This window comes from Amblyomma maculatum, chromosome 2 (assembly GCF_055883805.1).
Source record: "Amblyomma maculatum isolate TAMU_Amacu chromosome 2, ASM5588380v1, whole genome shotgun sequence".
NCBI classification, from domain to species: Eukaryota; Metazoa; Arthropoda; class Arachnida; order Ixodida; family Ixodidae; genus Amblyomma; species Amblyomma maculatum.
In genome coordinates this window covers 10,068,053-10,194,826 of record NC_139345.1, presented here as the reverse complement: position 1 = coordinate 10,194,826, position 126,774 = coordinate 10,068,053, and the positions used below count along the sequence as shown (strand labels likewise).

The window sequence follows — 126,774 nt, the reverse complement described above, 5'->3', positions numbered from 1 at the left end:
GTTGAATTTGCTGTTCATCGACATCGCGGCCGTTAGTATTGTTTAGGGATCTCAAAGAACTCACTATTTCTTTCTTCAATGGTCTATGCTAGGAACGTAATCTCAGGCGTCTCAGCGCTAAGAAAAACATGCAGCCTGGACTACGGATGCGGTTGTTCACTCAAAGATGTAAAGTAATCATTAAAATAAGTAAGTTGCTAAATCCGCACCTGAAACAGCTATGCCGCTTACTGTAACGTCATCAATATTTTGTCTTCTAATTACCACCACGTCCTGCAAGTACATTTATTCGTTTGCACGCTACAAGTTCAGCGCATTTCTTGGAAATGAACATTAATTGTAGGGTATAATGGAATGCTGTAATATACTGTTATAAAAATTTTAACGAATTGACCCATTTTTGCGGCGCATAGTAAACGCCTTTTCTTAAAGTTCGTCCTTCGCTCGCATCGAGTAGTTAAGACTGCCGTAAACACAAACGGCGACGCGTTTGGAAATAGCAAGACAGTTTATAGGAAAAATCTGCAAGTCTCCTGAGGAGAGACGTGCGATTACATGAATGGTTGCAGCGGAATCTTCTGATATTCAATAAGTTGTGTTGATAAATGATCTCGAGTTGAAAAAATGTGCTTGCCCTAAACATTAGGGTGTGGTATTTCTGTCTTCTACTGTATTATTCTCAAAAAGATGACATAGGTGTCGCCTTTTTTCATAGCATAGTAGTGTGCTTCACCTTATTTCTTTAATGGTTGAACTCCTGTGGTATTTAATCGTTATTTTTATTTACAAATAGAGCATGTATACCTTTCTTTTATCCCCTATTTCCTTAATACATTTCTTGGTGATCGATGATTTTTTGTATTTACGCTCATGCTTTAATATTTTTATAATAGAATAAGTGCTTGTTCATGCAGAAAAATTAACCTTTTCAGAACAAAATAAAGCTTGAGGGGCGAGTTAGTGCTGCATAGTACCCAGAAATTCGGCGCAACTAACCCAAACACGTGCATAAAAACACATCACAGGCGCCTGTGTTGTGTTTCTTTCTATTCATGTGTTTGTGTTCGTTGCGCCACATTTCTGGGTACTTTTTCAAAATACTTCGCAAGCTGTTTAGGCCGTCTTGCTGTTTAGGCTTTCATTTTCAGCCACGTATAGTATATTCTTCTCCCTACCTGCACCCATATCCGACTGAAAGAAAGAAAATCAATTGCGTGATAAGAGTCATACAACTCTGCCCTTTACAACACTTTGAAGGTGCCGACTGAGGAACACAGACTATAGCCCTTTTGAGAGGCTATCCAGAACTGAAGTAAGAAGAGCTATACTGGAGGGTATGGACATCCGTTGTGGATCCAAACTACCCGAACTTCCACTCATATAAACAGAAATTTAAGGATAGTCCAAATAACTCACATCTATCCTAAAGATAGCAAGGACAGAATGAAAGGAAGGGCTAAATCTGGATACAGACGCTACACGGGACTGCAGAACAAAGTCCACGTCGATGTTGCAGAATATCCATGCCATATCTATAGGCATAAAAAAAAAAAAAAAAAACCTCCACGCAAACTCTGCAGCGAAAGTTAATTGCATGCATGCAGAGCAAGCAGGAAATGCAGATATCTTTAGCTCTGGATACAAATGGATGGCCCCGCCTCATAAATCATCTTTACCGATGCTAAAACTGCAGTTACAAACTTTGCGTCTCGAAGTCTCTCGATAAATTATTGAAGGGCTTTAAGAGGGGCTGTGAGCTCTGCCTTGCGTCAAGTAACAAAGCTATGTACTCGCCGCATAAAAATTAATGATGGAGGCGCTGTGAGCCATTAAAGGCTAAAACCCCTTGATACTTTGAAAGTTACGCCAACGATTGAACTATGCCGCCGCCGCGCTACCTCCTCGTCTCCTCCTCGCCCCTTGCGCGCCCTTCGCTGAAGGCCGGCTCTCCGCCCGATTTCCTGAGCGACGATTGGTCTCCCTGCCGTTGCCATTGGAAACCGACGCGCGTCCGGCGTTTTCCTTGTGTTTTCTTTTTCCTTCGCGCCATTTTTCCCCTAGTCTCTGCGAGCGAATATTGCGCGCTGTGCTTTTATTGCAGCGTGCAAGCTCTATGCCGTGCTGTTGCGCGTACAACTGCAGCAAGCGACCTGAAGATGGTTATGCGGTATTCATGATATCTCAAGGCAAGCGTGACGGCTTGCGCACGAGTCAATGGATTCACAAGATTAGTCGAAAGACGTTTATTCCTAGAAACAACAGAGTTGTTTGCGACGTCGAGTGCCTTTCTCACTCCCCGTAATAACGCGTCACCTGACGCTGCGTTTTTTATTCCTGCTTGCTGCTCAATATTTTTGCGGCGGCAGCATGTTTATTGTGTAAAAATAAGGTTGTCCTCTGCAGCATGCTGAATATTCTGCGAGGCTCCAAGGCTCCATCATTTAACACGCTTCGACTTCTGTACAGTCAGAAACAGGGCGCTATAATCTGCTTTTTGCTGTCAGAAATAACTGGAAAATTACAGTCTCTCGATTGCATTTGTCGCGATTATGCTAGGATCCCTGGCCTCCTTCACTAAAAATCAAAATTCGGGCTTGTAGAGGAGCTAGCCTTTCCAGCTTGTACTTGTAGTGTGCGTCGGTTACTCGGGAGCAATGAATGCTGGCCCTGAAAAACTCTTTGGCAAGTAAACCCGAGGTATTGCGGGTAATCTGCACTAGTTAGGTCGTATGGCATTTTTTTTTTTCAACTTTTGAATGTGTCTTGCCATGCTTCGACGCACGCGTGGGTTAAAAAATATGCGTTCGTTTTATCAGGGATACGGCCAATGTGCAGGAGGTGTTCATATGATCACACACGCTTCACTTGGACCATGACTACTAGGCGTTGGCAGGTTACCTTCGCTTTTAAAGCTGGAGCTCTAAAAGCGCGATTCCGCGTATTCATTTATTGCGAGAAAAGTTATCCCATCGATGTCAAATCAGCCGGAATCATTGCATCAATTTTCTGTATTTACGAAACTTAAACAATCAATGATGATTATAGTTATTATGTAAAAATAGGGGAACATTTTGCGAGCAACAATTCTTAACACTGTAACATATTATTCATTTCAATTGTATGCAAGATTTTTTTTTTCACCTAGCCTGAGTAATTATCTCATCGCTCTATGTTCTAGCTACATTTCACTGAAGACCAGTTTGAGCCGCCAATATTACACGAACTCGAAAAAAAAAAACAAACAGACCAAACGCAGTTCCATCAATTTTCTCTCACCGACCTGTCCTGAAGTAAAGGAAGCCTCCTCGACAGAGACATGAACCTCGCGCTGATAGTAGTCAGTTATTTCTGTGGCTTGCTCTTTTCCCACCTCCATTTATGAGAAAACAAGAAAGTATAAGAATTAAAAGTCAATGCATAGTTGTCTCGTCAGATATTATGAGATAACAGAGATATGACTGACAACGTAAGTCAATGAAAATTGAAGTATATCAATGGGTCATGGGACGGCATCAGATTAAATAGTGATGGTTATGAATAGTGATAGGTAATTATGGTGACTGTTACGGATAATAATAGTAAATTATAGTAATAGGCCTGGATAGTGAGGTGATAGTGTTCGTTGCGGATAGTGACAGTTACGATAGGTCTCTGGCATTAGTAGATATAGTGATAGGTAGGATAGCGATAGTTAATGAATTGGCAGTTATACGCTTTCTCATTTCCGCACGTTGAAGACCTATGTGCACCTTGTAGTTTTTTTATTTGATTGTTGCGTTCAATGAAATCAAGCTCTTTTACACAGCGCATGAGACCACAGCATGCTTGCCCCAGAACTTCAGTGTATTGGCAATAGGGCCCACCACTTCTCCCAGTGTACCCTGCTGTCTTTTAACCACACGCGAAGTCAGTGAGGGGCCACGTACTCAAAATTATTTAATTCCTCCATCAGCATCATATCAAGACTGCCGTGGCAAACCTGTTCCTTGCCTCGAAGCAGCAAGGAACAGCTCAAAATTTGATTTTATACAAAATTAACTAATGAACGCAGATTATCGCGGATCGCTAACTAGCACAGTGCCATTACACTTGGCCTAAGCTTTCCAACGGTATACGGTTCGGTGTTGCAGCTAAAATTTAGATTTTAATTGCAATTTACTAAATATAAATTAATTTGGCCCAGTAATTGATTGAAATACATGTACAATTAACCAATAATCCAATCTCATGGTTGATCACGTGACATATACTATGCTTAGAGAGATAGCTTGACAGTAGCGAAATAGACTAAGTCCTGCTTTAACCTTCTCTAATCTTGAAGTTCAAAGCACCAGCCTGGATCGTTTTCTGAAGTTTTACCGCGGTGACAGATTTCACGCTCTAAAAAAAACAAACACAAAGTCAGAGGCAGTACTAGATTAAGTGCACAAAGTAAAACCTTATCATGAGACTTAAAAAGTGTCTGTTGCACAGAACTCGCCTGAAAGCTTTGTTTATCAGTATTCCCCATTCAAACAGTTCTAAGAAGAAACCAATCAATTCATGAACTTTACTATCGGCATTCTCAATGCTTTTCTCGCAATTTTTCAAAAATTTTGTGCACTCCTGGAGCGCAGACCTGGCCCAAAAGCTCGCGCTTCACTCACTGCTGCGGCCGGCCGGCGGGCGTCAAGGGGAAAAAGCGTGTCGTGCGCAGCGCTCGCCGCCGCCGCGCGAGGAGAATCGAGGAGGAAAGCGCGGCGCGGAGGAGAGTGTCGCTACTTTCAAATTATCAAGGGACTTTATTAAAGGCTTTCGCCTTGATAGCTGACCCACAAAAAACCGTAAGAGAATGTTTTTGCGTGTGTAATGCTGATCAATGTGACATTAATAATGTAGTATTTTATTGGCTGAAAAAAATTGAATAACAAGTTAGGAAGCGACTGCCACCCACCAACGATGAGATGTTAATCTGTGGCCTCCGAATTTCGCCTCCGGTGCTTCATCAACTGAACCAGTCTTCTACTGTTGTAGGTATTTGCGTTGTTTCTTACCTGACTTAGACAGTGTTCACACCTGTTTTAAACTTAGACCTATACTTGTAGAGGCAAGCACGAAAAAATCAAAACAGGCTTGATTTACACAATCATTTACTTTAATAATAAAACAATACCGACAATAAAAATTCATAGGGGCACGTAATTAAATTATGTGCTGGCAATGCGGCAGCGTCAGAAATTGCTAACGAGCTGATGACATTGAATTTTATGCCATTCTTTCACGGTTGCGTTCGCGGTCCCGCACATGTTTGTCCGCGCACGTGTAGTCATCTCTCTGGCTCTTCCAGCTGGGGGTTTGATGTTTCCACAAAGCTGTAAAGAGGTGGCGCCTCGGATGGGATTAAGATGCATTAAAACGTATATTTGTCTTTTTCGGTCAGGTGACGTCACTTCCTGTCCTGAAGATTATATGCCTGACGCCGCATTATCTTTTCGATTCCTATTCAGCATCGATGTTCCCTGACCCGAGCCTGACCAGAGCTGAAGCTGTCCGGGAGGATGTATTGTGCTGGTTCTGGTTTTTTAGTCTCGTTTTTTCGTTTGAGCGGAGCATGGCTTCAGCATTTCTGATGAGTTCACTGCTGGCTGCTTGTCTGAACTGCGGCTGCTGAGGGTCCTCGATACCTGAACCTAAGGACGCGTGAACTAATCACGGCCGCGGTAGCCGCTTTTCTACAGAAGCGAAAAGCAAGGCACCCACGTACTCTGCGATGTCAGTGCACGTTAAAGAACACCAGGGGATCGAAATTTCCGGAACCCCCCACTACAGTGTCTCTCATAGCCTGAGTCGCTTTGTGTTGTTAAAACCTGTAAACCAAAGCAATTATTTATTTTGTCATGTTTGATTGAAACAACAAGTAAGAGTAATACATGCACACCTCGCTGAAGTGTAATTTCCTTTTTTATAATTGAATTTATTTTATCCGAGCCTCCCGGGTTTCGCTCAACAGAGAGGGAAGCGTGACACGTTATTACACAACTAGAAAAACGCTCACAAGAAATTTTAGCGCTCAAATCTCTCGATCAAAAATCCTCCAGGACATTTAAGATAAGGTAAAAACAGTAATGTAAACTGATAAGAGAATGCAGCTCTGCATTTTTCTTTAGTGTAGTGTTAGTATACGCGCTGTCAATGACCTTAAAACAATGAACCCGCTTTCAATGAATAATATCCCGTTTTTATTCCTGTCAGTTGCCTTAACCTTTATTATTGTGTTTTATTCATATGTGCGCGTGCTGATGACTACAAATATGAGCACGTGAAGCCGACAATGTGAATGACCCCGAATAAAGTTCGATTTGAGGAGGAAGTAGTGGAGGAACAGCTTTTACTGAAAGATGGCCCAATTTCTTTTCGATCGGTTCAGAATCCGCCGACGTCGCACTGTTGTTTGATGTACCAGATAATTTTGGCGTAACATTTTGTGGGATAACTAGCATTTCTATAATGAAGGTCTCCCATAGACGTCTCAGTATTGTTTTTTATATCAGAGAATTTTGGCGTAACCATTTGTGGGATAACTAGAATTTTTATAATGAAGATCTCTTCTGCTACACCGCTACTTTTTTTTTTTTTTTCATATTTAGAGTCTACAATGCTGTTGAACGCCTAAAAGGCGATATTCAGCTGCCAGCATATCATACTCCAGACGGTTAGCCTGATGCGTCATACGTGACAGCTACAGGCTGCGCATAGCTGAATTCAATGAAACGATTTGCATGTACTTTTTTCTTGCCACTAAAATCACGAAAGGATACTCGCGTGCCATCCCTGGCATTCAATGTAATCCCCCGCGATACAACTGTGACGTAATGGCCACTACTGGTTGCAGCATGCAGTGGACGTCACATGGCAGTTTTCATAATGGTCATATACGCTACAGGAGATTGGATGGCGCAGCAGGGCGCTGGCGGGTTCGGCATTCCCGGTCTGATACCCGGTCTCGGAAGCCATATGGCTCATACATAGCTCTCGCACTTCTCGCACTCTGAGATATGGCGATATTTGTTTCTGTCATGAATAGGCAAATGTACTTTTTCTATGCTTGCAACTTGGCGATGAGACAGTTAATATAATGTCTTCGTGTTACAACTCAATAATTAAGATCATTGTTGCCTCCTATGACAACTACATTAACTGCTGCATGGATATTAGCTCCAATACGCAGCGGCGCTGCTATAGCACTAATCGTTTTGCACGATGGCTCGTTTAATAAGAACATTCAGCAGAGAAGACGACACACACACACACACACACACACACACACACACACACACACACACACACACACACACACACACACACACACACACACACACACACACACACACACACACACACACACACACACACACACACACACACACACACACACACACACACACACACACACACACACACACACACACACACACACACACACACACACACACACACACACACACACACACACACACACACACACACACACACACACACACACACACACACACACACACACACACACACACACACACACACACACACACACACACACACACACACACACACACACACACACACACACACACACACACACACACACACACACACACACACACACACACACACACACACACACACACACACACACACACACACACACACACACACACACACACACACACACACACACACACACACACACACACACACACACACACACACACACACACACACACACACACACACACACACACACACACACACACACACACACACACACACACACACACACACACACACACACACACACACACACACACACACACACACACACACACACACACACACACACACACACACACACACACACACACACACACACACACACACACACACACACACACACACACACACACACACACACACACACACACACACACACACACACACACACACACACACACACACACACACACACACACACACACACACACACACACACACACACACACACACACACACACACACACACACACACACACACACACACACACACACACACACACACACACACACACACACACACACACACACACACACACACACACACACACACACACACACACACACACACACACACACACACACACACACACACACACACACACACACACACACACACACACACACACACACACACACACACACACACACACACACACACACACACACACACACACACACACACACACACACACACACACACACACACACACACACACACACACACACACACACACACACACACACACACACACACACACACACACACACACACACACACACACACACACACACACACACACACACACACACACACACACACACACACACACACACACACACACACACACACACACACACACACACACACACACACACACACACACACACACACACACACACACAACCCCGCCGGGGTGGCGCAGTGGTTACGGCGCTCGACTACTGTTCCCAAGGACGCGGGATCGAATCCCGGCCTCGGCGGCAGCTTTTCGATGGAGGCGAAAAGCAAGGCGCCCGTGTGCTGTGCGATGTCAGTGCACGTTAAAGAACCCCAGGTGGTCGAAATTTCCGGAGTCCTCCACTACGGCGTCTCTCATAGCCTGAGTTGCTTTGGGACGTTAAACCCCACAAACCAACCAACACACACACACACACACACACACACACACACACACACACACACACACACACACACACACACACACACACACACACACACACACACACACACACACACACACACACACACACACACACACACACACACACACACACACACACACACACAGATAGAGAGAGAGATAGATAGATGGATGGATAGACAGACATACAAACAAACAAACAGAAAGACATGCCAGAACGATGCTGCACTGACAACTAAATTATTCTAGACTCGCTCACCTTCTTCTCTCTTCACTTCATATACCTACAACTAACTTATTTCTTCACTTCATCGTCCTCCCGGTACGCGTATAGGAAGTTCATTTCGTTCTTCGACAGGTATACAGAAGGCGTACAGTTGACACGCTGTTCACCAGACACCTCGATAGCCCAGGCTTCTAAAATCTCTCGAGTGAATTTATTTTTTTGTTCTTTTTCAAGCGGTAACGCCAACTCGGAACATGGTATCGTAAGGGTGTCTTAACGCAGTGCATCGTACGCTCAAAGGCGAAGCTTAATGTTCTCCAATCTCCTTAGTGCCATCGGTCTCAATTCAGCGGCATAGTTCAGAAATCATGCGTCGGTTAAGAGCGGGGATAAATTTTGGATTGTTCTCGTGGATTTGTGATCGGGGAGGGTGATTAGTATACAATACGTGAGATGTCACCGCTATTTATCTGCATGATACAGAAAGGTGGCAGGCACGAAATTTCGAGGCGGGGTCGTAAATACGTTCCTTCTTCTGGCGCGCCGATAATCCGTTTTGTTTCAGTGAGACAACAAGAATATACACGATACAATGGAAATCACCAAGGATAGCATGGCAATAGAGAGCAGCAAAATGCATCTCAGGCCACCTTGAAAACGAATACTCAAATATCAATATCCGGGAGTTTCTGAACCAAGTTTTAAGCTAAATGCTGTGGTTCAACAGACAGAATATATACGAAGAGAAACATTTAGTTGGATGCATGAGCTGTCTTGCAAACTGTATGCTATTTTTAAAAAAGAAACAATGAAAAAAAGTTTAACACATGGACAAGGAAATTCAAGGAGAGGAAAAGTCAAAGCCAATGACCTTTCACAATAACGGCAGGTTAAAAGGATGAAAAAGTTTCTAAATTTGTTAATCCACACGGAAATTATTAAACTATTGTTAGGCCGAGCTTATCTCGCGAAAAAAAAAAAGAAAGAAACAACTCTGCATAGTTTTACTGTGTGTTTAGATATGTGAAGCTCTTAAGGAGGCAGTGAAGAGATGGCGTGTTATGCAAGGTAATCTTTATTGCTTTCCGTGTGGTTGGGCGCAATGTTCCTCATGAGGAGGGCCGTGATATAAGCTGCCCCGCTGTAACAAAGCCGTATAAGTGCGATTTTGTGGCCTCCACTTGTCTAACTCGGGGTAAGGGTCCTAGAAGGCGGGATTTCGATCTCTTCCTGCCATTTAAATGGCGGAGCAAGAGTTGGGTACGCATGGAAATTATTTCGGTCATGACATTTGGTCTTTTGACTTTACAGAAATCGCCTGCCAACTTCCAACCGCCACAGGCATGCTGTTGAGGATGACCGTAATGAATGCGGCTCAAGATTCCAGGAGCGGCAGATATATATAAAAATTACTTGTAGTTTAACTCTGGTTAACCCTAGTTGAATTGCGATAGCAACGGGGGAAGCTTTTTTTGCCCGCTACATTATTTCCATTTCAAGAATTTTCGCGCTACGATATACACAGATACACAAGAAAGCAGGAACCACGTACACAGGGCAAGCGCGCACTGACAACTAAGGTTTATTGATAACAGGGTTACTTTTAAAACATTCCACACGCACTCTCTGATACAAGAAATCTCGCAAACTCACTGAACAGGCAGTGTCACATCCCTACGCAGGGATGTGACACTGCAGAGTTAAATCGGCCAAAATGTTCATGCGCTCTCACGTCCTTTCAACGATATGTTGTGTTACCATCGAAAATAAATATATTAGAACGATAGCTCTACGGGATGGAAAAGGACCTCAGTGTCGGTGCAATTTACAACCTGGACGGATCTTGATAAGCCAGCATACCAAAAACTACTTTAAGTCAAACTAGACATAACAGGAGCTATGCCACGACCATCCCGATTCACCGTGGTTGTCATGATCAGCATAGTGTCATGGCCTTGACATTAACATTTGACCGCGATCTTTGAGACTGAGACTGCACCTTAACCTTTGACATTTGATTTGGCTATATGCTTGCATGCCAGTAACCGTGCACCTCGTTGGTTGAGGTAGGCCCGTTGGCATAACTACCCTGTGTCGTTAGTGATGGCACACCTGGGATGATGTATATAAAGCCAAATCCCCATCGATCCCAAACGCGTCATGCAGAGCGAGCCAGGACCACCCACGTATCTGAAAAAGGAATTGCGACGTTTCGTTCGTTGGGAGTTACTCAGTGAAACAAGATGACAAACATTGTATGTACCTAGCCAGGCCCAAAGTTATTACTCGACCTTTATGTCCAAACATCATTAAACAGTTTAGACCCGGGAACGCGAGTTTTCAACACATTTTCAACACATCTCTGATGCTAACTGTGAATATTCATCTCAAGAAGTTATTTTTTTCTGTTCCGCATGGAGAAATCTTCAGTGCTGTAAGGGAGCTGCTGGATGCGGGAAACGTGGTAGACTTCCAGAATTCTTGTGGCTTGACGGTTGATTCCTTCTTAGAGCTCATTTAAATTCAATTATTATCTGCTTCGGTAGTTATTTGTATGCTCAAGAGGAAGGAAGACGTATCGGTTTGAGCGTCGCGCAGGTGCTTTGCGAAATGTTCCTTGCTAGCTTAGATCGAGCCTTCTTCTGTAGTGTATGGAGATATGTCGATTTTAGTATTATTTTAAACCTTTCCTCTGACGATGTTCTGGCTGAGGTGACATCCGAGGTTTTAGCTGCGTTCTCCAGTTATCGTTTCCTCACTTTTACAGTCGAGCTTACGAAAAATGGGTCCATCCAGTTTAATCATTCTAACCATATGTACCCGGGCTTTTCAGTCAAGACCCAAGGAAGCCTTATTACCATTTGAATCTAAGCTGGTCAAACGAGGTCTGGCGTCGTCTTGTATTAGGCCTGCGCTGTTGGAATCATGCCTGCTCGAGATGGGATTCAGCTTCAATATTCAAATTAAGACTCGGTAAGGCGGGCTACCCAACTTCACTTTTAAGTTCGGTGGCTGAATGCCTGCTCAAAAAGCTTCGTAAGACTGAGCAAAAAGCCTCCTCCTCCCAAGATAATCTTAAGAAGATTTCAGGAAGATCTGCTTTGACATGCTTACGTCTTAGCCTTGTCAGTTTTTAACACATCGCAATTTAGTGAGAAAACCGACTTCTTAACACATAATCTGTGGAATGGGAAATTTTAAAAATTGTGTTTCATGCGCAACATGCGTCGTATATAAGACGCCGCTCAGTGGTGGTCGCTTTTATATTGGCCAGCGGGTGGATGTTTAAACCTCCACTTGCAAGAGCAGGCGTCCTCCTTGAGAAGCCTGGGGGACCACGCCTGGCCGTTCACTGTCGAAGTTACGAAGCTTTCGATCCTAAGCTTAACTGCACACATATTATAAGACGAAGGAAGGGGCAGTTGGAAAGAGAAATTGGCGAGACTAGAAGCTATCTTGAGGTCACAACGTGATGAATGCGTTAGCAATCCCTTGGTGTCTGTTCTCCAGAGAGAATATGGTTTCTGTCTTTATGACTACGTGCGTTTTGTTGTTGTTCCTGTGTCATTAAAATGCTTATTTTATCTCTGCGTCTTTGGCTGTCCTTCCTGACAGTTTTGGCTTTTTGCTGTTGAAAATGTCTTTGCGCGGTTTTTATCTCATTCTTGTGCCGACTGGTATCAGTTAGTTTGCAGCTGTATTGCTTTCGCCAGTTTCCACCCACTTTATGGTAGTGTATGGTAGTGATTGTTATTGTTAGTTTTGCCGTTGATTTGTGTGCTCATGTTTACATCCACTTTGCGATTGTTGGCAGATTACGTGCGCCTGATCCATGCATATAAGCCAAGTTTGTTTCTCAGTAATTGTTTATTGTTAACGCCCCCTGTGTTGTCGTAGCGCCTCGATTCTGTCATTTCTGCGATTTTGTTACGAGAGCAGTTTCAGCTGAGCAAATTTTCCTAAAACTCGATCTAACGGTGTGTGATAAAGCTAGCACTTTGTGAAAAATTGTCTATACGTTTTTTCTTTTGTAGACCTTTGGAAAACATGGGCAGTTTGTTGCATTTCTTTACGTACCACTACAGCCTTTCCTACCTGCATCTGCTCTAGACAAACGGCATTAGAAAGGGCTTAATTAAAAATATGTGTAATAGAGGCGCGAATAAATGTATTGCACGTTAAAATCGCTTAATGTCTGCACCATCGGCACCTTACCAATAGCTGTATTTTAAGCAAGTGAAAATATGGAAAACTGCATCGATGGAACTCGGTGCCAAAACGATATTGCAGCACGGCTGGTATCGATGCTACTTTATCTAAATTATTACTCTTGTTTCCTATTTCAGACTTTCAGAGGTCTTGCACAAGGTTTTCTATTCTCTTCCAAATTTAATTTTTGCCACAATTTTTGTCATATGACAACTCTTTTGATGTTTTTGTTAGAAACCACGACACTATTATTTTTAGCTTTTCGTTTTCTCTTGTTCATTTCGTTCGGAAGCTCTTTATATAGTCTATCCATTTACTTGAGTGCAGAGTTTGCAGAAATCGCTGGAAAAATCTACTTTTCTTCTAATTTGCTTACTAAGGTATGTTGAGATCCACGGTTTACGTGATTTATTGTGCTTCCGATGAGTTTGAATGAGAAAGGACAGAACAAAAACTGCCTTGAACATTCGCAAAACTTTTCGTATGCCTTATTTGAATCAGCGATTTGCAACAGCTTAGTGAAAAGTTTCGCTTTCCTTCTTAAGAATAAAACCAGAAGGCGTTGCCCGGGCGTGCGAAGCCGCACGCGCGCGGAAACCGCGGAGACACGCCCACATAACGAGGCGCTGCCTGCACGGCAATCAGGTATTACACTCTAAAAAGCACTCAAAGCAAGCTGCGCACCTGCTATCGTCGGTTGCCGTAAGCGTTCGGAGGGCATTGTCTAGGACCAGATGACCATTGCTTCGCGGGGCTGGCAGCTGTCCAAGCCACGCTTTCATACATTTCTGTTAATCTATGGGCACTTGTGTACATACAGACAATACAACAAAAGAAAATAACCACAAAGAACGTCATACTATGCAAGCAACTCCGGCGGCTCATCAGCTCGGCACTTCCTGGGCGTACTCCGAGTAAACGATTACATTATTTCGAAACGAAACCCTTTGCAAAGCAAGAATACATATAAAAATACACCGAGAAAAAAAAAAGTAGAAGCCTTTAACAGAAAAAGACAGACTCTCATGTTTTGCGCAATGCAAAACCTTGATCCGACGAGAACGCCATCGAGGGGCAGCTTATCGGAAAGCCTTGGCGCTAGATTAGCACACTCGCTACGAACCAGCTAGAAACGTCACAGCGGCTCCGCAAAGCTACAGAAACCGTCAGTGCGCGCACTACACTTCGAGTTCGGTGGTTGAAGCAGAGAGCAGCGGTCAGCATGTCCCTGGAAGGTCGGCTAGCCCTGGTGACTGGAGGAGCGAGCGGTATCGGCAAGGCCACCTGCCACGCCCTGGCATCGCAGGGCGCCACCGTGGTGGTGGCAGACATCAACCTGGATGCGGCCAACTCGGTGGCACAGTCGCTGCCAGGTAGGCTCCAGGAATCGCGTAGCGTTGTCCCGAGAGCTGCAAGTGTTTACTGTATACAAAGAGCTTAACACCTACCACCGGCACAACTGCCATGGATCGAAGCCAGGGGGAATCCATGCACAAAACCGTTCAGTGTGTTCAAAAGCCTGACTTTGTTTCAAGTGCATGGAAATAGTGGGGTTTGAATATAACCTGCCAAAAACAGGATTGCTCGAATGATCGTAAATGCTTTGGCTCGATAAGCAGCAGAATAATTTGAACGACTATTGTCTGAAGAACGGAATAGAAAGAAAAAAAAAAAAGATCAGTCACACACGGAATAAGTCGCGAAGCTCTTGAATTTCAGCATCGCATTTTCTTTTCTTTTTCTGAGCTGAAACTTCTTTTTTCATGCATATATCTGCTAGATACACTTTGCAAAATAGTTTGTTGAACGCAATTTGCTTAGAAAATCATTACTCGCTGAAACGAAGCAGCCACCATTATTTAGAATGAACAGCGCGTAATGAGACGTTTTTGCTTTGGAGCAGAGAGTATGACGCTGTAGTGTTTTCAGGCATATATGATAGCCATTCTCGGCTAATACTTTACATAGCAGTTTGAAACACACACACACACACACACACACACACACACACACACACACACACACACACACACACACACACACACACACACACACACACACACACACACACACACACACACACACACACACACACACACACACACACACACACACACACACACACACACACACACACACACACACACACACACACACACACACACACACACACACACACACACACACACACACACACACACACACACACACACACACACACACACACGCACACGCACACACGCACACACACACACACACACACACACACACACACACACACACACACACACACGCACGCACGCACGCACGCACACACACACACACACACGCGCACGCACGCACGCACACACACACACACACACACACACACACATCATCATCATCATCAGCCTGATTATACCCACTGCAGGGCGAAGGCCTCTCCCATATTTCTCCACTTAAACCGGTTCTGTGCTAGCTGCATCCACTTTGCCCCTGCGAACTTCTTAACCTCATCCGCCCACCTAACTTTCTGCCGCCCCCTGCTACGCTTTCCTTCCCTTGGAATCCAGTTTGTTACCCTCAGCGACCATCGGTTATCCTCTCTTCGCACTACATGTCCTGCCCATGTCCATTTCTTCTTCTTAATTTCTACTAGAATGTCGGTAACTTGAGTTATTTCTCTGACCCACTCTGCACGCTTTCTATCTCTTAATGTTACTCCTACCATTTTTCGTTCCATAGCCCTCTGGGTTGTCCTCAACTTAAGTAAAACTCTCTTGGTTAGCCTCCACGTTTCAGCCCTATAGGTGAGTACAGGTAAGATGCAACTGTTGTATACTGTCCTCTTGAGCGATACCGGTAAGCTGCTAGTAATAATCTGTGAGTGCTTGCCAAATGCGCTCCATCCCAATCGTATTCTTCTTGTTGTTTCCTTTTCATGGTCCCAACAAAAGAAAATAACCCCAAAGAACGTCATACTATGCAAGCAACTCCGGCGGCTCATCAGCTCGGCACTTCCTGGGCGTACTCCGAGTAAACGATTACATTATTTCGAAACGAAACCCTTTGCAAAGCAAGAATACATATAAAAATACACCGAGAAAAAAAAATGTAGAAGCCTTTAACAGAAAAAGACAGACTCTCATGTTTTGCGCAATGCAAAACCTTGATCCGACGAGAACGCCATCGAGGGGCAGCTTATCGGAAAGCCTTGGCGCTAGATTAGCACACTCGCTACGAACCAGCTAGAAACGTCACAGCGGCTCCGCAAAGCTACAGAAACCGTCAGTGCGCGCACTACACTTCGAGTTCGGTGGTTGAAGCAGAGAGCAGCGGTCAGCATGTCCCTGGAAGGTCGGCTAGCCCTGGTGACTGGAGGAGCGAGCGGTATCGGCAAGGCCACCTGCCACGCCCTGGCATCGCAGGGCGCCACCGTGGTGGTGGCAGACATCAACCTGGATGCGGCCAACTCGGTGGCACAGTCGCTGCCAGGTAGGCTCCAGGAATCGCGTAGCGTTGTCCCGAGAGCTGCAAGTGTTTACTGTATACAAAGGGCTTAACACCTACCACCGGCACAACTGCCATGGATCGAAGCCAGGGGGAATCCATGCACAAAACCGTTCAGTGTGTTCAAAAGCCTGACTTTGTTTCAAGTGCATGGAAATAGTGGGGTTTGAATATAACCTGCCAAAAACAGGATTGCTCGAATGATCGTAAATGCTTTGGCTCGATAAGCAGCAGAATAATTTGAACGACTATTGTCTGAAGAACGGAATAGAAAGAAAAAAAAAAGATCAGTCACACACGGAATAAGTCGCGAAGCTCTTGAATTTCAGCATCGCATTTTCTTTTCTTTTTCTGAGCTGAAACTTCTTTTTTCATGCATATATCTGCTAGATACACTTTGCAAAATAGTTTGTTGAACGCAATTTGCTTAGAAAATCATTACTCGCTGAAACGAAGCAGCCACCATTATTTAGAATGAACAGCGCGTAATGAGACGTTTTTGCTTTGGAGCAGAGAGTATGACGCTGTAGTGTTTTCAGGCATATATGATAGCCATTCTCGGCTAATACTTTACATAGCAGTTTGAAACACACACACACACACACACACACACACACACACACACACACACACACACACACACACACACACACACACACACACACACACACACACACACACACACACACACACACACACACACACACACACACACACACACACACACACACACACACACACACACACACACACACACACACACACACACACACACACACACACACACACACACACACACACACACACACACACACACACACACACACACACACACACACACACACACACACACACACACACACACACACACACACACACACACACACACACACACACACACACACACACACACACACACACACACACACACACACACACACACACACACACACACACACACACACACACACACACACACACACACACACACACACACACACACACACACACACACACACACACACACACACACACACACACACACACACACACACACACACACACACACACACACACACACACACACACACACACACACACACACACACACACACACACACACACACACACACACACACACACACACACACACACACACACACACACACACACACACACACACACACACACACACACACACACACACACACACACACACACACATCATCATCATCATCATCATCATCAGCCTGATTATACCCACTGCAGGGCGAAGGCCTCTCCCATATTTCTCCACTTAACCCGGTTCTGTGCTAGCTGCATCCACTTTACCCCTGCGAACTTCTTAACCTCATCCGCCCACCTAACTTTCTGCCGCCCCCTGCTACGCTTTCCTTCCCTTGGAATCCAGTTTGTTACCCTCAGCGACCATCGGTTATCCTCTCTTCGCACTACATGTCCTGCCCATGTCCATTTCTTCTTCTTAATTTCTACTAGAATGTCGGTAACTTGAGTTATTTCTCTGACCCACTCTGCACGCTTTCTATCTCTTAATGTTACTCCTACCATTTTTCGTTCCATAGCCCTCTGGGTTGTCCTCAACTTAAGTAAAAATCTCTTGGTTAGCCTCCACGTTTCAGCCCTATAGGTGAGTACAGGTAAGATGCAACTGTTGTATACTGTCCTCTTGAGCGATACCGGTAAGCTGCTAGTCATAATCTGTGAGTGCTTGCCAAATGCGCTCCATCCCAATCGTATTCTTCTTGTTGTTTCCTTTTCATGGTCCCGATCTGCGGTTACAACCTGTCCTAAGTAGACATATTCGCCTACTACTTCCAGTATTTCGCTACCTAATGTAAACTGCTGTTCCTTCCCGAGGCTGTTGAACATTACCTTAGTCTTCTGCATGTTGATTTTCAAGCCTACCTTTCTACTTTTTCTGTCTAGGTCATCAATCATTATTTGCAGTTCATCCCCCGAGTTGCTTAGCAAGGCAATGACATCAGCAAATCGCAGATTACTGAGGTATTCTCCATCTACCCTTATCCCTAACTGCTCCCATTCCAAGTCTCTGAATACTTCCTCTAAACAAGCTGTGAATAGTACTGGGGAGATTGTGTCTCCTTGCCTAACACCTTTCTTTATGGGAATTTTGTTACTTTCTTTATGCAGAACTATGGTTGCTGTGCAGCCACTATATATATCTTACACACACACACACACACACACACACACACACACACACACACACACACACACACACACACACACACACACACACACACACACACACACACACACACACACACACACACACACACACACACACACACACACACACACACACACACACACACACACACACACACACACACACACACACACACACACACACACACACACACACACACACACACACACGCGCGCGCGCACGCACACGCACACGCACACGCACACACACGCACACACACGCACACAAACACACACAAACACACACAAACACACACACACACACACACACACACACACACACACACACACACACACACACACACACACACACACACACACACACACACACACACACACACACACACACACACACACACACACACACACACACACACACACACACACACACACACACACACACACACAGTGTCGAACCAGAATTTTTTACATTCCGTTCCGGTTCGCACCGGTTCAAACTTGTCCGAACTGGTTCAAACGGGTTCATAAAAAAAGACTTCAAGTGTATTTTTTTAATACTGAGCCTTTGTTTTCCTATTCCAGTAATAACAAAAGGTGAAAATTCATACAATAATCCGTCTGATGTTTTTGTCGTCAGATATGACTCGCTACAATTGGTTGTATAGCCCTAAAAAAAGTTTATGATGAGTGATTGATGATTAGAGAAGGATGGGGAGGAAATAATGATTAATTTCTTTGCCACATAACCAAGTGAAGCTGTCACGCTCCCAAATGTCGCAGGAAATAATGTTTCCTGAGCGAAGCTTCTACTGTGACATGTAAAACAATGTTTCGTCCGGCTGCCACTAAAGAACTTTGGTACATATAGGTGTGTGTGTGTGTGTGTGTGTGTGTGTGTGTGTGTGTGTGTGTGTGTGTGTGTGTGTGTGTGTGTGTGTGTGTGTGTGTGTGTGTGTGTGTGTGTGTGTGTGTGTGTGTGTGTGTGTGTGTGTGTGTGTGTGTGTGTGAAGGAAAGACGCCAACAGTCGGCGAGGCCAAGGAAAGCTTCGGGGATTGTACTTTGTCTTTTGTTTTTTAGTTTTTGCTTCGGTAATTACATAAATAGTAATGTAATCTGTTTAGAGGAAAGATAATTAAACACAAAGAAGAAGGAAAAACAACGTGCCGATGGTGGGAACCGAACCCACGACCTCCGAATATCGCGTCCGGTGCTCTTCCAACTGAGCTACATCGGCAGCTATCCCACCTGCAACTTTCTCGAGTATAAATGTTGCCTATATACGTCCTGTGGACGTTCCACGTGCACAGGACGTTCCACGTTCACCGCTATGGTTGAGGGTGGCGCTGGTGAACACTCTCAAGGTTCGTAATTATAATTATTGATTTGAGAGGAAAAGTGTCAAAGTAAAAGTTACATATATTCTCAAAAAAGGGCTAGTCACATTGTTTCCATAAAACTTAGCGTTTACGTAAAGTGATCTTGTACCAGTCGAAAACGACGCCTGGCGCAATAAAAAAAAAAAAAAAAGAAAACTTCGTGACTTCAGCGTCGTTTTAAAGCCTCGAGACGCATCGGAGATAACAAAATCCGCTTTTCTGAGCCGTGTTCTTTACGATGAAGCTGGTTGTACGCACTTGGCGAATGATTTAAAATAGCAGCTGGTCACGTGACAGCATTTTTTTGAAGTAATGTTAATAGGGCGGCGGAAGTCGTAGCGCGATGTGCACTGTGCGTAGCACAGCGGGATTTACGGAGCTTCTCCAAGCGCACACCCATAGGAGAACCGGGTGCCAGGCTGGGGGACGCTCTTTGAGCCGTTCTTTGAGGAGATATACAGCCTTTGTATTGGTAAATTGCCTGAAAGACAACGATTAAAGATTGGTTAACGAAAAAACAGTGGACATTAGCGCCATTATATATATATATATATATATATATATATATATATATATATATATATATATATATATATATATATATATATATTGTTACGGGGATGGGCTGAACTGGACGCAAGACTTCGGTAGCCGTGCAGAATCCGCTCTCTCAGCGTCGTTCTCTTTTTCAACGCTTCGTCGTGCCTGCGTTCCTTGATCGTCGTCTTTGTCAGTGAGCACATCACTTTGGTCTCGCGCTTCCCGGTAACACTACCCCCCTCGGCAAAAGGCACCGTCCCGGTGCGTATTAGTCGTGCGGTGTGTGGGGGGGGGGGGGGGGGGGGGGGAGTAATATGGCTTGAGGCGGGCGACATGTACAATTTCGGAAGTGGGCTTAGCAGTCGGTGACTTTGGGTGATGAAGCGGTGCAATCTCATAGGTCACGTCGGTCACAGGGCGTAGTACACGGTAAGGACCCGTGTAGTGGGGCAGAAGTTTCTGACACAACCCCACACGACGGCACGGAAGCCAGAGCAACACCAGAGATCCGGGAGGATAGTGCACATCGCGGTGGTGAGCGTCGTAGCGGCGTTTTTGAGCTTCTTGAGAGACGGTGAGGTTGTGACGAGCAATCTGGCGAGCAGCGTCGGCTCGGGCGATGGTATGGCGGGCATAGGTGGTGACGGGGCCAGCGGCTGGAAGCAAAGTGTCGAAGGGCAGTAAGGGGTCTCGTCCAAAGAGAAGATAGAATGGAGAGTACCCAGCAGTGTCATGACGCGAAGAGTTATATGCAAAGGTGACAAATGGCAGACTAATATCCCAGTCGCGATGACTGTCGGATACGTACATTGCGAGCATGTCGGTGAGTGTGCGGTTAATACGCTCCGTAAGGCCGTTCGTCTGAGGGTGGTACGCAGTGGTGAACTTGTGCCGAACGGAGCAAGAACGAAGTATTTCCTCAACAACTCGGGAAAGGAAACAGCGGCCACGGTCGGTAAGTAGTTGACGGGGAGCACCATGGTGTAGTATGACGTCGTACAAAAGGAAGTCAGCAACGTCTGTGGCGCAGCTGGTTGGAATGGCGCGAGTGATCACGTACCGCGTGGCGTAATCGGTGGCCACAGCGATCCATTTGTTTCCTGATAAGGACTCGGGGAAGGGCCCTAGGAGGTCAAGGCCAACACGAGAAAATGGCTCGGTCGGGATAGCAATCGGCTGCAGGTGTCCAGGTGGCAGCACAGGGGGTTTCTTCCGGCGTTGACAGAGGTCGCAAGCGGCTACATAACGTTGGACAGAGCGGTAGAGTCCAGGCCAGAAGAAACGCCGGCGCACGTGATCGTATGTGCGTGAGAGGCCAAGATGACCAGCTGTAGGGGCGTCGTGCATTTGTTCTAGAACGGCAGAGCGTAGGTGTTGGGGAACGACGAGCAAGTGCTCAGCACCATCAGGTCGCATGTTGCGGCGGTATAGCGTATTTTCATGAAGGAAGAACAGGGCGAGGGAAGAGTCACGGCTGTGTGTGCGGAGGCGGTCGATAAGAGAACTGAGGGTTGGGTCCAAGCGCTGTTCGTCGGCTATGTGAGAAAAGTCCGATATAGAGAACACACAGGGGTCCGACTCGTGGTCAGTAGAGGAAGGGGGATCGACGGGATAACGGGACAGACAGTCTGCATCCTGGTGGAGTCGGCCTGATTTGTATACAACGGAAAAGGTATACTCCTGCAAGCGCAGTGCCCAGCGGCCGAGGCGGCCAGCAGGATCCTTGAGGGAAGAGAGCCAACATAGGGCGTGGTGATCGGTAATTACAGTGAATGGTCGGCCAAACAAGTAGGGTCTGAATTTTCCAACGGCCCAGAGGAGAGCCAGGCACTCTCGTTCCGTAATCGAATAGTTTTGTTCCGCTGATGACAGGAGACGACTGGCGTAGGCAATCACGCAGTGTTGGCCGCGTTGTCGCTGTGCAAGAATGGCACCAATCCCGTGGCCACTGGCGTCGGTGCGAAGTTCCGTCGGGGCAGACGGGTCGAAATGGGCCAACACAGGAGGATTGGTGAGAACAGCGATGAGGGTGGAGAATGCGTTAGCCTGCTCTGGTCCCCATGAGAAAGGAACGCCTTTCTTCAGGAGATTGGTGAGAGGACGAGCAACAGCGGCAAAGTTTGGGACGAACCGGCGAAAATAAGAGCACAGTCCTATAAAGCTGCGGACATCACGGGGTGAACGGGGAGATGGAAAAGCACTGACAGCACGAATTTTGTCAGGATCGGGTTGCACGCCGGTGGAATTCACCAAATGGCCAAGCACTTTAAGTTCGCGGCGACCAAAACTGCACTTCTTTGAGTTCAGTTGAAGTCCGGCACGGCGGAAAAGTGCCAAGATGGAAGAAAGGCGACTAAGATGGCTTTCGAACGAGGGCGAGAAGACAATGACGTCATCCAAGTAACATAGACAAGTCGTCCATTTGAAGCCGCGGAGTAAGGAGTCCATCATTCGTTCAAACGTAGCAGGGGCGTTGCAAAGTCCGAAAGGCATAACCTTAAATTGGTAAAGACCATCGGGTGTGACAAAAGCTGTCTTCTCGCGGTCTTGTTCGTCAACAGAAATCTGCCAGTAGCCGCTACGAAGGTCGATAGAGGAAAAGTAGCGGGCTCCATGTAAACAGTCCAAGGCATCGTCTATTCGCGGCAGCGGGTAAACATCTTTCCTTGTAATCGTGTTCAGATGTCGATAGTCGACGCAAAAGCGCCAACTGTTGTCTTTTTTTCTAACGAGCACGACAGGAGAAGCCCAGGGGCTGTTCGAAGGTTCGATGATATCGTTGGCCAACATCTTGTCGACCTCCTGCTGGATGACTTGGCGCTCAGAAATGGACACACGATAAGGCCTCCGATGTACAGGTTTTGAATCGCCGGTGTCAATGCGGTGAGTCACAACTGATGTTTGGCCCAGAGAACCGGCAGCAAAGTCAAAAATGTCGGAGAAGGATAACAAAAGGTTGTGCAGGTCCTGAGCGTGTTCGGGGCTGAGGTCAGAGGCAATCATTGCGGAAATAGGGTCGGTAATTGTGGTGGGGAGTACGGGTGTTGGAAGGACGCTTGAATGTGGGCCAGGAGTGAGTGCACAAATGGTGCAGTCTGTGAGAGGAGACAAGGTAGCAAGGGATATTCCTTCGGGGAGAACTTGGGGTGACAGACTGAAGTTCAGGATAGGAAGGTAGGTGTTGTTCTGTGTAACGCGTACGATGAGATGAGGAAGGACGACGTTGCGGTCAAGAAAGACCTCGGTGATAGGGCAAGCAACATAGTCACCGTCAGGCACAGGCGGGAAAGGTGACAGAGGTAGGTAAACAGCAGAGTCGGGGGGCAGGCGAGCGAACTCGGTGGAGCGAAGGCGGGGTGTAGATGGAGGATGTTCTGAGCAGACAGGTAAGTCCAAACGAAGAAGGCCGCTGGAACAGTCGATAAGGGCAGAGTGGGCCGTTAAAAAGTCAAGGCCGAGGATCACATTGTGAGGGCACTGGTTGAGGACGGCGAACAAAACAGGGATGTGATGACCGGCAAGGGTGACTCGGGCAGTGCACAGCCCAGTGACGGCAGCAGTACTGCCATCGGCAACACGAACGGTGGGCGAAGCGGCGGGGGTCTGTACTTTCTTGAGGCGGCGGCAAAATGATGAGCTCATGATCGAGACTTGGGCACCAGTGTCAATGAGGGCAGAGACGGGAACACCATCCACGAGCAGGGAGAGGAGGTTACAGGGCGAAGAAATGGGCAGAGGATTTCCAGGTCGGGGTACCAATGCAGCGTCACCTCCGGGAGCTGCATCGGCTAGTTTCCCGTGAAGCGGCCGGCAGAGGACGGCGAGGAACTGCGGTTAGGAAGAGGTGAACGGGAACGGCGGGCTGGCGGCGAAGGAGAGCGACTGGACACAGGAGGAGGCGGAGTGTTATCGGTGCGGGGCGGCTCATAACGAGGCGTGAAACGGCGGTGACCGGAATCGGAGTAGCGGTCAACGTAAGGGAAACGTCGAGGTGGTGATGTCCAGCGGCTGCGGCAGTGGCGAGAGATGTGGCCAACACGTGAGCACGTGAAACAGATCGGCCTGTCGTCAGGGGTGCGCCACTCCTCAGGATTGCGGTATCGGTAGCGTGGCGTGTAGGTGTTGCGGGGCGCAGCGTGGGCGACCATGGGAGGGATGGGGCTCGAACTGGGAGGTTCCACGTTGTGGCTATAGGGGACGCCCAAGTTAGCAACCTCTTGACGAACGACGGCTTGAATGAGGGATATCGTCGCTAGGTTACTGTCCGAAGAGGGCGGGTTGGATGCAGCAGGAGCGAGCGCTTCCAGTTCACGACATACGATGCGGGTCACATTTTCAGTGTTGGAAGGCTGCCTTAGGGTCGGCAGATCCTCGCACGTGGAGCTAGGGGCAGTGTTGGGGAGCCGATTGAAGCGATGTGCAATGCGTTTGTGTTTGGCCTGCTCGAAATGTCGACAAACTTGCAGAACGGAGTCAACCGTAGAGCAGTCCCGACAGAGTAGAAGATTGAAGGCATCGTCGGCTATGCCTTTGAGGATGTGCCCCACCTTATCAGGTTCTGTCATGTCTTTGTCGACTTTTCTGCAGAGGGCCAGAACGTCTTGTATATACGTAATATAAGGCTCGGTAGATGTCTGGGCACGTGTGGCGAGGTCCCTCTTGGCGGCGAGTTGACGGCCAACCGGTTTTCCGAACAGGTCACGGAGTTTTTGTTTGCAAACATCCCAAGAGGGTATATCTGCTTCGTGTGTTTCGAACAACACGCGTGCCGTTCCGGTAAGGTAGAAGATGACATTGGCCAGCATCAGCGTGGCGTCCCACCAGTTGTGCTGGCTAACACGCTCATAAAGCGAAAGCCAGTCCTCGACGTCTACCTCATCTGTACCGCAGAATGTGCCAGGGTCACGGGGGTGGGCTACGACGACAGTTGGAGTTGCGGAGGTTGATGGAGCCGCGTCGGTTGTCATCGTAATGGATCCGATGTGACGGCCACTGCGGAGATCCAGCGTCAGATTGTGTCGAACCCGCGACCTCCACCAAGATGTTACGGGGATGTACTTAATGTGACGGCACTGCGATGGGCTGAACTGGACGCAAGACGTCGGTAGCCGTGCAGAATCCGCTCTCTCAGCGTCGTTCTCTTTTTCAACGCTTCGTCGTGCCTGCGTTCCTTGATCGTCGTCTTTGTCAGTGAGCACATCACTTTGGTCTCGCGTTTCCCGGTAACAATATATATATATATATATATATATATATATATATATATATATATATATATATATATAACATAGGTGCACCTCATTTTAGTACTGTAGCTTTCATACTTTTTTTCCACAGATAAATCTGTAAAGAGCAAATAAAGCATATACCCTGCTTCTTGTGCTTTTTTGTTTTTTCCTGCTGATTCAAATGGAACAACAGAAGAGAATTCGATATATTCTTCACTCTCCCAACGCAAGGAAATGAAGAGCTGACAAACACCTTCTCAGGATTGATGAAATCACGCATGCAGTGCCAGAGAGGCGCAGATTAAAACATGACAGCTTTAATAAAAACGTACTCTGCGACCTTTTCTTTTCCTTTTTTTTTTTGTAGCAGAGTTGAAGCAAACGCTGAAATATAAGTAGAAATTCTGAAGACGTTGAGAATCCCTGCTCGCAAATTGGTTTCTTATATTTAGTTTTTCTTGTTCTGCTAAGGGCGGGCGAATCATGTGAGTTACAGTATAGTATTCAGGAAGTTACAGACAATGGTTATTCAGAGAAAACGAATAACATTTTTGTTCAATTTTACCGAACAAAGCTGCGTTACCCAGCCTCTGTACACGTTTTATCGAAAACAGACAGGCAGTCTTGGAGAAGCATTTTGTTCTGCATATTGCCGATAACACAAAAGAAATGAAATGCGTTCTTTGCAGGTTCTGCAGCCCATAGGGGAGAATTTGTGGATGTCGGCGACTCGGAATCCGTGGATAAACTTTTCGCCAACGTCAAGGAAACGCAGACGTTGGCCGTCAGCATCATCGTGAACAGCGCCGGAGTAGGCCATTCAGCTCCTCTCCTCGACACAAGTGATGAGGATTTCGACCGGGTAATCCGGACCAACTTAAAGGTCAGCGCTCTACAGACATGGGGTGAACAGATCAGAAACAAGGAAAGAATATATATATGAAGGAAAGAAGCCAACAGTCGGCGAGGCCAAGGAGAGCGTTGGGGATGGTACTTTGTCTTTTTTTTTGTTAATGTTTACTTCGATAATCACAGAAATTAGTAATGTAATCTGTTCAGGGGAAAGATAATTAAACACAATTAAACACAAAGTAGAAGAAAAAACAGCGTGCCGATGGTGGGAACCGAACCCACGACCTCCGAATATCGCGTCCGGTGCTCTTCCAACTGAGCTACATCGGCCGCTGTCCACCCTGCTACTTGCTTGGGTATTTGTGTTGTCTGTATACGAACCTTGAGAGTGTTCACCAGCGCCACCCTCAACCATAGCGGCGGACGTGGAACGTCCTTTGTTACCGCCAGCGTCACATAGAACGTGATCAAGAGCGAGGGCGAAAGCTGTGCTAGAACCCTTTTACGCTACCTATGGCTTCAAGACTGCCAGAACCGAGACCCCCGTAAGCTACAAGCAGATCAATTAAGGGGAAATGTGGGTGCTCGTTATAATACATGAAGGAAAGAAGACAACAGTCGGCGAGGCCAAGGAAAGCGTTGGGGATGGTACTTTATGTCTTTTTTTTTTCTTAATGTTTACTTCGATAATCACAGAAATTAGTAATGTAATCTGTTTAGGGGAAATATAATTAAACACAAAGTAGAAGAAAAAACAACGTGCCGATGGTGGAAACCGAACCCACGACCTCCGAATATCGCGTCCGGTGCTCTTCCAACTGAGCTACATCGTCCGCTGTCCCACCTGCTATTTGCTTGGGTTTTTGTGTCGTCTGTACACGAACCTTGAGAGTGTTCACCAGCGCCACCCTCAACCATAGCGGCGGACGTGGAACGTCCTTTGTTACCGCCAGCCTTGAAGCCTTGAAGCCTTGAAGCCATAGGTAGCGTAAGAGGGTTCCAGCACAGCTTTCGCCCTCGCTCTTGATCACGTTCTATGTGACGCTGGCGGTAACAAAGGACGTTCCACGTCCGCCGCTATGGTTGAGGGTGGCGCTGGTGAACACTCTCAAGGTTCGTATACAGACAACACAAATACCCAAGCAAGTAGCAGGGGAGACAGCGGCCGATGTAGTTCAGTTGGAAGAGCACCGGACGCGATATTCGGAGTTCGTGGGTTCGGTTCCCACCATCGGCACGTTGTTTTTTCTTCTGTGTTTAATTATCTTTCCCCTAAACAGATTACATTACTAATTTCTGTGATTATCGAAGTAAACATTAACAAAAAAAAAAGACATAAAGTACCATCCCCAACGCTTTCCTTGGCCTCGCCGACTGTTGGCTTCTTTCCTTCATGTATTATGGGATTTATGGGAATCGGCAACCGGGGCAGATACACACAGTCAAGATAGAGGTTCCCGGGAGACGGTAACACAGACACAAGCTCAATAGTCCACAGTCCTAGCTAGCCGAAGCGCGCGAGAGTCTCCAACTTCTTCGTCTTTCAAGCGCTACCTCGAACCGTCAGGTGGCATTATTCATTATTCCCCCCCCCCCCCCCCCTTCCTTCGAAAAAAAAAAAAAACCCCGCAAGCTCACAGAAAAAACCTGATCCGGATGGCAAATACGACTTTCAGCGGGTAAAATACGGCTTCATGCGAAGCACATGCACTAGGTCAGACGAGCACTGACGACTAGAACTCGGTACAGTTCCGTCTGGAATAACCTCGTACGTAACTTCTGAGAGGCGACGCAACACTCTGTAGGGTCTGAAGTAACGATTGAGAAGTTTTTCTGACAGGCCTGGGCGCCGGACAGTTGTCCACACCCAGACTTTGTCACCAGGCTGGAACACGACGTAGCGATGGCGGTCGTTATATCGGCGTGCATCTGTTGCTTGCTGTTTTGTAATGTGATTACGGGCGAGTTGGCGAGCTTCCTCAGCGTAGTTGGTGAATTCTTCTACGTCAGCCGTAAGCAGTTGGTCGTCATCCGCAGGTGGCAGCATAGCGTCGAGCATGGTCTGTACATCGCGTCTGTATACTAGGCGAAACGGAGTGAATCGAGTTGTTTCTTGGACGGCCGTGTTATATGCAAATGTGACATAAGGCAATATCTCGTCCCATGTTTTATGCCGCACATCCACATACATGGCGAGCATGTCCGCTATTGTTTTGCTTAGTCGCTCAGTAAAGCCATTAGACTGAGGATGGTAAGCAGTAGTCTTTCGGTGATGTGTCTGGCTTAGTTGGAAAACTTTTTCAAGAAGACGCGCTGTAAATGCCTTGCCACGATCAGTGATGACGTATGAAGGGGCGCCATGGCGGAGGACAATCTGCATCATGAAAAATTGTGCCACTTCGGATGATGTTGCACGTGGCACCGCCATAGTTTCCGCGTAACGTGTCAGATAATCTGTAGCCACGATAATCCACTTATTGCCAGCTGACGATAGAGGAAAAGGGCCGAGAAAGTCCGTACCAATTTGTTTTAATGGTACTAGCGGTGGGGGAATAGGCTGCAGGAAACCTGCTGGCTTCAATGGCGGTGTCTTGCGTCGTTGGCACTCGCGGCAACCTCTAACATATCGATGAACGGTGGCGGTAAGTTTGGGCCAGTAGTAGGCCTGGCGCACTCTGGTAAGAGTGCGTTCAAAGCCCAAGTGTCCAGCGGTGGGTTCATCATGGCAAGCATGAAGGATTTCATCGCGGAGATCTGCAGGGATGACTAGAAGATAAGCTCGGTCACTATTGCCGGCGCTTTTCTTGTAGAGGATTCCGTCGCGCGTACAGAAGGATGACAAGGTCTTAGCAAACAGTCGAGATACTGTAGAATCGAAACCCTCCAGATGATCGATCACAGTTTTGACGTCTGGATCAGCCCGTTGCCGAGCCTTTAAATCAGAGGAACTGATAATGCCAAGAAAATGGGCGTCTTCATCCGTACTGTCATGGGCCAACTCCACGGGTGATCGATACAGTGTGTCAGCATCTTCATGTTTACGTCCGGATTTATAAACGATAGAGTAATCAAATTACTGCATACGAAGACTCAACCGTGCAAGACGTCCTGATGGGTCTCGGAGACTAGCCAGTCAACACAAAGCATGATGGTCTGTCACAACTTTAAATTTACTGCCGTAGAGGTAAGGTCGGAATTTCATTGTGGCCCAAACGACGACGAGACACTCTTTTTCAGAAGTTGAATAGTTTGATTCTGCCTGAGAAAGTGTGCGGCTGGCATAAGCGATCACTTTTTTCCTCGCTTTGCTGGTGCTGGACCAGAACAGCACCCAGACCGACTTTGCTGGCGTCGGTGTGAATTTCGGTGGCAGCGTCCTCATCGAAGTGTGCAAGAATGGGAGGGTTGTGCAGCCGTTGGTGCAGCTCGGTGAATGCCTCCTGCTGCTCGGAAGACCAGACATACGGGACGTCATCACGTGTCAGGCGCGTCAAAGGTTCTGCAATCTTGGCAAAATCGGCAATGAAACGTCGATAGTACGCGCACAGGCCCAAGAAACGTCGGACTGCTTTCTTCGTGGTAGGGATGGGAAAATTGGCTACAGCGGCTGTTTTATCAGGATCAGGCCGGACACCATCAGCGCTAACCACATGACCGAGAAATTTCAGCTGCTGGTATCCAAAGTGACATTTTTCCGGTTTGAGTGTCAAATCAGCCTAGCGAAGAGCGTCCAATACCGTTCGCAGCCGCTTAAGATGTTGGTCAAACGTTTCTGAAAACACGATGACGTCGTCCAAATAAACCAAACAGGTTTGCCATTTAAGACCAGCAAGTACGGTGTCCATCATTCTCTGGAACGTCGCTGGTGCTGAACACAGACCGAAAGGCAATACTTCAAATTCATATAAGCCATCGGGTGTCACAAAGGCAGTCTTTTCCCGATCGCGCTCATGCACTTCTATCTGCTAATAACGACTTTTTAAATCAATGGAGGAAAAGAACTTGGCGTTGCGAAGTCGATCGAGTGAATCGTCGATACGGGGCAACGGATATACATCTTTTTTTTTTGTGATGTCATTCAGTTTCCTGTCATCATCATCATCATCAGTCTGATTATACCCACTGCAGGGCGAAGGCCTCTCCCATATTTCTCCACTTAAACCGGTTCTGTGCTAGCTGCATCCACTTTACCCCTGCGAACTTCTTAACCTCATCCGCCCACCTAACTTTCTGCCGCCCCCTGCTACGCTTTCCTTCCCTTGGAATCCAGTTTGTTACCCTCAGCGACCATCGGTTATCCTCTCTTCGCACTACATGTCCTGCCCATGTCCATTTCTTCTTCTTAATTTCTACTAGAATGTCGGTAACTTGAGTTATTTCTCTGACCCACTCTGCACGCTTTCTATCTCTTAATGTTACCCCTACCATTTTTCGTTCCATAGCCCTCTGGGTTGTCCTCAACTTAAGTAGAACTCTCTTGGTTAGCCTCCACGTTTCAGCCCGTTTCTTGTAATCAACGCAAAAACTCAGCGTGCCATCCTTTTTCTTAACCAACACGACTGGCGACGACCACGGACTTTTAGACGGCTGAATAACATCATCATTAAGCATTTCCTGGACTTGTGTCCGAATTGCCTCACGTTCTTTGGCCGAAATACGGTACGGCTGCTGTCGAATAGGTCGGGCATCGTCAGACGTTAAGATGCGATGCTTGGTGATAGAAGTTTGCCGTACTTTCGATGATGAGGCAAGGCATGGGGCGTACTCCAGCAGTAAGGCACGTAGGTCGCGTTGTTGACAGACAGAAAGGTCACTGCTAACATCGATGTGGTCTAGAACACTAGGAGGATCAATAATGTCAGACGCAAAACATTCAGAAACTTCCTTTAACAGTTCGCCGAAAGCGATGGCAGTAGAGCGATAGAGGTGGCGAGATTCATTCGTAAGTTCGTGACGAGAAGCTCAGAGTGACCATTGCTGAGAATAATTAAGCTTCGAGCTGCACTGATGCCACGAGAAAATAAAAGCGAACGGTTGCCTTCAGCTATTATCGGCCGGTCACGAAGCTCGTCGCACACAACACTCACAAACACGCTGGAGCGGGGAGGCACTGAAACACACTCGGCTGAAACTCGTAGGGTGCACGTACGTTGGCCATCGGTGGGGCTGGCAGTCGCTTTCTCCGTTGAGAACGAGACCGTTCGCTGTCGGAGATCGATGATGGCGCCATATTCCCGCAGGAAATCCACACCGAGAATCAAATCACGAGAACATTCCCGGAGAACGACGCAGCTGACAACGAACGTTGACGTACCAATCTGGATTCTAGCCGTGCACTGTACAATAGGAGTAATTACATGCCCCTCAGCCGTGCGTATCTGCGTGCTACACCATGGTTTCATAACCTTCCTAAAATGCGCTGCCAGTTTCCCACTCAAAATCGAAAAGTCTGCTCCGGTATCCACTAAAGCGCTGACGTAATGACCATCAATGCACACAGGGATGTCCAGCGATAGCCGGTCTCGTGAACCAAATGCTGTCGTTTCTGCTCCAAAATCCATATCTGTTCTCACTGGGGGGACTTCTTTGTGCTTACATTTAGCAGCCCCGCCCCCGGAGGTCGCTCTACTCAGTTTTCCCGGTGGGGGCTTGGCGAGCGACCAGGCGGTGCTCGCGGCAAGTCACCGTTTGTTGAAGGGGATTGCCGACGTGGGGATGGACACCTGGATTGTCGGCGCGCCGTCCGGAGGCTCTCTTGTGCGAGGTTGTCTCCAATTTCACGAGGTAGTTGACCGAACGTGCGTCTAGGTGCGTTGGTGTAAAAACCCTCCGGTCCGAGTTCCCGATAAGGGTACCACCGGAAAATGTGACCAGGTTCCCCGCAGTGGTAGCAAAGGCGGCGGCTCCGAGGGGCCCGCCAGACGTCCGTTCGTCGAATGTTTGACCGCGGTGGCCGCACGTACCGCGTTGGCTGCTGTGCAGGAATGTATTGCGTTAGCTGCTGGACGGGCATGCACTGGGTTGGTGGTAACGTAGACAACGGAGCTTGGACGGGAACTGGGCGTCGGAGAATGTCAGCGTAAGTCGGACGAGAATAATCAGGAAAAGGGGTACTTTGAGCTTCAACAACATGCAGAGATGGCTGCGTGACTTGCTGAATCTCTTCGCGGATTATCTGTGCGAGAGAATCACCCCTGGGTTGGAACGTGCCACAAACATTCTGCAGTTCCTCGCGTACAATTGCACGAATAAGATCTCGGAGGTGTTCAGTATTGCTTACAGCAGCTGTAAGAGACTCGGCAGCCGTCGCAGCGAGGATTGGGCTGTCGTAGACCGCCGAGTGACGCTGGTGATCTTTTCCATGGTGACCGCCTCTGTTAAAAATGAGGCAACTGTAGTTGGTGGGCTACGTACAAGACCAGCAAAAAGCTGTTCTTTAACCCCATGCATCAGGTGGCGCAGCTTTGTCTTCAGACATGTTGGGATCCGCACGTCGAAATAGTTTCGTCATGTCCTCAACATACATCATGACGGACTCGTTTGCATCTGTTTCCAAGATTGTAGAGCACGTTCTGCTCGTTCGCGCCTATCCAGGCTGACATACGCCTCTATTATAAGACGGCGGAACTGAGGCCTTGAAAGCATGGTCTTCCAGGCAGAAAATGGCGTTCCGTAGCTTTAAGTTGTCGTCCCACTGATTAAAGGATGCGACTCGTTCGAACGGAGTTAGCCAATCCTCAACGTCTTCATGCGCAGTGCCATGGAACGATTTCGGCACTCGGGGGTTTTGAAAGTAAACAGGAGTACCTTGCATGACCGACGTAGTGCTTTGCGTGGCTGGCCGGAGGCTCGTTGTTGAAGTGGACTCCAAGGGCCCGTGTTCGGGAGGAAGGCCCAGGTTCCTGGCGTGTCCACAGGCAAAAGCTCAGTATCGTTGGTTCGCGGAGGGGTGTGCGACATTGAGAGGACAATTACCCAGCGGCTACACCAAAACTGTCACGAAGACAGGGATTTATGGGAATCTGCAACAGGGGCAGATAAACACAGTCAAGATAGAGGTTCCCGGGAAACGGTAACACAAAGACACAAGCTCAATAGTCCACAGTCCTAGCTAGCCGAAGCACGCGAGAGTATCGAACTTCTTCGTCTTTCAAGCGCTACCTCGAACCGTCAGGTGGCAATATATATTTATAACAAGTAGCTACGTTGTTTCCATCACGCTACGACTTACGCCGCCCTATTTATAGGCCTTCAAAAAATGCTGTCACGTGTTCAGCTGTTACTTTAAATCATTCGTCAAGTGCGTACAACCAGCTTCATTGTAGAGAGCACGGCCCAGAAAAGCAGATTTTGTTATCTAGTTAGCAAGTTTTTTTCTTTCTTTCTTTCTTCCTTTTTTTTTTTTTTTTTGCGCCAGGCGTCGTTGTCGACTGGTAAAAATATCCCTTTGCGTAAACGCTAGTTTGATGGAAAAAATGTAGCTACCTGTTTTTTGAGGTCTACAACTTTTGCTTTGACAAGTTTTCTCTCATGCCAATAATTACAAAAATAGCTAATTATTCATCACTAATTCATTAACTTTAGTGAACGAAAAAGAATTACTGGAGGTTGCATAGGCGACTTTGAACAGCTCTGAATTGGTTTCACTGTACTAGGGATAACCGTATTTTTTAAAATCTTGGTCCAAGTTAGCGGGGACACCCTATTATATTATGGTTGAATACATTGGCATCTTGACAGCTTCAAAGCAGCTTTGTTTATAATAGAGTGGTGTTATAAGATCATGGTTATACAGTACTATAGATGGTCATTCCTTTCATATAATCGTCTTTTCTGATCTAATTGTGAACTATATATGGCTTGATAGCTGAGCCAAAACATCAATAGCTGTAACTTTCTTTTTAGATTTTTGTCCGAATGTTTACCTTGGGATTAGTGACCTTAGTGAAGTAGTTGGTCGGCTTAAGTGTTAACTACGTATTTTCCAAGGACTCTTTTTGAGCTCGAACTAACATTAGTCCTTTTGTTATAAGGAAAGGCAGTTCTTTGATATTCGTAACTATGACACAACCCTATACTGAGCCTACGTAAAATTACCCGTGGCGTTGTCAGCAGCGGTCGCACCAAAATGAATGCCTCCCCGCTCGGGAACAGTCATCACGAGGGGCTAAAAAATGAGGCATTGCTCACACCTTATCTCTCAAGAGCGCAGCGCGATAACGGATCCCTCACTGCCTTAGACCTTTGTACACCTCTGCAGATTATTATCGTCCAAAGAGAACGCGTACTGCTATTGCAGGAAGTACAAGTAGACGAACTCGAAAACTTGATATTTTCAGAAAATGGACATCCAAAAGTTCAAAATCAGTGGCGGAAACAAATCACCCTGATATTAAGCAAATGAACGTTTAGAGGAGAAGACGAAGTATGCGACTGTTTTGACCTCTGAGTCAGAAATTTCTAATAAGTCCTATTATAATTAAAAAAACTGATTTATTTATAGGAAGGGAAAGGCGCGGTAACTGTCTCACATGATTTCTGTGGACACCGCAACCGCGCCGTAAGGGAAGGGAGGAAGATGGGAGTGAAAGTGGAAAGAGAGAAAGAGGAGCCGTAGTGGAGGGCTACGGAGTAATTTCGACCACCTGGGGATCTTTAACGTGCGCTGACATCGCACAGCACAGGGACGCCTCCTCGTTTCGCCTCCATCGAAACGCAGCCGCCGAGGTCGGGTTCGAACCCGGGTACTCCGGTACAGTAGTCGGGCGTCTTACTAATTAATCCTTGCTAGCGGCATACAAATGCAAGCATGACAAGTATGACATGTAATCAATTTTTTTCGTCACGCCGGTAGCTGACATAGCGAAAATGACACTGACAGCTTTCTTACCTTCCATTTGTTGCGCCAAATCCCAGTAGTATATCAGGATGGACTAGTAGTGCCTGTGACAGCGTCTTCTTCACTTGCAGCTATAGCAAAAAGTAACTTGTCTGACGCTGATTTCGTCGCCTTAGGCACGCACGCGGACAGGGGGACAGAGAGAGCACGCCTTCGTGGGGGTTTCATTCGTTCAAATACAAATCATGATGGATGACTTGTCTGCTATGCGCGCCTTTCCCGACACACATAAAGAAAGAAGAAATCGAAGTCTTTGCCTCTACGTCTCATTCCACGTAGGGTGAAATGTAATCTATATTTAGGCAATGCTAGTGCACGTGAAAGAACCGAGGGCGGTCGAAAGTCCTCTACTTTCGCATCTCTCATAGCCTGAGTCGCTTTCGAACGTTAAACCTCATAAGCTAAAATGAAACCAGTCTATATCGAGGCGCAGGTATCTTTTTTTATGCCAAAGGAAGTGCGGCTCGAAATGCAACAAAAATGAGATCTTTTTTTTTAAATCTCCCACAGGGCACCTTTCTTGTTACAAGGGCTGCCGCACGAGCGATGATTTCGTCGGGTGCCAACGACGCTGTCATCGTCAACATCGCCAGCATCTTGGGGAAAACTAGCGTTCCTAAGATATCGCCGTACATCGCTTCCAAGGGGGGCGTCATCGCGTTGACCAAGACGGTGGCGCAAGAACTGGGACCGCACGGAATCCGCTGCAACGCGGTGCTGCCAGGGCTGACTAGGACGCCGATGGGCTGTTCTGTGTCAGAGGAAGACCAGAACGGGTTTGTCACGAAGACGCCTTTGAACCGAATGGGTGAGCCCGAAGAAGTGGCCCAAGCGATCCTTTTCCTCTGCTCCCCTCAAAGCTCCTACGTGACGGGCGCTGCGCTCGAAGTTACGGGCGGGTTCGGCATGTGAAGTATTCAAGACGCTGTCAGGAGCACATCAGCGATTCGTGTACTCGTCAATTTTTCGACTGAATAAATTCTGTGCCTGCAGCTGTCGGTATATTCAAGGAAACTTTTTCTGCGTACGATGTGCAATCAAAACTACTGTAAAACGCTACCAGGTGAGCTGATCCGGACACTTCTTGGGGGGGGGGGGGGGGGGGGGGGGGGGGGGGGGGGGGGAGATACTTTTGTCATGTGCCAATGTAATTAAAACTAAGTCCTTTATAATTGAGAAGGATGTGGGTGTTGTAGGAGGAAAAGCGCGTAAATCATGCGTGCGAGCGTGCTTCACTGAGGGTCCCTAATCAGTTCATATAAGCCAGGTGTCTGGCGTGGCGAGAACAACATGGAGGGAGAGGGTGCTTGAGGACAGAAGGAGAGAGCGCATATGACGCCGCTGTCAACGGTGATTTTTATACTTAATTTTATACTTATGCTTAGACTTTTATACTTATTTTATACTTAAATCCTAACAGAAGGCACAGAGAAATGAAGAATACAGGCGCTGAATACTGCCGCTTTTATTGCTAACCTACAAATAATAAAAAAAAGAGGTAAAAAAAACCATGACATATTAAAACAGTGCAAGAGTCGCCACAAGGCAGCCAGGCCTCGAAGTATACTTTTATTGCATAACGAATGTCCACTGTCACGAGTGCGAGCGTCGTTTTATTTTTTAAAGATGATGTTGCTAAGTTATAATGCACATACAGTGTAGCAGCGTGACAGTTTATAATTCTGAGAATGACACGCTTTTCACACGTGCCCTTTATCAGTATATTGTAGCTGACATTTCAGCAAGATTTTTAGGCATTTCTTCAATTCTTCAGCTATTTCGGACAGCCCGAAGCATCCGCGGATATAAAAAAAGGTACAAGCTGTGTCTGCCACCAGAATGCTTGCGGAATCAAGGTGAAAGCAGCCTCTCGGTATTCGTGTGGTGTTTCAATTTCAAGTCCGCCTTTGTGAAATCTAGCAGTAGCTTCTACAACTAAACGGGGAAGCCTTTAGAATACTGCGCCTATGTAGGCCCTGTGGCCAGCTGCAAACAAGTCGAAACTTATCACATGCACACATGCAAGCGGCTGGCGCATGTTGTGTATGTCCAGATGGAAGATAGCTAGCTCAGGCTGGGCTTCATGTTTCTGCGACGATCCATTAATCTTTCATTAAAAGCAACTCAGGCTATGACAGACGCCACAGTGGAGGATCCGGAATGACCTGACGTTCTTTAATATGTACCGACATCACACAGTACACGAACGTCTTGCTTTTCGCCTCCATCCAAAAGCAGCTGCCATGACCGGGATTCGATCCTGCATACTTGGGCACAACAACCGAGCGCCCTAACCACTGACCATCGCGGCGAGGCGGCAACATCGGAAACGAATGCAATAGGCAATTTTGTAAGTCGCATGCTCATACGCATGTTAAGGGCGGGTAACCGAAAGAGAGAGAAATAGGAAGCGTTTATTTGGTCAAAAGAGGGAAGGTGTTTGGTGGCTTTCTCGAGACACTCAAACAATATCGAATCACTGATTGGGATCAACTTCGCGGCTTTTGCGACCAAACCACTCCCGCACACATTGGCATCCGGGCCAAGCAGCTAAGAGATCACATCGCTGCCTCTAAATTCGGCACGATAATACCAGAGGGGCTGAGAAGTCGGAAAATGCAGCTTATTGCGGAACCACTGCATGACGTCAGCTATATATAAAAGTACAACTCCTGCAGCCGTGCGTAATTAAATGCACCACCATGCTGATTGCGTGGGATTTTCATTTCATTTTTTACTTCGTTTTGCTTGTTACACTATGCAACGAAATAGTGGTGATATTCTATAGAAATATAAAAAAAGTCGAAATCCTGTAAGCTCATTTCAAGACGTTGGCATTTATATAAGTCAAGGTTTGTTTTATCTGTACGGCGTTTGACAATACACTTACATGCATGCAGCGTTTGCGTCTCCACCTTTAATTTCTAAAAACAGACTAACATAGTAAGTTTTCAGAAAAGCGCAGCCGCGCGACTAGCAACCTGAAGCAAGCTGTAACAGCAGAAGCGGGAGTGCCACTTTAACTTTCGCTCCGGCGATCATGTAAACATACATTCGCACAAAATGACACGAATACTTACATCCCTGAGGCTAACAGGTCGCCCTTGTCTTGCAGACAACGCGGCCCCTCAAGCGACTCCACTGACTTTAGCGGTGGTGGGTCGTACGTGAGGGATGTCAACAATTGTTCAATAAACCACTTTCTGACAACTCACTTTCCTTTACAGATCGGCTTTCTAAACTCGCAGGCATGCTGAAAAAAACCCATATTTTGGCTCCGAGTAGTTCTGACACCCCACGGACCAAAAATCTAGGCACGTCGCTGCCGATGTCACATGAGAACAGTCCTCTGCAGTTCTCAATTTTTTTTTGGCTGTTTTGAAGATACTACTTTGTTGTTTTTTTTAAATTTCGCATGGGGGGGGGCACATATAGGAGGTTCTTAGTAACACAAAATAGCCATTAATTCAAAATAACGAAGAACCTCCAGACTTCGCCATTTGAACATGCAGTGGCGCATCAAGACAGACCAGGAGCCGAGAACAATGACCGCCAACGCTGCCGTCCAAGGTGCATATCGTCTTGGAGCTATGCTAGGTTCGCTGAGGGCGCCAATCAACAGAGTTCCATTAAAACACCCCGTGATGCGTAGCACCATGGCGCGCTGCCGTGGTCTGGGCTACGGATGTCTACAACGGGACGAAACAGGATGGAACTAAAAGCTAACGCTGTGAAATAGGATGTTGTTATGCAAATGGCAGCCGGTCGGCATAACTTGTGTTTGATGTCCCTGAAACTGATTTGAGTGATTGGGGAATAAGCTTGCAAGACTGACGGGACAGACTTCAAAGTCGACCATCACATTTACCATCTAATTTCGCATAAGACTGCCTCGACTGGAGCAGAACTGGCCGCACTTCGGGCTGCTGTAAAGTATATATCCGAACAAACTCCTCAAAAATGGGCTGTGTTCTGTGATTCTAAACTTGCCCTACAATGTCTTCAATCGGTCTTAGGCCATGCTGACCATGAGTAACTTAATTGTAGCGGAGGTAAGACATCTGCACCACCAGGCATTACAAGAGAGTTACGAAATCATCTACCAGTAGCTATCAGGCCCTAGCGGAATTGTTGGCAACAACTTAGCTGTCAATACTGCTCGATCGGCTCACGATACAACCAACATTGTCCAGGTGCCGTTGACAAAAGCCGACGCAGCAAGGTGCCTTCGATTGCTCGCCCGAAAAGTGACTAGACAATCATGGTCTACGCCGTGAGGGTTCACATCACGCTCGCACCACTTTGACCAATTACTTCAACCGCAGATACCATTCGACCTCCCCTGCTGTGATGCTACAATGTTGTGTCGCCTATGGCTAGGAGTGGCGACTCATCGGAGTGGCAGACTCTCCAACGTGCGGGCAGTGCGGATGTGTTGAAACCGGTGCGTACATACTCTGTGACTGTCCTCAGTTTGAGCGTGAGCGTGCTGTCCTATCTGCTACACTCTGCCGCTTGGACTCTCGCCCTATTACAGAAACTAAGATTCTGGGCCCTTGGACGACAGCTTCATCAGAAAATAAAGCAGTGAAGGCGCTCCTTAAGTTTTAAAGGACTCGGGGTTGAGTTCAAGACTTTAAGCGTACGCTCTCTACCCCCTTTTACTATAGATCTCTGGACATGTGACAGGCTCCTTTCTTTGGTGTTCTTTTTTTCCCTTTTCTCCCTTTGTTCCCCTCCCCCCGTGTAGGGTAGCCTACTGGAAATAGCTTAGTTAACCTACCTGCCTTTCTATTCTACCTTTTTTTTTTTGTGTCTCTCTGCGTAAAAATGCATATATTTTGGCTTACAAGTAGAACAAGGAACAGCCAGAAAGGTGATTCAGGTAGTGAGAGGGTTTGTTTCATAGTGCGGCAGCTATAAAAATGGACGTTGAGAATGAAAGAAAATTGATTCCTTTATTTAGGCATGAACATTTGGAGAGGTCGATAATCCAACGCATGGCACCTTGAGAACGGGTGTGCGTTACAATCAATGCGCACTAGAATCTAATAATTAGGGCAAGCTTCAGATGTCGCAGTCGAACACGTACGCACACGCCCCGAAAAAAAAAACAAAAACAAAAGAAAATTATCCGCAAGAACGTTATGTACCATTTCATGGAAGCGATATCAGCAAAGCAGCAACTCTGCCCTCTGTGGGAATATTCTGAACAATCGACTGCATTATCTCGTAAAGAAACCCTTCACGAAGACAGCATACGCAAAAAATTACAAAGGAAAAGATCTAGAAGGCGTCACAACCAAAAGGGCATTAGCCCGTGTTCTGTGCAACGCAGTACCTTGTCCCGTCGAAAACGCCTTTGCTGGGCAGCTTATCAGACGGCCTTGACACCAGATTGCGTAGCATCCGCTTCGAAGCGGGAGGTGTCACAACGGCTCCGCAAAGCGATACAAAAGGACCGTGTGTGCACCGCGCTTTATGTTCAGTGACGGCAGCAGAGCGCAGCGGTCAGCATGTCCCTGGAAGGTCGGCTAGCCCTGGTGACCGGAGGAGCGAGTGGCATCGGAAAGGCCACCTGTCACGCCCTGGCATCGCAGGGCGCCACAGTGGTCGTAGCGGACATCAACCTGGATGCGGCGAACTCGGTGGCACAGTCGCTGCCAGGTAGGCTCCAGGAATCGCCTAGCTTAGTCGCGGCAATTGCAAGTACTAGGTTCAAAAGGGCGTGATTTGCACCGCCGGCGCAAATGCTGCGGATGCCTGGGAGAAGTTTTGCTGCAGAACCGTTTAGTTGGCTCAAAAGCCTATTTCGTTTGAGATGAATAGAAATAATGGTGTTTGAATTTATTCTGACCTAAAGTAAGGTTACTCGAACGATCATGAATGATTTAGCATTATAAGCAGCAAGACGGTTTCTGTGTTTATATTGTGAATGACTGAAGTATGAATGAATAAAACAATCGGAAAAGTGAATAACACGTAACTTTCTTTAATTTCTGCATTAGACTTGTCTGCTGTTGAAACATTCTTTTTTTTTAAATATACATTTGGTAAACTCAGATTGCTGAAAAGATTCATAAACACAGTTTACGCAGGAACTCATAACTCACCGAACAAATTAGCCATAATTTATTTTTGGTGCGAAAAGCGCGCAATGAGAATTTTTTGCTTAGGGGCAAAAGTTATGACCCTGAACACCCCATGTATTTTAAGGCGTATGGACATCATTATATATATTCTCGGCTACTCCTTTATACGTAGCAATTAGGTTGATTTCACTATTCCTTTACGTTAATTTTGTATGTTTACTTGAAATATTTAATTCTTGCGCGCCTTCTGTTGCATATTTTTTCTTAACGGTAATATTTGCTGTAGTACGCATTTAGTACAGGAGAAAGTGCCGGTGCGCCGCATTTCAGCACGCTGTTTTTTTTTTTTTTTTTTCACTCATAAAGGTGTAAAAGGAAATTGCCTTGTTTTCTTTCTATTTATTGAAATGCAACAACACATGGCACTTTGATATGGTATTTCTCAGCCTCACGTAAAAACATTAATAATAATAATAATAATAATAATAATAATAATAATAATAATAATAATAATAATAATAATAATAATAATAATAATAATAATAATAATAATAATAATAATAATAATAATAATAATAATAATAATAATAATAATAATAATAATAATAACATACTAGATGCTTTTCTTGTTTTTGAGTCAATTAAGGGTGAAAGTTTCCAAGAAATTGAGCATGCTTGCTCATCACTTCTTTTGGTTTGCTTTATGGGGTTTAACGTCCAAAGCGACTCAGGCTATGGGAGATGCCGTAATGGAAGGATCCGGAAATTTCGACCGTCGGTGGTTCTTTTACATGCTTTACATGCTCTGATATCGCACAGCACACAGGCACCTTGCCTTTCGCCACCTTTGAAAAGCGGCTCACCACATGGTTTCTCATACATGATTGTTCTTGCTCTACAGAGGGACGGAGAAGCCTGTAAGTCAATAATTATTAGGAATGGTCACGTATTTCATCCTGACCTAAAAACAATGAAGTTTTTGTTTATTAAATTTTATCCAACCCTGCTCTTATTTACGGAGTGGCAACCCACTCCAGTATTTCCTGCCAAGAAAACCCTATGGCCAGTCAGGGTCGCCGGAGAAGGGGTAGGCAGCGAACGCGATGGTTAGATGGCATCCCCGAGGCACTGCAGATGAAGTTATGTGATGTTAGGAAGATAGTGAGGGACCGGAAAGCGTGGCGTGATATGGTCCATAAGGTCACGAAGAGTCGGACACGACTGAACGACTGAACTGGACTGATTGTCTCATGCATGGGAGAGTGCTTGAAACTGCTGTAATAGCATTGCTAAGTGTCGTGAAGAGCGCGAAAAGGACGTAGCAAGCCCTAACTCGTAACTGAATGTATGTTAGAAGGAATACATCAAAGAGAACTCGTTGCCCAGGTATAAAAAAAAAAAAAACTAAACGAAAAATACAAGGTATCCCACACAACAGCCCAGTTATATATGAGGGAAGACACGCAGCTTCTTTGTTATGCGTCAGGATGGACAGCTTGGTAACGCAATCCCAGTTTTCTTGTGTGGAAAGCTTCTAAAGTTTCACGAAATATGCGTCATCTCCGTGCGCATCACAACGCGTGTGTGTATTGCAATCACGGTGAGCAGTCGTGTTTCATATCAATGTCGACGGGGCTCATCAAATTTGAACCATAACCATTTTTCACGGAAATCTTGTGTTCCCGCAAGTGCCATATTGCAGCACCTGCCAGTTTTGCTTATAGGTACACCCCGTTGAAAGATACGAACCCTTATTTTGCGGTCTTTCTTTTACAATGAAACAAATGCCTACTAGGCCCTTTCGGGTGCTGGTAAGGAATCTAATTTTTAGCCGTGAACAAAAAGCCATTTGTGAACTTGTGCACATACAGAACCACAGCTAGTTTCGTTTTCTGCGTATCCTGCTCCTCAGCCTCACAGTCCTCGCGGGGGTGATTTTGCTTAAAAAGAATTGCCACTCAGAAAGAAGGCGTTTATCTGGGCAACCATAACTTCGGAGCCGCATTACTTGCACTGCAAAGCTGCTTTTCACTTCGTGTACGCACGACCTCGAGAGGGAAGCGCCGAGGCAAGACGCTGCTACTACCTCGGACAGGCTGGAGTCCAAGTTTGGTATTCTGATCTTGATTTATAATGCAACAGACGTGCCCCGCTTGATATAAAAGCTTAAATTCAAGGTGCTAGGTGCCTCAAGTTTAAACTTTTACTGTCGCTTGGAAATTTGACAGTGAATGTTGGACCAATTCCCCTTTCTTCGAACGATTTCAGCACATTCCCATCTGCACGAGAATCATGCATTTTTTTTTTACTAGGATTGGGTAGTCATCCGCAATTATTTAGGCATGCTCATCTAAACATTCGAGGTAACACTGATGAGTGCGGTCAAGATTCACAAGAAAAATGTTGCGGAAGGATCGGCATGTTTAGTGGAGGCCCTGGAGAAACAAAGTCAGGACACGTTGAGCGAGTTTGAATTGAATTGAAGTTTATTTGCACCAAGTACAGTGTACATGATACAGGATGCATGAAGAAAAAGCTGCCACAAGGACAGCTTGACAAAGCCTCACGCCACCGGCTTGGCATTTGAGGAGCACAGCCATCGACTTGGCGTCTGTACAACATATACTTTGGTTACAACATTAAAACGGGTTATGTATACGCTTAAAAAAGAGATAAAAACAATTGCAGAACATTGACACTATAAGGAAGCAGATTTCATGACAATTAGACTAGATGTGAAGAATTTGTGTTATTCCCTGGCACAAAGTGTGCCTCGCAGGTATCTTAAAGAAGCTATCACCGAAGCCAATGACGAGATAAAATTAGAAATACACCAGAGCTGTCAGCTGAGGCATTTTTATATATAGAGCTTTTGGCCTTTTATTTTAAGTCCACCTTTGTGCGATAAAGTGAGTTTGTCCACTGGCTAATCCGTCGCAACTATAGTGAAATATTTCTTGCTAAGATTGACCGCGCTCTTCTGTATAATAGCGCGCTTTTGCTCAATTATTCAAGACAGGGCGCAAAATGATGGCGGAAATAACTTGAATGCGGTGCTCGGCACAAGTTCGAGTTGGCTTCACGCAAGGCTGACGTCATGTACGCACCGTTCTCGGATCAGCGTGTATGTGAGCCAAACTGGAAGCTGCTTAAATGACCACAACAGGTGCATGAAAACTGGTTACTGTTCAAAACTGGCATGGACCCTGTCAAGACTGTGATGTGAAACACGACTGCTCACCAAGATTTCAAGACACACCGTTTTCTATGGGTATAGTGATAAGATCTCTCAAAACTGTGCAAGCTTTCCGCACATGAAAACTGAAAGACAAGTGCATAGCAAGCAGTCTATTCTGCTAGAATATTTCTGCTCAAGTATCACCGATATGTTGCGGTGATTTTTTGTATTTTTCTTGATGCTTTTTTGGTAGTTTTTTTTGGGTGCTTTTCTTTCTAAAATATGCATTCAGTTATGAGTGCACACTTGTGTATCCTCTTATTTAGTGTTTGTCATATTCATGCTTTTCATCACCCTTATACATGTCGAAACAACTTACTGGAGTAACATTTTCTTCTCCATATTGAGTAAAACTTCAGTTAAATGCGTTTCTCACAGGTTCTGCAACCCACACCGGAGCGTTTCTGGATGTCGCCGACTCAGAATCCGTGGATAAACTTTTCGCCAACCTCAAGGAAACGCAGGCTTTGCCGGTCAGCATCGTTGTGAATAGCGCCGGAGTAGTCCATTTGGCTCCTCTCGTCGACACAAGCGATGAGGATTTCGACCGGGTCGTTCGGATCAACTTGAAGGTTTGTGTGACAGGAAAAGTACAGATCGGAAACAGACAAGCCAATATTGGCGTTCAGAACTGAAAAAAAAAAAGAACAATAAATAAATAAGTTCCTCTTTGTCGGGAGTAATCACGTAGCTAAGAACAACAGACTGAGGTGCATATACAAATAAGGTTGAAAATATTTCCATCTGTGTATAGCTCCACAGGAGTTTCGTTCACAACAAAGCAGTGCGATGCGACGGCGGTTTTGTAACATCATATTTGGCCCCCTCTTGCAGAGGGTTAGGCCCCTCTTTTCTAATTGTGAACTGGGCATAATGCCCGAGTCAAAATGCCAACAATTGTAATCTAGCCCTTGTGCATTTATTTTGGCATTAGTGATTTTAGGCAAGTACTTAATCTGGTTAAATATCATACGCGTATTTTCCATGGATTCTTTTCGACCTCAGACAAATATTTTTCGAACCGTAGTTCAGGTCATTTTTAATAGTAAAGGCAGCTAATTAAAATTCGTAACAATATACACAGATATGGAAGACGTGCAGTTAAGGCTAAGTGTTTTCAACAATGTAGAAATTACAGCCTCGAGAACAAGGAATTCAACGCACATTTTTATGCTTGGAACCAATCATTATGAGGCAATAAAAAATAAAGCAATATATCGCTTAAGCGAGTGAATTAAGTAACTACGGGTCCTTCAGTGCCTCAGACCCTGGTTCACCGCCGTACACCATTGGTGCCCAAAAAGGTTGCGTGCTGCCATTGTATATCGGAAGGACGAGCAGACCAACTCTATAACCTAATATTTCGGGACAAAGCTTATTCAAAAGTATGAAATCACTGGCAAAAGCTATTGTGATAGCAAGGGAACATTTATGGGAGCGGGAAACAAAGGTAACCCTCCTCATCACTGAGCGGGAAATTTCTCATCGAATGAAGACCTTATACTGACCAGTTTTCTTTTTACCAGCGAAAAGAGTGAATAAATGTACAATATGCACAACGGGCCTAACTCCCCCCCCCCCCCCCCCCCCCCCTTCCCTCCCACGCCCCTCAACTTATCAGCACGCATTCATGTATAGCCCTTGTGGTTCTTGACAGCGAACATGCAATATTCTGACAGCAGAAATTTCTGTTGTAACATCAGGATTTTGTGGAGTTAAAGACTAAAAGCTCTACAGAACTACACGAAGATACTGCAGCAAAACTAATTATAGAGCAAAAGAATGTATGACTTTATGGCAGAACTACAGAATATTTTGCTGTATTTCTGACATGGTTTTGTAGTTTTCCACACTGGGAACTTTTGTGGCTAGAAAAGTGCCTCAGTACAGCCATCTGTCCATTTCTGAGAAAATTTTGAGTATTATGAGTGCTAGTTTCCGTCGTTATTTATTTTGTCATCAGCCGTCTATTCTTCTAGACTGTTATATTTTATCCTTGCTAACAATGAACAAACCTAAGAAAATAATGAGATGCGTTCTATTTTTAAGCCACGCAGGTAATTGACATAACGAAAATGACTATGACAGCTGTTTTACATTTTTGTGTCATTTGTTCTACCGAAGTGGCGTCCCTGGAAGCGTCTTCTTCACTTGAAGCCACAAAAAAAAAAAAAAGTAAATTTGTTGTCGCTGATTTCTTCACTCTAGGCGTGCATGTGGAGAGGAAGAAAGAATGAAGTCATAACGGCTTCGCCCATTTTCATACAAAACTTCACAAATGACTGTTTATATGCGCGTATTTCAGGGTACACATACCAAAAGAAGCAGCCGAATTCCTTGCCACTACCGGGGTGATATGTCATCCATACTGATGCGTGCGCAGCTCTTTTTTGTGTCAAGGCAGTGCTACAGATGTACAACAACTGTGCGAGCTTCGTCTTCAATTTCTCGCAGGGCACCTTTCTTGTGACAAGGGCCGCCGCTCGGGCCATGACTGCGTCGAAAGTCGCCGATGCTGTAATCGTGAACATTGCCAGTATCCTGGGGAAGACTGGCATTCCCCTGTTATCGTCGTACACCGCTTCCAAGGGGGGCGTCATCGCATTGACTAAGACGGTGGCCCAGGAGCTGGGGCCGCAGGGCATCCGCTGCAACGTGGTGCTGCCATCACTAACGAGGACACCGATGGGCTCTTGTCTGCCGCAGGAAAGCCAGAAGAAGTTTGTCGAGAAGACACCTTTGAACAGATTGGGCGAGCCTGAAGACGTGGCTCAAACCATCCTGTTCCTCTGCTCCCCGCAAAGCTCCTATGTGACGGGGGCTACGGTTGAAGTTACGGGCGGTTACGGCATGTAAAGTATTCAAGACACTGTTAAGAGTGCCTATCCGTGTTGCGTACGCTCGTGAAGTTTTGAATTAAATAATTTCTGGGCCCGCAGCTGTTTATGCAATTATGCATGCAAATTGTTTTTATGTATTTCACGGCTCACTTGACTCTGATCTCATTTATCACGTCGGCACCGTAAACACTCTGCTGCATGACGAAGGTCTGGTTAAATCTTTCTGTGCTTGCGTTGCGCAGAAAAAATGTAGTAAAAGCTATCAGGTGAGCTGATTCGGTCACTGCATGTAGGAGGCATTATGGAGGCGCGCGCCAACGTAACCAAAACAGATCCCGCTATCTTTAAGAAGGGAACTTCTTAATTGTCCTTATAGTTGAAGACTAAGGCTTAATCTCCCATTTCTTGTTGACGCTCCATGTTGATATGCATGAGCACCATCTAGTAGCGAGGAAAGGGTAACGGCCTAGTTTCTCGCTTTGATGATTGGTTTTTGCTGGTGAGATACCGCTAAAATATTTGTCGTCTGCAAATTACTGCAGAAGACCGTGCTCTCTACGTCTAAAACAGGCTAAGAGAAGCGACGCTTTTATTCCATCTTGCCAGAGAGAGAGAGAGAAAGAGAAAAGAGCCATTTCAAAGGCTTGGTTGCATAGTAAACCCGCGAGAGCGAAGAGAGACACAAGAAAACGCAGCAAGTGGCTTGCATGTGTCCCCCTCCTTCCATCAATATGACCTCATCCAGTCACCAACGGCAGGTGTGACTTTGCTTTTGGCCACTCACCAAACGTCTCAGCGCTTTGCGCTGTCCAAATGACACATATGGGGGATCATTATGGAAACCAATGAGGAATCTTTGTGTGTGCGTGGTTGTAGGCAGTGGAGAGCATCGGATGGCTTAGTGGTCCTTAACCTGTGCCGCTGCAGTACAACTTGGCCAACCGCTACGCTTAGTGGGTAGGGACGGTCTTAAACGACATGGCAGCGCGCTGCTCTTTGAGGCGCGTGCTGGAGAGCTGCGTAATGTGCTGCACCGTCAGCGGTTGGTTCCTTGAACGCTGGTTCAGGCAGGACTCTACCGAAAGAGCGATGGAGGACAGGAGAATATTTCGTTTAGCCATCCGCTGCCCGCAGTGAGTGTCGCGACACCCAAAGGGCACCTCTACCGCTGGCGCTGGAGTTCGCTGGGACTGCAGCTTCAGACGGAGACGCACGTGCTGCTGCCTGTATGTGGCGGTGGAGACAATTAAAACCCAACTCCGCCAGTGGTTGTGGCTGACCTGGCAACATTACACGACCATCACCATGATGCAGCTAGGCGGCGTACTTTGTGTTCGTGTTTTGTGCTGCTAGTGTACATTCCAAAGCGTGGCAGTTCGGTTTACTTCTACGTTGGGGAGGGCACTGTGTACGAAAATATTTCTCTATAAAACGAGGGTTTCGTGTCAGGCCGAGCACGTAGTCGCTCGTCGCAACCTATGTGCCCAATGGCTGTGGATATGTTGACCGTTTTTAGGCATACCTGTGAAATTCTTGCCTGGAACTGTGGCAAAGGGAAGCACGCAAAGCAGATAGAATATTGCAGCAACAAGCGGCCATGTCTTTTACGCAGTATGACTTTCCCGGCTGGGGTGGCCGCTTTTCGATGGAGGCGAAAAGCAAGGAGCCCGTGTGCTGTGCGTTGTCAGTGCGCGTTAAAGAACCTCAGGTGGCTCTTGGCGCGTTAAAGAACCCACTACGGCGACTCTCATAGCCTGAGTCGCTTTGGGACGTTAAACTCGACAAACCAAACTATTTGGCTGATCCGTATTCATAAGATCATGCATTTATTGTAGAAGTAGACGGATACAGTGATCGTCATAACTGCTGCCAAGCTCCGGACTGTTGGTTACAAGACAGGCCGCAAATCTGTGACCGAATATGGCTTTATAGGTAACCCTGTGAATACACGAAGTCACATCTCGCAGCCAGACCAGCTGAAATACTAAATTTTGGCCACAGCACAATAAAAAGTAAATTACGCAATATGACAATTTGAAGCGGCACGTGTATTACGAGTGATGCGCAGTGGAGAGCTCCGGGTTCTCTTAGATTACCTGGGGTTGTTTGATATCAGGTGACATTGCACAACGCGCGCACGGCGCCTTTTGCGTTTCCACAATACGCTGGCGCAAAAGCCTGGTCTGTACTCAGTAGCCACGCGCCCACAAGCCGCTCAGTGAACGCATTTAGATAACGGGCTCAGATGAACCACAGAGCTGCGTTCTCGCTGCTGTTCCGCCTGTTCGGTACCAGTACGCAGAACACGGGGCAGCGTAAAATTACTCGGTGTCAGGTACAGTTGCTGTCACTATGTGCCCTGCTGCACGTAGTTCACGCACACGCCGCGCAACGAACGAACCCGCAACACCTGCAGTACGCAGGCACACCACGGCGACTTCACAAAACCCGGTCCCGCGACGCAATCTGTCCGCGTTCAAAAGATGCACAAGGTGATACCATGTGGACGGAGTGCCAACAACTGATTATACCCTTACACCGTGATGCGGCTTATGGGAAAGTATTTTCTCTGTCACCGGCCTGACTGGCAGCTTGAAAAAAAAAAAAAAAATCTTCACGTAATTGGACCCGTGACTGCATGCTATTAGAGCGCGCTGTCGGCGCACCCTGGGACAAAGCGAAGGCGAACATAAACGAAGTTTCGTGGGTTACGGTCTGCTGCGTGTTTGCTCTGCTGCGTGCCGCTGGAGTAGCACATGCGTCCGAATAGCTTAGTTTAGGCAGACAAAAAGACTTAACACTATACTCAAAACGAGTAAAAGGGACTCCAATACATGTCCAAAACCTCATTCGAAAATATTTGGCCCGCGACACTATTATGGTTTTGCATTCACACACGTAAACAGTGTTGAGTGCATCTACCAAATTTTTATTAATTCGGCCATGCGTTCATCGCGACATGTTTAGAATGGTCAAATGGAAATACTTGATAGGTTTCATCGCAAGTTCGTAGAAAACTAGGGGTGATATTCAGTTTTATATGAAGACCATATAATCTTTATTTCGCTCTATCGAATTGCTGCAAACATTCCGACAATGACATTCAACCGCTCACGGTATAACGAGGATATTTTGAATGATGCACTCCTTGATACCACGACAATTGTTTCTGCCGTATTTAGAAGCTTAATTACTGCCAAGAGTTTGCGAGGTAATATCCAGCTGACTCGGTGTTATGCATGACGTTACCTGACAGAACATACAGGCGGCCATTTAACAGTAGTGAAGCGACGTGCACGTGTTCTGTGTATGCCTTTTTTTTTTTCTACTCACTAACGTCACGTTAGGATATATGTACGCCATATACAACATGCAATCATTTCCGCTGCGGAAAAAGAAACTGTACTAAAATCGCCAGCGTTCGCGGCTACGTGAGGTGAACTTCGACGCCATCCTGCATAGCTGGCCACTTGCGTTCCTCCACGGTATGTGACGACTGTGACGGTTTCCAGGCATCAGTTACTGTTCGATATCAGTTTCATTCGCGTTTTTTTATCACCTAAGAAGTTTAGCGGATGTACAGTGGTAACTATAGAGGCAAATGTTGCGTAACTTTATTTCAACATACTGTCCGTAGATGACGATAATGATGATGATGATGATAGAGTAAACCATTTTGAAGACGTGACCGATTGGGGTCGGTTTTGAGTTGTATTCAGTGGGTGTTGAAGGTCGGTAAAGGTCAGTATCTTGCCACAAGAGCTGGGTTTGTTGGTACATGTCCGGCAAAGTTCAGGAACCCCAAAAAGACACGGGCAAAACGAGAAGGGGGCACCAGCGCTGTACTTAACAAGCTTTATCTAAGGAACAGCTTAAATACATTCATCTTGACCCGTGCGCATCGAGGTAAACCGCAACCATTCACATAAAAACAGTTGGTCGTATTATGCATTATGCAAAGGCATTATGCGAATCATTACCAATGCTTCGTCTGACCACTGTGAAATGATTTTAATTTCTTTCTGATGTTTTTCTCCAATGCACTCAGTCGCACTATTAACTCAAGGGAGGCGTCTCGGCGCATGATCGACGGCGCAAAGCTGAACGGTGGGTCTCAAAATTGACATAAAAAGGAGTGGTTAGCCGTTAGGAAATAGTTTACGATATAGCAGCGAATATTGAAAGTTGCACTCGATTACATTCACCTAGCGCAAGTAAAGGCCTCATATTCGAATATATGACACGGAAATAATTAAAGAAAGGACATTTGGACGAAGTGCATTAGTCTGGTCCTTTCAATTGATTAATAGCAGTTTGCAGCATGCCTAAAGCACATCCACTCGACAGATGAAATCACCCGAGTCCGCAAACGGACGGTGCCAACTCCAGCCGACTCCGACGGGAACAGCCACGCGACCACGTGAACCGATGTGAACTGTCTTGTTAAAAAATCGGCGCAGTTGGCAGGCTCGCCCAATGAAGCACCTAGAAAAATTTTCTGTACAATCATAGGGATGACCACCTATAATTCCAATATGTAGTGGAAGGTATATGGGACTGAATTGCCAGTGAATAAGAGTTATTGTTTTTGTAAAGGGTTGAGATCAATCCGGGCTCTTCGCAGGTTCCACGGCCCACAAAGGACTTCAGGTGGATGTAGGTGATTCAACTTTCACTGCCCAAGTCGCGACTGCCTGTACCCTCTCATGCTGTTCTGAGTGCGTAATCTTTAGACGGCCTCTGAGGGCACTGTCCTAGGTAATAGTGTAATGTAAAAAGAGAAACAAATAATGTCGCCGGTGTAGCCAAAGTCGTATTGGGGAAATAGCAACTAATCAAAGTATTGAGTAGGAGACGAGCACTGCTTGTGTAGTTTTTTTTCACCTATGATGCACATCCATTGAATAATTTTGATGCTTGATGCTTTATGTTCCTGGACGTCGTTTCGATGGTTTACAATGCATAACTAAAAAACGATGGACAATATCAATTTTGGGAATCAGAGTTTGTAATAAGATCGTATTCTGTTTCAATTAAAACCAAGGTAGTAGTGACGTCAAAATGTTATAAAGTCGTGTATGCTGGAGTAGTGTTTCGCTCATGATGAAAATTAAAACGTAACTGTATGTTACATGGTTAAATACATAAATACATGGTTAAAACGTTAAATGCTATTCTAATGTTCATTTCATAACTACAAAGCACCATTGTAAATTATATTCTTTTTATAATATTCAAATGATGAGCGCAATATTTTCTAGCGCTGTGCCTCAAATGTTTTCCGCTCGTTGTGCGGTGATATCCTTCAATTAGCAGATCTCTGACGTTAATATCGGCCTACATGCCTACATGAAAAACCGAAATGTCTGATTAGAAATTTTGGATATTATTCTTTCACCACTACCACTTACCTCTCTGTTCATGGCTGGATATGTAAACTTGAGGCTGTACTATCAGTTAGAAGGTGAGTAAGCCCGTCGCATGTACTTGTAGTGGTGTACAGTTCCTGCTACCCTTGTTACCTGATGTCACTTGTAATGTGCAGATGCAAATTGTACTGGATTACAGTTCTCAGGTCTGGTATTATTTATTTTATTTATTTATTTATTTATTTCATCGGAGCAAATACAGCATCTGTTGCAGGGGTAGGGGCTAATGGCTGTGGCGCCTGACGAAGGCCTTTGTCCCACTGCAGTCGACTGAAGTGTATACTCATCTCATTATTGATGAGAATAAAGTAGTGCACATAAACAAACAAAAAAATGTGCATAAGGAAAAACTATCACAATCACAGCATGGCACTATACAACACCATAGCAATATGCACAATTAAAGTGAAATTATAGTTAGTAGAGATTTCTTTCAGTACAACCACACAATTCATAACCAGACAATATACGTCTTGCCAGTTTAGAGAAACTTGCATCACCCAGGTTAATTGCTAAGATGGGGTGACTTTTTTTACACGAAAAAATATTGATTGCTATTGAAAGAGTATTTTAAGAGAGTGCGTTGTTGGGCAAGTCGGTCAATAGATAATTCCATTAGCTTTCAGAAAATATTTATTTTGATTTGAATTTTGATTTATTTCTCGTGGTAATGTTGACCGAGAAGATGAAAGTATTCCGACGTATTCAGCTTTTCTTTGCAACAATTTTCAGGCTGGGACACTTTCTGATAGAAGATTTCTTTAGCTTCCAGAAAATATATTATACTGTACATTAGGAATTTAATAGCTTTTTTTTTTTTTTATTTTCACGTCTAACAAAAAGGTGGGAGCTTTGACAGGCATTTACCTTCATTTCTCTCAAAACGCAGTTTGGCGTGTACGTACATTTTTTCTCAAAAGCTACGAGGTGCAAGCAAATAAAATATTCCATAGGTAACAGTATGTACCTTTTACTTCAACACAAATAGAAAAAAATATAACGTGTTTTGAGGTGCAAATTTATGTAGGAAAAATGGCGTGGGAAACGGAGAAGTGACGAGCACGTTGGTCGGCTCCCTTAGTCGAGGGCTCCGCTGACGTTTGCTCTTTCACGGACCAGGTGGACGATCTTAGGCTGGGCTTCGCAGCACAGCGCTACCTCATACTGCTCGTTTCTGTTTTCTGTACCAGGAAAGCTCTGAGGTTTTGCTGTACACCCCTAGGATATGTGGAACAGAGTGGGGCAGCCGCCACACCAGGGGCAAACAGAGCTCTAGCGGTCGGGCATATTTTACCCATTAACGTAAGTCAGGATATCAGTTAGCTTGGATAAGACGCTGGCCTCGGCTGTCGTCAGTTTCTTAATTGTATGAGGGGGGGGGGGGGGGGGGGATAATCATATTTCAGATGTTCCAGGCGGCTCCCATACACACTGGGTAGAATGGTGTATGAGTGGGGCTGGTGGTCCGCTCATATAACTAATTCTCGGATAGGACATGCGCCCCCTCATTTTCCGCTAGCTCTTCGTGTCCAAGGATACATATGACATGATGATCTTCTTTGTATTCGACGGATCTTGTGCTCGCTGGTTCAATTCGCATGTCAGATGTTCTTGATAAATGTAAGTCGGCACACGTGTCTCTGCGATGCTGTTTCCCGTACGAGTCAGAAAAGTTGTGTCCGTCATGAGCTGAAGGGCCTCTTCAGTATGGTGGCTGTTCTTCAGTAGGTTGCTCCCTTTTGACTGTTGCTGACATAGCCCCATTCCATATGCGGGGTGTTGAAGTCCCCTATGGTTGTTATCGGGTTAGTTCCCGCATTTGCTATGGTTGTTCTCCCGCAGTTGCTACTACGGAGCTTAAGTCCATGCTTTTCTTTTTCGGCGAGGTGTATACGTTGAGTATAAACAACCTGGATTTCCCATTCTTACGTGGCACTACCTCAATGAAGTTATATTCAGACCATGCCTGACCGCTGTATGTTTTGTGCCGATAAAATAGCTACCTTTGAATTTTTCGGGTCCCCCAGTTAGTAATGATAATATTTCCTGTGCTTAGAAGGGTTAAGGTGGACTTTGCAGAAATATTACGTCCGGACGTGATTCCTGGGCGAAGACTTGCAATATCATTTATTTTTGTACGTACACCTATTCCACTTTCAGATCTCTGCGCTATCTTTGATTCTGGTTTTCAGATGGGAGGGCGCCATCTCGCAGTGAAAGTTGCTTTCATGGTCTGTTTGATTTGTTGAGACTCTCCTCCGCCTGAGAGTCTTCAGCCTGGGGTTTGCTTCTCCGTACGCTGAGCGCGTCTTCGGGACGTTCGGGACCTGTAGAGCGCATTCTTCAAGGAGGCCGATATGCGCCTGTCGCTTGTCTCACATAGCTCTGTCATAATCTGCTGGATGTAATGTATAACTTTCTATTGAAATTTATGAATAATCTCTTGTCTTTGCGCAGCTTTATCTGATGTCAAGATATTTTTTTTTTGGGGGGGTTGTTAAACATCCATTGTTAATAAAAACAATGTTAATAAAATGTTAATGTTAATAAAAACTTGTCTCGTGTCTTCCTATTCGCGCTGTTTTTATTAACAATGAATGTTATATGCCGTCTGGGGCGAAGTAGGGGGAGTGAATATAGTATTTTTCACACTGAAAAAGTCATTCGTGCATGATGAGTTCATTGTACTGGGAAGAAACACAAGAAAAGCCATTGTTTGCTTAAAAAGAGTAGTACTATTCATGTATGTGCAATAAAGCCATTTCTACATTTATGCAAGCTTTTATGACTAAGCATCCAACTTAATTTGTAGAAAAAAGTACATAAGTGTGATCAAATAAAAAGGCAATTAAACACAAATATAGGGAAAATTTCAACGCAGTTTACAGTTCCAATGCCAGCTGTATACATTTAGAAGATTGCTAGCCAATTTCATTACCACCACTTGTATTAGGTACTATTCAGCACCCAACTTTAGAAATATGTTTTCAAAGTCTCACCCCACAGTAAACGTTTACTTGTGGTAAACAAAGTGTTATTCCAAAGTTCATGTGTAAACTTTCATAAACGCCGGAAACATTATGGACAATATATAAACGTTGGAACAAAGCAAGAAAAAAAAAAAGGAACATGGTAAAAATTTTTAGTGCTCCGAGTAAGCCGCAAAAATTACACATATAACGTTTTAGGAAGTGAATGCACATATAGAAAGTCATTCAACGTTTCAACTGCAGCTGTCTAACCTATAGACCTTATTCACTATCAGGTTTACTAGGCGGCAGTTGTGGCAACCCTGTACTGTGGAGACGCCACAACTAAAGTGAGCTAGCTCACTTTACTATAACGTTGGGCGGTTCGAAACTAAAAGAACACAAAAAAATGTTTCCAACCGGTCTACCGGCGTCCTTCCTGCTGCGCGCCGTTCATTTGTCGGACACTTACGCCGTTTACAATGCCGTCAAACCAGAGCTCGGATTTCACCGACGCCGTGTCGTGATTCGCCGTGATTAATCGTGATTAATTTTTTACATTCTTTCCGACAGCCATCGCGCTCTAATCTCTGAATGAAGCGTGAACAAATATATTTTACCTCGCGTCTATACTTTTTTTCGCTTGTCCGGTTTGAATTTCATTGGAGTCCACGTGGAATTGTGCTTTAAAAGCCGTACTTTACTGAGGCAAGTAGACGTGGCGTTCTTTCCGCAAGCTGTTAGCGAGGCGAAGCGCGCAGCACCGTTGAGGAGAATGACTGAACAAGGCTTTGCGCTGACAAAACTGCTTGGCTTGACAACAGTCTGTTCTCTTACTCGAATTCATCCTGGCATATGCAATGCAAAAAGTCACGACTTTAGTAGAGAAAATACAAAACATCATTTTGCGCAAACGATGCACAAAGTACTACTGGCGAAAGAGCAGTGGTAGAAATCGAGCAGCGAGCGCAGCTCGAGGAGGGGCCGCGGCAACTTGAGCATTTACTTTTTGGAAAATTTTCCGCTTTTCATTTACAGTCAAGTCGTCAAGCCGAGTTTCTTAAACGATACAGTGCCCAGCAAAGTATGCTTAATGGCTTAAGGAGAACGAGGGCGAGCGCGATACCGGTAAAGAAATCTAGGGGTAGAGTGTACTAGAATTTTACACTCTACTAGGGGTTAGGTTAGCCCTCTATTTACCACGCATAAATATTTACAAACTAATATCACAAAACAATAAAAATAATAATATAATTACATAATAAACACAGTTGATATATGTGTTTACTTTATTAGTTTTATAATAACGATTAGTTATACCACTTATATATTATTTTCTTTGCAGCGCCCTCTTAGCGGCTATGAAAACCGGTCCGTGCTCCCGGCCAACGCTTGCCGAGCGGAGCAACAAGTGAAGCCAGTGAAGCGCATCAATTCCCGACGTAAACATTGCACTCGTGCCATGCTGCATCTACTCGGGTTTATGTTCAAGATCTAGCTTCACCCTCTACACAACGATAGTGAGGGTAATTATAAAGCTTACTTCACTCGATATGACCGTTTTCTTTGGTGAATAGCACACGTTGCGGGCTGGGATGCAACGCAATTCCATGCCAAGCGGTAGTGAAAAAGCGTTAGCGCCTCCGAAGTTCTCCCAACACCCAGCGATTCCGTGTGGGTCACGCTGAGGAAAACGTGAGTTGTTCCATTTCCTAGTCGGCTAGCAGCAGGCTTTTGATTTTCTATTAAGTGGAGGGACATATCCGGCCAGACTAGTTGTCTGGCTCTGACGCTCTGTTTGGGTTCTCCGCTGCAGTGCTACCTACGGACGATGTCCACCGCAGCTCCAGCTGGGGCTGCGACTGCACCGAGCCAGAACAGCCAGCAGGGATCGTCGGGCGGCGAGCCTAACCGTCAAAACAATCTGCAACGGATCGCCCAGAAAAAGGCACAAGTGAAAAGCTGGCCGCTCAACAAGAAACTTGAGAAACTCGCCATCTATTCCTCATGCAAGGTTCGTTCCCGATAGTCAGTGAATTTTCCTTCATATTGTAAATCTTTCACGTGATGTGCGTACTGTCTTGTGCAGTCGGCGTCAAACCGGTGTCAAAGTTCACGAGTGGCGCACTGTGATTATTAGCAAACCGAAATTTTGCCGTATCTGGATTCAAGTGCGACGCGCTCACGAAAGTACAGACAGACTTAAAACCTTGATGGGCGTAGGAATGTATGCTGAAAGCCTTTTTGCAATCTGATTTCACTCCTCGTTTTCTGCTGTGCCCTACTCAGCGCTCCACACAATTTTCGCGCCGTCACAATGGCTGTACCATAGCATGTGCACTCTCAGGTTTCTTGCTGATAGTACTGATATTGTAAAATAATTGCTGAAATCATGGGCAGCAGCTGCAGGTATTTAGCATAGCAGTTATAAAATGACACTGCACTGCATGCAGATCTTTTAATAATTATTTAACTTTCCGTTGCATTATAACAGGGAATTGACATACGGTACCTGTGTCTAATAATAGCCAATGACATTTGGAGGTGCCTTCGATATATATGTACTTCCTAACACGTGTTCCTAGCTTTTTCTTTCGGCAAACAAGATTTGTAGTGAAAATTATCTTAATATCTTAGGTTTGGCATGAAAAGTGCTCATGCCTGGTGTCTGCTAAATTTGTCGTAGGAAGGCTCATGTTTTTGCCGTCAACATTGTCTGTCTTCCATTTGATTGTGTCAATTGGTTACTCTTCTCTGGGTGTGGCAGGTCTGCCAAAGCAGAACAAACATATATATTCAGAAGTAAACTCCAGGGCATCTCTGCGTGCAGGTGTGTCACTGGAAGCAACTGATGTACAGATATGTGATGTGCAGCTTGAAGTGAATTGGCTCATGTCGATGGGCAGGGTTTCTGCAGTGTACACTTTCAATGGTCCTGCTGCTTATTTATGACAGAACATCCAGTGTGATGCCTTTTTGAAGATATGTGCATGTGGTGATGCTGCCAGCCTGCTTCTAATGCACTATGTTTGATTCAAGCTTATGCAGTAATTGGCGCTACTGTAGCTTTCTTTTGTCGTACCGTGCTGTGCATTAAACAATATGTATTGTAACAGCTGTATTCAAGAATACGGCAAAGGTTGCAGTTGTTGCTTCCTTTGCTTTAGCCATACTTTGTGTGCATTTCCCATATCTGCTTTGGAGGCATGAATTGCCATAGAACAATTTTGTTACGGTTAAATATAGGGCAAGAAATATCCTTGATGTTTGCTCTGGAACTACTGCAGGCTGATGATGGCTGCAAATGTAATGGATGGAAGAACCCAAATCCTCCACAAACACCACAGCGCCCTGAAGGACCTCAGCCCTTGGCCAGTCTAAATGACCCGTGTCGTAGTTGCAATCACATATTGGGTGAGTTGGACTTGAAAAGCAATGGTCTCCTCTGCAATCCGGCATAAGTGTTTTGAGTGAAAAATCACGAGCATGCGTCTCGATGGTAGATGGCAGGTTTCATGGCTGAGCATCGATTGGTCGGCGTGTTGTGGGATGTCAAGTGACCACATGACATGGTAGAGCTAGCTTCTGTGGATTGGGAGGGCAAAATGAACCTGGAACCTTGAATCCTGAGGCAGACACGCTGCCCTCATTTGTATGGCTGAGTTAAAGTAGTGCTCTAAACCTGTACCAGATGTTCTTGCTCATAATGAGGTAATGAAGACAAAAATTGATTAAGTGAGCAGCACAGTGCATGTGCGCGAACGAGGATCTGCAAGGGAGCCACAGGTGACAGCACTGTCCCCATTCGACAAACCAGGGCAGTTTGAAATGTGATGTACAGTCACGTACTTATGCTGATAGGCATATGTCACCTTTTTGCGGCTGACAGCTGCTGGTCAAGATGTGCATTATCTCAAAAATGTTCCATTTTGTGTGGTTGGCAAAAAACAAAAGACAAAACAATGTTGGTTTATTGATTGAGGATGTGGTGACGTGTTTGATGTCGATTGGTACTGTTCACAGCTATTGCGACTTTACGAATAATACTGAAAAAACAATCTTTTCCAGGAGCACATGTGTCCCACCTAGAAAACGCTCCCGATGAAGAGCTCAATCGGCTTCTTGGAATTGTTGTCGACGTTGAAAACATGTTCATGTGTGTTCACAGGGAAGAGGACGCTGATACCAAACAAGTGTACTATTATTTATTCAAGGTGAATACATGTTTATATTGTGATTCTGAATTGATGATTCAGTGCTTGTAAGTTACCTTCTGATAACAAAGTTGCTTGGTGGACAACTACTTAAAGGTGTCGAACAGAAACCTAGAGATTGGGCTGCCACCACCTCTGTCACACTTCCTGGGTGACAGTCAACATATGTACTAATTCTTCCTTTGTTTTCACATTCTCGACACTTTCGTTGCCGCTGTGATTTATTGCTGGTATTTAAATAACCAGTACTTGGCAGAGGTCTTCAGTGGTGACGTAATGGCCATGAAAGGAAGCAAAAGGGTAGCACTTGCTGTTATTTATGACCAAGACTGAGCAAGAGTATGTTCTTAAATGTTCACGGACTCACAAGGTAGAGAAACTGCAAGTCGCTTTAGCATGTGCCAAAAACATGTTAACTAATGTAAGTTGCACCTCCTTTTTTTTAATGTGGTATGATTCAAACGGTTGCTATTTTTGTATTAATGAGGAAGCCTTGACCACTGGCCAAAATATGCCATGAGATTATGGTGGAGATGAAAAGACCTTGCCTCATATAGCACAGATCGAGCACTACGATATCAAAGAAAAGAGGCTTTACAATTTTAATTTGCCATTGAAAATCACATAAAAGCAACTGAGGCGCTATCTAGCGGAGAAACCCTATTACTTTCGTAGTACCCCACGTGACTACATGTCAGCAAAATATCGCCGATTATCGTAAGTGCACACTCTTCTTTTTTCTTCTAGGAGTGCTTGTCATAATTCATTATGTTTTGCGCTCTCTCCACTGCGTCCAATAGAAACCTCTCCTCCTTTCACACTGTGAGAGGCATGCTTTCAGATTTTGCTACTAGATGGCACCACAGTGTTTGGAATTCCACGAATGAAGCGATGATAGGGCCCACTAAAACTTTCATCGACGAGGCGTGCATTATTGTGCTATAACAGCCTTTAGTGTGAAACTGAAAAGGATGTTACTCTGAGAAAAAAATGTCGAATTACTGCCTGGCGAGTGAAATTTATATTTGTTTTCGGTACGTCTTTTTTGTCGACCACCAGTTGTCATCGCAGTCGCTGCTCATGGTTTCCAGCATCGGGCTACATAAAAAAAGGCGCATGCACTGATAGAAAAATATTTGGTAAAAATTTTCTACAGCATTTCTATCAAAACCGCTATGGAATGCCTGGCGAGTGAAATTTATATTTGTTTTCGGTACGTCTTTTTTGTCGACCACCAGTTGTCATCGCAGTCGCTGCTCATGGTTTCCAGCATCGGGCTACATAAAAAAAGGCGCATGCACTGATAGAAAAATATTTGGTAAAAATTTTCTACAGCATTTCTATCAAAACCGCTATGGAATCTAACATTTTAGATATGCATCTTCCCATTGCGCAGAAAAAAATTTAAGACCTAAATTCCCGTGTTCTGTCCCTTTAACTAGGAGTGTGTGAATCTATTGAAATTTCACAATGTTAATCAACTACGGATAGGGAGGGCAAATGCTTCAAATTTTAAATTCAGTATTTTAATATGTAAGTAGGTACATAAGAAAAAGCAGCAAACAGCAGTAGGTCAGCAAAGGCTGCCCTTATTTTTTTTGAAATACAGTTCTGTCTTTTCACTCGAAAGAAAACTAAACTGACACAGTTCTGTACGAAAAAAAAAGATGCACAGCAATGTATTCAGCTTGATTACATACTAACATTGTGCAACCTGTAATGTGGTCATTTAATATGTGTAAAAAAGAAAAAATGAAATCGCATGAATTTGCACATGACTGACAGCTGAAAATGCCACGACGAGTAGTAAAACCTTGTTGATTCGGACTTAAAGTACTGGAAAATATACCTACAAATTGCCCTGTCCCTCCTTCTCTTTAGAAACAAAACACAAAAGTTGGCTGTCGTTTGGCTCTGGTTAACCCTAGTTGAATTGCGAAAGCAACGGCTGCATGGCTACTCTTGTGGCTAAATGAAGAGTTGGATGCATAAGTTCACTCACCGGGTTAGATCATTTTTATGCCACAGCTGGTCGCACACAGAGCACACATTTCCAAAGGGGTTGTTCGTGAAGTGGCGGTGAAACTCTCGCGTGGCCGACTCGTGCTCGTCCACTCTTTGTGCAATGTCTGCGCGCTGACAACCTTTGACATCTCCAGACTCTGTGATTAACCGGCCAAAGCCCTCTTCCTTCTTTTCTCGAGACGTGCAGCACGCTCTTCATTCGTTTCTTCTGCATGCCGTCTCCTGAGGGTTTCGTTGTGCCTGCCATTTGTGGCTACGGCGTACGAGTGTGGAGTGAAAGCTTTGGCTGCGGGCGACCATGCGTTGTATAGAACACAACCATCATTCTCTTGAACGCATCAAATTTCACCGGTGTTTTAGGTGGCAGTGGTATAGGCGTTTTTTGCATTTAAATATGGGAGACACTTAAGCTCCGCCTTTAAGGATATGAGGTGATAGCCTAGGCTATCAGCCCGCACATAAAGCCCCACTTTAACGAAGTCGTATGAACGTGCTTTAGTGGCCTATAGTGGTAACATGAATACCAGGGTCCTGGCAGGCTGATTCTGACATAACTCTGTCCTATGTGAAACAAGAGACCCAAGTTGACAGCTCCTGCCATTTGCGGCTACGGCATACGAGCATATGCGACGAGCCAAGCTGGCTGGCCTAGTGTTGCTTTCGCAACAAAAATACACTGCAAAATCCAAAATATCTTCACAACTGTGCAATTTCTGCACACTGAGAGAACAATGCGAACATATACAAGAACAGTGACACGAATACCATGTGTCTGGGCGTTAAGCATGAAACACATTACGGAATGCCCCAAGAAACTGCACATTTGGGTTGATTGCTCGACTCAGTACGTTGTCCGTCTTGTTCTCATCCCATGTGATATCCGGCGAAACCCACCGGTGGAATTTCGCATGAGGATCAGGCCGAGCAGCATTCAATCGTGATCAAACTATATTGCCGCATAGAAGACGACGCCAAAGATGATGACCGGGCCCCACAAGCGCGAGCCTGGAAGAGAAGGAAGTTGGAGCGCAAGACTCGTCCAGGTTGATTTATTAAACCCGTCCTATCTTTGGGTCCTCCTTGGCGTTCAATCGAGACGTGACACTGGTGGAGGTGCTGGGTATGCATAAGACTCCTTCCGGCAGTCCACAGCGAATCCCAGACATCGACACGCCTGTACATCGCGCTAGCCGCCGCCTTCTAGGCCTAGCCCCGGAGTACAACTATCTGCCAAGCGACTCTTCAAACGACCAAGTCCATCAGGTCTCCCAAGCCATGGCACATCCCAACCCTACGCCGGTGACTCTTCAGAACACCAAGGTGCCAGAGTGCTTTCGCGGGGAAGCGTTTGAAGATGTCGAGGACTGGCTTGACCAGTTTGAGCGAGTGGCCAAGATTAATCAGTGGAGCGAAGATTACAAGCTTTGCAATGTTTATTTTGCCCTTCAGGATAATGCTAGAACGTGGTTTGAAAACCACGAGGCCAGCTTATCCACATGGAACGACTTCCGCCGCCAGCTTGTAGACACCTTTGCGAGAACTGATCGACGCGACAATGCGCTGCGCCTGCTTGAAGTGCGTGTCCAGAAGCCGAATGAGAGCGTGGCTATGTTTGCGGAAGACATGGCTCGCCTTTTTCGCCGTGCCGACCCTGATATGAGTGAGCCAAAGAAGTTACGGCATCTCATGCACGGTGTCAAAGAACAGGTGTTTGCCGGCTTAGTACGCAACCCACCTAAAACCGTGAGTGAGTTCATTAAGGACGCTACGGCTATCGAACGAGCCCTCCAAGACCGGTGCCGCCAGTACAACCGACCGGTCAACTGTGCCCCGACGACTGCGGCGGCGCTGACTGCAACAGATCAGACCACTCTTCGAGACATGATTAGAGAAATTGTCCTTGAGGAGTTGCAGCGAATTTCGGTTACGAAAGCTCAGTCGTCAGAGGCCCTCGTGCAGGCTGTAAGGAATGAAATTCGGTGCTCCCTAACACCGTCTGCCCAGTGCAACGAGTTTCATCCAGTCGACAACGCGGCAGTCATTTCCGAACCACCATACCGCGTTCCACAACCGGTCAACTACACGGCCAACATTCCTGCACCTTATCACGAGCCGCAATCTGAGAGCTACGCCGCGGTCCTACGTCGCCCGCCTCCAGACCACGCCTCACCGAGCGCACCAAGCCGTCAGGAGACGCGATTCTTCCAGGGGCCTCAGTGGGCGCCTTCCAGGGGCTCTCAACTACGCCGAACGGACAGGTGGCGCAGTTATGACAGCCGGCCACTATGTTTCTACTGCGGACAACCTGGCCACGTATATCGGTACTGCCGTTACCGCGAAGAGGGGCAGGCCTTTCCGTCTGCTTCTGCTCGCCGCCGCTTCGACGCTGACACTGCCCAAGCCGAGGACGGCCTTCCGGTCAGCAGGGAAACCGAATCCCCGGGCTTCCGCCGCCGCTCCTCCCCATCGCCACAGCGTTATTCCCCGCCTATGCGTCGTGGCAATGCTGACGTTGGCGGACGGCGGTCCCCTAGCCCTCACCGGGGAAACTAACAGCCGCAACCTCACGAGGGGAGGTTGCACACAGTCTAAAAGTGTCAAAACCCTCACCACCGCCGCAACAGCCGACAGCCCGTGCTTCTGACGCTGCCGTTAGTATTGACATTGCCGCACTACCGCCGAAAACGCCGCCTACATTACCACCGAAAATGCCGCATCAGATGAGCAGCCCCGACAACGAAGCTGATACCGTTGACCTTGCCGCACTTCCGCCGAAAATGCCGAAAGAGACGAGCAACCCAGATAACGTTGTTAGCGCTGACCTCGCCGTTTCCATTGATGGGCTGGAGGTACATGCTCTGGTGGATACCGGGGCGGATTTTTCAATTATTAGCCAGAAACTGGCTGACACGCTGCGCAAAGTAAAAACCGAATGGACTGGGCCAGTAATAAGAAGTGCTGGGGGCCAGCTACTGGCACCGACAGGGAAGTGCACTGCCCGGATAGGAATAGGAAACGCGGTGTTTGTTGGCAGCTTCGTTATTCTCCCTGACTGTTGCAAAGATCTCATCTTGGGCATGGACTTTCTGCGTCTTCATGGGGCTGTAATCAGCATTCGTGACAGCGTCGTTGCCTTCACCAACAATCATGAAGACCTTGGCTGTGCGGAAGTACCACTGATGCCCTTACGCGTCGCCAATGAGACAGTGACATTACCTCCGCGATCATGCTCTCTTGTTGAAGTGAAGTGCGACATGGCGCATACCGGCGATGGTATCGCCGAAAGGGCAGTCGCCCTGGTACTAAGCCGAGGTGTTTCTATAGCTCGAGGGCTAGTCAACTTGACCAATGGACAGACCGAAGTGCTGCTGACAAACTTCAGCGACGAGCGTCAGCAAATTCCGAAAGGCACAACTGTGGCCTTTTTCGACAGCATACCAAATGCGCAGCACTGCTTCTCACTGCAACAGGAAGGATCAATGTGCAAGACGCCCGTAACCATCGTCGATGTGAGTCCAAATTTGTCTTCTTCAGAACGGGACCGTCTTTTAGATCTCATAGATCAATTTCGAGACTGCTTTGCTTCCGAATCGCGGATCGGCCAAACGCCTTTGACAAAACATCGAATCATCACGGATGACTCGATTCGCCCGATTCGACAAAATCCTTACCGTGTAGCTCCGAAAGAACGTGCAGCCATTCAGCGCCAGGTGGCCGAAATGCTTAGAGACGACGTTATCCAGCCGTCACAGAGCCCCTGGGCTTCCCCCGTGGTACTTGTTAAAAAGAAGGACGGCAGCTTACGATTTTGCATAGATTACCGCAAGCTCAACCAAGTAACTAAAAAAGACGTGTACCCTCTTCCTCGCATCGACGATTCCCTTGATCGCCTACGAAATGCACGTTACTTCTCATCAATGGACTTGAAAAGTGGATATTGGCAGATAGAAGTAGACGAGAGAGATCGGGAGAAGACAGCATTCGTCACTCCCGATGGATTGTATGAGTTTAAGGTCCTTCCGTTCGGTTTATGCTCAGCACCAGCAACATTTCAGAGGTTGATGGATACTGTGCTCTCGGGACTTAAGTGGCAAACATGCCTGGTGTATCTTGACGACGTGATTGTGTTTTCGGCCACATTTGAAGAGCATCTACGCCGTCTGCTAGCTGTATTTCAGGCCATACGATCTGCGGGCCTCACACTAAAACCCGAGAAGTGCCACTTCGGGTACGAGGAGCTGCAATTCTTAGGTCACGTCGTTAGCCAAGAAGGTGTCCGGCCTGATCCTGAAAAGCTCTCCGCAGTCGCCAAGTTCCCGACACCTACGGACAAAAAGACATTGCGGCGTTTCCTGGGTCTTTGCGCCTATTACCGCCGGTTTATTGCTGGTTTCTCACGAATTGCCTGGCCATTAACTTCGCTGACGCGTGACAATGCTGTCTTTCACTGGGGTGAAGAACAGGAACAAGCGTTTAATGAGCTGCGGAGACGTTTACAGACACCACCTGTCCTGGCGCACTTTGATGACGACGCCCCTACACTGCTTCATACGGATGCCAGCAACGTGGGCTTAGGTGCTGTGCTGGTGCAGCGCCAGGATGGTGTGGAAAAAGTAATTGCTTACGCCAGCAGGACCTTATCTAAAGCAGAAGCGAACTACTCGGCAACCGAAAAAGAATGCCTTGCAGTGGTATGGGCGGTTATGAAGTTCCGCCCTTATTTGTACGCTCGCCCCTTTCAAGTAGTTAGCGACCATCACTCGCTGTGTTGGCTGACGAATCTAAAGGACCCTTCAGGGAGACTCGCGCGTTGGAGCCTTCGATTACAAGAATTCGACATGGCAGTTATTTACAAATCTGGAAAAAAGCACGCGGATGCTGACTGCCTTTCGCGAGCGCCGGTCGAACCTTTCACTATGACCGATGAAGACACTGCGTTTTTAGGTGTCATAGATGACGCAACGCTTTCCCAACAGCAGCGAGAAGACCAGGAATTGCTTCCTCTTATTGATTTCTTGGAAAAACGAACTACCGTTGTGCCTAAGATTTTCACCCGAGTAATCTCTTCATTCTTTATTCGCAACAACGTGCTTTACAAGAAGAACTTTCGCCCTGGGGGAAACAGTCATCTACTCGTCGTCCCATCTGTTCTCCGCAGTGAAGTTCTGCAAGCGTGTCACGACGAGCCAACCGCCGGTCACCTAGGCTACACCCGCACGTTGGCTAGAGTCCAGCACGGATACTACTGGCCAAAACTGCCTGCGACAGTGAAACACTATGTACGTACGTGCATAGACTGCCAGCGCCGTAAGTCACCCCCTGTAAAACCAGCTGGCCTACTCCATCCTCTTCAAGTGCCAACAACACCTTTTAAGCAAATCGGCATGGACCTCCTGGGACCATTTCCGACGTCGACAGCCGGAAATAAATGGATAATTGTCGCCACCGATTATCTAACCCGCTACGCGGAGACCAAGGCTCTGCCAAGGGGTACCGCCGCCGAAGCAGCTCGGTTCTTCGTGGAGAACATTGTCCTGAGGCATGGCGCTCCGGCGCTCATTATAACTGACCGAGGAACTGCATTTACGGCCGAACTTTTGGAGACCGTTCTCCGCCTCAGTGGTACCAGTCACCGTAAAACTACAGCCTATCACCCCCAAACCAATGGGTTGACGGAACGCCTCAATAAAACCATTGCAGACATGCTTTGCATGTACGTTGACGTGAACCACAAGAATTGGGACGAAATTCTTCCCTACGTCACGTTCGCCTACAATACGGCACGCCAAGACACCACTCGTATGACACCATTCAGCCTCCTTCACGGGCGACCAGTAACAACTATGCTGGATGCAATGTTGCTCCCGAATGCCGACACCGACGATCTCGATCAGGACGCCGAGGAAATCGCTCAGCGTGCAGAGGAAGCCCGCCAACTAGCGCGTGTGCGGATCAAGAATCAGCAAGAGCATGATGCACGACGCTACAATCATAGACGCCGACATGTCATGTACGAACCTGGCGACAAAGTGTGGGTCTGGACGCCTATTCGCCGCCGTGGACTCTCCGAAAAACTATTGCGGCGATATTTCGGGCCATATGTTGTCCAGCGACGTTTAACCGACGTCACTTATGAGGTGGTGCCAGACGGGGTGTCGACCTCAAAGCGACGCCAGCAACAAGCCGACGTCGTCCACGTTGTACGCATGAAGCCGTACAAATCGGACTGACCTTGACCCCCTACTCCCTTTTATGCTCATCGGGACGATGCTTCCTGAGGAGGGGGGCAAATGCCGCATAGAAGACGACGCCAAAGATGATGACCGGGCCCCACAAGCGCGAGCCTGGAAGAGAAGGAAGTTGGAGCGCAAGACTCGTCCAGGTTGATTTATTAAACCCGTCCTATCTTTGGGTCCTCCTTGGCGTTCAATCGAGACGTGACAATATGATAAACGATTGAGAAGAAAGTAAAGACTGTTTCCTTTATACTGTTTCCTGGACCCTTTAAATTTGAACTTCAGATCATTTTCCCATGTATTGAGGCGTTGTCACGGGTCGAAGTTATGAAATTCAGCACATTATTTGATCACTGCTCAGTATATAGGAATTCTCAAATATAATTTTCTGAAATTGAGTACGAACCAAACAACAAACTTATTTGATTCATATTAGAAATATTAAATATTTGCACGCACCTACCATGAACTTATCACACTGCTTGAAAGTAAAAGTATTTATTCGATGCACTGTTATTGCAGCTGCTACGAAAAAGTATCCTCCTGATGACACGTCCCACAGTGGAAGGTCCCTTGGGAAATCCACCTTTTGAGAAACCAAGCATTGCTAAGGTGACTTAATCTCTTTTAAGTTTTTGTTATATTTTCTGATGATTTCTTGCTACATGATAAGATGCTTGCTTTCATTTCTCCTGACCGGCTACTGGCGCTTGACTACTGTATTTCAGGCAGTGATAAACTTCGTGATGTACAAGTTTGGCCACCTTTCTCAGAAAGAGTGGCAGACCATGTATGATCTCGCAAAGATGTTCCTGCACTGCCTTAACCACTGGAAGCTGGAAACACCATCAGCCAGGAAGCAGCAGAGGCAGCATTTACCCAGTGAAGATACAGCTGCATACAAAATAAATTACACCAGGTCAGTGAATGAAGTTCTTGCATTAGTGTTTTGCCATGACAAGTAACAAGTCTTTCATAATGAGATCTTCCACTGATTACCACTCCTGAAATTATTCTTTTAATTATTTTGTGTGTTTCACGGCTGCTGCATCTTTTTTTGTTTTCAGACTACAGTATTGTCGCTCTGTTCACCTTAAGGTGCTCTATTGGCATGTTAATTGTTAAAAACACTATATACTAGGAAATTTGGTGGGAGTGTAATTATTGTGAGTGAAAAACCACGAGCATATCTCTAACTGCTCCTAATTGGCAGGTGAAATGACTTGGTATTCAGAGCCTACAGCATTGAGAGAGTTGGGATGGGAGCTGTTAGGTATAAGGGTTGATGGAGAATACCTTGGCAATCTGCAATTCACTGATGACATAGCCTTGCTAAATAACTTGGGGGACAAATTTCAAAGAACGACTGGTGACCTAGACAGGAAAAACAGACAGGTAGGTCTAAAAATTAATATGCAGAAGACTAAGGTAGTGTTCAACAGCCTCAGAAAGGAACAGCAAGTAACAAAACACTGGAAGTGGTAGGCAAATATGTGTACTTAGGACAGGTCGCGACCACAGATCCAGACCACAAAGGGGAAATAACTAGGAGAATAAGATTGGAATCGAGCGCATTTGGCAAGCAGTCGCTGATTATGACTATCAGCTTACCAGTATGCTCTAGGAGAGTATACAACAATTGCATCTTACCTGTACTCACCTATGAGGCTGAAGCATGGAGGCCAATGAAAATGGTTCTGCTTAGGTGGAGGATAACACAGAGAGCTGTGGAACGGAAAATGGTTACATTCAAAGTGCAGAGTAGGTCAAAGAAATAACTTGGGTTAATGACATTCTAGTGAAATTAAGAAATGGGCAGGACATGTAGTGCGAAGAGAGGACAACCGATGGTCGCTTAGCGTAACAAATTGGATTCCAAGGGAAGATAGGCGTAGCAGGGGGTGGCGTTAGGTGGGCAGATGAGGTTAATAGGTTTGCGGGGGTCAAGCGGATGCAGCTAGCACAGGGCCGGTTTAATTGGTGGATAACGGGAGAGGCCTTCGTCCCGCAGTGGGTATAGTCTGCATGATGATGATGGCTTAACACTGATTGGCTGGCTGGTTCTGAGATGTTATGAGGCCATGTGACATAGGGGATCTGGCAAGAGCTGTCAACCTGGACAGCTCTTTTGCGATGGAAATTATATAGGCCCTTGAAAATATTTGCCAATTTCGAACACTAAGTTGAGCATTCTTTTGGTACTCAATTCGATCCAAATGTTTGCTGTATGCATCCTTGAAGTAATTATCTGAAGCGAATAATTGTTTGGAATGCCCGCTTCAAATTATTTCGGTTTAATGCATCTCCTCTGGCATGGCTCTGGCCGAGGAGGTGCATTAAACCACTATTTGCACAGGCCTAAAAGAATAAATTGTTTTGAAAACTCTGAGCTATGTTGTTTGGTCCTTCTGGATTTAAAATACTATTTGAACTACCCACTTCAATATATTATTTGCTTTTTTTTTGAGCCGAAAAACCACTATTCTCACACCCCAAGAATTGAGTTCTCCAGGATGCTTGGGCCCGGAGTCCGGCATGCTACCCCTAGTGCACACAGGCATGTTCATATGGCTTCGTATAAGGGTATCTTATAGAGGCTTTACATCCGTTTCGATGATATATCACATAATGTGTTAGCTTACGGCTGTATGTTAATGAGTATCTGTGAAATTATTAATAGAGGCAGAAATTGAGGGATTAATGATTAATCGAGTAGATAAGTACTGCATGTACGCGAATGAGGTCTGCAAGGGGAGCCACAGATGGGAGTCAACACTGTCGCGTCATACCCTTAAAGAGCTGAAGTGTCCTTTGAATTTTTGTGAATCTGAGGACATACTGCCTTAATCTATTTTGCAGGTACAAAAGTAAAGCTTGTTGCTGGGCTAGATGGTGCATAGTCTTATGGGAACAAGTTAGCGAAAAATAGACAAAACACCAGAAAGGCAGATAGGAGGACATGCTTTTACTGGCAACTGATTCTTTTATTGAAAGATGCACATAATATCTCTGACACACCACCTGTCAGCTGCAGCACATGTCATAAAGATGTACAGTTATCAAACAATAAAGGAATAATTTTTGACACAGGCTAGGCTAAAACTGATAACTGCAGCCAATAGTTCCTTAAAATTAAAAAAAAATATATAATGTAGTGTGTGCAACAGCAGCCGCTAGGCGGCTGCTCATCGAGAGTCTCGTGCGCGGAATTGAAGAAGTGGCCCCGTGGCGTTCGGTTAGAAGAGGCTGAAGTTGACGGCTGTCTCTCGGTGCTTTGGACTTGCTCTGGACCTGCTCTCCTGTGCCTGCTAGATCACCCCCCCCCCTATCCCCCCCCCCCCCCCATTAAAAACCAACCTTCTGGTTACGGTCCTAAACGGCTACGTGACAGTATATAGAACAATGGCATGCAGTGTGAAGGGCCAAAGTAACATGTTTGATTGGATTGGAAAGACGGTATCAGAATGTAAGTGCATAAAAAAGGTCAAAGCCGGAATAATAGAACAGCACATGTAACATCTTGACTTCGGCAACTGCTTTGTGCGCTGAGCACTTTGTCCCGCTGCATAATAGGTACCAAAGAACCGTGGCGTATTGGGCTAAAATGATTGTCAGGATTCTGAAACGAGGATTGCAGATGAAAAATGCAATGAAAAGGTAAAAAAAAGAACTCGAAACAAACACATGTAATAGCGTAGTAAAACCTCGTTACAAGAGACACTCAAGGAACTCGATAAAGATGTCTCTTGTAACCAAAAATTGTTACCAACTCGTATATATGGCAGTTTAGATTTCCTTATCTAAATTCTGTTCCATATTTGTGCCCTGTTTTGTTGCAATATGTCAGGAACTGAGAAGGAGTGCCTCCACTAGAATGGGAAGGTCTCTGTTGTTTTAGCCACTGTCATCACATTCCTGTGTGACTGAAACAACAGGGACATTTTAACTTCTCAGTCAAGACAAACAAAGTTAGACAAACAAAGGACACTGATATGGAACAGAATTTAGTTAAGGGAATCTAAACTGCCGCACATGCGAGTTGGTACGGGCCAGCTGCGTTGCATGAGTGTACCTGGTGAATTGTGTCTCCTATACATAGTGAAGAATTTATTTTGGTGACCTGCAAAAGTTGTTCTTAATAACAGAGTGCCTCTTGTAACCATGTCTCTTGTATGCAATGTTGTTAACGTGGCAAACATCAGAAAACCAACCAAACCATTTTTAAGTGTCTCTTATAACCGAGTGTCTCTTGTAGCCATGTTTCTTGTAACGAGATTTTGCTGTACCTTCGAAAACGGTTACATTCTTTGAATAAACGAGGAACCACAGAGCACTCGTTCATTTGTTAGTTTTCAGCCAAATCTTTGTAAGCCTTCTTCATTCTTATACAAGAAAACCGAACCATCACTAATACAATTTTGGCCCTTCTTCCTAATCCAAAAGGCTTCTTTCAGTTCACGGGCAACACGTTCGCGGCATCCGTCTAAAATAAGGTTTTTTCAAGATTGGGCTTGCATGAGTGTAGATCACAGCCCTTGCTATGCAGTGACAGGTTAGACCCCATTCCAGTCCCCATAGAGCGTTCATGTTCTCTTAACCTACCATTCAAACAGCACTCCGTCTGCCCAACGTACGTCCTACTACAAGTGAGGGGAGCCTACACACCTGTGGCCAAGTAAAACTAACTGCTGGGCTAGTTGGTGCATTACTCATAAAAGGAAAGATTCACAGCGCTAACAAATATACACACACGATAGGCGCTGACTCTAACTTCTTTTTCGAAACAACACTACATAGAAACTTCTTCAAAAAACAAATGCTCCCACACCGTCGGCAACATATGAATTTTGTTAAGATAGGGAAGGCCTAAACTGGCATACATATGTTGCCGACGGTGTGGGAGCATTTGTTTTTTGAATTTGTGAGTGTCTATTTGTTAGCGCTGCTTTTATGACACCTGTGGCCATGCTTTGTTTTGCAGTTTTTTCTTTTTTCTTTCTTCAGGTACAAGCTAGTTGCCTTTATTTTCTCTTTGTGCAGCAGTGGAGGAATCGCATACATTAACCATGCTGAAGTAAGGAAAGACATTAAGGCTGGAGAAAGTAAGGCTGGAGGCAGTTGGCCATCTTTATGGTACTTTTTCTACAGGTCTAGCTGGCTTCAGGAAGGTGCACCAACAATGGCCTATTGTTGGACTGAGAGCCCCACTAAAAAAATTTATACTTTTGACATTAAAAGCTGTGCAAATTTTGAGAAGTTACACAACTAAGAGATATTATGAAAGCACTTAACAGAGCCTGTCAGTTTTGATGCATTGCTTTCATTTTTCTTCTTTTATGTGTTGTAGGCTTAACAAGTTTTGTTCTCTACAGTAATCCCAGCTTGCTACATGAAGACATTCAAAACTTGCTTTGCATTTCACATACTCACATATTTCAGTTATATCCCTTGTGGGCATTTTTCAGGTGGTTGTGCTTCTGCCACGTCCCAGCATTCTGTGACAGTTTGCCGCATTCTGAAACAACCATCATCTTTGGCCGTACGCTGCTGCGCTCAGTCTTCCAGACGATGCGCCGTCAGCTTCTGGACAAGTTTCGAGCGGAGAAAGACAAAATGCCCCCGGAAAAGAGGACACTTGTGCTTACACACTTTCCACGGTTCGTTCAGTGATGGCGGCTGACCATTTTTACAGAAGTACAATGTTGCCAATTCATTAGGAGTTGTTACTTACACTTTCTTTTTGACATGAGATTGGTGCATAGCCTAGTTGAAGGGCTTCAGTAGACATAAATTGCATTTCTGCGTGCTTGGCATTGCAGCATTTTTTTAGCTTTAGATCTGTGTGCTTCATTTTTTTGTGCGCTATTTGCAGAAGATTTTGTGAGGAATTTTCCAGGAAGACGAATTTGGATTGATGGAACTGTGAAGGTATTTGTTGTTGAGAATACTACAGTTGTGGGAAGAGTATACACACTTCTAAACATGTGCAAACTGTTTTTTTATAATACTTTTAGCTATGGACTGCATGTATGCTATCATATGAGTGGGCTGAACCTGGGGCATGAGTCATAAAGAGCCGGAGAGCAGTGGCAGCTTCTCTGCAGTGCCCAGGTGCAAGAGGGCAAAGAAAGCTAATGTGCTAACATGTGAGGGCATCTGAGACCTATAACTATGCACTCATGCACGAGTAGGTCAGGTTAGGTCTGGGGAACGCAGCGTGAAGAGCAAGAGCGCATAAGCAGTCGGCCATCACGATGACTACTTCGCATCGAAATTGTGTAAAGGGTTGAAGCATTGGAAACAACTAGGAAGCGATTCCAGCTCTATTACCATTAGCAAACAAGACATGTTGCCAAATCTCTTTCACACTAAGGACGACGCAAATGAAGACTGAATTCTGCTAACATTAAATAAGGAGCTCTTCATGCCTTATGCTAAGCATGGTAATCTTTTTGAAGTGGTAGGGTCAGTAAGCACCTTCGTGCCTCATTCAACTTCATTTTTTAAAAAAAGGTAGTTCAGATCATTCGTTTTCCTATATAATATGTTTCTTTTTTTCTTCATTTTTAAGAACTTATCAATGAGGTTTTACTGTATACATATACAGAACATAATTTTATTTCTGTTTACTTTCTAGTTTTACTTTCCATTCTTTGGTTTTAATTTTTAGTAAATTTTCAAGATTAGAGCAAATCTGGTGATTGAAATATTTATAGTATTGATTGTTAATCTATCTAGACTGTCCTTTGCTGTGACAGATGAATGATCCAGATCTTGTTTCAGTATAGCAAGGAGGTGCTATGGAAATTTCATTGTGTGCCCAGATTCTTGTCGGTGCTCGAAGAAGAAGTTTACGGAAACAACTCTCCTATATGGGACCCTGATTTCAAACAGACCCCTCTCAGCAGTGCCACCAATACGCCTACTGACAGAAGTGAGTTGTTCTTTTTACCAGTCTTGCTGTCACAAATACCACAGCAGCTGATAAAAGCATATAGTGGGGAGCAAAGAGGGTCACTGCTTCTTTAGTTTACAAGTATTTTACTTGCGTGAGCTCATGTCGCAGCTGTATGCTGTAGCATGCGACCAGCAACTATAGTACATTTTGTTCTTTGAAGTGCCGTAAAGGCCAACTCCAAGGTTTTTGAACTTACAGTAAAATTCTATTCCTTAGAGTCCCCTCTCAGCAGTACAGAAAGTTTGTCTATATGCTGAGTAAACTATTTTGAAAGTGCGAAAAGCAGGAAAACGAAATCGAAGCCAGGTTTCAACCAAGCGACGACGACATGACAGACGTTCCTGGGCACTGTCACAAAACTTGATGCGCATTGTTTGGCTAAATTGTCAACTGTTGTCGGCAACTTGGGCTCCCATTTGTCTGAAATGACAGAAAGCAAGCTTGAAATCTTGTTCTTCGGCAACAGCAGGGCGAGTGTTGACAGCCATGCATCCAATGACGTTGCACATTGCATTTTGTGGCCTGTATTGAGGCTACAAGATGGGAAATGTTAAAGTTGATTTTTCACTGCAATAACACGCTGTATTGTTGGGAAATTCAGCACAAAGGTATTAAGAACTGGAGAGAAAGCGTGTTGAAAATTTCAGTGGAATATGAAGAGGTAAGTAACCCCTGACTTGGGCTTTCAGCATGCTTCTTTAAAGAAAGTCTCTGTGTTCTCATCACCATTTATCAGGATTTGTTAGGGCGAGATGAATGCACTTAGCTTGTACTGGGCAATCCAAGAATGCCATATTACAGCAGAAAGTTGAAAATAATCCATTCATTTCATTGATGTTAAATAGAAACTTCTCGCAGTTACAGGTAAGTCCCTGTTAGAAAGCTCACTATACTGAAGTTTGCGACTTCTCCAGTGCATTGTAGTTACAACTTTTATGATATCAATTAAGGCATTATAATAAATACAGGCTCTTAGCTTCCTGCAATTTTGGGAAAAATCAGAAATATTTTTTGTAGAAATACTTGTGGGACATTGGCAGGAACAACAGAATGATTGCAAAAGTTATTAATTATTGCATTTGCACGAACTTAATGTAAAATAAAAAGGTTTAGAGGTTACAAGGGAGATTTAAAACGAAGTACTATTATGATTATGTTTACAGCCTCGTATCAAAGTGGTTAGGCCAACTGTAGATGAACTGCCATTCCCTCCTCTCCCTCCTTTTGAAAAAAAAAAAAAGAAAATGGCACACTAAATTTCAGGGGTGAATATATACGCCAATGTTAGTATTTGAAGGCAAAACTTCAGATGTATGCTTCATAATCAAGTCCAGTTAAAGCCTTGGGAGCGCTTAAGGGTTCGAAGACTGAATTTTAAGCACCCAACTATTTTCACGGCTGCGGAAAGTTGGCTGTCTAAGGTGCCCAATTCTGTAATTGTTTTCTTGGAAACACTGTAGAACAAATTTAGAGAGAATTTTTTTATCAGCCCATACACCCGTTCTTATGTATTCTGATGCTGGAAGCCATAACTAATGAGTATGATATCAGTTGCATTCTGCTAAGTAGCTTAGAAAAAGTAATGTAAATTTCATCTGCCGGACAGTTATTAGACATATTTGGTTCAAGGTAGCATTTATTTCAGTTAAAATGTGAAGGGGGTGTAGGTTCCCGTCAAAGCTGTAAATGGAGAGAGCATTAACTATTATGTGAAGCATTGTCAGTGCTCCTGAAAGGAGGAAAAAAAACCACTGCGCTTAAAACAAATCTGATAGTTTACTGAGACGTAGTCGCGTGGTAGGATACGCACTTAAGAACGGGCTTTCACCTCAATATAACATTTGTTTTGTTTTTGTTTATGCAATTTTTAAGGCCAAATTAAAATAAGGTCTTTATTTTATTTTCCTTAAAGGCTTTGAAAGACTGGCTTCTAGTAGCTTTTGAGCTTGTTGGTGAACTTATCACTGACTACCTATAAAAGGTGTGGGAGAAAAAATCAAGTTATGCTCATTAACACCTTCCAAATTTAATGTTCTGTAGCAGATGCTTTGAGGAAAGCAATTTGTGTTATATCCAGAAATGGAAAACATCCAAACATTTCAAATTAACTGTCTGGTATCAGACGAAATTCTGTACACACTTTGACATTGCATGCTTTCCTCTATCTTTTAGCGAGCTTGAGCATCAGACGACATAACTCTAGTGAGGACATGCTGATCTCCTTCTATTGCTATTGCATTGTCCGGAAATGAGAGTAAGCATCAAGTGGATGGCAAGCTTTTGCAGGACTATATCCCATATGTGAATGTACTTTTAAGGGGTTTAGGCATGATTTATGCCGACTGTGATAAGAAAAAATTTGCTGCAGAACACTGGTGGTGTCTACAGTGTGTCACAAGGTCTTGTATCTTGTTGCTGGAACAAACTATTGAGCTCAGTGCTGCTAAACATGTGCAGGTGTGACAAGCAACGGAACAACTCATGCGAGGGCCATTGAAAAGCAGTCCGTTGCAAACTCGCCCAGTTCAGGCAACGAGAATGGCCCCACGTTCAACCAGAGTTCGGCAGTGCACGCAACTGGTCGTTCATCCAAGTCCATTAGCACTGCGGATGCTCAAGGTGAGGATTAGGCACTGTAGGTCATGTGCGTTGTGCCTTCCCTATATTTGTCACCATCGTGAAACAGCCTAGTTGTGCATGGTTTAATTACACGTCCACTTTTTTTTTTTTTTTTTTTTTATACGCAGGAGAGAAACGACCGAACGAAGAAACTCGCATGCCAGAGCCCAAGAGACGCAAAATTGAAGGTGAGAGCTTTTGCAGTAGAAATTTACTGAGGGGACACCCTGTTTATTTGTAACAATGTTGAAAAGGCTTTCTTTTTTTTATTTAACTGTTAACATAAAAATTGTATTTGTATTCATTGTCTCTGTACTCAAGTACAAGCTGTCATGATATGCCATTATCCTTTGCTATTTTCCCTTTATAGCAGCTTTATTAAAGGTGTTAGAGAAAGTAAGGAAAATTATTATGAAGTGGCAAGCATCAGTCTCGCAGTCTAGAGCAGGACTCTTTGCTGCAGGCTTACTGCAGGACAGCAATTGTTTAAAAAGAAAACAAAATTGTGAAGGGCTTCTGTCAGTGATGAACAGCTGCTTTACTGCAGACTTCTTTGTTGTAGTGTTTTTCTTCTTTGCTGAATTGCATAAGTATGCCTATGCTCTTTTCATGGCTTTTGCTTTAACCTTTAGGGGACATTGCAGAAGAGGTGCTAATCCAGTTAATTGCCACAATCACTGATCCAAAGGAAATGGCTGGCCCTGAGGTAGGCTTTACTGTTCTTGTTTCTCTTTGACCTTTTTCATATCAAGTTATGGCTTATTAATGTGGTGTTTTGACAGCTCAAGAAGGTGGTAAGCAATTTTCTCTCTTTTTTTTTTTATGTTTGTGTGCGAGCTCCTAACTCGTGGTTATGGTAGGCCGAATTGACCAACAAGCCAATTTTTACTGTCTGCCTTGCTTGCGGTCTGCCTTTCTTTTCATCATTGAGGGGGCTGGGAAGGGGGTCTTCACTATGGTTGGCCTGAAGAGCTTGGGAGTGAAATATAATCACATTATTGTTGTTATAATTCTAGTAATGTTTTCTTTACCACTCTTCTGAGTTACAGAGCTTCCCTCTTGCATTATATTTATGCAGATAAAGTAAAACGTCATTTATCCTGAGTAGTGTTAATTTGTGCGGATCTGCCCTTATAACAGCAGCATCAAAAAGTTTTGACATAGTGAAGCCAAATACGATTTGAGAAAGCGTTTGCGTATGGATGGAAGTTGATGGAGGTGATAGCACACAACACACAGCGTTAAAATGTGTTGCAGCTAAAGCTTGGGGTGATCGGCTGCAGCAATAGCTACTTGTGATGTTCCGTACTTGCTTCCCGTTAGAAATTCCTGGGTTAGAACCTGCCCTGTTTCGAAGTTCTTTTTTTTTTTTCCCTCACTGGCTAGAGGCTTTACACAAGATTTGTGCTTGGGTTCGATCATGTTAAATAGTGATTTTGCACTAGAGTGAGAATGTGGCTTCTTGAACACAGTCCTGCAAAAAGGGCCTGAATCTGTGTTTCGTCACTGAATCACGAGTGTGGTGTCTACACCGCAGAACAATGCCTTCTCTGAGCTGGCAGCGCGAGATGAGGCGGCGCGAGCGGAGGAGCGGCGAGGGGTGATTGAGTTCCACCTGGTGGCCAACTCGCTGAGCCGGCGGGTGGACCAGCAGTCCCTGGTATGGCTGGTGGGGCTGCAGAATGTCTTCTCCCACCAGCTGCCAAGGATGCCCAAGGAGTACATCACCAGGCTCGTCTTTGACCCGTAATGTCCACCACCATTTCACCTGTTTTAGTGGGATCTGTCTGCTCTGCTCATACATGCACTTTTTGAAGCTGGCCTGCTGCAGTTGTTAACATCAGGAACTCGCTTCTGTCTTTAATTTGTTCTTTATGCCATGCTATACTGAAGGGAGCCAACTGTCATTGACGACTAGGAAAGCATAGGCATCATGCTTTTCTAGGTGTGAGTGGCAGTTGGCACTCTTTGTACGTACCCCATAATGAGCTCTTCATGACCCTACTATGTTTGCTGACTATACTATGCTGGCAGATATAGCGTTATGCACAGAAAATCTGGCGTTGGCATCGTGAGCAAAAGATGGCTGGGGTTTAACCCTGCTAAGCCTAGTTAAACAAAGTGAAAGCATTGTTTTGCTTTTTTTTCTTCAGTTGGGCTTAGGTTTAGACGTGGCCAGACATGGTTTTACACTGATTAAATTGCTGAGGTTATGGACTTGAAGATGCCATCAACTGCAAGAAGGAATATGGGATGCTGTACCTGCCGTCAAAATGTGAAAGGTCAAGTGGTGGTACACCATAGGTGGTGCCATGGCTAAGCTATATAGCCATACAGTGACCTCTGGCTCATTGCAGGTCAAGCGGCCTGCGAGGTCGATCTTGGCATATACATGGCGTTGTGAAGCTTTAGCTTCAAAATCACTGGGATGGCGCTAGCAGGTGGTGACTGGCAGCTGACAGGGCTGAGAACTGATTCCTCGATGGTTTTTGCGATTTAAATGGGACCACATGATATCAGAAAGTTGGGAGGAGCTGGCAACTCCTTAGGTTGCTCATATGCAGTGGGAATGTGGAATAAGAATCAACTTCCCAATGCTCTTGGGTGCCGAGTCAGGCACGCTACTTATAGGCCACACAGGCACGTTCATAAGGCTTAGTTAAAGCGGGGCCTTATATATTGAGTAGTAGCCTGCGCTCCCGCAACATACCCTTAAAGGCAGATTTTAAGTGTCCCCCTTAAATTTTGGTGTTTTCTGCACTTGTGATAAGGGTATTGGAAGTTTGTGTGTTGTGGTGAGTGAGCCCGATTCGGTGTGAGGTTGGCAGCAAGATGTAATTGCACTTTACAGGGTAAAACACTTGATTACAAAAAAAAGAAAAATGCCGATTTCGGAGACCTAGATGACTGGAATTTTTATATCCTTGAAAACCCTTGAATCTGTGGTGAACTGCATAGGGAGGCTGGCAGAGAACTTTTACACTTTCTAAACTTTGTTTCTCCCACGTAAAAGCAGCAGAGACAGAGGCTGCACTTTATTTCCTGCACCACAGCCCCTGCTTCTGCCACTGTGTGAATCAAAGTGGAGAGGAATGCATGTGCATGATTTGTACATTTTTGTATGAATAGTTGAGCGCTGTGGTGCTGATGTAGATGGTGACATTTGGCCACTTGTGAAACACCACAAGAAACGTGCTTTCAATACACATCTTATATAACATGGTTTTCATCGCTTGTTGCTGCTGCTTCTTTCTCTGGAACTATTTGAATCAGTCAGAGGAAGAAATATAGCCACTTGATTTGTCAGCACTGTCAGTAGTATTGTAAACCTAGGGTTATGCCGCAGTTGCCTCAAACCACCCGGCCATTCTAGAAGTGGTAGCACCATTCTTAGCGCTCTAGCGAAATATACCTGTGCTTAGCAGCTGACGAAAGTTTAAAGAGGCGAAGTGCAGGCATCCTTCAAATATTCACACATTATTTGCAACTTTATTTACAAAACAATGTCTTCCGGCATTCGAAAAGAGGTGGCTCTGTACTGTTGGCCAGGGGATTGAATGCATGTGCCAACCTTGCGGCATGTGGTGTATATTCAAGGCACTTACTCATCGCGCATGGTCTCACCATCCGCTGGCGGCCGTTAAAAAGCAATATACTATAAAGATTTGAATGGTTCGCAGCAATATTTTGTGAGAATCATAAAGCTGCCATGAGAGCACTTAGCAGCAGATGCATAAAAATTGTGGTGATGTGATTGCTGTGCCAAAAGGCAAAGCCTGCTACATGCTGCTACATTATGACATAATAGTACTTGTAATTATGAGGATCATTGTAGCAGATCGCGCTGCACCGATACTCGCCAATGGATCAACTCTTTTTCCCTTCTACACAGACCTTTTTTTTTTTTTTTCAAACATAGTAACAGGGAAGACAAAAGATGATGCATTATAGCACGTAATTTTTTGCCATACATATGTGGCATGCACGAAAAATGTTTAAGAAAAAAAATACAGAGCTTCTATGCTACACCGGAAATATATAAATAGGTCTGTGCTGTACGCCCACTTTTCTAGCACCTTTGGCTGACTCAAAAGCTGCTCCAAGGAGTCTTCAGCCAATCACCTCACTTACATTTTTTATTTGTGGGACAATTGGCAATTTGAGAAAAAAAATAAATTTAAAAGCAGGTTTTGGTGAGCTGAATGCTTCAGGAAGACTGCTAAAGAAAATATACAAGAGATTGTGGGCTTCAATCGGGAAGCCTGAATTGAACATAGTGCAGTGAAAGGTTCTCGGCAAAAACAAAGTCCCGCAAGGAGTCTCAACCTGCACAGGTTTCGGTTCATCGTCGTCGCTGCTGTAACTGTCTTCCGCGCCAGTGACTGCTGCGAAGATAGGCGTCTGTCAGCTCTTCATCTGTTGCGATTGTATCGTTGGCATGTGAAAATTCCTCAAGTCCCAACGCGTCACCGTCACTACCGCTTACTGTGGACCAAAGTTCGGTCATTGCTGTATCGGCAGCAGCTTCGAGACCTTCCGTGCTGCCGGCATCTCTAGCGAAGCCCACTTTCCTGAAGCAGTACATGATGGTGGAGGAGCTTACTTCTGCCAATACTCCAAAAGTTACCTGCACTGCCATCAGGAGCGGGATCAAGTCTGGCGGTGGTCGGCGTTCTGAGGCAGGCCAACTATATCGACTGATTTGATCTTCTGGCAGTCCAAGGAACTCTCAAGAGTCTTCGCCAGCACCACAATTCAAACGTGTCAATTCTTCGGCGGTCAGCCTTTTTCACAGTCCAACTTTCGCATCCATACATCACAACTGGAAAGACCATAGCACGAGTTATACGGATCTTGGTTGGCAGACTAATGTCTCTGCTCTTTACTAGGCGGTCAAGGCTAACCATTGCTCTCTTTCCCAGAAGCAGGCGTCTCCTAATTTCATGGCTGCAGTCTCCTTCCGAGGTAATCTTGGAGCCCAAGAAGAGAAAATCTGTCACAGCTTCCACCTCTTGTCCATTGATGCTCCAGGACTTGATAGGGCAAGACGCCATGATCTTTGTCTTTTCAATGTTCAGTTTAAGCCCAAACTTCTCACTCTCTTCTTGTACACGCATCAGAAGTCTCTTGAGTTCCACTTCACTTTCTGCCATTAAAGTGGTATCATCCGCATATCTAAGGTTGTTGATATGTTTTCCAGCAATCTTCACTCCAGCTGAAGACTCGTCCAGACCGGCCTTCCTCATGATGCACTCTGCATATAGGTTAAATAGGCAGGGCGACAACATGCAGCCTTGCCTCACTCCTTTCTCAACCGGAAACCAATCAGTAAGACCATGCCCAGTTCTGACTGTGGCCTCTTGCCCTTCATACAGGTTCCTGAGGAGACAGATGAGGTGAATTGGAACTCCCATCTCTTGGAGAGCTTGCCACAATCTGCTGTGACCTACGCAGTCAAACGCTTTCGCATAATCAATAAAGCAGAAGTAGATGGGTTTCTGGAACTCTCTTGCTTTGATCCAGCGAAGGTTGGCAATTTGGTCTCTTGTTCCTCTGCCCTTGCGAAAACCAGCTTGCACATCCGGAAGTGGTGTTAGGTGGGAGGAAAAAAACTCACGTGTGAGAGCTTCTGAGTTGCTTGGAGCGCAGTGCAATTGTCGAGCGCCAATGCTGCCTTCCTGCCTTCGCGCTGCATCCGATGATCAAACTTGACCAGCTACTCATGGAAAAGTTCATGCGTCGTCCATGTATCCCCTTATGATGGTAGCAAACTGGGATCCTCGCGGCACCACGAAAACAATGGGGGTTCTCAGATTTCCCTACGACAAAGGGAGACCACTCGTCACTGCCGTCCACATTGGCACTCAAGAAAACAGTCACGCGCGATTTGCTTTGCTGGCTGCCCTTACAGGGCAGTAAAAACAGCACAGTCTTGTTCCCATTGTACAAGTCCCGGCCCACATATGCTTCTTGGATGCAGGGCAATGTTTCCTCAAGCCACTTCTGCCTAGTGTCTACATCGAGTGATCCTGCATCATCCACGACTGTCTTATAGACGATTCTGTGTCTCTCCTTGAACTGTTGAATCCAACTATTACCAGGCTTGAAATTGGTGTTGCGCAGGGGGTGTGCGTAGTTCTTCGCCTTCTCCTCTAAAATTGGGCCACTAATCGGCAGGTTCGCTTCACGGGCGTTAAGGAACCACTGCTTGTTCAATGTCTTTGTAGGCCCTGTGTGGAACCCTTTTTCGGCCATCGTCCATTGCATGAGCAGCACTGGCATCGCTTTTGTTCTCAATCTTGAGCACATTGCAGATGATTGTTGATACTGTTGGTTGCATCAGGTCGTACTTGCGCACCAAGTTGCACACTTTTACGCCGTCCTTGTGCTCACATACAATGTTCCTCTTAACTTTTAGTGGTATTGCCGTTCGCTTTTTTTTCTGCGCCAGTTGTGTCGCGCTTCCTGAAGGAGGAGCCTCCTTTGCTGTTCACGGAAAATCCAGGGCTAGCAAGATTGTGGCAACGATGATGGCGCACTAGGAGAACCACGTTAGAAAGACACGTGCACGAATGCTGTTGCACGCATGCCACAAAACAGCAACCGCGAAGCAGGGGCCTGGACAAAGCAGATAGAGGAGGATAGTGCAGCGCACCACTGTCATCGCATCCTCAAAATGGACTGCTCCACCATGCAGAGACGCGGGGGGAGCATTCAAAGCTCTCCCTCAGAAAGGCAGTGCCTAGCAGTGCCTTGCGCCCTTCCTCCTCCTCCGCGTGAGGAAGCGCTCCGTCTTACCGCTCGCCTCCCGCGGCATGCAAGCTTCCATGGCACGCCCGAGCAACGCATTGGCTTGATGCGCTCTGTCCCGATTTTCTTTCTTTTTTTTGTCTGCTGCATCGGCATTGTCGGCGCTCCGCGTATGTGTGCACTTTAGTGGTTGCCGTGTTTCTGCATTTTTGTTGAATTTCATTCACCATATTTGATTCTTTTAACCAATAATGTAGTATGACGCCATTCTAATAAGCGGTTTATTTTACCATAGAACACATGGCAAATGTGACGGTGCAGCAGCTGCCCATTGCTATATCCGTTATATTGTTAAAACAGGTATTGTTATAAGTGGGTTTGACTGTATAATGATAGTGCTTATTGAAGCCATGTCTTGGTTTTCTAGAAATATGCTTACAAGGCTACATGTCTAAACTGTAGGGCGATTTCATATTGTAGTAAGATAGCAATCAGTGAAGTCGGTTTGACCAGGCAGTAAACATACTAGAGAGCATGCAAGCATAATTTTTGGGCTCACCATTGGCTCTCATTTATTATAACACTGCTCATCGACATCGCTGATGAAAGGGCAATAATTATGAGCTCTAACATAATAGGGTTTTCTTCCGCCCTCTTGTCAAGTATGCATTCCTAGGGAATGTTATGTGCGCCTGTTGTACAAATGAAGCCTTGTGAACATAAAATGCTCTGAAGTGTGGTGATGTTTTGCTGGGCATGTTATTTCTTGCTGCTGAGGGACGTTTTCTTCAATAAGGCTTTTGTCATAGGTGACAATTAGGAAAACTTATACTAAAATATGGCTGGTGTTATTAATCAGTTGGTATTGCTTCCTTGAAGCCTTGCTGTTAGCATGATGTAGTTCAGCTACAAATAGTATATTCAGTAGAACCGTGCTATAGTAAATCCGGATATAGTAAAGTGAACCTGAAGTCCCAGTTCGTCTTCCATAGATGACTGTACATTTTTTCCCCTTATAGTGAAGGTGTGTTTGATAAAAATCTGTTATATTAAAGTGTGTCTAGCCACAGGAAAGTGCTTCCCCAAATTACATCTCTGCATGCGTGCTAAAGATCGTGAGGCAAATTTTTCTTTATTGGGAAAAAAAAAAATACCACAATGAGTTTATTTTTTTCTATTAGGGGTTTTACCACCAGGCTCACCAGTCCTGAAAAGAACCAACTTTACGTTGGCCTTGGAGCCACGAGGGAAAGCATGCGGTGCATAGGGAAAGAAAAAGTAAAGCTGGCTACCAACGTGGAAAGAAGACGGCACTGTTCGCTTAGAAACTGAAAGAGAGTAAAAGTGCAGTGAGATGTAGGGACGGAAAAAGGGTCCAAACATTCACAGCACTGCGTAGTGCGATGCACAAGGCAGCTGTAGCAAGAAGTGGAGGCGCAGCATGTGTGGTTTTGCCGCTCTTGACTGTCGCATGCATTTCTCTTCTATTGCCTCTTAAATCACAGAACCAGCATACAATAATGCCGTGTTCATTCACAGCGTTGGCTTTTACATGAAATCACTCACTGTTGTATTTGTAGCCATGTTACATACATACTTCCATGAGATGTAAACATAATATCTTATAACTGAAACAAAGAAAATTGCACAAACGGGGTGGATGAGAGAGGGGTGGAAGGTATTTTAGTGTTTATTTTATTAACCAAGACGTGTTTAGTAAGGAGCCATTTAATTACCACACACGCCTTCAGGGCTACACCTTCAGGGCCACACCATCACCAACAACTGATATAGTGAAGACCCTGATATAGTAAAGGTTTCTGTCAGTTTGAGTGACTGTGTTGAGTTTAAAATATTGTAGAAGTGCTGTGGTGGGGGGGGGGGGGGGGAGCAGTCTTGGGGGCTGATCATTGTGATGTTTTTTTTTGTTCGCCTTTTGTTCCAGGAAGCATCGCACGCTTGCCTTGGTAAAGGAAGGTCGAGTCATTGGAGGTATTTGCTTTCGGATGTTTCCGGGGCAAGGCTTCACGGAAATTGTCTTCTGTGCTGTCACTTCGAACGAGCAAGTCAAGGTATTGCACCCCCTTTGACTCATAATTTTCCTCGTCATTTTTATTGAAAATTGAATGCAAGTCGTCATGCATCCAGCAGTCGGGTCAGAGAGATATAGGACAAGTTTTAGCAGCAGAATTTTTATTGGATATGAATTTGTGACTACTGCGTCATTCATTCTCCTAAGGGGTCATAAACATCACGCATATGCTTGCATTCCCGTTTTTCTGAAACATGCTCATTCCATACTATATAAGATTGCAAAGGCAAGAGAGGGAACTTCCTATACCTACCACATCAAGCCAGTCCAGACACCAGTGACGATTACTCTCTTAGCATCCGTAGGAAAGCCAACTGGAGCATTGAATCATTATCATGGCAGCGGGCGTCTGAAAAGTGGGGGCATCATGCTCTCGCTGGCTGACAAGAAAGCACAGTGCAGATGCAGATTGATTACTGAAACTGAACTTCAATTGTTTCACTCTATTTCTTCTGTCAAGCTGATAAATGATGTTTTCATTCTTTTGATTCACACATGGTGAGGTCCAAGAAAAGCACGCATGGAAATTGTCCTGCTTGTTTTCCAATAGGCGATGAGTGCACTTTTGCGTTGCGATATTGTTGTGTTACCACCATGACAGACTAATGCTATGAAGTACTTCGAAGTTGGTCATGGGCCTCGAAATAGAATTCGGTGACTTGGCACATTTTCTACGCTCATTTTGTCAACGTGCAGAAGGCTGGAGAGGTTTTTGCAGGCATCCTAATAGGCTTTTGTACATGCATGATATTTAGCCGTTTAGTAGCATTAGTTCATCAATCATCATCATCATCATCATCATCATCATCATCATCATCATCATCAGCCTGATTATACCCACTGCAGGGCGAAGGCTTCTCCCATATCTCTCCATTTAACCCGGTTCTGTGCTAGCTGCATCCACTTGACCCCTGCGAACTTCTTAATCTCATCCGCCCACCTAACTTTCTGTCGCCCCCTGCTACGCTTTCCTTCCCTTGGAATCCAGTTTGTTACCCTCAGCGACCATCGGTTATCCTCTCTTCGCACTACATGTCCTGCCCATGTCCATTTCTTCTTCTTAATTTCCACTAGAATGTCGTTAACTTGAGTTATTTCTCTGACCCACTCTGCACGCTTTCTATCTCTTAATGTTACCCCTACCATTTTTCGTTCCATAGCCCTCTGGGTAGTCCTCAACTTAAGTAGAACTCTCTTGGTTAGCCTCCACGTTTCAGCCCCATAGGTGAGTGCTTTGTAATGTGCAGTATATGTGCGTTAGCACATATAAACTCCTTGCTGCTTGCAGACTGGAAGGAGAAGAATAGGAAAATAGAAGACAGGTTGACGAGCAGCCTACCTTGCTAGTAAGCACACATCAAACTCATGAAAAGGTAATACAGTGAAAGCTCGTTAATTCGAACCTCGATAATTCGAATTTTCGGATAATTTGAACTAGACTACTTGGTCCGGCCAAGCTCCATAGAGATCTGTGTATAAAAAAGCCCATTAATTCGAACGCGAGTCTGTTTCGCTACGGATAATTCGAACTACGCACTGCCGCGTCTGGGCGGCTTGGCGCACATCACGCGGCAAAAAAAAAAGAAAGTAAAGAAACACTTTCGCTATCGGAAGGCATAGTTAAAGGCTGCGCACGTCCAAAACGGGGACAGAAGATGGAACCAGGTAAAACCATGGAAAAGTAGGTAAAATTTAAATGGCGCCATGACCGGCGCGGCGGGCGGCGGCGTTGGAGGGAGGGGACGGCGGCGGCGGCTGCCTGCTCTCTCTTCTGCGCAACGTAGCTCGGAACTAAATACTCGTTAATTCCAACCCTGTTAATTTGGAAATAGGGATAAGTACTGTCGGCTCGCTCCCAGCCAACGCCCATGAAAGGCTACGATCTCGGACGGGCACTACGGGTTAAACTTTTTTTTTTTTTTGCGATAGCCATCCGTCCTTCCAACCATCAGTTGTCAAGGAAGCACGCGAGTCAGCCGCGATCATGACGCCGCTTTTAGCACTGTTCGCTTCAAAAGCTTGAAGCCGCTTGCTGCTATCTCGTGTTCCGATTATTGGAGGGGTGGTAGACGTGCCAGCCCCAGTCGCTCATAGCATGATAAAGCGAACGTACTGAAAACGAGGCTTACACAACCGTACAAGCGCTGGCACTTTGCCAAGTTCGCTTCCCCCCACCCTGCTGGAGCTAAAGTCAAAAGATAAACACGCCGTTATCGCTGCACAGCATCTTGGCCCACCGCCAAGAAATGTGTTGTGGATTTATTATTATTATATTTTTTTTTCAGATTCGTTGGCACAAATCGGGACTGGGTGGGTTCATTATGCGAGCGGGTTCGTTACGCGACTAAATACGGTACATTTAGAGTAATACAAATGGTTCTTGTCAGTTTTTTCGAGGCCATTCGATAATTCGAACATCGGATAATTCGAACTTTTTTCCCGGTCCCGTAAAGTTCGAATTAACAAGCTTTTACTGTATTATTAAGTCACAGGAATAAATGGAAATTAGAACATAGACGGAAAAAAAAAAGGTTAAGAAAATATCAATGAGACAGTTGATCCACTATACATTTCCATTATTGTGTGAGTTCTCAGTGCATATATGTTGATATTATGAGCACCATGTACACTTCTCAGTGCACCAGACAGTGCCAGTTGGGGCACGGCAATGTCAAATCTGTCTGCTCACAACTTCCTCTTCATTGGGTCCTCGGTAGCCGTAGCCATTGTTTTGAATGTTGCCTAGCATCCCCTGCCATGTTCTTTGGATTGGCATATTTGAGCCACCAATCGCACCTGTGGTGATAAAGCAGTTGGAATAAAGAGAACATTTCTTTTGTTTGGTTTCTTATTGATTGATCCACTAGGCGTACCTACTGCAGCCAGTGCCAGCCCGCATCAAGCATCGGAAAAGGACAGCCATCTCTGTGCCATGTCTGTGTGTGCCTCATGCTAGCTTCCTGCCACTGTCATGCTGTTGCAATTAATTAGCGAATTTCATTTTGCCGTATAAATCTGTCTGCTGTTTTTGTGTCTGCTCATGTGTGCCGCCGCTCATGTGCAAACTGGTTCCTGCGCACATGTGGCATGCGCCCTGTTATAATCCCACAGGAGGTATGCTGAACAGAAACCACATGATGGAGGTGTCAGAGAAATGTTACTTAAACCTATACTTCTAGATTGCAGATACCAAACATTTGGATCGAATCAAATATAGAATGCATTATTGTTGGTCTGGATATTCAAAATTACCAAATATTTGCACAGACATGAGTTGGAACACAGGCCAATAAAGAGGTGCTCTTCTGGTGGTGTGTTCACTCTGAAAACGAGCATTCTGGCATATGCAAACATTACTGGCAGCTGTTAGTGCAATGCACTCCCATCATCTCTAGTATTACCGTATTTACTTGCGTAATGAACCCACTTTTTTTCAAGAAAAATTGATGACAGTTTGGGGGCGGGGTTCATTGTGCGGGAAAAAATGCAACCAGACGAGCCAAGCGAGTAGCTGCCAGCTTACCAGTCAGGGGCCCTGGCTCTCTGCCAAGTTCACCCCCTCTTCCTCAACACAAGAGCTTACAAAAAATGCATACGCACTGGGATGGTATCGCTGCGCAGCATCTTGGCACGCTGCCCCAAAAAATGCGCTGGTGACGACGCGAAATGAAGAGACCCAGTAATGACTGTTTTTGTAGCGTAAAGCTTCATTACGCGCGTCAGGGCCGAGTTTCATGTGAGTGTGCGCTGCCCGTTATGCGCATGCGCGAGAGCCGCGTGACGTCACGAGAGGCGCAGGCGCATTGCCTCCTCGCCACAGCCGGTGCGCGCTCCTCGCGGCTGCCGCGCGCTCCTCTCCTACGCGTGACCTTTAGCCGGAGACTTGTTTATGACAGTTGCGCCTCGCGCTACTGCGCATGCTTTGCGCTACATATATTCAGGCATAACAGAGCTAAGCCACTGTTTCCTTTTTTTTTTTTTAATTTTCAGGGGTAAAAGGGGGGGGGGGTTCATTATACGAGTAAATATGGTTTTTGCTCTTTCATGGGCCACCAAGATTTTTGGCTGGCAGGCAAGTGTTGGAACATTTTTTGTTTTCATAACTGTTATTTGCATCTCATTTCATCTGGTTCCTTTCTCTTTGTGTCTAGGGTTATGGGACGCACTTGATGAACCATCTCAAGGATTATCATGTCAAGCAGAATATTCTTCACTTTTTGACATTTGCTGACGAATTTGCCATTGGTTATTTCAAGAAACAGGTTTGTATGAGTGCCTTCCATGTTTTGTGGTTATAGCAAGCTGCATAAGCTAGTGGCCATAATTGTTGAATGTAGTTATTACACCTTAGGCTTCATGTTGGCACAAAATGGAATTGGTTGTAAACATATAGTGTAACGCTGGTGTATTCATATGGTGCCAATATCTCCATTTGGCAGCACTGCCAATGATGCAATATCTCAAATTATTTCATGATATCTCCATCAAAGATTTCTTTATTGCTGACCTGCAGGTTTCGAAATTGTTTCACCCTGCTTGCACCTACGTTATTTTATCCAAATGAAGCGATTGTATCAATTCCTTGGCTTTCGGAGCACAGCTTTGTTCAGCTTTGAGCCCCGCTGTGGTGGCGTGGCTCAGTAGTTAAGGCTGCTGATCCCAAGGTTGCAGGTTCGATTCCAGCCACTGCAGCCGCTTTTCTATGGAGGTGAAACACAAGGCGCCCATATATTGTTCGTTGCCAGTGAATGTTAAGGAACACCAAGTGATCATAATTTCCGGAGCCCTCCACTAAGGCGTCTCTCATAGCCTGAGTCATTTTGGTATGTTAAAAACTGTGAACCCAACCAATCGTGTTGGCATTGTTTCCCTCCTGTTCTTTAACTAGTCCATCTTTTGAAGAAAATGTAGGGAGAAAGATAAAGGAACATCTATATTTGTCCCCATAGACTGACTTAAGAGGTTTTATTTTAATTCTGTATGACAAAATGCTCAGTTCTCAACTTCGAAAAAGTTATGACTGTGGCATTGCAGTTCGTTCACAGTTGTTTGCAGTTTCTTAGATTGGCATAGTATACAAGACATATCACATGCAATACACGCTAGTGCACAACACAGTTGGTCCTGAAATGTTCAGATGTATTGTGAATTTGTAGTTGAAAAGTAAATGTAAGTTTTTTTGTAATTCAGAATGATGAAATGGTCACAGTGGGTATTTTGGGAAAGGCTGCTGAGCACTTTAATTGTGTGAGTTCAAAGCAGCACCAATTATGGGCACCCAGTTCTGTTGTCTGGAAAAAGAACAGGCCGCGATTATGTATGAGCGAAGCAATGCAGTTTTCCCAGCTTGAAGTTATGTTTTCTATTTATTTTGCTCTTGTTTGGTTTTTGATTAGTACTTCTTTTGTCTTCTTCATCATTTCTTTGCCCTTTGTGGTTGTTGAAATGTTACATGCTCAGTTGACAAATAAAACAGATGGCAAGAAACTTGATCACAGCTCCAAGCTTGGTGCCAGTTGCATAATGTCATGTAACGTGTGAAAAACCATGCGTAAATTCTACGTTGATATCCATTGGCAGTGATGGTAGTGGGGTTTTTCTGGCCTATTGTTTAGCACTTTGACTTGCTCCTGACGTGAAGGCAGTCTTAAATGGCTATAATGAAGGAAAAGAACAGAGCGTGACTGAGTGAAAGAAACAGAAGAACGGGCTTCTGCAGCAGCCCCGTCATTTTAATTGATTACAACAGCCGCTAATCTCTTGGCGTGGCATGCAGCTTGTGCACAACTATGCAAGGAGATTAAAGCGTGACTATCTGCGAGTACATACCGCATTTACACGGTTGTAAGTCGACTCACCAAATTGCACGTCCAGAAGAAAAAACAAAATCATACTGGTGGATGCTTTCCACAACGAAAATTTATTGATTAGGGGGACCCCACTTCAGATCATGTTTTTGGGTGATATACGTTTCAAGCTTGGAAGCCTCCTCACTTGGCATCACAGTTGAGAAAATTTTATCTGAGTGCCACTGCCACTCCCACTTAAGCATTAGAAGGTTTGAGCTTGCAGTGTACTGTGCATTTGTTTCTTCGGTGTAATTGACGGCTACCCCTTGATCGCTGCAGTGAATGAGCGCCAAATGCTTTTCAGACCTGTGGAACTCGCGGCGAAGCATGTGGTCAAGTCAGATGTGCTAACTCAAGGCACCACTAAAGAATGAATGATTGGCGGTGGCTCTTTCATCAACTATTGACACTTCCTGGAAGGGCCACCGTGTCACGTGGCATGACGTGCTTGGCGTGCAAAAGCCCGTCTCTCTGTGATTGGAATAGCTGCCGTTCATCAACTGTCAGCATTCCCACTGGTGTGCACTGTAAAATTAAAGAAAGAAATATTCTTCCTGAGAAGCACACGCAGTGACTGAATGCTGTGCTTAGGACAATAGAGCAAATAAACTCGCCATAGCGTTCTTGAGACATTGTTTGTCTTCCTCTTATTGGCAGTGCTGTGCTTTGTTTTCGATTGTAAGTCGAAAGTCTACCCCCGCTTGTGGTTTTCAAATTTAATAAAGCACGTCGACATACAATCATGTAAATGCGGTATTCTTGCATGCTGTGCTTTCAGGGTTTCTCCAAGGACATCAAGCTGCCAAAGTCTGTGTACACGGGATACATAAAGGACTATGAGGGAGCCACCCTAATGGGCTGTGAGCTGGACGAGCGCATATCCTACACAGCCTTCAGCCATGTCATCCGCAAGCAGAAAGAGGTATAGGCTGCACATCTTATAGAAATGAGGCTGCTCATGATTGTTCTGAGCAAATAGGGCCTCTCATACCATTCTGAAGTTGTTCTTCTCATAGTTGCTTTCTAAATTCCATTTCTAAGTTGCTTTCTAAATTCTTTGTGGCACACCGCGTAAGCTTAACTTGAGGCGACCATTGCAACCGTACAGTTTGTGGCTGCAAATAAGCACATGGAAGCATGGCATAGAGAGCATGAGAAAATTGAAAGGCGTGCGTGCCAGCAAAACTGCGATGTGCCAAGATTCATTATACCTTAGTGCTTCTTACACCACCCAGTGCTCTGGTACAAAGGTCACTCAGCATGGCCACCCAGCCGTGACAGATAGCACAAGGCTCGTGAACAGGCAGTCACGAGACATCAGGCAGAATTGCAAAGAGAGTGGGAACTGAGCCTGGTTGTTCTTATATGGTGCTTTTGATGAACTAAATTCTTTATGGGATGGAACGAAAGAGACACACATGGAAACAAAAGGTGCTCTTTCTTTTCTGAGTCTTTTTTGTTCTGTCCCATAAAGGATTTAGAATGTCGAAAGTATTTGGCAAGACTTTGCATTTGCTTCGTGAGACGTTACAGTACATATGTCACCACAAAAAGGATGGATGCACGGGGCCATTTCAGACTGCCATGCTAGTCGCTGCTTCTGAACTTGATAAAAAGGCTTGTCCTCAGCCCATGCGTTATTCGTTAATATTTCAACATTGTAGTACAGCATTTTGGCCTTACATATGTCTCATCTGAAGAGGCAGAGCGGCCTCACAGATATGCTACTGTGAAGGCATATGCCCAGACAGCCCAGCGACAGCAGTGCGGGGTTCTAAATCCTGGAGGCGGAACTGATTCGTTTCAAATCATTGGACTGCTTCATACATATACTACTTCGATAGCATGAACAAACCAAGTTAAGCTGTTCAAATTGTTCAGAAATTGAAATGTATGAAGTTCTAATGAATGAACTTTCACTGCATAAGGCTAGACACAGTTGAACACACTTTGTGAGATTTGTCAGTGTTACTTAAGGAAATTAGCTTTGTTGTCTGTGAAAGTGACTATGTGTGTGATAAATGGGGGGAATAAAAGTTTAAGGCCTGATCTTTAGGCACAGGTGCTTGGTTACTGTTTCCATGTGTCTTCTTGTGGATGCTGCAGATAGTGAAGAAGTTCATCGAGAAGCAACAGGAGCACATGCAGAAGGTGTACCCTGGTGTGCCTTGCTTCAAGGAGGGTGTCCGGGAAATTCCTCTCGAGAGCATTCCAGGCCTCCGTACGTGCCACTTTTCCTCCTCTTTTTCCAAACTCATCTTCAGGGTTGTTCCAAGCGCATTTTTTTTTAACCATCATGCAGTGGCAAATAGTATATTATCTTTGTTCATCCTGCCCCACCGCTTTCTGTCAGTCAGCTTGTGCTTGGGAGTGCCAGCTCTTATATAGGCTTACTGTATTCACTGGTTTGCACATTACCTACACTCAAGGCTTTAACTGTAATTTGAAAAGGAACTACTGCCATAGCAAATGATAAATATCCATTGTTTGCCTGGCTCGAAGAAAGGCCGATTCAAAGCATCCACTATTTCGTGCATGGCTGCTACACATATTAGGTTACATATTTTTGTTGCCATGGATTCTGGAGAACAGTTGTAAATTTTGTGGCCTAGGCTTGGTATGGTTGTGTGTCCCCAGGAAAAGTAGTGCAGTCTAAAAAATCAAGTTCCTAAGAGCATTCTGTAGCCTTTCAACATTGTGCTTGTTTATATGTTTTGCGTGTCATGGGTCTGCTTGAAATACATGAACATGTGAATTATTTGACAGCTGTTTGGACCAGGCTTTACTAACTGAAAGCAGGGCACTTCCATTAAATAAGTCAAAGTATGTGTTCAGCATGTATTGTTGGTTGGGGCTGTACAGCTGTTTCCGCCAAAGTATGGCACGCCGGGTGATTGATTGGCACCGAAGGTGTTGTAATTTACTTGCGTCAACCTGCCCACCGCTACGCTTCGTGAGTTTGATAAGGGCTAAAGCAGCGAGTACAAACTGTGTGAAGGAGGTTCAGGCAACTCACTGCTAGTAGGGGTCAAGCCTGCTAGCTGCTGGCACTAGGCATGAGGCTAGACAAATTTGAGACCAAAATGATTTTACCTGCTCAAGGTGCGGCAAAGAAAACACTGTCATGCAGAGCCTGATGGTAACAATTTAATTACAAACGGCAGAGTGCTTGCATGTGCACATCTGAAAACATTCAAAGTTACGAAGGTAAGGACGAAAGCCTAAGGTGTACTGAAATGAACTCGCTGGTAATACTGATGTACCTACCAATGAAATAAAAGTACACAGTACTACATGAATAAAGGAATAGACACAAAAAAGTATAATGGAAAATGCAGTAGAACTCCGCTTTTATGTCTTAAAGGTAAGCTGAAATGTTTTTTGCGAAAAATGAGTTACGTGTGGCATTTTATAGTTTTTTGTCCGCTGAACAACACTATCATACTTAAAAATGACAGAAAAGAGCGCAAACGGCAGTTTTTACTAGAAAACAAGCAGCAGCGGGACTGCCCTACAAGGAAACGCCGCGGTTGTCCGTGATTGGCCGGCCCCATCATGACGTCAAGCTCAGTATGCCGGCCGGCGCCTGTGGTGTTGTTGCATGCGCGTTACTTCAGGGGACTTGAGAGCTCGATTTAAGCAGTTGCTGATTATTTGAACAATGTAAAACACCTTGAATATTCATCATAAGCGTTCAAGCAACCAGCAGTTCTAAAAAAAAATAAAATAAAACGACGGTACGAAAGACGTTGTCAAGTACGTCGACAGCGAAAGCAAAGGCGCGAGTCAAAAAGCGCAAGGGCTTGCCCGCTTTAACAACTACCTTTTACACACTAAAGCTCGTTTCAGTAGTAACAAAAGGAATAGGCATTGCATATGATGCAATCCTAGTCGACAGCGCGTTTATACAACCTTCGAGTATCACCAAATGGCTGAACGACAAACGCACGCGTACTGCAGCTACTGCCTGTGCTATCTTTCCAGCTAGTTTGCGCGGGCCGCTGTTCAATGCAACGCCGAATATGGTCCTGCTTCAGCCGCATCATGAAATCAGACATATTCGCAGCACCTGCAGCCCCGGATAAAGCGAGCTTACCGACACGGTGCTGGCAGCGAGCACGGCGGACGGGCGCTCTGGATGAGCGCACTCTCTGGTCGTCGCTAGGCCTATACTGTTTCGCATCGGCGCCACAGCAGACGACGCTTGGAAATTGAGCAGCGTTGTGATAAATGTGCTACTCGTAGAACTGCCTACTGTAAATCACTTTGCCTCACAATGAAATAAAGATATTATTTATCACGGCGCCGCCTTAGAAGATGAGCTATTGTATACATACAAGAAGATCGGATGAGCCGCGATGGCACCGGCAACTGCCACTACACAGCTGTGAAGAGAAACTTGCTTGTATAGCAGTTATCCTACCATCATCTTGGTACGGGTCAGCGAACCTCAGTAATGGTTAATATTTGACATTCCATTATCCCTGGGCCTATTATTTTAGACAGCAATAAATTTGAGCAAGCTTTCTTGACACTAGAGTAAGGGATCCATGGACAGCTTGTGGAAGGCGCTGCCGGCGTGACGTGTGGAGGCGGGGCTGCGTTCGGACTATGCTTGAGTGTGCTGCTGCCGCGCGAGCTGCACGGCACTCCAGACACTGCGTTAATAATGACTATTGCAGATGCAGCTTCATTGTACCGTTTATGCATTTCGTTTGCTTTACCTAATTGGTAATTGTTGATGTAGCCGAGAATAGCGGCGAGCTGTGTAACAACAGTGAGCCGCGAATTGCGTCTTAGGTTCGGTATCCTCGGTTAAGTGTAACGACAGTGAAGCCAGCCGTGCAACAACGATATTAACCTAATTAGAGGCGAGAACCTATGACAGAACGTCATCAGACTTCAGTTGTGGTGATTTAATTGGAATTTCATGTGGCCGCAATTGCTGCCAGGATGTGATTATCGTCATCGACACGAAATCATCAGTGCAAAACACAGTTGATTCCAAAGCAAGATTTTTTTTTCCTTTTCATGACAGAGGCCCACAAGCTGAAAATTTCTTACCCTCTGGGAGGCTATAAAGCACCACGTCGCGTGGACCACCGATGTTCGCACAGTGGAAAGCTGGGCTGTTAGCCACCAATTGCTTCACGCACTCACAAGAATATTTGTTTCCTAATGACATGAGGAAAACAATTTTCGATCATCGAGCAACGTTTATTTTACAACTGAGCTAAAGCGGCTCACTAGTCAGAGGGCGTTGAAACGCGCGGCGTGCCACTCCGCAACAGCTGCGTATCTACTGCTCTACCTAATGGAATCTTTGAACACACGGAACCTTCAGCACAGAATGGTAGAACTGGAGAAAAAAAACAGCACCAGCAGCAGATTGCGCTGATCTGTCGATCACCAAAGGGCGGGATGGAGTAAAGCAAGCGTGCAAAACGAGCGGCCGGCTTAGCCGGCTAGCCGGCATTTCGAAATTGACGTCACATCCGCCTGCTTCCTAGTTTCGAGGCCCCGCCCCCGCCGCACCTGGCAGTGACGAGAGCAAGACAACGGCGCGTTTTAAACAGTCGATTTCTGTTTTTCTTATCGACAGAAGTGAAAAAGAAATCGACAGACGTGATTAACAAAACCCCTTCTTTCCAACCACTGAATTTCATGCAGTTTGAAAACCGTTTCAGCTTCTTTTTAAAGGGGGTGCATAAAAAAATGTACAGCTTACCAGCAGGGAAGTCTAGTAGCCACCTATGAAGCGTGTGAAAGAAGTATAGCCTTCTGCGCTTCCTTTATTTATTTCTAATGTTTGCAATGTTTTTTGCCGTTGCAATTTTTTATGTGCACAGAATGTCCTCAGCACTCTACTATGCCTCTCTCTCTCTCTCTGCCTTAGAGGGGGGGTACACGAAGTAGGCAAAGTTTAGGCACAGCACTGGTACGCACTTCTGCACTGTTTTGAGAGCAGCCTCTTTAGTCCTCTGCAGTCCTCCCCAGTAAAAAACTCGAAATTGCATTTTTAAGCTGGAGGCAACAAGGAAGACGCGGATGATAGAAGCATGCCTTGGAGCCAACCTGTGCCTCGCACTGTATCGTCCACGTGGCGTTTATTGTCGTGGCACGGTTTCGTTTTCATACCTTTGGTCATTTGCACACGCACTGCAGTGGTGATGTAGCTGTGCCATCAATTGCACAACTGGACTCACACTGCCCGTAAGTGTGCTCGTTATCAGCTTGGCTCCAACATGCTGGAAGCTGTTGAACAACGAATGGCTGCCAAGCATGGATGGAGTGAGTCCTGTTCTGGCCTGCCTAATGGTGCCACTCTGCACGCTCTAAGCATAGCCTGTCGAATTAGTAGTGGTAAGGTTTAGAGCACTATCGTAACATAGCATGGAGGAACTCTGCCACAGTTGCAACATGTCAGCAGAGTTTTGTTTGTTTGAGTTTCAGTAGGAGCTTGGAGGATCTGGTTTGTGAAAATGTTGCTGACAGGAAATGTCAGCGCAGCTGGAAATGTGACAGTTAGTACTGTATAAGATACAAAGGGAGGCAAAATGAGGAAACAGTTTCAGAGAATAGCCTTTGGTAGGATGTAAACTGCAACCTTCATCTGTAAGTATCAGAAATTGATGTCAGTATGGCAACAGGTTATTCCTACAAATTGCCATATTGAGTAGCGGAAGGACATGCAGTGGTACCAGTAAATTTTTTATTTGTTTACTCCTCACATTCCCTAGCATCTGGGTTTTACGGGAGGGATTTGGATAGCCCCTGTAAAGGACGTTTTGTTCTGTGGTGGTAGTGGCATTCTTGAAATTCACAGCATGGGAGTGCTGTTTGACTTGTGTTAAATGATTCCAATTTTTGGCCGTTTGAATATTAAATGAGTGAAAAGAGTAAATGAAAGTATTCTTGGATTCTTTTTCAGGAGAAGCAGGCTGGAAACCAGATAAGAAGTAGTAAGTTGTACATAAACTCATTTCTTAATATCATTGTGACTGTGGTTCCGTGCGGTTCTTTATGATATTCAGAATGTACTAGTAAAAGAATGTAAACATTTTTCTAAAAATATAAATTATCTTTTGCATTTCTGCTGAAATTTATAGTCCCTATTTTTTTCCTATTTGATGCTGCAAATGCTCATTTAATCACCAATTTTTTACACCTAAAGCATACTTTTGTAGTGCCTAACAATATAGCCTCTAGTATTCATTAGCATGTCTCAGATAAATGTGTGACTGCTTTTAATTTTTTTAGTGTAAAGCAGGAGCAAATGGACCCTGACCAGGCATATCAAGCAATGAAGTCTGTGTTGATACAAGTTAAGGTGAGTGTTCTTGGTTACCTTTGGCTTGGTGTTTCAGAAGTAGTGTGAGAAAGTCCAAAGAGTAAATATTTTAGAAGTTATAATGGCCAATACTCGGATGTCATTATATAGTTTTTCTATTTCCTGCCTTTCAGAATCACAGTAGTGCATGGCCCTTCTTGAAACCAGTGGAAAAATCTGAGGCACCTGACTACTATGATCACATCAAGTATCCAATGGGTGAGTTAATGCTATAAGGGAATAGGCTGTTGGCTGCAAACACTGGAAAAGCCTTGGCTTTTTTTTAATCTAGTTTTTAACCTTGATGCACAGTAACTGCACTGTTCATCTGTTTAGCAGAGTGATTGGTACTCTGAGAGGATGCAGGAGCTGCCATCCAAATACTCTACAATCTTGCTGTAACTTAAAGGTCTATAATGAAATAGTGAGCATAGTATAGGAATACCTGTTCCCCTTGGAAGGTCCTAAGAAGCCTCTGCATCTGAGATTATTTTTCTGAAGAAATATTTTGGTACAGAGGGACATAATGAGCTCAAGTGAGTCACACTGATCATAACTCTGATTATATTTACTGCTTGTAACAGCACTCTGCATTTATGCGCCCATTAGATGCAGCAAAGTGCAATTGTCGCACATCACTTGCCATGTTAAGTATACTGCAAAAGATATCTGGAAAGCGTTTTCTGTCTAGCAGGGCTAGCACACTGCATTTCCCTGGACGATTGATTCATTGGTGTCAACATCCGAGCAACAAAATATTAACCCTGTGCACAGACCTTTGTTGAAACTTGCAGATAGCCCACTGTGCCTTTAAAGTCAGTAAACCTATTGGAGCCCCCTTTTCTCGTTCTCCAATCTTCTCGTTGCAAGTATGCTATACCTTTCTGGTGCCATGTGCAGCATAGTTTCCACGTGCACAGCATGATTACATGGCAATGCATTTGTTTTTTAGTCGAAATCAAGAATAAGTGTGCATGGGCATGACTTGTAATGCAAAGGCAAGATAGCCAATGGTTGGTAATAGACTTGATTTCTACAGATGGCAAGCCTAGCACAAGGCAGCAGAAAATTAGCTGTGCTGATGGAATTGGGAAGTTTCCGGGTACGAGATGGCTGCAGCTCATACAGAATCGAGTTAATTGGAGAAATGTGGGCGAGGCCTTTTTCAAGCAGTTACCAATCAAGCTGACGTTTATGATGATGACAGTACACTTGAACATGTGATGTTTCATTGGTTGGCGAGGCCAAGATTAATGACAGTGGCACAAAATGAATGCACAAGGTAAGACAGTTGTCATCAGGAAAATTGCATCAGGTTCAAGAAGGGTGAAACAGCGAAGGAATTTGACATAGCCCTAAGCATATTAGTCCACAACCTACAAACGAGCACTGAGGTCCCTGAGATCATTACGTGGCCTTTTTTAATTGTCTTTTGATAGCCTTTGACAGTCTGGTGTACCACTGCTTCATAAGACACTGCTCTATGTAGAAAAGTGTTGTGGCCGGCATGCTCATACTATTGCAGGTAAATCACCGTCACGACGTTATTCCTTCAAGGCTCGTTATGTAGGTGCCGCAGCCATTTTAGGTCATTTGTTTCATTTATGTGTTTTGTTTATTTACCAGCATTTAGCAATACTTGGCGGTGCTTGCGGTGCACATTCAATGCTCTCGCAACACACATTGATGACGTAAATGCTAGCCAGATTCTCTTTGGTCTACATAGTGGCACATAAACTTTTTGGCATGAGACAGTTGTGGCCATGGTCGCCTATGGCTGTAATGAAACTGCAGGTATAACAAAAAATTGTGGGGCCCGCAAGGCTCTTGTTGTTTAGAGGTTCAAACTTATTAACTAGTTAGTAGTATCCTTTTGTGTATGTTATAGCATTGCACTGTTTTTAGAGAAACATCAGGCTCACGTACACATATAAAAGACCCCGTCTGCACTTTTGTTGAGGCCTTTGGAAGGTATATACCCATGTCTGTGGCATTTCGTGGGGTCAGTAAATAAATTATACATTGCTCGTATAATTATGCATTGCTCAGCTCTTTCTTTCTCTCATTGTTTTTGCTTCTCTTTTTTTCTTTTTTTGTAATACCACATCATTGGCTTGCCTCTCATAGTGTGGGCTGTGTTCATCTTGACTTAGAGCTGGGCTAAAAGAATATTAAAAAGAGACAGTACAAGATGCAAATGCAAACTAGTAACTACACTTTATTTTTAATCTTCCCCAACATCAGTGAGGATGAGATAAAAAGCAAGAAAAAAAGACAAAGCAAAAATACATTAGAAAGCATATGACAATTGTCACTTTTTCTTTCACAGTCAGCGCAACTGAAAAATTGCTCATGCAACCACCTTCATTTTTGATCAAAGCCTTTGAAAAAGCCTTCCCTATTTCGCATGTGGCCTGATTTCTTGATTGCTTTATATTGTTAGGGGCGAGGAAGAAGCAGGCACTGGCGTGGGCAAGCGTGCTCGTGCTAGGTCCGCCATCATTCATTAAACGTCGTATACCATCGTCATTAGTTATGTTCTGTCTCCTCTCTTCATTGGCTTGCCGCCGTCTCGTAACAATATATATAGGCTTCTTCAATGGCTTTGATTGAAAATGGAGGTGGTTACTTGAGTAATTTTTCAGTTGCATTGATTGCGAAGAAATGAAGGAAAAAGTGCATCTATATGAAAAGAAAGGGAGCGTGATGCGATAATTGGGGGGATTCTTGTTCTGCTTTTTTTTTATCTCATCCTCATTTATGTTGGGGAAGATGAAAATAAAGTGCAGTTGCTAGCTTACTCTTGTTTCATGTTATGTCCTTTTTTAGTATTTAGTTAGCGCATCTCTAAGTCGAAATGAATGAAGACCCCAGTGTAAACGATTGGTGGGCTGTGTGCGTCATTAGCTCAGTCAGGTCTTTGTTTCGCTTGCAGACTTGAAGACAATGGCGGAAAGGCTGAAAAACCACTACTATGTGCACAAGCGGCTGTTCATTGCGGACATGCAGAGGATCTTCAGCAACTGCCGTGCCTACAACAGCCCCGACACCGAGTACTACAAGTGCGCCAATACTCTGGACCGCTTCTTCCAGAACAAAATGAAGGAGGCAGGTCTCTGGGACAAGTGACAGCACGGCATGCTGCCTCTCCACACACCGAGCTTTCGTTGCCCGCATTGTTCTCAGTGAGCCTTCATATGTGCTCTTGGGTCACCACAGGGTACAGTAGCATTGGTCTGAGAAATATTCCCTGGTCGTTTGTTGTACTATTGTTTAACACGTGTTTGTGGCTTTGGAACTTTCTATTGATGTGCCCAGAATGCAAGCACATGAAGGACCAGTTTATTGAAAACCCTGGCGCCAGTCTTTGTTCTTTGCTCGCTGATCTACTTTTTGTTTGGCTTCAGAAAGTACATCATTAAAAACTTGATTATATGCTGCTCGGTTGTACAGATGTTGGGGTTGCATTCGGGATGCATTTCCAAGTATATCTAACTTTTGTCAGGTTCTCTGTGTTCTTAGTGCTTAGCACTAACATCTCATGATCATCTGTAATAAATTCTTTGGTATGGGCTCTGAAGCTTGTTCAGTATTTTCATCTGGTGTAAAATGTGAGTTACTATACTCTTAACATTTAAATGCAGCAGATTTGAGCATCAGATGTCTCTTGTATTATATTGCATGGTCTGAGTCTGTTTAAAATCTCATTTCATTTTTGTCTCATTTTTTCATTGTATAAAAGCATGTTCTGCTATGCTATCTCATAATATTTCAGTCTCGTAGCAGAGGAGTTATCAGCCTGAAAAGCTGTTTGTGTGACATTTGTTTTATCATTGTATCTGTTTTCTTTGTATAATTACAGAAAATGGAGATTATGTTGCTGGCTTTTCTTAATCATTTCTGTAACAGACATTGTGTAGATAGCAATGTCCAAAGTTTTAATATCTAAACTGTTCTCTTCACACCGTTGAGACAATTGGGAACAAGCAGATTTTGCTGCAAATAAATGTTCACTAAGAGATTCCTTATTTCCTATTAAATGTACTTTGTGTCAGTGCCTCAACAGTATGCAGCTTAAACTGAATAGAGGCAGGCTCCGCTGAGGATCCTTGCACCTCTTATTAGACCTGATCTCCTAGAAGTACAAAAACTTGGTCTGAACGCTAACAGAGCATCATGCAAACTGCTGTGGGTGCAAAGAAATCTTTCAGCTCGCATTCACATTTGTTATATGGCAGTCAGTCAGTCTTTATTGACCTCTCAAGGAAAGAAATGCACATCACTGTTCAATTTTAAGGACTAGTGTTAAAGTATGTAGTGTGCTTTGATGCAAAAGCAGACAGTCTCATTTTACTAATATAGGTCAAACATTCAAAACAATTTCATTTTATTCATAAAATATAGACATGGGCTTTGGCATAGAATTGCAGGTACTCTTTCTCAGTCACTGAAGGTTGCAGAGTGAACTTCAAATGGTATAAATAAATGAAGAAGCACTGAAGTGCATATCAGACAATGCATAGTGACGCAACTGCTGCAGTTGTGCCAAAAGCAGACCATTGCTCTGTGTTTCACCATGCGGCCACTGCAGCCACAAACCGCACCAGATCTATTGGCAAAGCAGCTCGAAATGAAAAAAAAAAAAAAAAAAAAAAAAAAAAACTATTCGATCAGCATTTACTCCCCTTTCGCTGATAGGACATCGCACTTTGAAAACGAAAGCATGCCAATTTGCGCTGAGCAGAAAGAGAGAGAAATAGAATAGAAAGGCAGGGAGATTAAGTAGGCAATGCCAAGTAGGCTGTCCTACATGCAGGGAGAAAAAGGAAATAAAGAGCGCCAAGGAAAGAGTCTGTCACTTGTCTAGAGCTTTTAAACGCTGATGCCATCCTCACGCCAAAAAAAAATGCCATCAGGATAAAATAGTTGGCTGTGGTTTAGCTACGGTCAAACAGAAGTGGCGGCGGCAGCGGCCACCTGTGTTGCTCGTCGCTCACACATTGCAGCACCGTTGTGGCGGCGTTTCACAAGACGCTCCTCACGTTGTTCCGGTGTTTCCACTGCTCTTTTGGCTTTAGACCATTCTCTTCTCCTCCGCAAGCTTTCAGCTCACAGTGCAATGTCCTCCAGATCATCGGATGCAGCCAATCAACGTTCATAACGAGCACAGCTTCTCAATTGCTTTTCCTCCGATGTGTCTCGCCACGCAGCTGCTGACGCGTTAAGCTACTTTCCAATTACCTGCTGCCGCTCCTGGCTTTGACTGGGTCACCTCTGGGATGATTTAACTAATTTTTGACTAATCACCCAATGATTTACTGGAGCTTGTAAATTACTCAATTATGACCCCATGGATTCCAGAGGTCTGGCGTCTATCGAAAGTTGTCCCTGTTCTTAAAAAACAAAGTGAAGGGTTAGTCTTAGATAATGTTAGACCACTTTCTTTAACATCGAATCTGGTGAAACTGTTGGAACGCGTGCTGTATGACCATGCCCCTCTTCGCCAAAAGGGAATGCTGAGTTCCTGTCAAATTGGTTTTATGCCAAGCTGTTCAATGTGGTGTGTACATACTGATCTAGAAAGCCGTGTTCGATTAGTCCGTCGTCATCACCAATATGCTGCACTTATTGTTACTCTGGGCACCAATAAACATTACGACACAGTGTTTAATATACGCCCCTGCTGCGCAGACTGCAGGTTCTAGGCGAAGCTACTTTGTTGCATGGGTGTCGGCATTCCTTACTGGCATAAAATTTTACTGCTGTCAACGCGGGATATCCTCACCCAAATTCTAACAAACCCGAGGAGTGCCTCAAGTTGTGGCTGTCCCGTGCTTTTCAATCTTTTTCTCAGTTTTACTCAAGGCAGATGTGGGCATTTGCTATTGGTCCCTTGGCTGGTTGTTTTCTCTCCATCTTCCATTATTTGGCGCAACCTATTTATTAGGTGCCTTCATATTCCCTATCAGATTGCTATGCCGTTTATGGCTCGCTGTTGCCTTCACCAACAAGTATGCTTTCAGGATTGGAACGGCCGACAGCCCTGCCTGTGAAAATTGTGGCTGTGAAGAGACAATCGAGCATCTCTTATGTGAATGCCCTGAATTTGTGAGTGAAAGACATAAGCTGCGTTGTGCGCTGGACCGCCTCGATCCTTGCCCTTTAATGGTGGATAAGATCCTTGGTCTGGGGCCACGGCAGTCGACCGCCTTTAAGGCATACAGGGGACTGTTTAGTTTTCTAATAGCCACCGGCCTGTTTTACCCTGCCCTGCCCGCGTATTTGGGTTTGCTCGGTACGGTGGCTCCGCAAGGGACAAAACAACAGAAGAGACGAAGAAAACGGGCTGTTCCGACTAGCATCTATCGCCCCCAGGAGCCAAGCAGCCTAGCGATTAGCGGCGCATGCTTTTTCAGTGGGAGTCTTGTTGGACGCAGCACTAGCTTGAGATAGCCTATAATACAATTACTACTACTACTGCTACTACTACTACTACAACTACTACTACTACTATTACTACTGCTACCACTAAATAATAATAATACACAGTAATATTTTCTGCTAATTATTATTATTAATATTATTATTATCATTAGTAGTAGTAGCAGTAGTATAGAGGAAGACTCGTTTCACGAAGTTGGCACTAAATTGTCTAGTTAACGGCCGAATGAACTGGCTAAATATATTCACAGTTTTAATTAATAATAATAATAATGATTGGTTCACAGGAAGCGAAAGGCGCAGTATCTGTCACACTTGTGTCTGTGGACACCAAGGGATGAAGGTGTCCACAGACACGCGTGTGACAGATACTGCGCCTTTCCCTTCCTGTGAACCAATTAATATTATTATCATTAATAATTAAAACTGGGAAGATAATATTTAGCCAGTTAATTTGGCCGTTACCTACAGACAATTCAGGGCCAACTTAGTGAAACGAGTCTTCCTCTATACTACTACTACTACTACTGATAATAATAATAATAATAATAATAATAATAATAATAATAATAATAATAATAATAATAATAATAATAATAATAGTAGTAGTAACAGTAGTAGCAGTAGTATAGGCTTTCTCAAGCTAGTGCCGCGTCCAACATGACGCCCATTGAAAAAGCATGCGCCGCTAATCGCTAGGCTGCTCGGCTCCTGGGGGCGGTAGATGCTAGTCGGAACAGCCCGCTTTCTTCGTCTCTTCTGTCGTTTTGTCCCTTGCGGAGCCACCGTACCGAGCAAACCCAAATACGCGTCCTGCCCTGCCAGCCTGCCTGCCTGCCTGCCCGCCTTGCCTTGCCTTGCCTGCCTGCCCTACCCTGCCTTACCTTATCTTACATTGCCTGCCTGCCTGCCCTGCCCTGCCCTGCCTGCCTGGCTGCCTTCCTAGCTGCCTGCTTGTCTGCCTTATAGTGCAGTGAAGCTTTCGCTCCCATTGTAAATTGATTCATGAGAAAGGAAAGGCGCAGTATCTGTTAAAGTCGCTTGAAGGTGAGAACCTCGCAGTGAAGCTTTCGCTTCAAAACCTCACTTTGGAGACAGCTGCGCTCCTGTTCCAACCCAATTGTGCCTTCCAAGTGGCAACGTGCGCTGCCGTTAGCTGTCGCATGCGCCTATAGGGAACCCAAGCTGAAGATTGATCCTAAGATAGAAGGGCTTTAGTTTGCTTCGCGACGCCAGCGCTTGGTTTCTGGCGGAACGGAGAGGAACTACATAACTTACGCGCAGCCGCGGCTGCGCAGTGCACCTGCTGTCTGGGGAGTGCACAGCCCGCTCGCGCTGGAGCGCGTGCACGTGGAGCTAGTGAGGGGAATGAGGAGGGGTTCAGTTGCGTGCAGACGCGCTCAAAGCCGGTATTCTTCGCCAGTAGGGTTTTCATTGTTGCTTTTTTCGGTTCCCCGGCTGACAGAGGCTGGTTGGAAATGTGTTTTTATCGGTGCTTTCGAAAGCTATATATATATATAGACACTATGGTTACTGATAGATTGTCATCACTGCGCGCCACTTTAGGTCCTGAAAAAAGATTGGGCGGTTGCTCCTGGCCCTACGGGACTGATGATGATGATGGTGATGCGGAGTAATTTCGACCACCTGAGGATCTTTAACGTGCGCTGACATCGCACAGCACACGGACGCCTCTTCGTTTCCCCTCCATCTGAACACAGCCGCCGAGGTCAAGTTCGATTGATGATTGATTTATATTGATTTATAGGAAGGGAAAGACGCGGTAAATGTCTCACTTGTTTTTTGTGGACACCTCAACCACGCCGTAAGAGAAGAAGGTGGGAGTGAAGGTGAAAGAGGAGCCGTAGTGGAGGGCTATGGAGTAATTTCGACCACCTGGGGATCTTTAACGTGCGCTGACATCGCACAGCACACGGACGCCTCTTCGTTTCGCCTCCATCGAAACGGAGCTGCCGAGGTCGGATTCGAGCCCGGGTACTCCAGCACAGTAGTCTGGCGTCTTACCACTGCACCACCCCGGCGGGGCGAGGTCGGGTTCGAACCCGGGTACTCCGGCACAGTAGTCGGGCGTCTTAGCACTAAGTATGATTGATTGATTTATAGGAAGGGAAAGGCACAGTAACTGCATGTCTCACTTGTTTGCTGTGGACGCCTCAACCAGATGAAACTGATTTATTTAGAGGAAGGGAACGGCGAGGTAACTATCTCACTTGTTTTTCTGTGGACACCGCAACCGCGCCGTAAGGGAAGGGAGGGGAGGAAGATGGGAGTGAAAGTGGAAAGAGAGAAAGAGGAGCCGTGTGGAGGGCTACGGAGTAATTTCGACCACTGGGGATCTTTAACGTGCGCTGACATCGCACAGCACACGACGCCTCTTCGTTTCGCCTCCATCGAAATGCAGCCGCCGAGGTCGGGTTCGAACCCGGGTACTCCGGCACAGTGGTCGGACGTCTTACCACTGCACCACCCCGGCGGGGCCCTCAACCAGATGATTGCATGCCATATTCAGCACAGAGAGGAGGGAGAAGAGAGTAGGACTAATCACGCGCTTCGATTCGATGGATAGCAAGTCGGTTGCGTACGTGGATGCGGCAAAACGGGGGCGGCGGTCGCCTCGGTGGTCGACGGCCGTGGTGCCCCGGTATCAGCCGCCACCATTATAGAAGCCGCAAGACGGAAACAGCCAAGTTGCAATAGCGCTCGCTTACGTCGGAACGCAAGCCAATTTCATAATCAGCGATAGCAAAACGGCTGTTTAGAATTTTGGAAAGGGTAGGGTCTCGCCGGAAGCGGCAATGATTATGGGCAGTAGACGACTAAACAAGAAAATTCGCCTAATTTGGACCCCTGCACACACGTCCGTTCCTGGCAACGAAGAGGCCCACGAGTTAGCCCGAGCTCTCTACTTCCGGGTAACTGTGGAGCCGCCCGACTGCCTGAACATGGCGTCTGCAAAATTATACGGAGATCCTTCATAATTACAGGTCAAGTAGAAAACTGGTGCCACCACCGGATAAAAGTCTAAAAAGGCAGTCGCATGGCGGCGCCTGCTAGCTGGGAACTTTGTAAACCCGGTCTGCGCATATTATGTCCAGATGGACGATAGAAAAAGCGATAAATGCAGGCACTATGGAGAGAGAGAGACCCTCGACCATATAATCTGGGAATGTGCTAGCTCCCCAGACGCTAAAACCAATATAAATTATAGAGAAGACTGGGAGCCCTGCAGCGGAGCGAGGTCCCTGCTTCACAGTACCCCACAGTAACAAGCCTGGCGGAAGAAGCCGCGAAGAGCCAAGACCTCTTTACCTGCTTCTGATCGCGGAGGTCTCGGCTCCCGTCCATTAGGCCTGCGTGCCGGGGGCGGGGATTGGGGGCCTCCTTATCTGGCGGAAAAATAAAGTTGCTCTAGCCGATCGATCCAGGCGTCCGCGTGGCGCCTTTCATTTGGCATTTCCTCTAACGCCGCACCATATAGCATATAGAAGCAGACACAGTACACCAGGCATCACCGGCCTTTCAAATTGGTTTACAGGAAAGAAAAGGCGCTGAATCTGTTACAATACTCGGCGGGCACCTTAACCCAGCCGTAAGGAAAAGGAGGAAGGTGGGAGTGAATAAAGAGAGAAGGAGGTGCCCTGGAAGTCTTCGGACCATCGCGCAACAGACGTTTTCGCCTCATCGCACTTCAGTGGTCCAAAGTGCCCTCTAGAATTTTTTATGTTGTGCTAGAACCTGGCGTTTTGGCGAAAACGTCTTTTCCGGCGGATAAAAAATGATCCGCTGCAGTCGACGCCGGCGAATCGCATGGTAAAACACCCCATACGTGCCACGCTTGATACACATAAAAGGTAGACATTGCTGCGCTGTATGAGATGAGTAGTCACGAAAACGAAGGAACGAAAAGCGGCATATGCTCTGGCGCGTACTACTCGCTTCCGTGGACAAAGGCAGGTCAGTTTCCCGGCACGTAGTGACCGTGCAGTATATTTACGATTACCGTCTCCTCGCGTTTCTGAAAATGAGTAATGTAACATTCCTGACCGTTCTCGTGGCACCATCTCTCGGCCAGCCTGTCCGAAAAAGTTTCCCACACTGCTTGCCTACGCATGTAAGCCATGGAGCATGTGATCCTAAACAGACTGCAGGAGTACGCAGAGGACAAAGACATCTTGTTAACAACTATGATAGGCTTCAGAGCTAATTTATCTACACAGGATGTCATGAGTCAGCTCTAAGCAGACGTCATAGACACTGGGAAATGCATGGACACCAAAGTAGTGCTAGGGCTAGACCTCACCAAGGCCTTCGATAACGTGGCACACGAAGCCATTCTCGAAAACCTCTCAGACATTAACCCAGGAGAAAAAATCTTCCGATACATTCGCTCATTTCTCAGCCATAGGTCTGCGATAATTAAAATAAGCGAAATAGAGTCATTACCGTTTCGGTTAGGGGGTAGAGGGACACCGCAAGGATCAGTACTGTCACCATTTCTCTTCAATCTCTCCCTCATAAAGCTTCCACCCCGACTGGAAGCCATTCCTGGGCTGAGACATACATTCTACGCAGATGACATCACACTCTGGACCACCAACGGGAATGACGGTCAGATAGAAGAAACGTTGCAACGCGTGGTAGACACTATCGCAGAGCTCGCAGGTCATTCAGGCCTATCATGCTCACACCCAAAATCAGAGCTACTGGTCATCAGACCCAAATCCGGGGTCCCGGTTCCAAGAGCCAAGCGCCCCTAACCCCGCTTAACGTGTGCGTGGGGGGACTTCCTATCAAGGAGGTGCAGTCAATAAGGATCTTAGGGCTGTATCTACAAGCTAACAGGAAAAACAAAGAAACCCTGCAAAAGCTGAAAACATCAGTTAATATGTCAATTAGGCTAATCAGAAGAATTGCCAACCGTCAGAGAGGAGTCAAAGAAAAAGACCTCCGTAGGATAGTGCAGGCATTTGTCCTGAACAGGATGGTGTATGCGCTACCATACCTAAAACTAGATGCTGCGCGCAGAAAGGCAAAGCCGAGGCAATAATTAGGCAAGCATACAAAGCAGCCCTGGGGCTGCCGATATACACATCGACAGAAAGACTCATGGGACTGGGAATACATAATACATTAGAGGAGCTCAAGGTGGCTCACCTCACAATGCAAAAAGAACGGCTTAAGCGCACTAAGGCAGGCAGAGCCATACTGGAGCGCCTAGGTATAGGCGTGGAACTTCCACCCGACGACACGAAAACATGGCTACCCAAACTCCTTCGCAAGCGACTGACGATCAAACCACTACCAAAGAATATGCACCCTTCTTACTATGAAGGAAGGAGGAAAGCTAGGGCAATAGCTCTACACGAAAAATACGCAACGAGCGAAGGAGCTGTCTATGTTGACGCGGCAGAATACGCAACAAGAGGAGCGTTCGCACTGGTGGTGGTGCGGCTGCAGGCATCAGGGTCGGTAGTCACAAAATCTTCGGAAACCGCGGAAGAGGCAGCTGTGACACTAGCCATAGCACCGACGCGGATACAATCTTCTCCGATTCTAAATTTGCTGTCCGTAGCTTTGTGGGGGGCAGAATCTCAACTGCAGCGCAGAAAATACTGAAACTGACCAGGCAACCATACAGAGAAATTGAGGTGATATGGGTGCGGCTCACTCGGGGAATCCGGAAAATGAGGCGGCCCACAACATGGCTCGAGGTTTCGTCAACCGAGTCGGTGGGCCCTTCGTATCCATGGGTTACTCCAAGGAGGGGCTGGCATCTTTTCACGATATCACAAGTCATTACAGATTAGAACGGCACAAATTTCCACCACCTGACAAAACGTTGGATAAGGCACAGGAGACCGCTTGGAGGAGACTCCAGACGAGATCCTTGCCCTTACCTATTAGCAAAAACGTACCCGGAGGCATACATGGCAAAATTAATTCTCAAAAGGAATTAAATTACATTACTAATTACTTTGCTAAAAATCGCAGAGAAGTAATTAAATTACATTACTCATTACTGCTCCCAAAAAGTAATAAAATTACATTACAATTACTTATACTGAGTAATTCAATTACTTTTAAATTACTTTCTAGTTTCCATCCATGCAAAAGCTAAGTATAGCTATAGTGAACAAAACAACTTGTTCTCCAGACGCGAAGCACACACATTCTTTCGTCTTCCCGCCAAATTCCGTCCCAGAGACTTATTCCTTCCCTCTTTCCTACAGCACTTGCCATTACCAGAACAAGACAACTGCAAAAAAAAAAAAAAGCAAAAGCAAGGTCGAACCGTCGTTATATGACCAGCAAACCCAGCGTCTTGCTGGCCTGTCTCCGCCATTTCAAGGGCCCGAAGAAGCTAGCTTATTTATTGCTTCCGCAGTCCCAAGAATCGACGTCGGCACCTTGTACTCACTGCTCAGTAATGCTCAAGCCACGGCGGCTCACGCCATGGAGCCTTCCACCTATCCCCCCCACCCCAATCCTCCCTCGCCCCGCGGTGACGAGTGTAACCAGGCACCGCTGTGCCCTAGTCGACGTAACAGGGAGTGCCACTGCGCCGCGCTCCCAGCTAGTTTTCAACTCCAGCCTTCTTGCACCATCTGTCCCTTCGCCTTGACGCCTTGTATCCTGCTGCTTGGAGAATGGTTGTCTTGGGATAGCCGCACTAAGTGACCCTGCTACACATGAGGTCCCAGACGCACAGTTCTGCACAATTATGTCTCCTTTTGCCGATCTGTTACGCTGGCTTCGGCTTGCCGCACGTCGTTCCTGCTTTCGCGGCACTACTTTGTTGTCTATTGAAGGAGTAGTGGCGCACATTAGTAAAAGTAATTTCTAAAGTAATTAATTACTTTTGCTGCAAAATTACTACCAAAAAGTAATTCATTACATTACTACATTACCGAACCGAAAAAGTAATTCATTACAATACAAATTACCGCAAAAAGTAATTAAATTAAGGTAGTTTCATTACTGTAATTCAATTACTGCCATGTCTGCCCGGAGGACTTTAACCCCGTGTGCAGGTCTGACGCTCGCTCTGACGCACGAGCGTCAGAGCGAGCCTTGTCGCCGTTGTTGTTGTTGTTGTTCTCCTCTAATGTGATGGCACATACCCACACAGGGGGATCGGCCAAGAATTGCGGTGCAGAGATATTAGATTTTGAGATGTATAACTACATCGGAAAAAAATAATAATAATAAATGCTAGGGAATAGAAAAGGAAATGTATATATGATAAACCAAAATATATAAGAGTAAATACTAACGCACGCAGAAGGAGAATAGTAAGATTTATATGTGCAGATTAAAACTTCAAAGCATATTAGCCAGGTAGACGTTTTGTTTCTATTAAGAAGTTCTGAATGGCGTTGAAAACATACCTGTGGCTGTACCCAAGCATGGTGGCACCGAACGATAATAAAATTTGGCTGCTCAAATTAAGACCCAGCTGTTGTAACGGCTTCTCTAAGTACCGCTTTCTCATCATGGTAAAACGGTGGCAAAGTATCAAGAAATGGTCTATTGTTTCCGGTTCCCCGCAGAATGCGCAGACAGGAGAAATCGCCAAACTAGACCTGTGCATAGAGAAATCTAGGGGCGGAATACGACAGCGTAGCCTGGTTAGAGAGACCCCAGTCTGCCTTGATTGACATGATTTCCTATTCCAGGAATACTTGAGGTGCAGGTAGTCATCCGAGGATAAAATAGATCCGTTTTCTTTCCTGGCCGTCACATGCGTTGAGCATGGTTGTCGTCGTCCTCTTCAGCATCAGGCGCTGAACATATCTGAGCCGAATACCTGTATTACAATATGTATACCTATATATATTAGGCAGAAAACTGAAGGGGAAATGAAGGGCTCGTTATAATCCCATAAAAAGAGCCAACAGTCTACGAGTCCAAGATAAACGTATGGGAATATCATTAAAATTTTTTTAGTGTTTTATAGTTGATCTTGACCAGAATTAGTCCTGTGACGATTTTAGGGAGAAAGAATATAAATGCAAAGCTGAAGGAAAAACAACGCTCCGATGGTGAGATTTGTATATATATATATATATATCAGTTCAGTTCAGTTTCAGTTTAGTCGTTCAGTCGTGTCCGACTCTTCGGGACCCTATGGACCATGTCACGCCACGCTTTCCGGTCTCTCACTATCTTCCTAACATCAAATAACTTCATCTGCAGTGCCACGAGGATGCCATCTAACCAACGCGTTCGCTGCCTACCCCTTCTTCGGCGACCCTCAACCTTTCCCAACATCAAATCTTTCTCCAGCGACTCCGTTCTTCTCATCAGATGACCAAAGTAGCTGAGCTTTAACCTTAAAATTTGACCCTCCAATGAGCAGTCAGGGTTTATGGTCGACAATATCGACAATATCGACTGATTTGATCTTCTGGCAGTCCAAGGAACTCTCAAGAGTCTTCGCCAGCACCACAATTCAAACGCGTCAATTCTTCGGCGGTCAGCCTTTTTCACAGTCCAACTCTCGCATCCATACATCACAACTGGAAAGACCATAGCACGAGTTATACGGATCTTGGTTGGCAGACTAATGTCCCTGCTCTTTACTAGGCGGTCAAGGCTAACCATTGCTCTCTTTCCCAGAAGCAGGCGTCTCCTAATTTCATGGCTGCAGTCTCCTTCCGAGGTAATCTTGGAGCCCAAGAACAGAAAATCTGTCACAGCTTCCACTTCTTGTCCATTGATGCTCCAGGACTTGATAGGGCAAGACGCCATGATCTTTGTCTTTTTAATGTTCAGTTTAAGCCCAAACTTCTCACTCTCTTCTTGTACGCGGATCAGAAGTCTGTCGAGTTCTACTTCACTTTCTGCCATTAAAGTGGTATCATCCGCATATCTAAGGTTGTTGATACGTTTTCCAGCAACCTTCACTCCAGCTGAAGACTCGTACAGACCGGCCTTCCTCATGATGCACTCTGCATATAGGTTAAATAGGCAGGGAGACAGTATGCAGCCTTGCCTCACTACTTTCTCGATCGGAAACCAATCAGTAAGACCATGCCCAGTTCTGACTGTGGCCTCTTGCCCTTCATTCAGGTTCCTGAGGATACAGATGAGGTGAATTGGAACTCCCATCTCTTGGAGAGCTTGCCACAATCTGCTGTGATCTACGCAGTCAAACGCTTTCGCATAATCAATAAAGCAGAAGTAGATGGGTTTCTGGAACTCTCTTGCTTTTTCCATGATCCACCGAAGGTTAGCAATTTGGTCTCTAGTTCCTCTGCCCTTGCGAAACCCAGCTTGCACGTCCGGAAGCTCCCGATCCACATACTGCTGCAGCCTACCTTGGAGGATTTTCAACATCACCTTGCTAGCATGCGAAATAAGTGCGATCGTGCGGTAGTTGGAACAATATTTGGCACTGCCTTTCTTTGGAATGGGGATATAAACTGACCTCCTCCAATCCTGTGGCCACTGCAGGGTTGTCCAAATCTTCTGACATAATGTATGCAGAATGTTAACAGCGTCATGGTTGAGGTTTTGAAGCAACTCAGCTGGAATGCCATCAATTCCGCAAGCTTTGTTCTTAGCAAGGCTGGCTAAGGCCCATTCAACTTCACTCTTCAGGATGCCCGGCTCGAGATCAGTAATCACAACCGTCTTATGTTGGGTTTGCACATTCGGGTCCTTCTTGTACAGTTCTTCTGTGTATTCCTGCCACCTCTTTATCTCTGAGGCTTCAGTGAGGTCCTTGCCTTGTTTGTCCTTTATCACGCCCAGCTTAGCACAGAAGCTTCCTTTGATATCTTTGATTGTCTTATACAGAGCTCCAGTGTTCCTTAATTGGCTGTTGTCCTCAACTGCTTGGCACTGTATGTTCAGGAGGCATTCTTATCTCTCCTTGCTATTTTCTGAAAATCCGCATTGAGAACCTTGTATCTTTCTCTTTCCCCCATAACTTTTGCCATCCTCCTTTCCTCAGCTATTTGCAAAGCCTCTTCAGATAACCAGTTTGCTTTCTTGCATTTCTTTTGCTTTGGAACTACCTTAGTAGCAACTTCTTGTATTATATCACGAACATCAGTCCACATCTCTTCGGGCTCTCTGTCTTCCAGATCTAATTCTTGAAATCGATTCCTCACTTCCACAGCATATTCTAATGGAATTTGATCCAGATCATACCTGAAAGTCCTTCTAGTTTTCTGCGTTCTCCTCAATCGAAGCTTAATTTTGGCAACAAGAAGCTGATGATCGGTGCCACAATCGGCCCCAGGCCTTGTTTTTACTGCTTGTATAGCGCTTCTCCATCTCTGCCGGCAAAGAATATAATCGATCTGATTCCTGTACAGACCGTCCGGTGAAGTCCATGTGTACAGGCGCCTCTTGGGCTGTTGAAAATGAGTATTCGCTATGGTCAGGTTGTTTTCTTGACAAAACTCTACTAGCCTCTGCCCAGCTTCATTTGGCTCGCCAAGACCGAACTTGCCTATAATTCCGGATATTTCTTCACTCCCGACCTTAGCATTCCAGTCTCCTATGAGAAAAACGACGTCTGATGATGGGGTGCGGTCTAAAAGGCATTGTAGGTCCGCATAAAATCTCTCATTGTCAGCTTCTTCAGCAGCAGTGGTCGGTGCATAGACTTGGATAACTGTTATGTTGAAAGGCTGACCTTGGATCCGAAGTGAAATCATTCGGTCGTTTTTGGGGTTGTACCCTAGCACTGCTTTGCGCATTCTTCTGTTTACTATGAGAGCGACCCCATTCCTTCTCTTGGATTCGTGCCCACAAAAAAAGACATAATGGTCGCCGGAGTTAAATTTTCCCATTCCAGTCCACTTCAGCTCGCTGATACCCAAGATATCAATGCTCAATCTGTCCATTTCTCGCTTGACGACATCCAGTTTACCTTGCGTCATAGATCTTACATTCCATGTTGCTATGTGATATATCTCCTTGCAACATCGGACTTTCCGGTCGCTTCCCGACACATCCACAACTGAGCGTCCTTTTGGCTTTAGCCCAGCCGCTTCATTCGTCCTGGAGCTACTAGGAATCGCCCTTTGTTCATCCCCAGTAACATGTGGGACGCCTTCCAACCTGGGGGGCTTATCTTCTGGCGCCATATCATTAATGGTATTGTGACTGGCCATAGGGTTTTCTTGGCAGGAAATACTGGGGTGGGTTGCCATTACCTTCTCCAGTGAATCACATTTTGTCAGAACTCTCTGCCGTGACCTGTTTATCTTGGGTGGCCCTACACAGCAAAGCTCACGACTTCATCGAGTTTCGCAAGCCCCTCCGCCACGACAAGGCAGTGATCCATGAAGGGGATATAATATATATATATATATATATATATATATATATATATATATATATATATATATATATATATATATATATATATATATATATATATATCGCCAATCTTTCTTGCGTTATTTGTTTATTTCTTTCATTCCATCGTTATATTAATGCGAGAGCTAGTACCACCATGCCGAAGAAAAATTGTCCGTAGGCACTGGCGGCGTCGATCTTTCGCAGCTTCGCAGCCACGAATAATCTCGAGTGCGCCTCTGGGAGGAGGTATTTGGCAAGTGACTTGGTCGGTAACTGATTGGTTGAAGGTGTCTGAATGGAAAATTGCCACAGCAAAACTAATGATTTCGAAACGAGCAATAACATCTCTGTCATTTCTTTGTATAGCGACAGCACACTTATGTCACGCTGTGGACATCTTACATGCCGCATGGATCTGATGTTTTCTTTCTTTCTTTCTTTCTTTTTTTCTTTCTTTCTTCCTTCCTTCCTTCCTTCCTTTCTTTCTTTCTTTCTTTCTTTCTTTCTTTATATTACATGGCAACCGCTTGTCTGTGTTTTGCGGTGTTGTCACATGCGGTCCCAACACCAGCGAAAGTTTCAGAAGTTGCGAAAAGTGCATACACATGGCTTGGCACGCCAATGGAACGCTGTGGGATTCCTCGCAGGAGAAGCGCAAGAGAGAAGTAATATTGAAGCGCCCGTTGCCAAACAGACTAAGTGCGATATGCGCCATATTTGCGACGAAAACGAATGAAAAATACGCTGTACATAAAAGGAGTGCAACACGCAAATTTGTTTCTGTTCATAAATATGCCCACACATTTTCATCATGCGCGAGAGCGACGATGTTGCATAATTTATTGCCGCTGCACACAGTATGGACAGGTTAAATATTTAGTTAGACAGGAACATGTACAGTCGCCGACATAAAAGTGTTTGAACATATCTTACTATATACGCGTTCTCCGTCGGCACTGCAGCGCTATCCGTACAATCGAACCGAGTGTAGCCCGTATTGAATGGGCTCCTTGGTTTATTGCTTGCGCCTGAGTGCGATGAGCTGCGTACGTACGTCTGCAGATCTTATCTCCACATCTCCACAAGTGCCTCGAGGAATCTTTGGAAGCATTAGAGCTAGAGCGGGTATACTTGTTTCGCACTAGTTGAGTGTACCGCAAAATTAGGTACGATCAAGCGCAATAAACAGTTATTAGAAATATTGTCTTTTACTCTTTTTAGAGCCCCTTCTTTCTATGTACACGGTAGAGTGCCCACCCACTGTATACTCTTGTCTACTATCACCAAAGTGGTCTTTTTCTTGAAGGAGGTGAGCGTCATGTCATATGGCAGTCACTGAATAAAGGAAACTTAGCTAGACGTCTTGAGCGCCTTTCCGGTTAACTGCCTTGATGTCTGTGAAATACACACGATTTAATAATAACATTTTACTGTGTGGACTCTGCACTCTTCTGAATATAAAGCAGATTTCTTTTCAGAATTTATTATAGCTTTCCACGTCCCATGCAACTGTCACATTTACGATGTTTATTACGATCCCGCTATCATGCTATATACGCTATCGTGCCTGCATTACCAACTAGTTGCGCCACCGATGTCGCCGAATTCCTGTTACAAAAATGTCATCCTTCACCATGGTGCTCCCCACCAATTGCAGACGGACCGCGGCCACTACTTTTTGTCCCGGGTAGTTGACGACATACTCTGCTCCTGTTCCACGCAGCATAAGCTCACTACAGCGTACCATCCTCAAACGAACGGGGGCCCTCACTGACATGCTATCTATGTATGTCGCACCCGACCATCGCTATTGGGACATTGCCTTGCCATATGTAACATTTGCTTATAATTCGTTGCGGCATGACACCACAGGCTACTCGCCTTTCTATCTTCTATTTGGTCGACATGCTGCGTTGCCATTGGATACACTGCTGCCGCCATCTTTGGACTTGACCACGGAGTACTCACATGACGCCATCGCCCAAGCAACTATGGCCCGCAACATCGCCCGCGACCGTCTCACCGCCTCCCAGACCTACCAGAAGTCTGTTTACGATCGCCAGCATCGCCCAGTGCCCCAGGATCACTCGTTCTCGTTTGGTCTCCTCAGCGCATCGGTCTTTCTGAGAAACTCCTTCGTCAGTACAACAGCCTTAACGTCTGCTCCGTCAGGTGACCGGCGTGACATATGAGGTTGCCCCCCTCGATTCTTTGACGTCATCCACCCGCCCTGCCACTGACGTTGTTCACGTAGTTCACCTCAAGCCACACCATGCACCTGATCCGTCTTCTACTTAGCACCAGGACGGTGATTTCGCCATCGGGAGTTATGTCAAGGGACGACGAGGACAAAGTGCTGTGCTCGCGTGCGGAATGTGGGGAACGCGAGAACGACGAAGTGTGGGTGATTCGTGCTGGGCGCTGCTGACCTGGAGTTGTTCCTCTGTGGCCAGCGACTCCTTTGTAAATATTTGTTAATACAACTACTCTCTGTGCGCGTGTATCTACCCTACATTATCTCTACGATTCTTGTTATTAAGCTGTTTATGCGTGTTTCTAGTGATTACTGGCAATAACAGCGATCGAAATTTGAAGAGTATTACACGTCTTTCCATTCTACCCACGTTGAAAACAAAGCGTTTGGTTTATTATCAGCAACGGAGGCACGCACGGAGCCAGGCTGGTATCACATCTGAACAACCCGTGAGCTGCTGGGCTGTGGACAAGTCGACAGGTTTTGGTTGTGGTACTTGAACGAACACAGCAAGAACTTAAACAGTGAACAGGCGACTGAGGACAGCTCAATACACTTTTGTTCTTAGTTATATTATTGCGTAAGCAATACTACGCCAGGTTTCAGCCCGTCGCGTAAACCTAAAGCCCCTTGTAAACCCGGCTGGTAGCGACGCCGCGCCGCAGATGGCGCGCCGTTGCCATAGCAACAAGAGCGACCGCAGATGGGGTCCCTCTTCAAGCCATCGGGTAAACCCGGTCGGTAGCCACGCCGCGCTGTAGAAGCAGAAGCAGAAGAAGAAGAAGAAGAAGAAGAAGAAGAAGAAGAAGAAGAAGCTACGTCGGCTTTGTTTACGCAACCTATACCGGATTTAACTAAAGCTAAACCCCAACTAGTTTTAGGTTTTACGGATCTATCTACGTCTGATTATTTTTTCCCCGCAGAAAAATATCCATTTATTGCCGAGGAATTCGCATCTACCAGGTTTCCGGTCATTGATTCAAAACCGTGCCGTCTACACTGAAAAGAACTACGTGATCTCCGTTTAGAAATGAGTGAAGGTGTAGCATTGACTCAGATTCGCGCGAAAGAATAGTGCGGACGCACCATAGTTGATTTTCGCATGCTGCGGTTGTGGGGACAGCTGTATTTCCTGTTTGGGCTTTTCTAGTGTACAGAAATTGTTTAGTGAAATTAGGCCTTTAGTCGCGTGCTGCCGCACGCGGCATTTATTGGGCGTGCAGCAATCTATCGATGACCATCAACTTCATTACAAATGCAGCGATGGCCTAATGGAATGAGCAACCGCCTGGCATGAGTGAGGTAGTGAAGGGTGGCTGATCCTGGCCCTGATGAGGCTGGGGCAGGTAGGTCACCGCCGCTTGCTGCGGGGGCTAGCCTGCCACTGAATTTTTATCTGTTGTAGGCCGTCATTGCACCCGCCACCGTTTCGGTGGTGGACGACGGCTGTTGTTGCGGCGCGCGTCTTTCTCTTCCTCTTCTTTTTTCTTTCTTGTCTATTTTGTCATCTGTCCGCACGAGGCAGCGGAGGTGGTTCAGCTACAGAGCCAGTACCAGGCCCGGGCATTTTCTTTCTTTCTTCCTACAGCTACAACAACCACCTGGCATGAGCACACAAGCAGTGCCTGTAAGTGTATAATAATAATAATAATAATAATAATATTAATAATAATAATAATAATAATAATAATAATAATAATAATAATAATAATAATAATAATAATAATAATAATAATAATAATAATAATAATAATAAGTTCACTGTCACGCTTGTTTTTGTGGACACCTGAACCCCGCCGTGAGGGAAGAGAGGAGTGAAAGTGAATAGAAAGAGGAGCCGTAGTGGAGGGCTACGGACGACCACCCGGTGATCTTTAACGTGCGCTGACATCGCACAGCACACGGACGACTCTTCGTTTCGCCTCCATCGAAACGCAACCGCCGCGGTCGGGATCGAACCCGGGCACTGCGGCACAGTAGTCGGGCGTCTTACCACTGCACCACCACGGGGGGCAAAGGCGACAGCTTTAATGGCTTCCGTCTGCGGATCCCGTTGCGGATCTTCGTTCGAGAACATACACTTGGCTGCTCGCATCATCACTAATATCTTAATTTGCGCACCTATTATCTCACACATGCTCATTAGCACACAGTCATAGGCTACACAATATCATGATAAGAATGACCATCCGGCTTCGATATGAAGCCGCTCTTTAACCAAGCCATGTGCCTGCTTAGCCTAAGGGTTTCGTGTCTGACTTCGGGTCCAACGGTGTCGGAGCGTTAGATTCCCCTCAAAGGATCTTATATTGCTCATTTTGGCGAAGTCTGAAGCGCAAGAAAGACAGGGACGTGAGAGAGAGACGGGACAAAATGAGCATAATGACCTAAAATAAGCAAACTCCACCAACTAGCCCGAAACGGCCTTGCTGATCTACCAGAGTTGGAAGAATTCTCCTTACTTAATTGGTCATCCCAGGGGGTCTCGTGACGTCTCACAACCAACCGAACAGTCGATGTCCTGCCATATGCCTGCAAACTACTACATACCATGGCCACGCTCCTGACTTTTCGTTCACAATTCCGACGCTGGATTTCCGTTAAACGAGAGTCTTAACGCTTTTGCGATTTACATACAGCGCAGTTCTACAATGAACACTTACGTGCATCTTTGAGGAACTTATCCAGGCTGGGTAGTTTGCTTCTCGCTTATATAGTGCAGCCCTCACGGCTGCCTTAAGCATCACGTGTCGAACAGAGAGATCAAGCGCCCTGCCCACGTTACAGATACAGAGCTTGCATTGCGCTGTAAGTGCTATTCTACCGAAATGAGGAGCAAACCACAAATCCTGGTTACTCTCGGCAAAGACTGCATTAGTGGTGCTGCCTCAATTTTATTGTGTAAGACGTCCGGGTCAGGCAAAATGACCGAATGGAGCCACAGGAGCGGTGGGGCTTGTGTACATGAGTGCGTGCCAGGGCGCATGCGAGAGCCCTCATTCGGTCTCTACGGATTATGATATTGTTCCCAATTTCACATATGATAGCATTTCACTGCCATAGTCCATCACGTTGGACTTCATCTGCTGACACCGTTTAGATTGCCAGTTCACAGTAGTACGCCAGGCTTGACAGCTTCACCGCTTAGCGATTTGTATAGCAAAAAAAGGACGTTGGTTTGCGCGACGTACGACTTAATGACCGGTATATCCGCCGTAACACTGTGTGCTATAAATAAGTGCCGCGAAGAAGCGTCCCTATTAAATGTTTTGGCACGGAACTGGAATGTAAACGGGGCTGAGAAAGGGTAATTTTCGCATAACAGAATTGTGTATTGCGTGGTGTTTTAACACGTGTGCACCTGTCGTATATCACACGTGCAATTTGCGGCCAGGATTCCAGTCAGTTAACCTTGGGCCGAGCAGGCGAGCGCTGTATATAGCCTGTGAGCGACCACGGCCAACACCTCCTAAGAGAAGGCCTGTGCAAGTCCCCCTTTTCACTAGTCCTACGTCACGACAGTGAGATCTGGGGATAGATCGGCGGCGCCTAGCGTAAGCGTACGCAAGCAAGGCGACCTGGAACGACTCGGCCTGAGTGTGCGTGTTTTCAGCCTCAGTTTGCTGTGTTCCTAATCCGTGCTGCATAGGGGCTTAAGAGCAAGGTATCTACAATGTATGGATATTGTTGTGTGCTAAACTGTTGCTCTAACTATGTCAATGTATCCAAAGCGCAAGTGTACAAGTTTCCGTCGGACTCTGCTCAAAATGCAGCGTGGACAAAGGCTGTGCCGTGGAAAAACTTATTACCGATGAAGTGCACTTTGGTAAGAAAGCGTTCTTGTTTGTTTCCTAATACTCGTGCTGCTATTCATCACTGTTTGATTTAGTACAGTGTATTAAAGCGTAAGCGTGCCCATATCGAGCACACAATTTAGACAGCACAGCTACTAATAATCGAGTAGCATATTCGCCCTGTTTTGAGTCCAGAACAAAATTGTTTTGCGACCTAAATTATTTTCTTATGGAAACAATTTTATTTCGCTTGTGGCCACGTTATCGTAGTTGCCGTAGTAAATGACTGGTTTAAAAACGAGTTAGCGCTGCGTTAATATACTCATGGCAAACGCTCTCCCAGATTAAGCTACTTTTTGTTTTAGATTTACGTTACAGCTTTGTGACCAGCACTTCCGTGAAAGCGACCTCGTATTCACTACAAGCTACACCGAGTGTCGTAAAGGCCCCCGTTTTGAGTAATATCTCTGCCTACAATTCTTAGCTTTATCTATCCATCTAACAATAAATGTGCTCTCAGATGAATTTTGTGCCTGTCAATGTTTATTCATGTAAGTCTGAATGAAGGTGAAAATTTCCTCATAACTGCATTTCTACTATTGAAATAAATTCCAGGTGGATTGTGTCGAACTTCTCATATACTTCAAAAGACAGGCAATATTAGATAACATAGGTAACACAAGTATAACCCTGTTCATCCCTAGAACTGAACATTTTAGAGGTAGCTCCAGAGCAGCGTCGAATAAAAAAAACGCAATGCGTAGGGTGAAGCCGACTTTCAGTACGATCTCACTACGATGACGTCACTTAAGCTTGCCCAGGTCTTGTAGTAGTCCAGGTGGTGTTTCCACGGCTGGCAGCTGGAACAATCATCATATTTTACTTAGATAGGACTGAAATGCGAGGACAAGCAATGTGCATCGATTTTATGGTTTGCCCAAACTTTTTCTCATTACAAAAATACTCTCGCTAAAAATGACATCAAGATAGCTTCACAAAACGTAGGGCTGAAGAAGCAAGTGTGCCTTCACGGTCTGCACAAAACGCAGAGATAAGAAACTGTTTTCCCCAGAAGTTGGATGCAAAGTCATGAAAGTTGAGCATAAAACAACAACAAAGAAAGAAAAGACGCTACTGTTTAACTTCGTTCCGTTTGCGGTTCTGCGAAACAAGTGATTTCTTAAATGTGTCCGTGCGCATAAATGCAGTGCTAAGAAAGAAGACGTTTAGCGCAAAGGAGTCAGTGAACTGTTTCCATCTCTATATTACATTGTATACTGCTATGTACGCAACTGTCTGCATGCACTCCAACCAACGCTGAAGCCGGATGTGATTGGTACTGCACTGCGACAGAAGGCGATGCACATGCAGGACAAGCGACGGAGCAGCAGAAAATCGCGACACGTCACTGATGCTTCTCTTATTTTCTTTCGAACGCGGCGCGTTTTCCAAGTCTGCGTACAATTTATCGACTTCGAACACGATCCTCGTAACGCGAGCCGTTAAAACAAATATTTTCCATCGCATGGCTGCCCCCACCTATGGCTCGCAATACCCTACTCCTACTTTGAATGCACAGAGCCGCTTCTGTAGCAGTCACTTCACTTACACGTGGTTCTCTTGTTCCTTTTTCTAATAGTAGTTCTCACGATTCCCGGCTTCATTATCGCTGCGTCGCTATGTGCTTTCTATTGATTCTCATTGCACCTCCAATGAAGAAGACGAAGAAGTTGAAACAAATATGCTTCTAATTAATATTAGTCAAATATTTTAGGGGTATGCCTCTAAAAGTACCTATCCTCTAATGCATAAAAAACAAAACAAAACTGCACAAAAATGATTGAAATATCCAGAGGCAATGCCTTCTGGAAAGGCGTGCGCAACCTTCATTACTTTATTTTTTATTTCGAAGAAGCCACTTTTACTTGGGGCAAAAAATGATGAAAATGAGCAGTTAGGACGACCTGGGGAGCTTGTTTACAGCGCTTTCACTGAAACTTCTTCCCTCGACAGTGCAGCGTACAGGTGTCATCGATGCCCTCTCCTTTCCCTAAAGTCACTGCCATCAAGGGCAAGAGCTGGGAAAGCAGCACAAGGAGCGCGCGCAGTGATTGGCCGGTGTGGCATCAATGCACTGAGCCCTGCTCAAAGAGGGGCTAAATCCGAACTTTTGTTTGTGCTTTCTTTGTTCTTGAATTAACGGTCTAAGCGTATGATAGCAGCAGCAAAACAGAATAACAAACAAACAAAATAAAAAAATCCTTGGAGTGGACTGGATTATAAGATTGGTATTTCTCATGGGAACTTTCGGAACCCGTAGCTGTTGCTTTTTTTTTTTTTTATTTACGTAGCTGGTACCGTAGCCGATCACACTCTTTTTACTTCTCCAGTTCTGACGCTGTGCATTGCATGTTGTCATCTTCATCTACTTTTATCCGTGCGCAATTGATCCAAACACCCCGCTAACGCTTTTTCATTGCGATAGCAATACTGCGCCAGGTTTCGACCCGTTGCGTCATCCCGGGAAGGGTCACGTTTGAC

The 126,774-nt window shown here is 45.5% G+C and overlaps 3 protein-coding genes across 3 annotated transcripts; all 3 read left to right on the top strand.

Annotated features, from left to right (window-relative positions):
- Positions 1 to 16,366: 16,366 nt before the first annotated feature.
- LOC146197916 ((3R)-3-hydroxyacyl-CoA dehydrogenase-like) lies at positions 16,367 to 36,755 on the top strand. The gene is made up of 3 exons (XM_084593190.1): positions 16,367 to 16,641; positions 26,702 to 26,895; positions 36,274 to 36,755. Exons 1-3 carry the CDS (start codon positions 16,491 to 16,493, stop codon positions 36,673 to 36,675), a joined length of 747 nt encoding a protein of 248 aa, XP_084449316.1. The 5' UTR covers positions 16,367 to 16,490; the 3' UTR covers positions 36,676 to 36,755.
- A 4,384-nt stretch (positions 36,756 to 41,139) lies between these two features.
- LOC146197915 ((3R)-3-hydroxyacyl-CoA dehydrogenase-like) lies at positions 41,140 to 48,031 on the top strand. Its single transcript, XM_084593189.1, has 3 exons — positions 41,140 to 41,430; positions 45,472 to 45,665; positions 47,548 to 48,031. Exons 1-3 carry the CDS (start codon positions 41,280 to 41,282, stop codon positions 47,947 to 47,949), a joined length of 747 nt encoding a protein of 248 aa, XP_084449315.1. The 5' UTR covers positions 41,140 to 41,279; the 3' UTR covers positions 47,950 to 48,031.
- A 9,641-nt stretch (positions 48,032 to 57,672) lies between these two features.
- Positions 57,673 to 104,432, top strand: Gcn5 (Gcn5 acetyltransferase). The gene is made up of 20 exons (XM_084593188.1): positions 57,673 to 58,026; positions 58,148 to 58,345; positions 59,619 to 59,745; positions 60,400 to 60,545; positions 69,329 to 69,418; positions 69,535 to 69,725; positions 74,272 to 74,463; positions 75,631 to 75,740; positions 78,222 to 78,383; positions 78,512 to 78,571; positions 79,016 to 79,089; positions 79,921 to 80,129; positions 87,079 to 87,205; positions 91,377 to 91,487; positions 93,853 to 93,996; positions 95,181 to 95,295; positions 100,006 to 100,036; positions 100,335 to 100,404; positions 100,539 to 100,623; positions 103,340 to 104,432. The coding sequence occupies exons 2-20, from the start codon at positions 58,163 to 58,165 to the stop codon at positions 103,531 to 103,533; spliced, it is 2,421 nt and encodes an 806-aa protein (XP_084449314.1). The 5' UTR covers positions 57,673 to 58,026; positions 58,148 to 58,162; the 3' UTR covers positions 103,534 to 104,432.
- Positions 104,433 to 126,774: the final 22,342 nt, after the last annotated feature.

What these genes read in the sequence shown, in the direction of transcription:
- LOC146197916 (XM_084593190.1), top strand. Translation starts at nt 16,491, where the DNA reads ATGTCCCTGGAAGGTCGGCTAGCCCTGGTGACTGGAGGAGCGAGCGGT. An exon ending in GGTGGCACAGTCGCTGCCAG is followed by an intron (nt 16,642 to 26,701) that starts GTAGGCTCCAGG and finishes CGTTCTTTGCAG; the next exon opens with GTTCTGCAGCCCATAGGGGA. An exon ending in TAATCCGGACCAACTTAAAG is followed by an intron (nt 26,896 to 36,273) that starts GTCAGCGCTCTA and finishes AATCTCCCACAG; the next exon opens with GGCACCTTTCTTGTTACAAG.
- LOC146197915 (XM_084593189.1), top strand. Translation starts at nt 41,280, where the DNA reads ATGTCCCTGGAAGGTCGGCTAGCCCTGGTGACCGGAGGAGCGAGTGGC. An exon ending in GGTGGCACAGTCGCTGCCAG is followed by an intron (nt 41,431 to 45,471) that starts GTAGGCTCCAGG and finishes CGTTTCTCACAG; the next exon opens with GTTCTGCAACCCACACCGGA. An exon ending in TCGTTCGGATCAACTTGAAG is followed by an intron (nt 45,666 to 47,547) that starts GTTTGTGTGACA and finishes AATTTCTCGCAG; the next exon opens with GGCACCTTTCTTGTGACAAG.
- Gcn5 (XM_084593188.1), top strand. Translation starts at nt 58,163, where the DNA reads ATGTCCACCGCAGCTCCAGCTGGGGCTGCGACTGCACCGAGCCAGAAC. An exon ending in TGTACTATTATTTATTCAAG is followed by an intron (nt 60,546 to 69,328) that starts GTGAATACATGT and finishes CTGTTATTGCAG; the next exon opens with CTGCTACGAAAAAGTATCCT. An exon ending in TACAAAATAAATTACACCAG is followed by an intron (nt 69,726 to 74,271) that starts GTCAGTGAATGA and finishes GGCATTTTTCAG; the next exon opens with GTGGTTGTGCTTCTGCCACG.